Here is a 129,360-nt window from a genome sequence, read left to right on the forward strand (position 1 = left end):
GATTATGTTCAGATTATTGTTCTTTAAATCACAGAGTCAGTGAACTACCATCTAAATCCAGCCCAAGACCTGTTTTGGTGTGGCCCAGGAGCTAAGAATGATTTTGACATCTTAAAAGTGAAAAAAACAAAATCCCCCAAACAAAACACCCCCCCAAAAAACCAAAAACAAAACAATAACAGCAGCAACAAAACCAACCAAACAAACAAAAAACCCAATAAAACAAAACAAAAAAACAGCAAAAAAAAACCCCAAACAAAACAAAACAAACAACAACAACAACAACAAAAACCCAACCCCCCCCCAAAAAAAAGAAGTGTGACCAGAAGCCTAAAGTATTTATCACCTGACTCTTTCCTGGAGTGGGGGTGGAGGAAAGTCTGCCCACTCTGACCTCTTCCACATGTAAATTTATCTGAGCTATATCATCAGTGGTAACCTGGTGTCATGGGTCATGAAAGCAGGAGGAAATGCTAGGCTAAGAGCCAGAGACCCTCAATGAAGGCTGACCCAACTGGCTCCCTCTGTCTCTGTCCTTTAGAGGCCATGGCACTGGAGGAGTCAGTTCTCTGTCTCCTGTGTGGGTTCCAGGGCTCTAACTCTGGTTGTCCAACACAGTGACAGATGCCTTAGCCAGAGCCCACCCTCTCTTCGCTTCTTTGTGATAAACAAAAACAAAATATAAGCAACCCAGATGTAGTTGTAGCTGCCCCTCTCGATCTGCAGGGCTGGTTCTGAAACCCGCAGGAGGATCCCAAAGGATGCACACGCTTACTTGGAGCACATGACCACCCTCCTCCATACAACGCCGAACACAGTCTCTGCATGTCATTCCATTTGTGTGGATCCGCTATGGAACATGGCAAATTCAAAGTTTTCTTTCTGGAGCTTTCTGGGTTCTCATTCAATGAATACACCTAAGACATGGTTGGTGAGTCCAAGAAGGCAGAAGTGGTGCCTATGGAGCTCTTAGCTGGTGTTGTGAGGTGCTGACCCTACAAGTGAGCCGCTTCGTGAAGCCTGCAGGAACCCCCAAACCACAACAAGGTCACCGCCTTCCCCCTGACTGACTTTCTGTTTTTGATGTCCTCTCTGGGCTCCGCCTACACTGACATCATGGGCCACCCGTGGCCCACTCTGCGACTCAATGCCAAGAACCCCCCTCCTAAAAGCACATAGCCATTACATTTGCCTCATCGCAGGATATTAATCACCTGGAGTACTTGCTCAAACTATGGATTCTTGGCCCCTACCCCAGACTAGTGACAGCCAGGTGGGGAATTTACATTTTAAACCAGCCATCCTAGGTGGCTCCTTGTAACATTTAATAAGTAATGTTCAAAGCCACAGAGTCACAACCTTGGCCCACTTTTAAATTCCCTGGAGACTTTAGAAACCCCCAATCAGCGTTCTCAATGCCTGGTGTTCCGGTTCACTTTGTCTCAGGGAAGTCTGGTAGCATTGTTCAGAATAGAGCTATCATTTACGGACCTAAAAACACATGCTTCAGCTGGGCATGGTGGCACATGCCTTTAATCCCAGCACTCGGGAGGCAGAGGCAGGTGGATCACTGTGAGTTCAAGGCCAGCTTGGTCTACAAAAGTAAGTCCAAGACAGTCAAGGCTACACAGAGAAACCCTGTCTTGAAAAAAACAAAACAGGGGCTGGAGAGATGGCTCAGAGGTTAAGAGCACCGTCTGCTCTTCCAGAGGTCCTGAGTTCAATTCCCAGCAACCACATGGTGGCTCACAACCATCTATACCCTCTAGTGGCTTCTTCTAACATGCAGGTGTACATGCAGATAGAACACTCATATATATAAAATAAATAAATACAATATATTTTTTTAAAAAAGAAAAAAACAAAACAAAAAACCAAAAACAAAAAAAACCCCACATGCTTCTTAAGGGCTCGTTGGCTCAGTGGGGTTTGACAGTTGTATATATTCCTAGCAAACCACAACTGCACACTGCACACTAAGTAGAGGACATCCGTAACACCCTTGTGTCCTTTGGCCCATTTCCCTCGATCCTGCCCAGGAAACCCTGTCCCTATGGAACTGTTTCTCGCCTCTCCCAATGGCTTATTTTTACCTGTTCTTGGACTTTGAGGAATGGAGTTAGGTGATGTGTTTGTGCTAGAGGGTATGTTTGCTCACCACAAAGAATTAGGAAGTATATGTAGGCAGAACATTATATACATGATAATAAATAAATCTTTAGAAGAAGAAGAAGAAGAAGAAGAAGAAGAAGAAGAAGAAGAAGAAGAAGAAGAAGAAGGAAAGAAGAAAAAGAAGAAGAAGAAGAAGAAGAAAGAAAGAAAGAAGAAAAAGAAGAAGAAGAAGAAGAAGAAGAAGAAGAAGAAGAAGAAGAAGAAGAATTAGGGTCAGGTGTTCTCTGAGGGACCCAGATGTGTAGCCGGAATGCATCAAGACCTGCTCCTATAAATCAAGCCGTTACAAGCGATGCTCCCTCCAGCTAGTTTCAGGCAAACTAAGAAGCGACAGGTTGAGCCCCAGGTGTTGTAATTTTAAAAGTCTCTGAGCTTCACGGGTAGGAGCTGTGTGCAACCTGGAGCAGGAGGAAGTCACAGGAATGGGTGGTGGCTCCATCTTCTGGTCAAGTTGGTATTTTGATCAAGTGCCTAGCTGGGAGGACTCTAACAGCCACACTGGCCAGGCGCGTCCAATCTGTGGCCCGAGGGGGACAATAGCAACAAATGGGGCCCAACACAAGGCTGGAAACTTAATTTGAGATGTGAGCTTTACCTTGATTGTGCAGATCTCAGTGTGAAGTTTCTAGACCGCAATGTTGTGTTATAATGCCCCAAGGCTGCACTGGCATGCCTGGCTGTAGTCGGATGCTCTCTGTGAAGCCTTGGTCTTCAGCCTTGTTTTCGCCTCCTCCCCACAGGTTACTCCGTCATGCAGGCCGTGCAGGCCACCATGATCCTCTCCACCATCCTCTGCTGCGCCTCCTTCCTCATTTTCCTGCTCCAGCTCTTCCGCCTCAAGCAGGGAGAGAGGTTCGTGCTGACTGCCATCATCCAGCTCCTGTCATGTGAGTGAAACCGGAAGCCGTCGGACCTGCCTGCCCATATAAATGAAAAAGTCAGGAACTCAATCTTAAATTGTACGTCATTCAGATAGCTGCCAGTCTGGGGAGCCAGAGCAAAGCCCGCCTTCCAGGTCCTTTTCTTGGATCCTTGTTGTGGGGAGCAGAGCAAGCGATAAAGCAGTCCCAAGCTCAGATGTGCCCTTCTGGTCAGGTAGCTCTTGTCTCTGAGACTCCCCTTTCCATGATAGTCAGCTCTCCTGCAGACACTACGGCCACCAAGTCCTGCATTCCTTCTCCGTCACCACTTTGGATGGCACCTTGATTTAAGGTTAGCTTGGAACAAATAGATCAGTAGCAGGGAACACACATCCTGCGGAAAGAAGCTTTTCTTATGAGGCTTATGCGGTGCCCCTGCATTGTACCCGCCTCAGGATGACAAGCGGAGGGAAGCTGGGGAGCACTCAAAAAGGAGAAGCTGGCCACACACTAGGGATGGAGGAATTTGGATTTAGTTGGGGGGGTAGGGAAGGGAGGGTCTCCCCAAAGCATGAAGCAGTCTGGGTACAGAGCGGAAGCAACGGTGTGCCAGGCAGAAGTCCTAGGATGAAGACCCCAGAGCTGTGAGGGCCGGGATGTGGAGGGGCCAGACCAAATGTGCTCTCCTAAGCTGTGGAAAGGACCTTAGGTCTGTATCCTAAGCTAGTGGGGAGCCGTTAACGGTTAGGCTAGTTCCAGACTACTGCATGGTCTCCCGTATGCCTGAACCCTGGCTTTGTTCCTGGCAGGTCTGTGTGCCATGATCGGGGCTTCCATTTATACGGACCGGCGCCAAGACCTTCACCAACAGAACTACCAAATCTACCACCTACTGCAAAATGGCAGCTACGGCTATTCTTTCATTCTGGCCTGGGTCTCTTTTGCCTTCACCTTCGTCAGTGGCCTCATGTACATGATCCTAAGGAAGCGCAAATAGGTTTCAGAAGCCCGGCCGCTCTCCCCACAGTATGGCGGCATCCACGTTCACATAACCATTTTGTATATAATCATTTTTTTGTGGTTTTTCTAGCAAACATATTGTTTCCTTTAAAAGTGTTTATAAAAAAAAAGAAGAAGAAGAGGAAGAAGAAGAAGAAGAAGAGAGACAGAGACAGAGACAGAAAGAGGAGTTTCTGCACTCTTGGGAACACAGACCAGACCATGAAAGCTGGCATTCAGAATGTCTGCCCACCAAAGGTCTCAGCAAGGTCCAGCAATGTGGAAATCATTGGATGCTTTTCACCAGTGGATCTGGGATGGGGTGTGGCCAAAATTAGGGAAAGCCTGTCTTTGGGGGGGGGGGCAGAGTCTTTGTAGGTTTCTGCCCTGCCCATCTTCCCTTGCCTACTCCATTCTCACAGCCACAGGTGGGATGACGAGGGGCCCAAATGAAGAGCATCTGGCCTCAGACAGTAACCCTCTTTTGTGTAAGAGGCAGGCAAAGCCCAGCCCTGGGTTGTCTCTAAGGGACTCAGAGTTCCTCAGCCCCACTGCAGTGAGCTGGGCCATCATCCAAGGTTTCTCATGTTTGCTCATGTATGCCTTAAGGATAGTGACCCTTGACCTAGGTGTCATGTGTAGGCACTGAGTTCCCACAGATAACTCCTTGGGGCATCTGTTACATGCAGACTCTCAAGTCCATGTCCGTGACCCGCAAAATTCTTCATCAAAGGGATGGGCTTGGGTGTCTGAATTTCTCATAAGCTCCCTGCGATGTGCTTAGATGCATTAAAACTGGGGCTCAGAGTCCCAGAGCCAGGGGAGCAGAGCCACCATGTAAATGTTCACAGGCTCAGCATGTGGAGATGGTCCCACTGGCAGTCACATCTTGGCCTCTTGGCAGTTCTTGCCACCTCTTCCACAGCTGCTTATATCTGGGCCACTTGTGCCCCACTCCCAGGCCATAAGCCCACCTGGGAGGTGGGCTGGGCAGCCTCCTCTTGGGAGGTCTCTCTTTTTCTTCCTGCTCTTCTTTCTAATGTGGGTGCTTCCATTAGGCCCCCATTTCTGGAGTCTCAGAAGATCCGTCTTCCATTCATCCATCCACTCAGCATCCAACATGAATGGGTCTTGCCACATGCCAGGTATAAGGGGATAACGCTCAAAGCAATTCCTTACAAGAGTCACAGGCTGATGAAGAACACACACCAGAAACCAACTAGAAAAACTACCAACCAGGACAGAGCATCAGGAGTCCCAGCGGATTCAAAACCTCCCCAGGAGGGGGAGCCCACTGTCTGCCTGCCTGCTCTTAAGTGCCTTGAGGTATCTAGACCGCTCTAAACAGAGTTCCATTCAGCTCCAGCAGATGCTGTTCACTGTGTGGTGCCCTCTGGGTTTTACCAGAGAATACTTCAGGGCCACGGCTCTTAAGATGGGCATCGAAGGAGAATCGAGCTGCACTCCAGTCAGTTCCGAGGATACCCTGAAACAGGAGGCTATGGGGAGGTGGTCAGTAGCGCTGGAGGAGTGATGTGCCATACCTAAAAGCCAGGAACTCTACGATGGTCACCTTCATCCTGTGGTACCCTTTCCCGTTATTGAGCCTCAAGTTGGGGAGGTGATTCTGGGACAGAATGTGTATATGTGTGTTGTTTAAACACCATGTGAGCTTCTGTGATGGGGGGGACAGTCAGGCCTAGTGGAGCTGGGTGGGGTGTGCGTCTGAGTGGTTTTAGGGACACGATTGATACCACCTCAGTACACTATTGGCTTCCCTCCCTCTCTCTCTTCCTTTTCTCCCTTCCCTTGAAGAGACTGCCAGGGTGACATGTGGCAGAGACAGGACAAATAACCACCTCTTGCCCTGATGGAGAGCTTTCCATAGCTCACTGCTGCGTGGATCATAGGGTTGGCTCAAAATATCTTGTGAGGCCCAAGGAAGGAAGCCAGTCTGACGTGTCCTCTACACCTCCCCCCTTTTGTGCTTTCCTGTAATAATTGTTTAATAATTGTTCCGATAGTCACGATGGAAGCAAACAGACCACCTCAGAGCCTGAGGCATGAGAGCCTGACCTGAGCCAGCACGAATGCCCACCTCAGAAATCCCAGGGCTGCAGAAGTGTCCCTGTCCAATGCGATGGGACAGTCCTGTGGTTTGTCTTGGCTGCTCACCACTGCGGCCAGCGGTCAGTGCCACATCCATGAGACATGAGAGGTGCCTCTCTCCTGCTCTGTGCCCTGCATTTGAGATGCTATAGAGAGGTGAGGGTGTGAGGGAGAACAGACCTACCCTTCTATGTAGGACTCTCAATCGGTGCTTATCACTAGTTACCAAAGAGCAACAGAGTCAGCTGGGATATCCAAGAAGCAAATATTAGGACCAAACCTGTCACTGTATTTAAAGGAACTTTAGTTTGCACATCTTACAACATTTTTATAAAGTACTGTAATTCATTGGGTGGGGCATATGACAGAGACAGACTAACCCATGTTTGTCATTTGCATTAAAATTATTTTTGAGTCTCTGTTTAAAGAATTCAGATTGTGTTTGTGTGGTGGTGTGTGTTTATGGTTCTGGATGCAAGGGAAGCAACATACTTCCTGTTCCTTCCTACCTTCTGCCAAAGGCTGTGGGCCTGTATATACCCAAGCAAATAGGCTGGCATTCTAGAATGTTCCTTATTAGCTGAAGCTAGATGTGGACAAACTGAATGTGGACCTACTATGCCCAAATTTAAACTCATTTCAAACAGCCACCTCCCTCCCCAGGTGCTGTATCATAAACACACTCACCTGGGGTTGTCACTTACCACATACTGCAAGGCTGAGTTTTGTCTACCAAAAGCAGAGGTAACAGGGAAGTGCTATGGAAACTTAATGTTGACTCTTGTTTGAGAACATGTGTGATTTCAGGCAGTTAGATACTGTCTGCTACTTAACATTCCTTTAGAGTAGTCCAGATTCTCCAAAGCCACCGTCTCTCAACATCCCCCATGGTGGTAGCACCTGGAGTCAGACACTGTGGTGGCAGGGAGCTGTGGGAGGTCCCATCAGGATGGTGATGCTCATACCTCACAGGCCTGCCATCCCAGTCCCAGTGCTTGGGAGGTGGAGTCACCATCAAGATCTGCCTGGGAAACTTGGTGAGACCCACTGTAAAAATATAAAATAAGAAGAGGGCTTGAGGGGTAGCTCAGAGACGAGGCCTTGCCTGGCATACAAGGCGCTGGGTTCCTGCCTCAGGGAGGGGGAGGGATAACATAAATTTTAGGGCAAGCAGCCAGTGTTGATTTCTCATCACTGCCTAACCTCCCCCTTCCCCCTTTTCCATCATGGTTGGGTATAGCGACTGCTTACACCTGTACATAAGATCTTGGTGTTCGTTGGGTGTGGGTGGTTGAATACTCTCTAAAAACTTGGTGTTCACATGCGATCCTTTCTCAAAAACAGCTTAGTGATCTTGGAGCAAATGGCCCCATGTGTCCATTTGTTCCTTCCCTGCTTTTCTTTTTTTTTTTTAAACATAGATTGCTGGAATCAAAACATAGTTTGCTGGATCTTTGGGTTAGCAAGGCAAGCAAGCACTTTGTCTCCCAAGGTGTAGGCACAGCCCAAATTGAGTTCTGTTTGTTTGTTTGTTTGTTTGTTTGAGAAAGGAAAAAGCCAATATGGACACAAAGCCTAAAACATTTTCGGGGGAGAGGCAGCAATGGCCACAGCCCTCTGAAGATGGCCACAGCAGCAAAGACCCTCCCCACCCCATCCCCCATTGAGAAACTTCTGTGATGAAGCTTGGGGGTTACTCCTTGATGCAAACCTGCTTCCACCAGAACACAACCATGTGCTGACTTCTCTGAATCTCAGCTATGGGGGGAGGGTTTGCTCCTTTTTCTCCTCTTGTAGAGTATTGCCACACTGAGATAAATTGATAGTTTGTGTTTGGATACCAACTTAACATTTACCAAGCAGTGGCTCTACCTATTTGTAGGTTCCACATCCGTGTGCCCTGGCTTCAGTCACTCCAGTAAAAAAATTGTGTGTGTGTGTGTGCTGTGTGCTGCTTGTTAGTGTGAGTGGGTACACCTGCCTCTGTGTGTGTGTGTGTGCGTGTGTAAGCCACAGGTGGGTGTCACGGTGTCTTTCCTCGATTGCTCTCTACTCCTTTGTTTGTTTTTTTAATTTATTTTAAAGTTGGTTAAGAATGCACACTGCTCTTACAGAGAACCTGTGTATAGTTCCTAGCATCCACCCGGTGGCTCAGAAGTGTCTGTAGTTCGGGTCCAGGGGCTCCAGCGCCCTCTTCTGGTCTCCGTGGTCATCGTATATACAACTGGTGCTCAGACATATATACACGCAAAAAAACAAAAAAACAAAAAAACAAAAAAAAAACAATCTATACCAGTAAAAAAATTTTTTTTAAAGTGCTCTGGATGTAAGCACACTCAAGTCTCTCTCTCTCTCTCTCCTCTCTCTCTCTCTCTCTCTCTCTCTCTCTCTCTCTCTCTCTCTCTCTCTCTCTCACACACACACACACACGCACACGCACACACACACACACACATACACCATGGTTTTCTACAAAGGACATGCACATTTGCTCTCTTCAAGTCCCCTGGCTGCTGGATCCCAGCAGGGAAGGCTGTGCATTTGGGTTTCAATGTTTGACTTGCCTATTGCCATCAGACACTTTCAAGGGAAGGCTCTGCTTTTGGTGCAAACATCTTTGATGCCATTTTGAGTGCACATGTGTGAGGAGTGTTTTGTGAGATCTTCTCGGGTGAGTTTTCCTTATAGGTGATTCACGCAGCCCCTACAGGCAGAGGTCTTGGGCTCAGCACAGTGATGCTGAGGGTGGAGAATTCTCTGATGTGGGCTGTGCCAGGGACTGTCATACTCCCGCCAGCATCTGTGGCCTCCAGCATGACCCCAGGACACTCTCCCGAAACACGGTGTCACATCTTCAGACACTGCTAAATGTCCCCTGTGAGTAGCTGGGGCACAGTTGTCCTGCATGGCTTCTGCAATGAGGTTTGATATGTGCCACGCATGGTGGCACACGCCTTTAATCCCAGCACTTGGGAGGCAGAGGCAGGTGGATTGCTGTGAGTTCGAGGCCAGCCTGTTCTACACAGTGAGTCCAGGACAGCCAAGGCTACACAGAGAAACCCTGTCTCAAAAAACAAACAAATAAAACCAATAAAAATAAATAAAATAAAATGTTTATTTTTTTATGTATATGTGTGTATTTATATGTGTCCGTTAGTCTGCGCAGAGGCCAGAAGAAGGTGTTGGATCTCTGGGACCTGGAGTTACAGGTGGCTGTTGAGCTGTATGATCCTGGTTCTGGGAATCAAACCCAGGTCCTCTGTAAGAGCAAGTGTTCTTAACTGCTGAGCCATTTCCTTTTCCATGCATCCACTGATGCAGCTCCCATGGTGCTCATGGGAGACCAGGAACAGGATGGAATCTAACAGGCTTCCTGAAGGCAGCAGTGTCCTCACCACTGACAGATAAGGCAGAACTGGGGAGCGTGGGATGGGTGGGTGGACAGGTGCTGGGACTGAGGCGCTGCCTCGGGAATGAGGAAGACTTCCAGCAGCATCTTCTGCCAACTCACAGTAGACTCCACACCTTAGAGAGGCCCGGCCTGCAGGCTGCATCCATGCCAGATCGTGAGCTGATGTAGTCGCCACCAGAGTCCCCATAGAGTCAGACTGCAGGCTTGATTTGTGACACAGATACAGGGAGGTAGCGGGCCAGAAAGGCGAGCGGCAAGCATTTTTTGGGGGGCACTCTGTACTTAAAAGGCTCTGCATGATTTGCTGGTTGAAAATAAGTTCTGTGAGACTGGCACTGTGGTGCAAGCCCATAATCCCGGCATTCTGGAAGGCAGAGTCAGGGGGATCTCTGTAAGTTCAAGGCCAACCTGGTCTACAAATGGAGTCCAAGACAGTCAAGGCTACACAGAGAAACCTTGTCTCAAAAAACAAAAAAAAACAAAACATTGAGATGTAACAAGAATAAATTAATAAAACATTTTTTAAAAAACAAAAAACAAAACCAAAAAAACAAAACAAACAAAAAACAAAAAGAAAGGAAGGAAGAAAGAAAAGAAAAGAAAAAAAAAAGTTCAAGGACACTGTATCCAGACATATAGAAGATGCAGATCCTTGGGCCAAGCCCCAGGCTTCTTGTTGGGGAGGTTTGGGCCTGGGACCCTGGCATCTGCTGCCTTATCAAGCCTACCTGAAGGATAACGATGGATTAAAGCCCTGAATATTTTGCAGGTCCCTCACATCTCCTTCCAGGTGCCAGTCAGAGAATCGCTTTCCTCTTTACGGTGGGCTTTCATACAAACAAAACCAGCAGTGTACTCTAGGGGTGTAGATAGGCCCCTTGGAGGAGCACCGTCCCATAGCGAGCTGCCTGAATACTTACTGGTCCTTAACCCCTAATGGCAGTTAGAGTTACCTCTTGTGGGGAGTGATTTTTTAAAATGTAAAAGGAGAAAGTGGGAGAAACATTTCTTTTTCCTTTCAAAAATAGTTAACCCAGCAAGTGCCCTCCCACCCTTCCCCTTCTGTCAATCATGTCAGATCGTAGAGCCCCCAGGGCGAGAAGAGAGGCATTCATTATCTCTGTCAGGCATAAAAGACAGAGACCATCTTGGTCCTGCTTGCTCTCAGTGTTCGGGGTCCAGTTCCGGCACACTCTTTTTACAAAAAAAAAAAAAAAAAAAAAACCAAAAAACCTGTCTTCCTGAATCATGCTTCCTTTGTTTGCCTCCTCCAAGAGTGTACTTTGCCTGCGGGATGGCTCACGTTGTCAGGCCCGCGTGACTGTCCACGGGAAAGCTTTGCTTGCTCTCACAGACAGCTTCCACGGCGTCCGCTGACTTTGAATCTTCTTTCACGTGTGTTGAATCTGCAGTGAACAGGCTTGAGCCCTGTGTCATTCTGGCACAGATCTGATGAGATGGCAGGGACGTTTGTGTGGCCAGAGGTTAAAAACCACCAGCCCTGGGGACTCATTTCTGGGTTGGTGGCCCCGGAAGGGAGGCTGCAGTCAGGAAAATCAAGGCAGGGAAGTATGGCAAGGTTATTCCTGGCGAGATTCAGGATGCAAAGGACAAAAAGCAGCGGAGACGTGGGGAAGAAGGATAAGGCTGGATAGAGCTGTCTGCTAACAGATGCTCCTTTAACATGACGGGACTGTTGCATAGCACTGTGATGACCAATTAGTACGTAAGACGACAGGAAAAAAAAAAAAAAAAAAAAAAAAAAAAAAAAGATCAGTGTGGCCATGAGAAGGGACGCTGCTGCCACCTAGTGGTCTTTGCGAGAATTATTCTCTTAGATAAAGAATTCTAGGCTATCTAACTGCAAGGAAAAGTTTCTGCCTCCCTCCCTGCTCAATGTCTTACAGACCACAACTAACTGCCCAGTGTCTTACGTGCACTTTCTGTGCCCTGGCCCTCCTTTCCGAGCAGACGGTGGGCTCTGGGAAGGCAGAGCCTGTCCAGTGTTGTTCTCCACCTGTTGCAATGTCTGGCAACAGGTATCCCATAATCCCTTAATGAATGAATCCATAGATAATCTTCCTGTAAATTCCACAAATGGGTGACAGTGACAGGATAGTGTACGTTGCCTGCTGGCTAGCGGGCACCGTATGTAAAGGTATCTGCTGCCAAGATGGGCACCTGAGTTTGATCCCTGGGACTCACATAGTGGGAAGAAGGGACTGAGTCCTGTAAGCTGCCTGCTGACTATGTGGCACCCAAGCAGGCACTCATTCACATGCATACAAAACCAGTCAGCCAATCAATGTAAAAATCATTTACAATCTAATTCTCTCAGCTCAACTAATTTATCTTCTGTCTGGGGCTATAATCCAATTCACCCAAGTTTGGACTCTACATTTCCCAGAGGAATAACCGTGCTTGTAAATTTACAAGTCAGACTCAGAAAGAACAGAAAACTAGACGTTTGGCCCTACTAAATCACCATAAACGCCTCTGTGCCTACTACAAGTACATGCCAGACTGTGAATGAAACACATGAGTGTCCCTGGCTGATGGTACAATTTTTACCTCATGGGTAAGATAAGTACAAACTGCCTAAAGCTGGGGTGGGTGATGATATTAGGAATCAGGTCAGAACCTGTTCTAGGCTGGAACAGAAACTAACTCCACACTGCCATCTACAGCTTCTCTGGAGTCTTCCCCATTGCCACTTAAGTGAAAATAGAAAGCTAGGATTCTTTAAAGGCTAAAACTAGCCTGTAACAGTCACTGGGGGTCCTTGGCTTCTTGAGTGCTGAGGGACCCTGGCCGGTCAGCAATAAACCTTTGCTTTTGCATCAGTGCATTGTGCCTTGTGTGGTCTCTCACGGTGACTCCCTTCCCGAGTTGAGCGTTGAGGGTCCAACAATATGAAGTAAAACACTCCATGATCCTAAATAATTACTGCCATGAGTTGTGGGGAACTGGGCTTAAAGCTGCATGCTGTGACCTTTGAGTTGTTGACCTTTGCTAGAGGAGGTCACTGTGCTTCAGCTGCATGCTGTGACCTTTGAGTTGTTGATCTTGGATTGTCTACCGCTGAGAGGAAGTTCTGACAGGGAACTATCCAGAGGAATGTATTCTTTTCAGCCTGCCTGGGGGAAGTGAGTTTGTAACAAGAGCTCGTGGTGTTTCCTGCTATATAAACCATGCTTGCTTAAATAAAGTTGAGCCTTGGTTAGGACTTGTCTTGGCTCCATTCTTTGTGTCTCTGTCCCCCTTCAATCCCCACTCCATCTTTCAGGGACCCTGTTCCACTTGCTCCATGGGATGGGACAATGAGTGGTTCTAACAGTGGTAGTGTAACTAGTTTTAGGGCTAAAGTCACAGCACTGGCGCTTACAACAGGCCAGTATCAGACACCATCCCAATATGCCAATTAAACTGATGGGGAAAGTTAGCAGGGAGGTTTATCCATATGGTCATATTGGCTTTTTTGCTTTTAGTTTCTTGAGACAAGGTTTTTCTGTGTAGCCTTGGCTGTCCTGGATTCATTTTGTAAGACAGGCTGGCCTCGAACTCACAGAGATCCACTTGCCTCTGCCTCCCCAAGTGCTGGGATTACAGGTGTGCACCACCGCACTTGGCTCATGTGACCATATTGGGAAGCAGTTCACATAAGCGACTCTAATGACCCTATTATCTTCTAGGCACTGACAATGTTGTAAGGCAGCATTGAGAACGTGGGAGCTGGTAGAGGAACCTGGGGAAACAACTATTCCATTTACTAAAGTGTTCCAAGGACCTCTGGAACCCTTTACAGAAATTTTGCAGAGATTAGGATCTGCTATGGATAGGGTGTTGCCAGATTCTGACGCCAAAAAGGCATTAAAACTTATCATGGCTTATGAGAATGCAAATACTGAATGTAAGAGGGTGCTTAGACCATTAAAGGAAAGAGGCACTCCATTAGACAACTGGGTAAAGGAGACAGCTAACATTAACTCTCAGGAATATCAAAATAATATTGTGGAACAAGCTTTAGCCAGAGAGCCCAGATATCATAATAATCGGTGCTTTAATTGTGGTAAAAATGGTCATGTGCAAAGAAACTATAGAGATAGAAAGTGCAATAACCCAGAAGAAAACATAACTCATAGGAGAAAACAAGGAGGTTCTGGTCATGATGGTAATAAGATGTTAAGACTTCCAGGGTATTGTAGTCCCCGTGGGAAAGGGAAACATTGGTCTTGGGATTGTCAGTCTAAGAGAGATGTGCAGGGCAATATTTTGCCAACGGGAAACAGCAGGAGAGGGCCATTGGCTCGGGCTGCCGCAAATAATGCCAGCCGAATTCCTTTGGCCAGTCCAGAAGTGACAACCCCACAGGAAAACGGGAACTGAGTATTAGTGATCTAGTGCATGCCACTGAAGGCAACGCAGCTTTGGATCTGGCTTCAAATATGTCTCTTACCCTATCTCCCCAGGTTGAATGTTACAAATTAAATACTGGTGTTTTCGGTCCTTTGCCTTCAGGCACAGTAGGAATGGTTCTGGGAAGAAGTGGGCTGACTTCTTATGGTTTTATTGTGCATCCCAGTATTATAGATGGAGATTCTAAAAAGGAAATAAAAATCATGGCATGTGTAAAAAAGGAGATGAAAATCAATGCCGGGGATAGAATTGCTAAACTCCTACTGTTTCCTTATATTAAGGGCAAAGCCGCTCCAGTGGCAAGGACTGGTGTGTTTGGAAGCACAGGGACACGTGTGTTCTGGCAAACAGTAATTAATGATCAGAGACCTAAGTTAATGATACAATTGAATGGTGTTAAAATAGAAGGCTTGGTGGACAGTGGAGCCAACATCTCAATCATGTGTTAGGAGTCTTGGAACCAAAATTGGCCACTTAAGAAGGTTTATACAGAAATTGTAGAAATTGGTAAGTTATTTCAAATAAAACAAAGTGTGCAGTGGCTTGAGTGTGTGGGACCAGAAGGGCAGACAGGGGGGCTGAAACCCTATGTAGCTGACATTCCCATAAATCTGTGGGGAAGAGATCTCTTACAACAATGGGGTCCTCAGATTACTATTCCTGCAAATACAGAGATAAACAATGTTGAAACTAGGGGTGAATTGGTATGCGCTTCTGGGGAAGAGATTAATGTAGGTGATCAGGGGCAACCACAAACTATGCCCACTGTCCAACCTCAGAACTCTTCAGGTTTAGAGTGTCAAAATTTATGAGGGGCCACTGCTGAGATACCAACAGCCCTGCCCCTAAAATGGATTTCAAACAGACATGTATGGCAGGAGCAGTGGCTCTTAATAAAAGAAAAGTTGCAGACACTTCACTATTTAGTGAAAGAGCTGCTGGAGGCTTAACACATTGAAGAATCTTCCAGTCCCTGGAATTCCCCTGTGTTTGTGGTAAGAAAGAAATCAGGTGGATGGAGAATGACAACAGATTTGAGGGCCATAACAAGGTAATTCAACCCATGGGTTCACTTCAACCTGGAATTCCTTTGCCTTCCTTGTTACCTAGGTCTTGGCATATAATTACAATCAATTTAAAAAATTGTTTTTTCACCATATCTCTATACAACAAGGACACAGAAAGGTTTGCTTTCTCAGTACCTACTCTGAACAATAATTCTCCAATGAAGAGATATCATTGGAAGGTACTTCCACAGGGAATGTTGAATAGCCCAACTTTATGCCAGTATTTTGTGCAACAACCTTTAGAAATAATTCACAGGCAATTTCCTCAATCTATCATATACCATTACATGGATGATATTCTGCTAGCTGATTCTGACCCTAGTGTTTTAGAAAAAATGTTTCAGGGGGCACAAAGAATTCTGCCATGCTAGGGATTACAGATTGTTGTGGGAAAAATACAAAAAGGAGATTCAATTATATTTAGACTATAAAATAACTGAACAAAAAATTCTACCACAAAAGGTGCAGATCCATAGAGATAAATTGCAAACTCTTAATGACTTTCAAAAATTATTGGGAGATATTAACTGGTTAAGGCCTACAGTTGGGTTAGCCACCTATGAGTTAAGTAACTTGTTTCAAACATTACAAGGGGATTCAGATTTGAACAGTCATAGGTGTCTAACCGCTGAGGCAGAACAGGAGTTAATTCTGGTAGAGCAAAAACTTCAAAAGGCATATGTGGATAGAATTGATCCTGACCTTGGTTGCATTCTGGTTATTTTGCCTTCAAAACATTCTCCTACTGGGTTTCTTATGCAAAGGGAAGACAGAATCATAGAATGGATATTCCTGGCAAATAAACAAAGCAAAAAATTGAAAACATACATAGAGAAAATTTCTGAATTGATTACAAAGGGAAGAATAAGGTTGTGCCAACTGTCAGGGATGAACTAGGTGGAAATTGTAGTGCCTCTTACTGATTCTGAGATTATGTCATCATGGGTAATTAGTGAAGATTGGCAAAAAGCTTGTAGTAACTATTTGGGAGACATTAACAATAGATACCCCAAAAGCAAACATATACAGTTTATAAAAAGAACTAATTGGGTCCTTCCAAGTATTGTAAAGAGGTCACCAATCTCAGGAGCACCCACCTTCTTCACTCATACAAATAAATCAGGTATGGCTGGTTATAAGTCTGATAAAATAACCAAGGTGATTAAAAGCCCATTTACATCAGTTCAAAAATCAGAATTATATGCAATCTTTATGGTATTGTTAGATTTTCCTAAATCTCTTAATATAACTACTGACTCTCAATATGCTGAAAGAGTTGTTTTGCATATAGAAACTGCTGAATTTACTCCTGATACTCCTGATAACACTGAATTGACTACATTATTTATAGAACTGCAACAGGTCATCCGAAGCAGAAATTATCCCTTGTATATTACTCATATTCGATTCCATACAGTTTTACCAGGTCCATTGGCTCAAGGAAATGAAGAGATTGACAAATTATTGATAGGTAATGTATTCAAGGCCTCAAAATTTCATGAAAAAAACATCATATCAATGGTAAGGGGTTGAATTAAAGATTCTCTATCACTTGGCAACAAGCCAGAAAAATAATGTTCCTTATATAGTCAAATACCATTACCTGCTGAAATTAACCCTAGAGGTAACAAAAGGAATGAAATTTGGCAGATTGATGTGTTTCATTTTGCAGAATTTGGAAAAATGAGGTATGTGCATCATACCATTGATACATATTCAGGTTTTCAATGGGCAACTGTCTTAAATTCTGAAAGGGCTGACTTTGTGATTACTCATTTACTGGAAATAATGGCACTTATGTGAATACCTGCACAAATTAAGACTGACAATGCTCCTGCATATGTGTCCCTTAAGATGAAAAACTTCTTTATGTATTATAATATAAAACATGTTACTGGTATACCTCACGACCCCACAGGACAAGCAGTTGTTGAAAGAGCTAATTGTACCTTAAACAAAAGGGAAGGGTAAAGACACCCAGGGACCAATTAAACAATGCTTTCTTGACTCTAAACTTTCTTAATGTTAATGATGAAGGGACGTCAGCTGCGGAGAGACATTGGGTGATAGAAAAAACTGAGGAGCTGGGACAACCAATATTCTACAAGGATTTGTCGAGTATAAAATGGAAACCTGCAATAGATCTGAGATGGGGTCGTGAGTATGCATATGTTTCCACTGGGAGTGAAAAAATATGGCTACAAACCAAACTTATAAAGATTAGATCTGACCATATTGGAAATGACTCTTAAGAGCTACCTGGTTCTTACAACTTGGCATTTTTTCATACAGCTTGGAGAACTAATGCCCTCTTCTGGCCTTGAGATAGACTGGGTAGAGCCCTGTATTATTTGCAAAAAGCAGGACAACACTGAAGATGAAGCAGGCAGCCTGAGTGATTTAACCCCAAAAGCATGCCTCTGGCACCTCGAGCAAGGTGCCTCAACTGATGTTTCCTTGAAAAATTATATATGTACTAACATAGCTATACTAATGATTTCAAAAGTTTGCTTACTTTCAGAGCAAAAGCAAATAAACAAACAAACAAAAAACAGGACAATGATGAAGATCAAACTTCTGCCTCTGGTGCTACTGCTTCCTCCAGAAATTGCATGCATATTAACAATAAAATGGCTTGCCAAAAGGATTTATCCCAAAAAGACTTGACAAAAACAGTTACACCTAGCTTTTCAAGCACTTGGGCTATATATTATTTTTCTACAGTACACACACACACAAAAACATTTTTCTCCTAAACATCATAAAGTAATTTTGAGAGCGCAATGCCCCCATTCCTAGTAGGTGTGGTGAATGTTTTTGGTGTGTTACCAATCCTCATTTTTGCCTAAGGGGGTTAGTTACAATTAATAAAAGTTTCATTTGGGGATTTCTTTCTTCTATTTTTCTCTCTTATCTTTCTATCCCATCTAATATTAAGGAGATGGGGGGAAGGAAAGGAGGATATAGGTTTATAGAATAAAAGGTAGATTATTGAATCTACTAGCTTCAAAAAAATCTTACATTGGTATTGTAGATTGATGAAAATTTAAGACTTTTGATTGATAGAAATTTAAGACTTCAAGTTTTGCTTCACATTGATAAAAAATTAAATTGTATATTGCTATTCATTTTTTGCATTCTGTATTATATGTTATTAATTGACAAAATATTATATATTTTATGTTAGAAACTTAAGATCATTTTCTTCAATGTATAATTAATGTATTATTCATGTAACACTCATTCAAAAAGGTAATGAAAAACTATTAATAATCTATTCAGGAAGATCGGGTATAAATTGTTTAATTTCTTGTATATGTCTTCAAAGGAATAGACTGATAACTGTAAGAATAGATAGAGAGTTGGTCTTCAAATTCTTCAGAGGTCCACAGAATATGGCATTTAATGATGAGGGCTTTCGTGACAGAGAGACATCTGCTCCTGGCCGCATCTCTGTATGCATCATTGAAGATGGGGGCATCAAGAGACAAGGGTGACAGAAAGGTTACTGGACTGAGAAACTGCTCTTATCTCTACTGCTGATGACAGGCTGACTGTCCACTATGATCAACAGTAATGCTGGAAAGTTGACTGTCCAGCTTTGAAGAGACTAGATGGACCGGACCCGTCGGAATTCTTGCTTCCAAAAGCAGTTTGTTGGATGTTTGCCCCAATGAAGGAGAAATTCCGGTGACTGTCCAAATGGTCTGCTTTCTCTGTCCTATCCACAGTTGGAAGTTGCCTGCCAGCACTTCCTTTATTAGATAGAATTTCTTTCTTGGGTCTCTGATGGGATTGAAGACTAGATAACCACAGTGTTACTAGAAGCTTTAGTTTAAGAATTAAAAACACATTTATAGATTGATAATTGCAATTTCTCATGAAGTGAAAGGATTCTCTTTGGTAGGATAGTGGAATACTTTCTCTCAGGTTAACAAGTATAAAAGGGCTTGGTTATGTACTTGATACCTGATGATTCTGTATATATGTATTTTTGTGTATATAATTCTTAATAATAATAATAATAATTATTATTATTATTATTATTATTATTATTATTATTATTATTTTGGAGAAAAGGGGGATGTGTGGGAAGGATTGATTGTAAGCTTTGTCACAGGTGGCGGATTTTGCCCTTGGATACACCACGGATACTCCCTGAGATTAGCCTTGACATAGACTGGGTGGAGCCATCCTGGGCCTGGAATTCAGGAAGTGGACCTGGGGACTCCACCTGGACTACTGTGTTTCTAATCTACCCTCAATGGGAGAGAGAGACCACCTCTTGTATGTGATATACAGGCAGGTAGAGAGGAAAAAGAGAGCAGCAGGTTCAGACAGGGCTTGAGCGCACGTGGATCAGAAAGAGGATCAGCGAACAGGCCAGACGAGCAAACAGGCTGGACCAGCATGCAGGCCAGAGACACCTAGGGACCCGTAAGGTTCACTCTTTTTTCCCCTCTTGTGTAAGCTAGTTGGGTTGTATAATAAAGTTTAACTGTTAAGAAACAGAGCCAACATCCCTTCCTGTCCTATGCTTCATCAGCTTGGAGTCAACTTCCCTGGGAGCTAGACAAGGGGCTCACTTCCCTGAGATCCAAACAAAAGCTCACCTTATCAGATTAGGGCCAGCTTCCCCTTCCCCAATTGTGTGGGAGACCCGCAGTGTAACAGCTACAGCAGATGCAATGTCTAGATAAGAGTCCCCCTGCAGCATGACTCAAAGCTCCTCTGCCCTGTACCTTATCAGTTAAGGCCAAATTCCCCTATGCCCCTTACCCAATTATGTGATGCCAAGGCTAGGAAAGTCCCGCTTTGGTTTCTGCCTTTAAAAACCTTGTATTCAAAGGAGTCAAGGCCACCCACCTTCCTCAGCCTCTGGGGAGCGGACGGTTGTGGCTCTGGAGCAAGATCAATAAAAAAGACCCTGTGTACATTACATCTGACTGGTCTCTGGTAGTCTGTGGAGGTTTCGTTACTTGGGCATTTCATGAGGAACAGTTAAGTGAAAAAGCCAGCTGCTTAAACCTAAAGTGGAAGTAGCACTCTAGAAAAGAAGACAACAAGAAGCCACAGGCAGAAGACATGCAACTGGATCGATTCTATAGGGAACCATCTCTTCTCTCAGATAGCACTGAGTTCTAGTGGGGGAGGGGGCACATAAGAATCACTTCTCAGCCGGGCATGGTGGCGCACGCCTTTAATCCCAGCACTCGGGAGGCAGAGGCAGGTGGATTGCTGTGAGTTCGAGACCAGCCTGGTCTACAAAGCGAGTCCAGGACAGCCAAGGCTACAGAGAGGAACCCTGTCTCGGAAAATAAATAAAGAAATAAAAAAAAATTAAAATAAAAAAGAAGGAAAGAAAGATCGCTTACTGATCACTTGGCACATATCCAACTCCTATACCTTTAACTCTTCAATTTATGTGTAACATTCAGGTTTAGACACACAACTCTACCCATTTCTAGTCAGAGCTACACAGGAATTCACTACACTTGAATCACCACAAATGTTTTTATTATCAAGTGGTCTTGTAAAGGCTTTGACATGGACATACATGGTTAAGCAGCCCTGGTCAAGGTATGGTCTGGTTCTGCCTCTGAAAGGTGGCGATGGAACCTTTATTCTTGTCATTGCTTGAAGAACTCAGGTTAGTTCTTGCAAGACCTCACTTCTGCACCCTACTGCAGCTGATCCTCTTCTTCTGGGAGATGGGCTCTCCCTGAAGGGTTTCTATTTCCTGGAAATCAAAGCAACTGTAGGTTTAGAACAATGACTTATCTCTATGCTTCCAGTCAACACACACAAGATGAAGGCAGAGGTGTCATGCTCTCATCCTAGGTTTAGTTACCCCAAATGAGTCCCCATGAGAAGTCAATACTTCTCAGTAAAAAATAGCTTCTAAGTTCTGTTTTGACTACTCTAACTCCATGGACCACACTATAAGAGAAGATAAACTTCTGCTACTCTGTCTTCTGATTGGAGCCTGTTAGTACAAGGTTATCTGCACCTGCTGGAGCTGAAGGCACAGCTGTGGTCACTAATGTTCTCATATGCAAATGGAGACTGTGCTGGTTTGAATGAAAATGTCCCTTATAGGCTCATATATTTGAATGTGTAGTCATCAGAGTGGAACTGTTTGAAAAATGAGGAGGCACAGCTTTGCTGGAGTAGGTATGGCCTTGTTGGAGAAACTGTATCACTGGGGGTGGGTTCTGAGGTTTCAAAAGCCTATGCCAGTCCCCTCCCGCCCTTTCCCCCCTTCCCCACCCCCACCCTCTCTCTCTTCTGCCTGTGGGTCAGGATGTAAAGCTCTCAGCTACTGCTCCAGCACCATGCCTGTCTTCTTCCTGTCATGATAACCATGGACTCACCCTCTTAAATGAAACTGTAAGCAAGCCCCCAATTAAATGCTTTTTAAAATAAGAATTGTCTTGGTCATGGAATCTTCATAGAGCAATAGAGCCGTAATGAAGACAGCCATAATTAGCTTTTCCTTATTTTTGGAACACTATGGGTGCAAAACTCCTGATTAAACAGTCATGTATCTGAGGTAGAGGAACTGCAGCTAAACCATAGGAAGAGCCTTTTTCTTGTTTGGAAGTATGAGAGAGAAAATTCTTAAACTCCTGGGAACATATTATGAATAAAATGATGCCCCAGTTCCATAAGGGGATTTTTGTGGCTGGTGGGGGACTGAAGGCATTACCTGGAATTTAGAAGGCAAGATTGGCAGGAGTGGAAATTTTGGGAGGAGTTAAGCAGAGAAGATGGATACACAGACCAGGCTGGCCCTGAGCTTCTGACCCTCCTACCCCGCCTCCAGTGTGGAGGGATTACACACTCCTTTCACACAGTGCTGATAATCAAAGCCTGGGCCTGTGTATGCGAGCCAAGCACTCTGCCAAGGGAACTGCCCTTTACCCTTGAAATTTGTTGAAGTGCGTGAGGGATGTCATGATGTTGAACTCTGCCTGGTACTGATTATTGAAGCTCAGAAACTACAAGTGTGAAGAAGGCAATATTTGGGTCATGGAAATCACACAGCCTAAGTGATCCCCAAAGGCTGGGGAGGGATGTCATATAGGACTTTTAAAGCAAAGAAATAGAAGACAGAAGAAACTCCACAAGTTACAAGGAAAGGAAGGTGGCAGGTAGAGAAAGCTACCTTGACACTTGGCTACTCTTGATGAATTGCTAGGATTCTAGGTGCCATGTTTAGTCTCAGTAGTTACAGTTCTAATAAAGTGGCCTCATGAATAATAAGATATTTCACACTGAGAAAAAAGGTTTTCTTGGAATAGTTGTAGCTACCTCTTTCATTTTAAGTGTGTGACCTTTACAAAGTCTCTGGCCTTACCAAAGTTATCCCTATACCAAACGCCCACTCCCATGTCTCGCTCAGCAGTTCACATGTGACTGTGGCTCAGCTTATACATAACTCCTGACCCTTGAGGTTTGCTGCTTCTATTCTGAAATGCTCTTTAAATCTTGTTCTTCAATACAATTTCCTTCCAGACTCATCTATACTCCCAATAATTTAATTCTTCCTCTAAAAGAAGACTCCAGAGCCAACAAGATGGCTCAGCAGGTAACATGCAAGCTGGACAAGCAGAGTTCAACCTCTGGCGTCTATGAAGGAAGAAAACTGACGCCCGAGAGTTGTCCTCTGACCTTCACATGCCAAAAGGCCAGGATGCATGTGCCATCCCCATGATAGTAATACGTTAAAAATTTTATAAAATAAAAGGTTCTCAGCTTTGATGAAAGCTTTCCCTGCTAAAGGAAGTCTTTTTGAATGCATTCCCTCCTTATCTAAGGTAACATTTGAGTTTTGTCAGGCATGAGAGATTTTTTACATTAATCTTTCACCTTTTGTATTTTTAGTAATTCTATGACAAAAATTAAATATATTTTGATATTTGAGGAAAATCACTAAAAATAGACAAACAAAAATAAGAAAAACAGTACTATTAGACAAGCAGGCTTCCAGTAGAAGAAAAGGAAGGAGAAAAATAAGCAAACATAAAAAGAATGATGACTAGAAAAATACCAAATGTTATTTGTAACTGACATGTTACACATGGCTGTGACCACGATAAATGATGCTTGAAGAATCTGTCAGAATAGAGCAATATTAGCTAATCCAGATGCTACAAAGATCTCAGAATGCTCAGATTCTTTTGACACAGGTGCTTCGGAGGTTTGGGGGATCTGAACTAGGAGACTTTGGAGGTCTGATGAAGTACTAACATCATCATCATCGTCATTATCACCCTTGTTTGGTTTTTCAACATAGGATTTCTCTGTGTAGCCTTGGCTGTCCTGGAGTCACTTTGTAGATCTGCCTGGCCTCGTATGCAGAGTTATAGGTCAATTAAAATTATGAGGAGATACAAGATTTCATTAGAAGATCTTGCCTCACCTCAGTAAAAAGAGAGCAGCATTGGGGACTGCATTGGTCATGCACTGCTGGAGGTATGGGATTCTATAGGAGTAAGTGCCAGGAGGTTCCGAAAGGAAGTAATAAACTGCTAAAGCAAGGCCACTTCCACAGACTGAGTAGAGTGGGGGTGCTAAATGACTTCCATTGCTTTGGTTGCAGTTCCCACTGGGAAAATGTTCATGTATTATGATTTAATTTTTTTTTTCTAAGCTGGGTATGATGGCACACACCTATCCCTGCCCTCAGGAGGCAGAGGAAGGTGGATCTGGCATACAGACCAAGTTCCAGAGCAGCCAAAACTACACAGAGAAACTCTGTCTTGAGAAAACAACAACAAAACAAAACCCCCCAAAACAAATGTTTTCTACCCAGATGGCTAAATAAATGTTTTCTACCCGGATAGCCAGCTCTGTGGCCTCCTTGTTCCAGTAAACTAGTAACAGGAAACAAGGCATTTCTCACCATCTTAGTCCCTGAACCCCAGCTTTGTTTGTAAGCATCAATACTAGTAAGGGCTTGTTTTTCTCTATCATCCTACTGTCACTTTCCTCTAATCCACTCTTCAAGGCTCCCTGGAAAGGCTATACACTCCAGCCCTGGCCCATGCACCTTTATGGTGTACCTTTCACAGGAAACGTCTTTCTCCTGGTGGAGGGGTTGGTCCCTATCCGCTGCAGTCTGGATCTGGAATGGCCCGCAAAGGCCTCTGTGTTGAAGGCTTGGTCCTTAGCTGATGGCACTATTGGGAGACGGTGGAATCTTGATGAAGCTGGGCCTGATAGAAAGAAGGCAAATCTTTGGGGGCATGCTCTTGAAGGGGATACTTGGAGCCTGCCTCTTCTTTCACCACATACTCTCACCATGATAACATGTCAAACAAAACAAAACAAAACAAAACAGGACAATAGACTGCAAACTGAAACACTCCAAATCAGTCTTCTTCTTCTTCCTCCATTTATTTAAGTTTTTTTGTCATGGCACCTGAAAGATGAAGAACCATGTCCAGATATCCCTTTAACAGGAAGCCTGTGCATGTGGGCAGTCTTGTGGTTCTTGGGAAAAAACACAACCCGTTCTGTTTTTGTTTTTAACCAAGAGAACAATACTCTGATTAAGAGGAATCAGCTTCAACTGTCCCAGAGGAACGGCACAATAGAACACATGAGACAGAAACATTTTATTATTCACAGGTCTATGAGAGAAGAGGGCTGATCAGAGGACTGAAGGGAAGTCAAGAGACAGCAAGGTGCTGAGGCAGTGGGTGGCATGGGCATGGGAGTTCTGAGGGACTGAAGTCTTCACTGGCATCCAGGACATTACCTACACAGGTTCCATCAAGGGCTTCTGAGAAGTGGCTTTCAAGCTCTACAGGTCACACCCTGAGACTGTGACTGCCGTGAGCACCTACACAGTTCATGCAGGGTGTAGGGTCAGTCAATCGAGTTGTATCTTGTCATCCCATGTAGCCTGTATATTTAAAGTTCCAACTCTCATTTGGTAGAACCTGTTAATTTTTTTTATCGAGTTTTTGGAAATTCACATCATGAACCCGTATCACACTCATCAGCCTTTCCACCCTTGTGACTTCTTCTCCGACCAAAAAAAAAAAAAAAAAAAAAAAAAAAAAAAAGCAAAAGAAAAAAGAAAGCAAAGAAAAAAAGTCCAATTTGTGTTGTCCATATACTCACTATAGCATGGTCAGACTCTCAGTGGCCAGCCCCTAAAGAGAACTGAGTCCTTACCAATCCCCACCCCCACCAGAAGCCATCAATTATGGAGAGCTACACATCAGCATTTTTAAAAGTTGACTTTGATGGCTTTCTGTTTAGGCTGTTACCTTTTCAGGGGGATAGTTAGGGGTTATCACAGAAGCTTTCTATGTCCCTCTCTCTCAACTCTGAGACTACAGTCATCAAACCAGTGCAAAAGTAGCTTCTTCACCCCTTACAGTCGGTGGGAGCACGGGTCATGGACTTCTACATGGTTTCCGGCCACAGCATGAACTACAGACACACACTTGGTCTCTGGTGTTAGCCCATGCCATGGACCTCACTCAGCATGGTCTCCAGTGGCTTTCTGTTGCAGCACTGACTGAGAACAATGTCATGGCCCTTGGCAGCAGCTCAAACCAAGGACATCAACATGACCTTGGGTGACAAATGCAGATCACTTACATCAACATGGTACCCAGTGACAGCATGGCCCATGGACATCAACATGGCTTCTGGTGGCAGGACAGACCACAGATACCCACATGGTCTTCAGTGATAAAACAGACCACAGACTAATCCCAGCACTCGGGAGGCAGAGGCAGGCAGATCGCTTTGAGTTCGAGACCAGCCTGGTCTACAAAGTGAGTCCAGGACAGCCAAGGCTAACACCAAGAGACCCTGTCTCGAAAAACCAAAAGAAACAAAACAAAAAACAGGCCATGGACATTAACAGAGACCCAAGCTACTATAGGACCACAGGTATCCACATGAACCTTGGGCTTCAATACAGCCTGGGGCAGTAGATCATGAGGCCTCTGAGGGCAGCACAGTACATGGAGATCTTTCGAGGAGGTCCAATCCAGAAAATGAACTGAAGGTGTGTTCAGGGGCTGAGTCTGTACAAGCTCCAGGCTGCTGCACACCACCCTGATGGCCCTACTCAGCAAGGACATGCCATGTGTCTCTCCCTCCCACAACTGCAGCCTTCTCTAGTTCCGCCTTTCTCTGCTGTGCACTCATTGGTCTGTTCCTCCATCTCTCCCACTTCTCTATTGCATTATTTGTTCATTCATTGTAGTGGGATTGTTTGAAACTAAAGTGTGTCACAATCTATCTTTTTTCCCCCCCAAAGAGCTATACATAAAAACATTCATTGCAGAGTCATTGGTCTAGCTCAAGGTTTCTGGTTTTTTTTTTTAAAATAAAGATTTATTTATTATGCATATACTGCTCTGCCTGTTTGTACCCCTACAGGCCAGAAGGAGGTATCAGATCTCATTATAGATGGTAGTGAGCCACCATGTGGTTGCTGGGAATTGAACTCAGGACCTCTGGAAGAGCAGTCAGTGCTCTTAACCACTGAGCCCTCTCTCCAGCCCCAAGGTTTCTGGTTTCTGAAGCACCATAAATACTCCACCTTTGCCAAGGCTTGTTTCAGATATCCTATTGTCATTCAGACTCAGGGTGACGTTGCTGCTAGGCAGGGCTTCTAGGGCCAGGTTTGGTGCGAGGTCCTGGTTGGCACATACCTGCCTGCCCTGAGACACTGGGAAGTTATAGATTTGTCATCTTCTATCACATGTGGCTCTGTTCCACCATCTTTTTTTCCAGTTTCATGAGTCCACTTTGAAAAGGCATTTCCCCATAAGACTAGCCTCTTCTTGGTTATTCCAGACTTAATGCAGGCTGCTACATCACCTTTCTGAGCCTCCATGGGTCTCTCAGACTCCTTGGAGCTCCACAGCTGGTGCCAGAATCTTAGGTGACCCCTATGGAAGGTCATTCAACCCCCAAAGGGGTCAAGACCCACATGTTGAGAACTACTGTTCTGGAGATCCCAGCATTACTCCAACTTCTGTAGCTGAGCTTTAACATGCGATCCTAAGACTGCAGAGATGTAAATTTTATTCCATCTATCCAGGCATCACAGTATGGCACAAGCACTGTGACTCCAGGAACCAGGCTGTTGGCTTTGAATCCTGGCTCTGGACTTTTGTGGGGTCAGTGACCATGGCTTCTATGAATTTTAGAATAATTTTCTCATCTATAAAAAGGTATGTCAAAACAGAACTTTTAAAAAATCATCACTAGTCTTAAGCTATAAAGGATGTTGCAATATGCCATTTCTCTCTGCTGTCTCTTGTCTGGGATTCTGAGCCACCAGCAACTATTACTCAACATAGTCCGTGTTGGCTGGCTGGCAAATTTGGCTGCTGTTTATTGGATGCAAAAGCACTTTCCTTTGAATGACAAGTTTAGGCAACTTTTATAGGGTTCTCTGTGCTGGGTGGTAGAAATTTTCTTGTCCCTAAGCTGGTTCTACTCTGGTGCCACTAAAGTATTAACAGTTGGGAATTCCATTCCAGATTCCATCAAAGGACAAAAAGTTGGTATTTTGGCTCTCTCCTCTAGGTCAGATGGCAGCCTTCCTCTGTGTCATGGGATCCTGTCAGTTTTCTGGGTATCCTGCTGATTGGTTGTGGGCACACTGTTATCTCAAGTGTTGCAAGAACCTCAGGGGGAATTCCATTTTGTACCATCTGCTACAAAATGCCTGACAGCTGGCAGATTCCCACATCTGGAAGTAGTTTCCAAATCTGACTTTTCTCCCCCTTAGTTCTTTGAGAAGGACTTGAAATGTGGCCTTGGCTATACTGGAACTTGCTATGTAGACCAGGCTAGCCTCAAACTCAAAGATCCACCTGGCTCTGCCTCCTGAGTTTTGGGATTAAAGGCACATATCATGATGTCAGTCCCAAAGCTGATTCTTTCACTCAAGGTCTTGCAATAAAAGCCAGGCTTCCCCTGAATTCATAATCCTTCTGCATCAGCTGCCCCCAAACGGGGGTTTCTGTATGCTACCACACCTGGCTCACACATGCTTTATAAAGACAGGAAAACTACTAAGAGAAACAGCTTTATTTGTGAAGATGTAATTTCCTCAAACATCAAGGGAAACAGTTTCCTAATCATATCTCAGAACTTCCACTTTAAAACCATGATAACAAAAAAAAAAAAATCTCAGTTACTAGCTACCTAGTATCTCCTCTTGGGTGGTGACGCAGATTTCACAAGTCTCTCTTGGACTGCTTGCACCTCACTTGAGTGCTTCTTTGCGGAGAGGTATGCATTGAGCCCTTTTATTAGAGCCTTTTAAGTGTTATGTTCTCTGAGTACTGATGGAAGCCAGGAAACTGGCAAAGAGGCATTTAGAGAAATTAAGAATCAGCAAATAAAGCCTCAAATTTAAGGAATTAACTCCGAAGTTGAAACAGCAGGTTGAATGATTTAAAACAAAAACAAAAAACTAAGAAGCACTGTGCATTTCCATGTCCATAGCATACAATGTCTAACAAAAAGGTTTTTTTGAAACAGCCTTTGATTATGTAGTTCTGGCTGGCCTGGAAGTTTGTATGTAAACCAAGCTAGCCTTAAACTCAAAGATCTGCCTGTCTTTGCCTCCCAAGTGCAGAAAGAAGAGGCATTCCCCCGCCAGTGCCTGATCTAGCCAACTGTAGTGTTTAGGCAAAAGCTCCAAGCTGCTTCTCTCAAATGACTGCTAGGCAAACAAGCACAAATCAATAGTCTACTTTAGGATGAAAACAACAGGAAGGAATCTCTGTGTATTCTATCATGGCAGACACGCATCTCAGGATGATCCACCTTTGGCAAATGATTGGCTTTGCTTATAGCTGATTGTCAAGAATGGGAAAAGTAGCTCCTTGTACCCGAGGGTTTCTGACACAGTAGCAAGTCCATAGTCACCATAGGAACACAGGATGGCAACATGGGTCCATGATAGGTTATGTGTGACAACACAGATAACAGAAGTACATACTGAATGCAAATTAGAAATACACAAAATTCCAAGACACTTTACAACACATGTAAAACTGTCCCCACACAAAGGGATCAGAAACTGCACCATACAACATTACAATGTACAATGTTAGAGAAACACTGTAAACAAAACATTCAAATATGAAAACAAGACACGTGCACAACATATAACTACTGAGGACTTTTAGGTCAAGTTTTCAGAAAACCCAGGAATAGATTTTATATTACAAAATGGTCCATATCGCCCAAAAATGTCTTTTGACTGGATAGCAAAATGATATTTGGTAGAAGCTAAAAACTGAGATATGGTACAGGCCATCGGGAGTGGTAAAGCTTTAATTTCTGCAATTTTCTTCCAAGTCAAGTGATTAGTGTTCTCGCAGCACAGGAAGAGGTGGTAGCTCTCCACAGGAGCGCACTTGGGGTTGACCTTAGGAATGTTCCATGTCAGGGCAATGCCTATGGGACTCAGCACCCGCTTCACTCTCAGCTCAAGCTGTTGGGGAGGAAGTGTGTCGTGGATTTTGTCTGCCATCTCAGGGAGTGGTGGTGGTGGCTCTGGCAGAGGTGGCAGGTGTTCAAATGAATCAAAATCCTACAAACACATTTGCAAGAAAGTTCATCAAGATCATTTGGTGAGTAGAGAAAAAAGTGCTCATGCTCAGGCCTACAAATCTACTTCTCACTCTTCAATCCTTCATCAAAGCAATGAAAGGTTATTTCAAGAAAACGAGGCTAGATTCACGTTTTGCGTGTGTGTTGGAACATCTGTCAATATGCACACATATGGGTAGGTCAGAGGACCACCTCACATGCTATATTCCTCAGGAGCCATTCACATTGCTTTTCTGAGACAGAACCCTCACTGGGACCTGGGTGTCAAAGCCAGTCTAGCTGGACAGCAAACTCCAGAGATCCGCTTGTTTCTGCCTTCCCAGCTCTGGGATTATAAGTGTGTGCCACTTAGCTTGGCTTATTTTTTATTTTTTATTTTATTTTAAGTTTTTCAAGACAGGGTCTCTCTGTGTAGCCTTGGCTGTCCTGGACTCACTTTGTAGACCAGGCTGGCCTCGAACTCACAGCAATCCACCTGCCTCTGCCTCCCGAGTGCTGGGATTAAAGGCGTGCGCCACCACCGGCTTAGTTTTTAAATGATAGGAGAAAACTTAGGTCTTGCTGTTTGCAGTGCACTTTAATGACTGAGTGATCTCCTGGCCTCTAGATCCAATCTTTTCAAAATAGAAGCTTCTTTTAGAGTTCAGATTTTTGTTTTGTTTTGAATGATCCTAGGAACTGGACCCAGCACCTTGCACCTGATAGGTAAATGCTCTACCACCTCTGAGCCACATTCCAAGCTGTTGGAAGAATGATTTCTACACTGTGGAATATTACTAAGCCATAATGAAGGATGTCTCAGACCTTCCGGAGAGCAAACAATCTCACTTCAACATTGTGTTTCCAAACACTGTTGTAGTTTCTCCAATAACCTCATTAAAAATGGTTATTACTCCTAAAATATATGAAAAAGCATCCTTAATTTATTTTCTGGAAATTGTTAACTGAATTCTTTTTATTATATAAGTGGATGAGGACTTTGTGAAAAGCCATTAAAGTATTTCCTAAGCTGAAATGTGGCTCAGGTGCTTCCCGTTCTGCTGGAGTGAACATCCTTACACAGCATTTCAGATTAATACCTCATCTCCATTTTCTGCCACTGGGATTATTTCTTTTGATCCTAAAACAGCTTTCGAAGATGACTTCAGGGTGAATGCTGGGCTTTCTGTGAAGATGACAGTATAATTTAGAGCTGGGGGTGCATCTTAGTAATAAAGCACTTGTCTACCATTAGTGAGGAGGCCCCAGCACTGCAAGAAAACGAAAGTCAGTAAAGTTTACCTGGGACAAATTCCACAGTGTTTAAACAGTTGTACACCTTGGGTATAAGGTACAAAGGTTACAAGTATAAAATTCATATGACTATATATACTTTTGATAGAAAATACATAGAATTTCCTACTAAGGCAATAAAAATTCCCTCTAAAAGTTAAGTCCTTCATTATGCAACAAGGAATTAGGTATTTACGCATGGGAAAGGGATTCAGAGTAAGAGATAAAAGAGGTAGGTTTTTCTGTTTCTACAAACACTAAAGCTACAAACACTAAAGCTAAACACATATGAACATAACATGTACAAGCTTAAGAAGTCAAACAAAAATCCCCAAACAAAACACCCTCAAGTTAGGGGCGTTCTCTCCTGAGGAATGTATTCACATGGAGAAAATTAAATATAAGATATTGGCTGGGCGGTGGTGGCGCATGCCTTTAATTCTAGCACTTGAGAGACAGAGGCAGGTGGATCGCTGCGAGTTCGAGGCCAGCCTGGTCTACAAAGCAAGTCCAGGACAGCCAAGGCTACACAGAGAAACCCTGTCTCAAAACAAAATCAAAACAAACAAATAAAACAAAAAACAACAACAAAAAAAGATATTGATTGTGGGAAAGGGGAAAGGAGAGGAAACACAGATATGACAGAGAGAAAAGGAAGGAAAAAAATGGGGAGGATATAGAAGTTGTGATGGGACAGAGGGAAAGGTATAGTAAGGCTTGTGGACAGCTTTAAATAGCTAGGTAGAGAACATATGGAGAAGAGTAAAATGGGTGGATAACACTGGAAAGTACAAAGACTAGATCAGTAATCAGGACATGATGGTCGGTCTAGCTTGATATACACATCCCCCGACCCCTGCAATGACCCGTTTGTATTTTACTTTATACACACACACACACATGTGTATGTGTGTGTGTGTATGTGTGTTTGTGTATGTGTATATATATATGTGTGTGTGTGTGAGATTCTTTACAGGTATGTATGTGTGTGCGCGCGTGTGCATGCGTCTGTATTTGAAACAAAGCATCACTCTGTAGTGCTCTTAGAACTCAGAGATCCACCTGTCTCTGCCTCCTAAGTACTAGAATTAAATATGCAAGCCACCATGGCCAATTATTTTACAGGTATTAAGAGAACGTCTTAAAAGAGGTAATAACTGGTTTTAATTTTGAGAGTCTATATAGGCTTTTAATGATGCTTTAATTCACCAAAATCAGATATGTTAAAATAGAAGTCTTCAGATTAATCATCATATAAAGTGATAAAACAGTTTCTAAAATTCAAGTAAATAATTTAATACAAAGAAAAAATCCTAAGAAACACAATTTCCCAGAAATAATACTACTTATTTCAAAGTAATAATCAACAAGCCCTAGATAAAGCCACACAGACGAAGAGAAACCCAACTTTGTGGTGCTGAGAGACAGAGGATTTCTGCCAAATAATTGTTGGTATTTGTTATCACTAGTGATGCCAATGTCTAACAGGTGAAAACTGTTGCCTAGTTCAACTTAACCTTTTAATGTATTTTTGAAATTACCTACTCAGAGATGCAATTTATGCCCACGATACACTCTAAGTTTTTGTTTGTTTTTAGGTTTTTCGAGACAGGGTTTCTCTGTGTAGCCTTGGCTGTCCTAGACTCACTTTGTAGACCAGGCTGGCCTCGAACTCACAGCAATCCACCTGCCTTTGCCTCCCAAGCGCTGGGATTCCAGCATGTGCCACAATGCCCAGCTCGATACACTCTTACGCTTTGATATGTATTTTTGAAACCTGAAACTATCACAAAAATAAGATATACTGTTATGTACCCATCCCAAAGCTCTCTCTCATCTGTGCTTGGTTTTTTGAGACAAGGTCTCACGTAGCCCAAGCTGTTCTAGAGTTCCTGATTCTGTGGTTATACTGGAATTATAGGCATGCAATATTATGTCCAGTTTACCCACAGAAGTCCTTTAGTATTTCTTTTCAATCTATCTTACGTTTGACCCCACAGAATCAATGGTTTGTTGTCATTAAAAGTTATATATAAGCTAGGCAGTGGTGGTACACGTGTTAATCGCAGGGGCAGCCTGTGAATTTGAGGTCAGCCTGGTCTACAGAGTGAGTTCTAGGACAGGAATGGCTGTATGCAGTGGCTCTATTACAAAAAGAAGTAACACGTACGCACATACATACATAGAAACATTTCAGATGTATCTCAGAGACAGAGCACTTGACTAGCACGCACGGCCAAGGGATCACTATTTAGCACTGAAAAAAAGGTTCGTCTTTTCTAGAACTTTACATATATGGAATCACACAAATATAGGGTTATATTACCAGTGTGTGTAGTTATCCATAGGATGCGTATTTAAAATTTTGATTGTTAAATTATATAGATCAGGAATATATATGTTTATTAGTTAGTAGACTTTGAGCTGTTTCTAGTTCTGACCGTTTATAAATAAAACTGTTCTGAGAATTTGTTTTGTTTTTTGTTTTTTCAAGACAGGGTCTCTCTGTGTAGCCTTGGCTGTCCTGGACTCACTTTGTAGACCAGGCTGGCCTCGACTCACAACGATCAGCCTGCTTCTGCCTCCCAAGTGCTGGGATTAAAGTCGTGGGCCACCACACCCAACTGCCACTTGGGATTCTTTGTAACTAAGAATGACTAAACAACTTAGTTTGGCAGTTTTAAAAAATATTACTTATAGTCATATGACTGGAATGGTCTGTTCCACATATTTATCCAAGAGAAATAAAAACTTATATTAAAACAGAGTTGATTTGACCGACTCTGATAAGTAGATATTTTGGCTGTCAACTTGAGTTTTGCCTCAGTTTTCCAAATGCTGGGATTCTGGGTTTATAGCCACATAGAGTAAAAACATAAAGGTGTGGTGGTGCACACCTTTAATCCCAGCCAGGGCTCCATAGAGAAACCCTGTCTGGAGGTGGGGGTGAAAAATCCCAAAGGGCTACATGCCTTCACCAACACATCACACCCTCAGCTCACTTTGGCTATTCTATTGGATATGTCCTATATCTCATTGCAGCTTTACTTTTCCTAATGATAACACTACCTAGGACATCTCTTTTGCTCACTTATTTCCTTATTTACATCAAAGTACCTTTCTTTCAGCTTTTAATTCAGTTTTGTTTTGCTGTAGAGTCTCTTGGATGGAGTATCTTGAAAACTCCATTTTATTGCTGCAATAGGTTTATTCTTCTTCTACTTGAAGTGTTACCATATCCATCCTTACTGTATCACAATCTGGGTAACACTTTATAATATAGATCCACGTTTTGTGGTGGTGTTTTGAAACAGGGTTTCTCTGTGTAGCCTTGGCTGTCCTAAACTCACTTTATAGACTTTTCAGTTGTTATTTTAGTTCCTTTAATGAACTTCCTTTAGGGACAGGGAGACAGTTGAGTGGCTCATGTGAGCACTGAGTTTGGATCCCTAGCACCCACATGAAAGCTGGGCACAAGCATCTGTAATCCTAGCACTGGGGATGTGGAGCTAGGCTGATCCATAGGGCTTGCTGGACAAGTCTAGCTAAAATGGTGAGCTCCAGATTTAGAGAGAGACTTCTAAAAACTCCTGACATAAACTTCTGGCCATCATAATATTGAGAGGTACACATGTACATACAACATTCATTTCTGACATCCTGTTATTTATTTATTTATTTATTTATACATCCTTTATCTCTGACAGGGAAGACTGCTAGCAACAAATTTTGCTTATCTGAAAGTCTTAATATTGCTTCTATTTTTGTTTTTGAGACAGGGCCTCTCATTGCCCAGATTGGCCTTAATTCCTAATCCTCCTGTCCCCAACTCTCAAGCGCTGAAATCATAGGTGTGTTTTGGTTTTTCAAGACAGGATTTCTCTGTGTAGCCTTGGCTGTCCTGGACTTTCTTTGTAGACCAAGCTGGCCTCATATTCACAGAGATCCCCTTGCCTCAGCCTCCCCCAGTGCTGAGATTACAGGCATGGGCCACTATGCCTGGCTACCAGTTCATGTTTCCTTTCCTTTCCTTTTATGTGTTTGTCTTTTTTTTTTTTTTCCCTGTATAACAAAAGGCCCCAAATATAAATCAGGGAGGGAAGAAAAAAGACACACCCACTCTTTACTGTAAAAAAATCGGAGGGCAAGAGGACAAGTCTCCTAAGAAGGGGTGGGTGGGGAATGTCATTAAGGCTTAAAATATTCTCTGTAAAAAACTGGGAAGCTGCCCTTTCAGTAAGGTCCTTTCCATTCAGGTGTCCATAAGCACGAAAAGGCAGCTACTCTTCCCACTCCAGGTCGTCTTCTCTCTTGTGCAGATAAGGGTGCTGCAGGGCGCGGAAGGCAGAGATTCTCTTATGTGGGTTAACAGCATTTCCCACAGCAGCTGCATTCCAGCTTTCTCCATCTCTGGCACTGCTGACTGCACTGGCTAAGGCCCTCTGGGGGAAAAGGCTCCTGGGGCAGAGACACCTCTTGAGGCCAGTCATCTTCTGGCGGCAACCTAATGAGATCAAAGATCTTGTCTAACTGGTCCACTTCAGTTTCCACAGAAGAGGGGCTTTCGACGAGACATCTCTGCAAAGATACAGCCAATACTCCACATGTCCACAGGGGTTGCATATGTAGACTGCAGAAGAACTTCAGGGGCCTGGTACCAGAGTGTGTAACAACAAGTGTGGGGGCCATCTGGTAGCTGTAGAGTCTGGCTAGGCCAAGGTTAACCAGCTTGACTGTCCTGTTACTTGTCACTAGAATGTTCTCTAGCTTCAGGTTTCAAGGAACAATACAATTTGCATGAAGGAAATCTAGGCTGCTTAGAAACTGATGCTTCAGATCCTTGATGGTCTCCACTGGCAAGCCTGGAGGGGGTGCTTTCTCCAAATAAGTCCTCCAAGTAAGTCCTTAGGTCCTGGTCTATGTGCTCAAACACTAGGGTGACCTTGGTGTCGCGATCAGTTCGGGAAGTAGGGTAACCTTGATGTTGTGATCAGTTAGGGAAGTAGTGCAGACGTCCATCAGCCATAAGACACTGGGGTGCTCAAAGGCTGCCAGCCTCCTCAGTAAGGCCCCCTCCAGCTCTTCCTCCATTAGGAACTCTCACAATCTTGAGGGCCACAAGGTGGCCACTGTGGGGATCTCGGGCCATTGGTTCTTATGGAGAGGTAGCCATTCTTGGAGCAGGGTATTTCCCCTTGCCCAGAGATCTGGGTAGGTTGGCCCTTTACCTGGGCCCAGGAGGCAGATCCTGTGGCACCATATACCGGATATCGGTGCCAGGCAGCTGGACGCTATGGGCCAGACCCACAGGCCAAACTAGAGAGGCCCCACCCCACCATGTGACCAGCTGCCAGAGAGGTACCTGATTCATATTTTCAAAGAAATAGCTACTAGAATAAGAATTCAAGGCTGCTACTTTTTTCCTTGAAACTTCTACAGTTAGTTTTCTCTGTGACAGGGCAAAAGTTCCTCCATTTTGTCTCAGTTGGAGCCATCTTTGATTTAACCTGAAACTGACTCCCTGCCACATACCTTTTTCTGCAACCAATATGAAAAGTACTATAGGAAAGTGTCCAAGCTTGTTCTAGAAACTCAGGATTCAAACACCCCAGCTAACTGCATGTTCTTGGCTTCTATGAAACTGCTTGCTTGCTTTACTCATGCAACTAACTGCCAAACAGTATGTTGTTTTTCTATGTTCCTGACCTCTAAAAGCTCTCTGTAAAATGCATTTGAGGCTATTCTGTGAGAAGTGTTTCTCTCCAGGCAGTCCTGGCCAGCTTAATATACACTACCAATTTGGATGGTCATGCTGTGTGGTGTTTGGGTCTCTACCCCACAACATTCTCCTGAGACATCATGTTACCAAAAGTCTTTGCCCATCTTCCTTTTTGCAGGACCAGTGTTGGCCTTTGTAGCCATCCCACCCCAATCCCCAAGCCCCCTTTCATTTAGGTCTTGCATTCCTTTTGCTGTTTTCTTAAGCACCTCCCCCCAATATCTTGAAAACCTGTGTTTGGGTTTGTTTTTTCTTTGCATAATCCAAAGAATCATAAATCATGCTGAAGCCAGTAGTCTTGTTGCTACCAAAATGAGTTCTAAATCAAAACAAATACAAAGATAACATCTAGTAAGGCTTTGTATATTTTGACTGCTTTTTTGTGTTTGGTCTTGTTGCCTTTCCAGGATGAAAGACATTTGTTTGCTCTGAAATAGGTCATAAACCTCCTGATCCAGTGATCCCCCTCCTCCAGCCTTTTAATCACGTCATTTTCTTTTGGCTTACACTCAGCTCTAGGTGAGAAATCTGTGAAGCCTTTGCTTTTTTTTGTTGTTGTTGTGTTCTTTCTCTTCAAGATAGGGTTTCTCTGTGTAGCCCTGGCTGTCCTGGACTCACTCTGTAGACCACACTAGCCTCGAACTCACAGTGATCTGCCTGCCTCTGCCTTCCTGAGCTAGGATTACAGATGTGGGTGCACTACCACGCCCAGCTGTTCTTCCTACTTTTATTGAGTTTTTTATTATTTGAAGTATGGAAATTTTATGCAGTTGTATGCTATCCTTGTACAGAAGCCACCCTAATCATCTTTGTGGTAATTTTTTTTTTTACTGGTTTTCAGGAAAATGAGTATATATGTTGATATGGCAGTCCCAGTTTTGATTCTGCTTGAAGCTGATTGAATTTCTTGACTATGCAGATCATACTTCTCAGAATTAAACTATGTATGTGGTTGACTTCCAGTCCCAGAAAATTATATATCTTCTGGCTCAAATCAGAGGAACGGGAAACTATTGTCACTATTCTTCACTGTCATATTATATATGAATAACATTCTTCTATTCCTGATTCTGAGTGCAGTCTCTCTGGCACTACTGTTATGGTTAAGAAAGTGTGTGCCATAGGGAGAAGAGACTCAGAGTAATCCAACAACCTAGGTGTCCTTCAGTGGATGAACAGATGAAGAAGTTATAATACATCCATACCTGGGCTATTACTTGACCATAAAAATGAGAATGTTATTGATACAAAACAACATGAATAACCTGTCAAAAAAAAACACACAGAAAGAAGCCAATGCCAGGGTGGATATTGTGTAATCACACTGAAATTTCCTCATTATAGAGAAAAAGTAGACTAATTGTCACCAGGGCTTAGGGAATGGGGTAGATGGTATGTATGCTTTACATGGGCAGCAGGAGGTTACCTTGCAATGCCAGCCAGAACAATTTTGTAATTTCTGGTACAGTCACACAAACACACACACATTTTCTTGGAAAGAAAGATGTAAGCGCATCCTTTACCTCTGCTGTAGTTGGACAGGCCTTCTCTTGTCAAGTCAATAACAAAATCAAGTTTCTTCTCTGCAGCCTGAAGAGTTTTTGTAAACAGAATTAAATTTAACAGCAGAACATCTTTTTTAAACACAGAAATAAACTTTTGCTTTTCAGTGCTGAGGATTGAACCTTGGCAGAGGCAGAGGCAGGTAGATTTCGGAGTTCAAAGCCAGCCTGGTCTATAAAACAAGTCCAGGACAGCCAAGGCTACACAGAGAAACCCTGTCTCGGAAAACCCAGAAGAACCGTGGCCTTGTTTTCATTCATGCTCAGCAGCACTGAGCTAGCCCCAGCCTCACCCTACTGCTAATGAGAAGCTGGACACCCAACATTGTTAAATAGCTTGCAGTTTAACTTGCCTCTACTATAGACAGTGTCTGAAACTATGCATGGTGGTGCAGGCCTTTAATCCCAACACTCCGGAGGCGGAGGGAGAGGCAGGCGGAGTGCTATGAGTTCAAGGTCAGCCTGGTCTACACAGAGTCCAGCACAGCCAAGGCCACATAGAGAAACGCTGTCTTGAAAAAAAGAAAGAAAGAAAGAACAAATAAAGAAAGAAAGAAATCTCAATGCATTACTAAATATGTGTAGTTCTGAAATGATGTAGTTGCTTTTCACTTTGCAAGATGGACTAGAATGTGGATGGGTGTTTGTTTCACTCCCCTCACCCCCACTGAAGGAGAGGCAGTGAAAGGCCAATTCTCTGGAGACTTTCAGTGCACCTAGACAAAGAGTAGATAGCAAAAAGCCCCACAACGTAACACTGATGTAACACTAGAGTTCCTACAGCATGAACATTTAGATGAAATACTCAGAGACAGCAACAGTTACTCACCCCAACTTCAATTATGGTATTAGGGGAGTTGCTAGAATTTCTTGATGTCTTTTTTCCAGTTACTGGAAGAAAAGGAATAAAGAATATGAATACAACCAATTAAATTTATTAAACTATTAAACATGGTCTTTGGAATACAAGATACTATAACACAAATAGGGATATCAATTCCCTATGTAATAAAAATAACTAAATTTATCCCTAAAATTAATAAGCTGGTTTAAATTTTTGACTTGGAATTAAAATATCTTCTTTTTCTTTCTTTCTTTCTTTCTTTCTTTTTTTTTTAAAAAAGATTTATTTATTATGTATACAGTGTTCTGCCTGCATGTGCACTAGTACACCAGAAGAGGGCACCAGATCTCATTATAGATGATGAGCCATCATGTGGCTGCTGGGAATTGAACTCAGGACCTTTGGAAGAGCAGCCAGTGCTCTTAACCTCTGAGCCCTCTCTCCAGCCTCCTAAAACAGTTTCTTTCTGCAGCTTACAACTATACTAGTAGCTACTGCTTTTCAAAGTGTGAAACTATTTTAGCACCTCCAATTGTGACATTCTGTTAGTAGCAGTATCTTTATGTAGAATGCTCAATGAGAACCTTCCTGGAATGTATAGTTCCCCATTTCTTTGGAGCTCTTTAATTTACAAACTGTTGAAATAAATAGTTTTATATGTGGGATGGGTAAGTGCAAAGCCTTCTGCTATTAAGATGTAATATCTATTCCAACACAGCAAAACATGACACAAACAGGAATCCTAGGTATTTGTAGGTAAGCAATGTGGCTATTTTAAAGTTAGGAAAGCTAGAAAATTTTCTAAAAACCAGGTGTGGTAGCACATGCTTGTCAGTACCCCAACACCTGTAAAGTGGAGGCAGAAAGATCAGAAATTCAAGGTCTTCCTTACCTACACAGAGAGTTCATATCCTGTGAATGAGACGCCCCCCCGACAACCCCCTACACAAAGCAGATACATTTTAAAGAGCTCTACAAAAACAACATGTCTCATTTAAAAAGTTGGTTTTTTTTAAACAAAGAGTTAGACACAAACCCTGAAACCAAGAGTAATTTAAGACATTTTAAAAACAACTATTAAAGAACAAACTTTTAATCTAAAATTGAATAACAGACACATAGACAAATTACCACTACCACCAGCAAAAGACCAAGACAAACAAAAATATATATGAAAATAACTTAAAGTTGTAAATCATTAGATCAACACAGTAAAAAAGCAAAAGGTCTTAAGCTGATGGATACAAGAAGAAAAGAAATGTCAATTTTATTAGTGAATCATTGGTTTTAGTTAGGTATTAACAGTTTGTAATCATAGATATAAACTAGAAGATTTTTCAGTAGACAATTTTGTGCCTTATTAAAAGATAATGGGGCTGGAGAGATGGCTCAGAGATTAAGGGTACCTGCTGCTCTTCCAGGATCAGTGTTCAGTTCCTAGCACCTACATAAGGTGGCTCATAACTGCCTACAACTCCTCCAATTTCAGAGATCAATGTCCTTTCTGGCCTCCCAGAGCATCCACATACATGAGGTATACACTCACCAAACACACATAAATGAAAATAAAAATATTTTTAAAAGCCACTGTTCATCTGTTATTTTTAAGGTTTCTTATTTGACAGATCATATTCTAATTATCTTAAGATACCTGTTGGACCTGATGTAATTGGAGTTGTAGGGTTGTCCACAGAAATCAACATAACATCATCAGTGTTACTAAAAGTTAAAAACAAAAACAAAAAATGAATGCATTGTCAGGCTTAAACAGGTAGTTAATGGTTAGAATTTGTCTAATTTTTTATTTAATAGCGCTATTTACAAAATTTATTAATTTATCTATGAATTCCGAGAAAAACTTGTGAGAGCATGTGGATCTGGGGCACAATTTCAAGCAATAAGGTTCAGCTGCAAGCACTTAACTTGTTGAACTGCAGGGCCAGCCCTACATGTTTTAACTGAACAACTGGCAACTATTGGGGGGAGGGGAGATAAAATCAAGTATTTAACAAAGCCCATATACTATTACTTCATTATATGATCCAAAGTACAGGAAGAGCTGGTAAAATGGCTCAACAGGTTAAGGCGCTTGATGACCTGAAGTCAATCTCTGCAACCCATAGTGGGAGAGCACTAACTCTCATGAGCTGCCCTCTGACACAACCAATACCCACACAACTATTTTTAAGTGCATATAAAACAACTTTTTAACCCCCCCAAAATCTGTGCCGTAGTTGGGGGTCATCTTATATGCTGGGCACTTACCTCCAGCTTGCTTCCCTTGCTTCTTATGTCTAGCACATATACTGGGGGTGCTGCAGTGTGCTCTGGGCAGGTAGTATGAAACAAGAGGAGCAAGCTGCACACATCATCCTGTACCTCGAAGAGAATCTGAGTGTGGATTGGCTCTCCACCAGAGCGTGCCTTAAAGGAGCAGTGTAGGCTGGCAATGGCTGCCTCGCAACACTTAATAAAGCACCTGGCTGTCTGTGGCCTGCCTGTAAATAGACACATGCCCGAGTCTGCTGCACAGGGTGCGTTGGAAGAGCAGTTGTCTTATTCAGTGAGTATATCCCACACTCTATATTTTAAATGGAAAAGTTGGGGGTCATCTTATATGGTCAGTCATCTTATATGCTGGAAAATATGGTACAAGGAAATCTAGTAATAGATAAGTAAAACTCGGTAGGGATACAGTCACAATATTTACAATATACTTAAATACCAGACACGCAAACATATGAAATATGCAAATATCACTTTTAATGTATACAGTATTGTTCATTAAAAAAAAATCAAGACCCATAAAGACATGCCACACACCTGTGATTCCAGCAGTCAAGAGGCCAGAATGAAGAAACAAAAATTATTAAAACATAGGTGCCACTACTTTATCACTAATTCTAGGTCAAATGACCTTAGTTTGCTATCATTTCAACTATAACCATATTTTTATGACCAAGGGTTTTTTAATAAGAATTTTAAAGAAAACATAAAAGACAAACTGCATTAAGTTCATTAAAATGCTAGATCAATTTTTCATAACTCAAAATTATACCATTTTAAGAGATGTCTTATATTTTTAGCATCTATATTCAGGATTCACTTTGATTCGAATTTTATATATAAAAATATAAAATGGTGGTACAAGAGGCAGAGGCAGAGGCAGAGGCAGAGGCAAGGGCAGGTGAATCTCTGAGTTCAAGGCCAGCCTGGTCTACAGAGTTGAGTTCCAGGAAAGCCAGGGCTATAAAGAGAAACCCTTTTGGGTTTTTCTGAAAAACAAAACAATACAAAACAAAACAAAAAAACAATAAGACAAAACAAAATGAGCTGAGGTTTATCTTTTTACAAGCATTATTTTTATTAATTATTATTATTATTATTGAGCCAGGGCATCTTAGATAGTCCAGGATGGTATCATTATGTAGCCAAGAATGATCTTGAAATCCTGGGATTACAAGGCACACACCACCTTTCCCCCCTCTAGTTATCCCAGGTCAGGGCTGGCTTGGAGCTGCTATGTAGCTAAGATTCCTCTTTCCTGTCTCCATTTCCTGATTATTAGCATTGAAGGTGTGTATGCATCCCTATGCCCAGGAACCCCTATTTCTCAATGGTTTATAAATTCTAATTCTTGTTAAATTTTCTAGTATTCACTTAATAATATTAACTTGGGCCAGTGAGATCTAGCAGGTAAAAGCACATGTCACCAGGCCTGATGACCTGAGTTATACCCCATGGGACACACATGATAAAAAGATAAAACTAATTCTTGAAAGCTGTCCTCTTATTTCCATACATGCGAGAGCATGCATGCTGTTGTGGTCTAAATGAAAACACCCCCCACCCCACCCCCATAGACTCATAGGGAGTGTCATTATTGGTGGTGTGGCCTTATTGAAAGAAGTGTGCCATTATGGGGTAGGCTTTGAGGTTTTAGAAGCTCAAACCAGGGCCTACTGTATTAGCATACCTGCCCCCAGTCTGCCTAGCAACCTATGATGTCATCCCCTGCCTGCCACTAGGTGTGCCAGCTGCCCAGGATATAAAAAGGGCAAACACTTCATCTCTTTCTTCTCCCTTGTGGTCTCTGTTTTTCTCTTTCTCTCCCATGCTTCTACAATAAACTTCTCTATATTGTATCTGGTGCTAGAAAGAGCCTCCACCAAGGCCACAGAGCAGTTGCCCAAAGTTTTGGGGCCCTGAAGCTCCTCAAAATTATTTTTCATCGTTAGTATTGGTAGCCCATACCAGGAGGGCAATCCCATTGTCTGGTACTCTGGGACCCCTCTACCAAATTTTACTCTAAATCTACACTCATCTCCATCTGTTCCTCTGCTGCCTGCTGGAATAGCCTAGTCCCACTCTGAGTGCCCAAGCCCTGCCATTGAATTACTCACAATTGTTCCCACCAAACTGTCTATTGTTGGTAAGCAAATGTCTGCCTCAATGGCCCCCTGAGACATTGCTAGCAGCTTGCACCTGTCTAGGAACAGCCCCATGGAGCATGAGCAATTTTGGGTTCAGCATTGGTAGCAGCACCATGCCACTGGACTCCACAGCTCTCTGGGACTGGACTGGACATGGGATCCTGAATGTACAGGCACAGATCACAAACGCCTAACTCCTAGGAAGCCCAGCAGGCCCTTGCTCCCTTCCCCTACAGCCCTGCCTGATGTGGACCCCTTCCCTCCTCACCTCCCCGACCCCCACCACTGCCACTGCCTTCTCAAATTTCTGGCAGACCCCACCAGTCCACTCCTCTGCATGCCTTCTGAATGGGTACCCATAATCAAGCCAATTAGGTGCTTCCTGGGCCATGCTTGCCCCACATGGACACCAGAGCTATGTGCATGAGAGCCAGAGGGCCCCAAAACTTTGGACGACTGTTACACAGCTTTGGTAGAGGATCTAGCTTGGAGTTGGGTCAACTCTGTGAGTCGTGAGCAGTATGGGCAGATGCTGCTTACACATAGCATGACACTGGTCGCCAGCACCAACAGCTATACTGATGCTGCTGACCCTGTGACACTTTTAAAATTCACCCCCAGTGTGGCTGACCTGATCGCCATGTCTTGGCTGAGGGCAATCACATGACTAGCCGCTATCTTTGTTTTGGGAAAATGGTGGCTATGCCTACCATCTTTACCAAGGGCTGCCAGTCCTGTTCAAATACTTGCTAAATTCCAAATACAATGTCTTTAAGCTTCTGCTGGTTGCAATTAATTGCAAGATTAAGCTTTATTTAATTTCTGATTTTATGCTTTCAAGGTTACATTTTTTTAATATGCTACATATATATTTCAACCCTGGTTCAAAATTTTTTTATATGTTTTATTTCAAAGTTATAAAGGTCTATTTGGATAAACAATCTAATTTATCTATGTCTTTACTAATTCCTAGACAAATAAATAAATGCTGCTCCTCTTGTCACCAGATGCTCTGGACTCAACTACGGACTCCCTAGCTAGTGGGTTTGATATAGTGAATTTAAATACAGGTTTTAAATTGTTCTATAATGTTCTGCTGTATTACTACATTTAAATATATTAATTCTGGGAACATTCAATGTTAGAACTTGATTGTTATGCCCTATCTTCATTCTCAAAAGCTTAAAAATCACTGCTGTATGAATATATTTAGCTTTGTTTTTATTAATCTATAATATAGTTTTAGACTTTTATAAGCTATGGAATTTTTTATGAACTAAAACATACAGGAAGCTGTTATGTTCTCTGTTTATGGACTATGTTCATGAATTTTAAGGTTTCAACTTAACAGGGATAAACAGAGATAAAACTTAAGAGTCCAAATCTTTAATTATTAAGATCTTATAAATGATCAAATCCTTTAACATTTCAAGAATATAATTTAGTCATGCTAAGAACCAACGTGATTAATTATATTTTAAAGGTCAAACATAGGATAACATTCTGTTTTATGTTTGCAAAGCATACTTTAGAGCAGATAACTAGATACAGAGAAAGACTGCTTAACTCAAATATGCTAACCCTAATGCTTGCCAGAGATTTGTTGAATAACGCATTTAACATGTGAAGTTTATTATGGGGGGAGCCTGGGGGGGAGAAGAGAGAGAGAGAGATGGAGATTTCCAGATCATAACAGTAGTTCCTCAAGGTCTTAGAAGGTTTGGGTGCAACAGCAGATGACTTCAACACTGGATTGTGGTATGCTGACCACTGGGCAAGACTGTCCCCTACGTCTCCCCCTTTTGCTAAGACCCATCCTGAACTGTGGACCAACTGGACACGCCTGGCTCTAAAAAGTTGTTTGAAGATTGGTAAATTCACCAGGCTTGGTGGTGCACGCCTTTAATCCCAGCACTCAGGAAGCAGAGGCTGGGGGATCGCCTGGCAACAAAGCGAGTCTAGAACAGCCAAGGCTACACAGAGAAACCCTGTCTCTAAAAACAAAAACAAAAAAAGATTGGTAAATCCAAGCGGGGTTGGCGCAAGCCTTTAGTCCCAGAACTCAGGACGCAGAGGCAGGGGGATCAATGTGTTTGAGGCCAGCCTAGTCTAAAAAGCAAGTCCAGGACAGCCAAGGCTAACACAGAGAAAGCCTGTCTCAAAACCAAAAAAAAAAAAAAAAGGGGGGGGGGAGGTAAATCCAAGTTATAAAGGTTGGAGGATCTAAAGGATGTTTTAAGGTATCCTAAATAATTAAAAATGCCTCAAATTTCTTCTTCCTGTTGCTATGTTATTGTTGTCATAACTGTTCAGAGCATTGACAGTAACCAATGGAGCTCTGATTTATTAATCTAACTATGGTAAAATATTCCACTATCATTCTATCATAGTTCCAAGCTCAAAAATATTTTTCATTGTGCTTAAATTATATAAATGCAGCCTTCTGAACAGAGGAAAGAAGCCCCTTTTCCATGATGGGTACTAATGCTGCAAATCAAGATTAAGTGAGCCTCTGTCTTTCTACTCTACAGAGGCTTCTGTCCTCCCAACTTTTTCCATTCCAAAGATGTCAGAAAGATCTGTCAGGCTTCTGCCTTTCCTAAGCGCACCTCGTCAGTGCTCATCAGCTACCAAGAGCGCAAAGCCCAAACAGGACTGAGGTGGGCCAAGGACACAGTACACCTAGTAGCACCTCATGCTTTTAACACAAATGTTTTTCCCCAAGCCTCTGCTACGTGTATTTCACAGCAGATTGCAAACAATGATGATGTTAACAAGTCTAAAATTTATCTCCTCTTGCAAACTTACAAAGATTCTTGTAAGCTTCAGAAGATCCACCTCAGGTCAAATGGAACCCAATCCACAGTCAAAGTTCCCCACTATCACCTACTGCAGAGGCTGGGATTCCTCCCTTTTCACTGCTTTGACACTCCCTTTCCAGCTGCCGTTCTGCACCCAACACCAGCTCAACTGGTGAGCTGCCATTCAGCACAGACACCTCTCTGGTTCACTGGGGAGTGGGGAGGGACCCCAACCCTGGCCTGCATGACTGAGGCTAGGACCTTTCCCATCTGGCGAGAGAGCCACGCTGGCACAGTTCGTGTCCGTCCACCCTCCCCTGCACACAATGCTACAACCAGGTGGACTGTCTCCTATTACTAGGTAAAACGAAGAACATTCCCCACACCAAGTTTTTTTTCTTCACTCCAAACTTGTCTCTACTCACTCTCCGAAGTTTCAAATGTTTAACAAAAGAATTTTTTTCCCTAAGCTACTTTGTCTTCTGCCCATATATATGTTCTAGTATTCTGCCAGACTTCCTACAGTCAAAACAGTGCCAAAGCAGCTACCCACAGTGCTCCAGTCCGACCTCTCAGACCATGCTAGCTGGAACTGCATTGTTCCTCCTAGCCACAGATTTCAGACCCTAGACAGTAAATACAACAGCCTGCTCTTGCCAGACTTGGCCAACATTTCAGCACCCCCCCACCCCCCCCCCACCCCCGTCAGCAGGAAGCAGTGAAAGACATTGCTTTCTTTGTGCTTCAGACCCAGGACAAACTCTTTGGTTCCTATTTGCTGCAGGACATGGCTGGCATACCCTGCCCTCTACCCTCAACTTCCCAGGGTAAGGGCTTTTCCTCCACTGTTTCACTATATAATCTTGACATTTTGTTGCTCTTGCTTTTTTCTTTCTCCACCTCCCCCATCCCGCCCCGCATGACAGCCAAAAGCTGCTTCCAATGAATCTACATATATATTTTTTTTACATGAAAAACAATCCAACATCCTCATTTTTAAAAAAATTATAAAAAAGGGAGGAATGTTACCATATCTGCCCCCAGTCTGCCTAGCAATTTATGATGTTATCTCATGCCCTCCACTAGTTGTGTCAGCTGCCCAGGATATAAAAAGGATAAGCCCATTTCATCTCCCTCTCTTCCTGTCTGTCTCTCTTGGATGCTCCTTCCCCTTTACTGCTCGCCCATGCTTCTACAATACACTTATATGTGTTGCCTGAAATTTTATTTTTTGTATTTAATACAGTGGCTTACTCTCTTTCTGCTGCCTTCCCATCCAAATTTATAACTCATAGCTACTTCTCCAGCACCATGTCTGCCTTCATGACACCATGATGATAATGTGTATAAAATTATTAGCTTTTTTTTGGTTTTTCGAGACAAGGTGTCTTTGTGTAGCCTTGGCTGTCCTGGACTCACTTTGTAGACCAGGCTGGCCTTGAACTCACAGTGATACGCCTGCCTCTGCCTCCTGAGTGCTGGGATTAAAGGCGTGTGCCACAACTGCCCAGCAAATTAATAACTTCTCCAGGAAATGTTATTATATGGTAGATAAGGACATTGGTTCTAGAGACTATAAATCTCTGGATCTCAATCTTGACTTGACATTTACTAGTGTGCTTTGGTTTCCTTAGCTATAAAACAAGTATAAACTTTATAGTCATTAAGGGCTGGAGATGAGGCCCTTGGTAACTCCCCTAGCAGGTCGGGAGGAAGGGAAGGGAGGTGCAGAGAGAAAATGAACTGAGTTTAAATTCGTGCTTTTTAAGCTTAATAATTTAAAAAATTTAATATGTGTTTTCCCTGCAGGTATGTATATGTAGTGTGTGTGTGTGTGTGTGTGTGTGTGTGTGTGTGTGTGTGTGTGTGTGTGTGTGTGTGTGGCTGGTGCTTGTGAACACCAAAGAGGGCACTGGATCCTACGAAATCCAGTTGCAGATGGCTGTAAGATGCCATATGGGTGTTAAAAACCAAATTCAGGTTCTCAGCAAATACTCTTATCTGTTGAGCCATCTCTCTAGCCCTAAACTTTATTATTATTGTGTATGTGTGTATGCCACATAGAGACCAGAGGGCCAACTCTGTACAATGGGATCTCTCCTACCTTTTTATGGATGCTCTCAGAAATGGAACTCAGATCATCCAACTTTAGGCAAGTTTGTTTTTATTTCCTGGGCCATTTCACTGGCCCCCAATTGAGCAGTGCTTTGCTGTGTTTTAGAGAGAGTCTCTATGTAGCCCTAGCTGGCCTCAAGCTCAGAGTTCTGTCTCTGCTTCCTCAGCACTGAGATTAAAGGCATATGGCACCACGACCCACTGTCCACTCCTGTCAATTTCTGCAAATATGTCCTCATGTTCAGTGCAACTCAAAACTTATTTTTTTAAGCAACAAAAACATTGAGTGATGTGATCTGTTCTGGGTTGCCTTGGAACTTTATGCTTATTTTTTTCATTTTTGAAAATAAAGACATTTCCTTCTTATTAAGCAAATTTCTTTTCTTTCTTTCTTTTTCTTTTTTTCTGAGACAGGGTTTCTCTGTGCAGCCTTGGCTATCCATGAACTCACAGCAATCTGCCTGTCTCTGCCTCCCGTGCCGGGATTAAAGGCGTGTGCCACCATGCCCGGTGCAAATTTCTTAAAGGAATACACACTCTGGGCTATAAACCTTCTCTGTGAGCTTCGTCAACTCAGTTATTATAGTATTTTCCAGTTTCTTCACATTTTAAACATAAAATGTTTAACCTAAGTCACAGGCACAGAAATATAATAGCAGAACTAATTTTTCCAAATAATTAGAAACCTCTGGTGGCCGAATAATATGAGGAACACATTTCTAATTTTGATTTTTTTTTTTTTCCGAGACAGGGTTTCTCTGGGTAGCCTTGGCCATCCTGGACTCACTTTGTAGACCTGGCTGGCCTCGAACTCACAGCGATCCGCCTGCCTCTGCCTCCCGAGCGCTGGGATTAAAGGCGTGCGCCACCACGCCCGGCCTCTAATTTTGATTTTTTAAAAGATGGTTTCTTAAATCTTTAAGAAATAAATTATAAGCCTGGCATGGTGGTACATGCCTTTAATCTCAGCACTTGGGAGGCAGAGGCAGGTGGATCGCTTTGAGTTCGAGGCCAGACTGAGCTACAAGCAAGTCCAGGACAGCCAAGGCTACCCAGAGAAACCCTCTCTCGAAATCTCGAAAAACCAAAATAAATAAATAAATAAATTGCATTTATATAAAACTACATAAATTGATAAGTAGACTAGCTCATGGTGGGGCCCTCACTCAAACAATTTTAAAAGCTGTACTTAAAAACATTTCCTCTCCCAGGCATGGTGGTGCACATCTTTAATCCCAACAACTTGCAGAGGCAGAGAAAGGTCGATCTCTGAGTTCAAGACCAGCCTGGTCTATAGACAGAGTTCCAGGACAGCCAGGGCTACACAGAGATACTATGTCTCAAAAAAATTTTTTTTTCAACTAAGCAAATTAACAAAAACATTACTTGAAGATATTAGAAAATTAGTAAGATAATGCAAACCTGAATGCCTAAGGCCCTGAGAAGAGGATGGAGGGATAAGGCTCTGATGCCCATCACTGCTGCCCCTCAAAAGGCATTTCTTTGCCATGCAAGAATGCTAGGAAACCAAGCAGAAGGTGCTTAGAAATCACAGTATACTGGCATAAAGACCAAAATCACAATAAAACATCTCAGAGGGGACTACGGGATACACTTGGGAGTCTATGTGAAACTTGGAGCTGTGTTATAAGAATAGGGAGAAATAAAAGATTAAGTGGATCTTAGAAAAACTACAAATAAACTAGTGGTGGGGCACACCTGTAATCCCAGCATTTGGGAGGCAGACACAGGCGATTTCTGTGAGTTCGAGGCCAGCCTGGTCTACAAAATGAGTCCAGGACAGGCAACGCTACACAGAGAAATGTTGTCTCAAAAAAAAAAAAAAAAAAAACCAGAAACCAAAACAAAAACAAAACAACAACAAAACCCCACAAACTACAAATAAGCTTCTTTCTGCTCAGTTTCAGATGCCTGAGTGTTGTGCCATTCATCTAATGCTATGTAACAGTTTATCTAAGACCACAATGACCTCTAAACAAAACAAAAAAACCACATCTTTATTTTGTGGAGTACAGAACTAAGTAGTAGTACAGTTGGGAGATTCTGGCTCAGGGTCTCTTATGAAGTTAATGAGGCTGCACCAACTGAATGTTTGACCAGCACCACTAAGATAAAATCAACTTTTACAGATTGTCCCATTTGATCTATTAGAATTTTACTTAGGATATATATGAATCTATTTTGCCAGTAAATCATACATACAGTATTTTTAACACTAATTTTAGTGTCAAGGTTCCTTTCTTCTTTCCTTCTTTCTTTCTGGTTTTTGAGACAGGGTTTCTCTATGTAACAGTCCCGGCTGTCCTGGACTTTGTAGACCAGGCTGACCTCAAACTCAGAGCAATTGGCCTGCCTCTGTCTCCCTTGAATGCTGGGGTTAAAGGTGGTAACCGCCGGCAAGGCTCAAGGTTCATTTCTAATGAAATGAAATGAACAAGCTTCTTTCTTTTCACATTTTTTGGTAAGAATTTGTTTAGTGTTTATATTATTTCTTCCTTAGATGTTTTTTTATAAAACACACTTTGTGAGGTGAATTATGGTGTCACATGCCTTTATTCCTAGTACTCCAGAGGCACAAGGCAAGAGGATCTGCCAAGTTTGAAGGCAGCCTCATTTTACACAGCAAGGTCCAAGCAGATAGAGAGCGCTGTCTCACAAAAAAGAACACAGTGAAACACAAGTCATCACTGCCAAGTTGCATGTTTGTTACACTATCTGCACACTGCAAAGGATGTATAACTGCCTTCAACTGCTCCATAAACTGTAGGCTGTTTCAGTATACAACAACATAGTGTATTAGACAGGATCCACTGTTAAGTGGACACTTTTGCCTATGAAGTCACTTGCATCAGGCACACTTGCTTTCCCTTTTTTTTTTTTTTTTTTTTTTTTTTGGTCACTTCAAGGATTTCAGAACACCATGTTGACAAGTGGTAGCAGCAAATTCACCGATTATGACCCCTGCCTTCATCAACTAAATGCCTTCTTTATAGTTAGTTCCTCACTTAACACCAAAATACAGGCCTCAACACAATTTTTAAAACATTTTAAATGTATCTTAAAAACGGGCTGGAGAACTGGCTCAGAGGTTAAGAGCACTTACTGATCTTGCAGAGAACTTAAATTCGGTTTCTAACGTCTATAATGAGTGGCTCACAACTTCCTGGAATTCCAGCTCCAGGAAATCTGATACTTGCTGTTGAACTGCATTTATGTGCACTTACAGACACATAAAATTTAAAAAATAACTTAAAAAATGAAAATACATGGTTAAGTAGCATGGGGTTACTAGGGTAGCTCTTGAAAAGTCAAAACTGTATGTTAAGTCCCAAATACCCAGACAAGCCAGGGTAGCATGTCTCAAAGAAATAAAACAAAAAAGACTCCACCCCCTGGAAGAGCACTGATCTAAGCCAAAACCACCAAACATGCTTGCTTCCAAAAACATTCTTCCTGACCAAGTCCAATTCCCTCAGGCTACAGACCAGTGCTTTATTACATAACTAGACAAGTAGGTGCACCCCAGTTGGATGTTATCATGATAATACTTTCAAAATGGAGGGACCCAACGTGGTCCATTAATCACCATGAAGAAGGTGGGGAATAGGACAGTGAAACCCATGACCTGACCAATTTAAGAGCCAAGTGCTGTTACAAAGAATCAACTGAATTTCTTCAGATTGTTGATGTGAATATGACATTTCAAGTTACTTTATACTTAACTAATGTAACTATGAACATATATTTAGACACATACTATATTTTCTGGCGTGTAAGACCCCCAAACTTTCCAGTTAAAATATAGTTTGGAATAAGACTACCCTTCTTCCAATACATACCAAATAAAAAATTTAAAACATCAAATTTTATTTCAATATGGTAATTTAAATTAAAATGCTTATGAAATGTATGTACTTAACAGAAAAGCTATCATTTATAAAAATAAGGTTGTTTGTCATCAAACAGGCAAACATAAACCAGTACAATAAATGTTTCCTAATCTACTCTAAAGCTAAATGGAAGGTTAAGACAATAAAGCCATGGGAGCTGCCATGCTGTTTGTATTCTAAGCTGTCAACCCACTGGAACTGACGATGATAGAAGGGGGAAAAAACCAATAGAGAACAAGCGCCTGGCAATGCCCATCATAGCTGCAAGCTACAGTATTTTCACAGGTTGATAGCATAACAGTTTCCCTTTAAAAGCCTTCAAAATCCTCCTGTTAATCATCTGATATAAGTACATCAATGACATCTTGTGAGACATTTACAAGGCAGTCATCGTGCGGATGGATTCCATATCAGATGTCTCAGCTTTATCATCTTTTTCATCTTGCCACAAGTAGCCATCCTCAGTACCATCTAATGAATTTGATATTCCACACTTCTTGAAAGACTTGATCACTGTGTCTGCATCAATATCATTCCAGGTTCTTATGACAAACTTGCACAAAACATCCAACTGTGGAGCACGCACATTTCCTCCTTTTGTGAATGACTTTCACTGCTCACCATCCATTCCTTCCACTGTTCTCGAATGTGGTCTTGAAATAGCTTGTTTAGGCACACATCCACAGTGGCTGTAGCAATGATGTCAATTCTGCAGGAGTAACTGCTGCATGTCTTTAGTCTTGCAAGCCTTTTCTTGGTGCTGGGAGTTCAATGAGCCCTGAACATATCATATCCCACACCAGAAGACTACACTTTTGAATACGTCCAATTTGTCACCTGCTCCACACATTACCAAGTCATAGCTTTATCCCTTCTTCATCCTTCCAGCCTTTTTACTTTACGTGTACAAAACAACCAACAGGGAACTTGAGTTTTGGCATATTCATTTAAAAATAATAATTGATCTCAGTTTGGCGCCATCAGTTGTATTTCCTGGTAAAACTGGACCTCAAGTCCTACTGTTTTTTTTTTTTTCTCACCTTTTTGATTGACAGTTTTATTTCCAATCATATCAAAATTCATTAGCTTCATCGATATTTCCAATACTACTTAAGGCAGAGCCATCTTTAGTGCCCTGTTGTATTATGTGTTGATGGAAACTATTCACTTTGCTATCAAGATCTACAGGTAGTTCTGGGGTAGTTTTTGTCTTTTGCCTCAGGACCATATTATGCCTTCTCATGAATCTAGTACACCAGGATACAGTGGCCTTGACTCTGATCCTGTGATCTGGGTTAGATTTGGCCCACTGTAGTGCAAACAAACGTATTTGATTTCATGTCACTATATAACCATTTTGGCAATGCTCATTCACCATGTCTGCTACTTGTTTTTTGAGTTCTGGCCAATGTGAGTGCCTCTTCTTAATTCACACTTACCTCTTGACATACTCTTTAATGTTTTTTCATTTGGTTTCCAGGCACAAACTATCTTTTCTGTACTCCATATTGTCTTGCAGCAGTGCAGTTATTCTGTTCCATAGCAAAGTTCACAACTTTGAGTTTGAAACTGGCTTTGTATTTCTTTCTTCTTGCTGGTGCAGCCATGATGGGGTTTGACTGTTGGACATTTGTATATATGGTACTGTATGTATATACGCTTTACTATATGAACAGGTACAGATACAGATACTGATACCTGTACTTTACTGTATCTGGTACCCAGTATATAACCACCAATCAATCACAGCACGTGATGTGTCTTACAGGTCACTGGCTAGTTGTTATTTACAACTGCTTTGATTGGTTGGAGTGGTCTGCCTCTTAGATCTCACACATGCTCAACAGTGTGATCTGAGAGGCAGAACAGTACAGTAATTGGAGGAAGGATAAAAGAGGAGTGTACAGTGGCTTTTTTTTTTCACCAGTGACTCACTGCTGATGCCTGCAGCTTGCTTCTCCCTACTTCATACAGTCTCCATATGAAGTAGGGGAGGCAAGCTTTTAACAGCTGTAATTTTCCTTTCTATATAAAATGTCCTCCCTTGAGACTTCAAATAAAATATTGTATATTTTATTATACAATCCATCCAGAGATAATAACCACACTCTCCCAACTACTGAAATCCCAGAAGTTCAGCACAAATGAGCAGCCATACTGTTTCCCAAGGTGGTCTCAGTCACCCCCTTTGCAGCAGACTCAGGCATGTGTCTATTTGTAGGCAGGGCACAGACAGCTAGGTGCTTTATTCAACGCCAGCCTACACTGCCCCTTTAAGGCACACTCCACATTCAACCCGAAGATGCACAGCCTTCAAGTCAAATGGGCAGGTTCTGGTGGAGAGCCAAACCACGCTTACATGTTCCTCCTTGAGGTACAGGAAGATGTGTGTAGCTTGCTCCTCCTTGTTTCATACTCCATGCACAGAGGGGGGAATCAGCCACAGCACCCCCATCATATGCATCGGACATATGAAGCCAGGGGAAGCAAGATGCAGCTAAGTACCCGACGCATAAGATGGCACAGATTTTCCGGGGTTAAAAAGTCATCTTGTACACAGGAAAATATGGTAACGTTATGCATTTTTTTTAAAAATAGAAATGCCTACCTTTCGGAAACAAATTCAACACAAGCTGATGGCAAATTAATCCTTCCCTTTGCTTTTTCTGAAGAGTTAAAGGAGGTATGGTTCACAGAAGACATTCTTTTACTTAGTGTTATAGCTGGCTCTTGGGCCACACTCATATTCATATTCATGACCTCTGAATCTGTAACCTGTTAAATGGGTGAGGGAAAAGCGGGTTAAGTAGAAAGTAAAATTTCACATGGAAGAGTCCTGTATAGATATGTTAAAATATTAAATAGTATTATGCACTTCAATGGCTGATGACCATAAAGGTGATTTCTCTGTCAAAATGAGTCAAGGAAATAACACTGACACTATAAACCTAGACTTTGAAAACAAGGCAAACAAATACTAAGATACTTAGACAACATCTTATTTCTAGTAGGCTAAGTTTAAAAACTAAAATAAGGTGATTTTAACTTCCAGTTGTTACATTTACTTAAACCTTGGAGTTAAAGCTCTGACTCCATGCCTCAGTTGAGAATAAACACAGCCTTTTCTAAGGGGTGGCATGAACACTAAGGTAGACACAGTAGGGCAAGACTCTGAAATGCTATTATACTAAGTAAGCCAATTTCATGTGAATATGCTCAAGCAGCACTAGAAGGCAAAGCAGGACACTGATGTCCTTTCACTTCCAGGTAACTTGGATCCACTTTCTCCCTCTCCTCCACTATAATTACAACATTACAACGTAGTAAATAATTCAATGGGTAAGCATAAAGCAGCTGAAAAGTTTAATGAAAAAGGACTAGCTAGGGACCGTATGACCACAGTGAGCTTTCTCTATACAGCCATACTAGATTAGAAGGATGTCAGCCCTCTGCCCATTCCTCATTCCAAATATGTACTAGTGGTGGTGGTCACTCAACCCCAATACCAGAAGAATCAAAGGTTCTATTTCATAAACCACAGTAGCAGCTGGGTCAACAATTAGGGCAGACAGAGGAAATATAACTGGCTGCAACAACAGTAACAAGCAGAATCTAACCATAGACCAATCATCAGACAGAACTCTACCCCAGAAAGCAGCCAGGAAAATCTACTTCAAAAGCAAATCTGCCATCTTCCCCATGGAGGCTAGTAGCAGGGCAGAGATTACTGAAGCAGCAGCAGCAGCAGCAGCAGCACTCAGCTCCACAGCAGAGAGGGCTAACCCACTCAGTGACCACAAGCACAGGCCAACAGCAGTGGGGATTGAGGCATCACCTCCAGGGACTCAACAGGTAACCACATGGAGTACAAAGAAAGAAGCCAAGTAGAAGAGCACATAAAAGTCATTAAAGTACATTGTTACTGAAACTACAGCTCAGAAGAAGCCAGGATGTACATACTAAGCCTAAGTAGAGTAACTACAAAGAGAGTAAGTGGCAAATACCATGACCTTTTGGTCCTTCCAAGACTAGCAAAAGCTGGTGGCTGTAGGTATAATTGTACCCCAGAGCTGTTTTTCTGACCATGAGGCCTAGAGTTGTGCTCTGGATATGGTGAGTTTCCCAGATTATCAAGTCCTGGCTCCTTCTCATTATAGTCCCTCATTCAATACAACCTCTGTATTTTTCATGTTTAACTTTAAAAAACAAGAAGCCAACATTGTTATCCAAGCTTACTGCCCTCATTTGGAAGTATATTTACATCTTACAATTTAACAAACCTAGATTATTAAAGCTTCTGTGTATTTGTACGAACCTTACAGACTGTATTATTGGGTAATGTGGTGTTTGATTCCAAACCATTTCCTTGATATGATAATACTTTTTTGATATGTCTTTGAAGTCTTCTTATTTTTACCTAGAAGAAAGAAAACTAAGTGAATAAAAAACCAGGGTACTAAATACTATAAAAGAATGAGAACTACTTGACCAAGTAGTCTTGTGAAATGTAGGCATCTACTCAAATACATGAAAAGGTCTTCTTTTCCATGATTCTAGGCCTAGATGACCCATAGCAGGGAATGCCTTCTATTCTTGCATTAGCCAGCATCTTTACTCTCTAAATGTACTTATTTGTTGCTTTTTGTTTTTGTTTTATAGATATGGTCTGATGTATTTTAGGTTAGCCTTGAATTCCTTATGTAGCCAAGGAAGTCCTTGAATTCCTGGTTTTCCTGCCTCTATCTCTAGGTAATATCTCAAGTTGCTCATCAATATGCCCTGTTTACGGATGCTGGGAATCAAACTCAGGACTTAGTGCTTGCTATGTCAGCACTCCAATTTAGCTATATCAGCAGCCCCAGTGATAAATTCTTACAGTCACCATTTGCTATCCATGGAGGAATAGTGTTCCAGGTCCTACTGATAAAAATCTACAGATGTTAAAACCACACACAGATCCTCTTTTGCACCTTAAATTATCTTTACTTACAGTGTTTAGTATAATGGGAATGCTATTACATAGTTGTTACACTGTACTGTTCAGCAAATACTGACCAAATAAAAAGATGCTACATGTTCAAGGAAACACTTCTTTCCCTAAATGTTTCCAGTTGGTCTGTGGTGGTGCACACCTTTAATCTCAGCATTCAAGAGGCAGAAGGTCTCTGATTTGAGAGGCCAGCCTAATCTCCATAGTCAAACGAGACCCTATCTCAACAACAAAGAAAACGTAAGTCTGCAGTTAGTTAGGCAGAGCCACACAAGCCAAAATGTAGAAAACTGATAAATGACATTTGGCTACTAAAGACAGTTAACAATGGAAGGGGCCTGTTCTGACGGTGCATGGTTGCAATTCCAAAATTAAGGGAACTAAAGCAGAAAGACAAGAGAGTTCAAAGCCAGCCTAGACTGCACACAGCAGCTCCAACCTCAGAAAAGAAAGCATGAGTAGCAAGACAGACAAAAAATAGTAATAGGAAACTTAATCTGCTCACAATAAAAATGATGTTGATGAAAGAAAAAAAAGTGAAGATAGTAATCCTAGAAAACTTAAAAAAAAAAAAAAGGCACAGAGTTAGAAAGACCTTAAAACAGATTATGTAAGCTCTAATAAAATACATATCAGAATGTAAAGAAAATGCCTACTACAGATGGATACAATGGATATAGAATGCTTATTAGGACTAAGAGTATTTCTTAAACCTTAAATTAAACTAGTAGGTCTTTTTTTTTTTAATTGCATGGTTCTCAGCATGTGGGCCATGACATAACAATTCATAACAGCAGAAAGGCTGCAGCATGAGGAAGGTTGAGAACCATTGTTTTATTGCCTCCCTTTCCCAACAGACAGGATATGACCACATTCTACATGTAGTAAAAGGAAGAAAATTAAGCCAGATGTGGTGGTGCACACCTGTAATCCTAGCACTCAGGGAGGCAGAGGCAGGTGATCTCTGTGCATTGGGAGGCCAGCCTCGTCTACAAAGCAAGTCCAGGGACAGCCAGGGCTATACAGGGAAAACCCTGTCTAGAAAGAAAGAAAGAGAGAGAGAAAGAAAGATGACATTAAAAACTTACAAAGAGTTGATCAGCTATTGCTTCATGCTTGTTTCTGCACTGGGTCTTCCCAATGCGTTCATTCAATTCATTCAGTTTTTTATCAAATAAATTACAGCTTATCATGTAGATCTCCTGTCGAATCCAGTGTTTAACCTAGGATTTAAATAAAAGCCAAAAGTCGTAAGCTTCAAATTGTGAAGTAATTCCACTCCCTACTTTTTATTTTTATGTGCATTAATACTTTGTCTGCATGTATGCATGTGCTACATTGCAGCGGCCAGAAGAGGGCATAAGATCCTCTGGAACTGGAGTTACAGATAATCATGAGGTGTCATGTGTGTGCTGGGAACCAGGGTCCTCTAAAAGAAAATTCAGTATTCTTAACTTCCGAGCCACTTCTTCAGCCCATTCTACTTTTTTTCTTAAGATTTTTTTTTTTTTTAAACTATGTAGCCTCAGCTAGTCTGTGGTAGACTAGACTAGCCTCAACCTCAGAGAGATCCACTATGTATCCCGGGTGCAGAATTAAAGATGTATACCACCATGCCCAGCTTATTTTCTACTGCTTAAAAGTTGCTTTATTCCTTCATGATGTTTTATAAAGAAAAACCACTATATAGTACTATACCAGTGTTATAAAAATTGATACTAAATTTTGCACAGCACACAAGTAGACATGTTAGAATTAAATTCACCCACAAAATGTTGGCTTCAACTTACATAGTTCCAGTTGTCTACTGTTTCCATAATATACATTAATCACTTGACTCATCAAAACTGAACTGGAACACAGCTATTCCTCTAAAACTGAAGCTTATATTTTTCATTTCCCTTTTTGCTTTGTTTTGCTTGTTTTTTCGAGACAGGGTTTCTCTGTGTAGCCCTGGCTGTCCAAGACTCTCTTTGTAGACCAAGGCACAGAGATTGCCTGCCTCTGCCTCCTTGAGTGTTGGAATTAACAGCATGTGCCACCATGCCTGACTTTGTTTTGTTTCTTTGAGACAGGATTTCTCTGTATAGCCCTGCCCGGCTGTACTAGAACTCACTCTAGAGACATGGCAGGTCTGAAACTCAGAGATCCAGTTGCCTCTGCCTCTCTCGGGCTGGGGATTAAAGGCATGCACCACTAAGCCTAGCCTGAAAGACTGTACTTCATTTCATAGTTGACCAGACAGAAACACGTAATTGGATAAAAATAGAAATAAGTGTTGAAAAGCAGTTTACCTAGGTTAATTTGGAAGAGGAGGTATATAACTTGGATGCATCAAGACTCCAACATAGACTAAAAGATTGTCTGAATCTACGAATTAGTGAACAACTGTGATGCAACAAACAGCTATTGCTGCTGACCAACAAGCCACATGGCCAATACAAAATGCTGGATTGTGAAGTAAAGCTCAAGGCCATCCCATGTTTGCCTTACACATTTGGTAGCCTATGAGCTAAAATGTCCAGCTTTTTCTATAAGACTTCTACAGAATGTAATTATGTAGATTACTTGGTCTAGAATAATTCCTGAAAATAGAACTATATTGGTAATATAAAGGATTTACTTCTTATTGGTTTTGTTTGAATTATGACCCTGCATCAGCTCCTGCCTCCAGGTTCCTGCCCTAACTACTTTCCTGACTCATGGACTGTGATACTGAAGTATAACAAAATAAATCCTTCCCTCCTCACAGTTTGTGGCATGGTATTCCATCACAACTATAATAACCCTAACTAAGACATAGAGAGTGTGAGACAGACAGAGAGACAGAGACAGAGAGAGAGACAGAGAGAGAGAGAGACAGAGAGAGAGACAGAGAGAGAGGGAGAGAGAGAGAGAGAGGGAGAGAGAGAGAGCGCGAGCGAGCGTGCACATGAAGGAAGAGGCATCAGAGTCCCTAGAGCTGGAGTTGCAGGCTATGAGCTTCCACAAGTGGGTGCTGGGAACTGAACTCAGGTCCTCTGCAAAAGTAGCAAGTGCTCTTAACTGCTCCTGTATCTCCAGCCCTTTCAACATTTTTCACTAATCAGAAGTATAAGTTCTTAAAACAAATATTTTAAGCCCAACATTACCTGTTCTAGCACAGCTGCATGCCTTTCCAGAGCTACACAGGCATTCTCATTAATTTGCTCTGAAGTTTTCATGGCCTTAACATTTTCTTTGTTTTCTGAAAACATCTTCTTTTGGTTATGGCCTTGGAGAGATAGAAAGATTACAGATAAAAATATTTCTTCCCAAGAAGGAAATTTTAAAAACCTCTAATTTAGGGAGTCTAATCAAGTGGAAAAACTAAAATGTGACAATAATAGTACTTAATCTTTTAAATTAATATTTTTAAGCTGGGCATGATGGTATATAATTTTAATCCCAGCACTTAAGAGGCAGAGGTAGGTAGATTTCTGTGGGTTCAAGACCAACCGGTATTACATAGTGAGCACACTTTTTAAAGTAAATGTAACTGCACAAAAACTTTACCATAAAAATGTTCTTTAAGTAGTAGGGGAAGAGGTCCTCTCTTCTGTCACAGGTCTGGGGGAGGAGAATAGGGTGAAAGAGGGAGGGAGGGGAGAATGGGAAGACACAAGTGAAGGGATGACAATGAGAGGGGATGTAATCTGAATAAATTATTTTTTAAAAAAAATTTAAAAAATGTTCTTTTTTTTTTTTTTTTTTTGGTTTTCGAGACAGGGTTTCTCTGTGTAGCTTTGGCTGTCCTGGACTCCCTTTGTAGACCAGGCTGGCCTCGAACTCACAGCGATCCGCTTGCCTCTGCCTCCCGAGTGCTGGGATTGAAGGTGTGCGCCACCACGCCCGGCTTAAAAAATGTTCTTTAAGAAAGAAATCTTTGATAGGATTCTGGTCTCAGATATAAACCTTTTTCAGTCTTGTTTCACAGGATAACCACTGAGCAAGGTGGCACATAGTTCAAATTATATTTGGCAGGATCAAGAATTCAAGGCCAGGTGCTGGGCATGGTGGTGCCTGCCTTTAATTCCAGCACTCAGGAGACAGAAGCAGAAGCAGGCGTACCACTCTGAGTCCGAGGCCAGCTTGGCCTACAAAGTGAGTCCAAGACAACCAAGGCTACACAGAGAAATCCTGTCTCGAAAAACAAAAAAAAAAAAACCAAAAAAAAAAAAAAAAACCAAAAAAAAAAAAAAAATTCAAGGCCAGACTGGGCTATATAATGAGACGCAGTCTCACCAAAACACATAAAACAAAACAAAGCAAAAACCTGTCAAACACATAACCAAGAAACAAAGCAATAACCAAGCCCCCAAACAAAACCTTATATAGTGTAATTTGAGCCTCTATATATAGTCACTTAAGTAATCAATTACTTTGATGAAAGTATTCAGCAATTTAAATTACCGTGTTAAAAATAATTATTCTGTACAAAAAATTCTACATAGTGTGTGCATGTGTACCAGTACATACTGCGTACGTTTGTGAGCATGCCATGATGTAAGTGTGGGGGTCAGAGGACATCTCTGTGAAGGCAGTTCTCTCCTTCCACCTTTGTGTGGGTTCCTGGAATTAAACCAAGGTCACCAGGCTTTGAAGAGTGCCTATATCTGCTGATCTGTTGTGTTAGCCCTAATCAGCATTTCAATCAGCCAACATAAATATCCTCTTTCTTTTTTTTTTTAAAAAAAAATTTATTTATTTATTATGTATACAGTGCTCTGCCTACATGTCAGAAGAGGGCATCATATCACATTATGGATGGTTGTGAGCCACCATGTGGTTGCTGGGAATTGAACTCAGGACCTTTGGAAGAGCAGCCAGTGCTCTTAACCTCTGAGCCATCTCTCCAGCCCAAATATCCTATTTCTAATTAAATTTATTTTGGTATTTTATAACTCCAGAACTTCCAAGTATGATTTTTTCCACAAAGCTCTTTGTAGTTGGGCCTATACATAGACACATATATGAATTACCTGTGTCTATCGTCTCTTATTTGGCATATGACCTATAAATCAATTCTATGAAAAGAAACAGATTCACCAACAACTTAATGTACCTATTCACTAGGGGACTTAAAAGCTTCCACCTCCCAAGGAGCTACTAGCAGTTAATGTTTGCAGGGAGTGAGGGAGACATTTAGTTTAGTGGTGTATCCACCAATAATATATCCATGTACTTTTTACAACACTAATTAAACTCATTGGGCCACAATAAACAAGCATCCATAAAAGTCTAAGAGGGTTATCTGCTCCCTTCTTTCGCTATACTGGGAATCAAAGGCAGGAGAGATAGCAGATCTACCATTCAGCTATGTCTTCTATCTGAAGAAGGGAATCATCAAGGAGATGAGAGATGGGAATGGGGTGGGGGGCTAATATGACCAAAATACTTTATGCATGGAAATGTCATAATGAAACTCATTATTTATAATTAATGTTAATAAAAAACTATGATCTAACAAACAAAATCTTAAAATGAGAGGAGACATAGTTAAAATGAACCATCTGCCATAAACTACCTTTTGAGATTTTTAGTACTTTCATGGGAAAATGATTTATCTCTTTTTTTGGAAAACTTTTCACTTTCATAGCAGATATCATTCAATTAAATCAAGTTTGGCCTAAAGCTCCATGCTTACTTATTTGTCTTTCTCCATGTGGTAAAGTGTAATTTTAACTTATGTGTATACAGGCTGTTGTAGCTCTTTTTTTTTTTTTTTTGGCCTGAATGTAGATATCCTTAGTGTAATCATGTGTTTACCTGATGCCCTGGGAGACCTGAAAAAGAGCATCAGATCCCCTGGAAATGAATCCATAGATGGCTGTGAGCCAGCATGTGGGTGCTGGGAATCAAACGTAGGTCCTCCACAAGAGCAGCCAGGGCTCTTAACCATTGAGCTATATTCCAGCCTATGTAACTTGCATCTATGGAAACAAGCTGTTGCAAAACTGAGAGATTATTAAATGATCAAGTAAAGTCAGTGGTGGTGGCGCACACCTTTAATCCCAGCACTCGGGAGGCAGGGGCAGACAGATCACTGTGAGTTTGAGGCCAGCCTGATCTACAAAGCAAGTCCAGGACAGCCAGGGCTACACACAGAGAAACCTTGTCTTAGAAAAAAAAAGATGATCAAGTAAAATCGACACACTCTAACTAGTCAGGCTGCCTCTGCCTGTACCTCACTTCTCTCTTTGGCTATAATTTTGCCCTGCCCATGTGATACCAAGGTTCGTTGTTGAGATACAGGATCTCATGTAGCCCCGTCTGGCCTCAAATTTGCTATGGAGCTGAGGATGACCTTAAACTTGTAATCCTTTTGTCTCTATCTATCTAGTGCTCTGGAGTGCAGGCAGGCATGCTCAGTTTATACGGTGCTGGGCTGAACCCAGAGCTTCGTGCACAGTAGGCAAGCACTCTGCCAACTGAGCTACAGACAACCTCAGCCTCAGAAAAAGCTCTTTCAACAGTATTTGGTCCTGCCTGTTGCCTACTCTAGCATTGCAAACAAAGCCAATAATCACAACGATAAGGCACAAATTTCCTTTAACAAGGTATCTTTCCATCTCAAAATCAAAAACAGTTCACAAGCAAAACAGTTTGAAAGCAAATCCATCATTAACTTTTTGTCCTATCTGTATATACTCTACTTTTTTGTCTGTTGCGTCTCCCTATGAAAATGACTATTTGAATTTTTCGAGAACACAGAGTCATGCACTTACTGTTACTACTGTCAAGGCCAAGCAATGACTGCCTCTTTGAATACGCACATCCACAAGTTTAAAAGCCAGTGACAGGTCCTACTACAGTCTTCAGTTTTCACAATGGCACTAGCCCAATTCCTAGAGCAGACTAAATTCACCAAGTTAGGTGCTTTCTCAAGTCTGAATTTAAAACATAATGTTCACTTTTTTCATGAGACTCTCAAGTGGCATTCACTTCTAAACTGGAAACCATCTTGCTGATTCTCTTGTCGTCCAAAGTATTGTGGGTTATATCATTCAACTTTTTAGTATAAAGTTATAACTCTCCTCACGTTTAGAAAAAGATCTTGATGTACTTAACTCCTGTTAAAAATGAGTTTCAGAAGTGTTCTGCCACTCTGTTGCCTCTTGTGTGGAGTATTTGCCAAAGGAGTCAATAGTGGTCCTTGGCTTTGTGTAAGGACAACCTGCTCATCAGCGTTCCCTGATTTTGATTCTGAAGCAATTTCTGCTATTGCTATAATTAAATTTGGGGAAAATGCTAAACTTTTCTGTGAAAATACTGAGGAGTCCACATTTTCAGAATGGGTGTACCTGTTAGCTATAAACCCAGGACTTAAAACTCTGATTACCATTTGGAATATTAGTTTCAAATGTTGGCTTTGGAGCTTCAACATTCTTTAACTTGTTTAGGATCTCCAACTGCTTCCGGCAACTTGTAGACATTGTTTTTTTGGCCTTTAAAACCTTCTGTTTTTTTCTGTCTGGACTTTCCATATTTCATATCCTAGAATTTAAAGTATATTTAACATGATACTTTGTCTCAAAAAACAAGATTTAAATGCATTGTCCCAGTGAAATAATCATTATAATATTAAAATAATGAGAATATCTCTCCATATTTATTTCTATTTGAAAATTATATTTTAAAAAGAAATAATTAGATACAAAGTTTTAAATAGGTCCTACTATAATGGAGACAGTGGTACCAATAGGACAGGATCAAAACCAGAAAGAGCCTCACATACAACCATTTGACTTCTTTTGAAAATGTTATCTGGATAAAGAACAAAAAGACTGGCATTAGTAATACAGGATTTAAGTTTACTATGGGGAAGAAACATACATTAATCCTTACCTCACACCTTACCTTAAAATCGATTCCAAAATAATAGGGAACAGAAACACAGAAAATTAACACTAAATGGGTCACATGTGTCAACATGAATGGTTAAAAGTTTATAGAAGAAAACCAGACCACACAGTTCTCTCTTTGAAGTGGGATTACAAGCATGCACTACAACTGCCATCATTTTAACATGGGAGTGGGGGCTGAACTCCGGTCCTGGTAAAACATGTTACAAACAGCACCATTCGTCCTGCCTTGTACTTTTTTCTTTTCTTTCTTTTTTGTTTTATACTATGATACATGGATTCTTTGCTTTCCTTTTCTCTCTGTAGCCCTGACTGTCCTAGACTTACTTTGTAGACCAGGCTGGCCTCAAACTCAGAGATCCGCCTGCCTCTGTCTCTAAGAACTAGGATTAAAGGCTTGCACCATTGCACCCAGCTATGAGCTTTTTTTTTTAATTAAAAACTTTTTTAATTTTAATTTTATTAATTTATTCAGATTACAACTCAATTGTTAGCCCATCACTTGTATCCTCCCATTCCCCTCCCCGACGTCTATGACCGAGGGCGATGATCTCTTTTCTTAACATCTTTTCTGGACTCTTCATTTAAAGTTCTGATGTTTCATGATGAATGGGGTTCTATTCTGATACACCCACATTGAAATGGATGCCCAAATAAGGTCACTTTAAAAGCTGCCAACGTTTTTTTTTTCCCTTGACTTTTTGAGACAGAGTCTGATGTAGTCAGACTGGCTTTGAACTCACTATGGAGCTAAAGTGGTCCCTGAATTCCTGATCTTCCTGCCTCTATCTCCTCAGTTCTAGGAATGTAGATATTTACTAGACACTCAGTTTTAGGAGGTACAAGGGATCAAACACAAGGTTTTGTGTGTGCTACCGTGCTAGATTAAAGTTGAGAAACTGATTTCCAACAAATACGGTGTAAATTTTAAAAGTTCAATCACTATAGCACAAAAGACAAACCTGTATCGTTTAACTCTGGTGATCTTGATTTTATCTCCAATAATTTTTATGGGATTTCTTACAATTTCATACTTCCTAGCTTATTTTTAAAAGGCTGAAAGTGTCATTCTTTCTAATATCTATAATTTTAGTTTACTTTCACTCCTCACCATCCTCAGAGATCCTTTGGTACAATGTTGAACAGAAAATAGAAGAGGCAAGAGTAGTCATTGTGGTCCTAACTCAGAAGGGAAAACTTCTAGTCTCATCATAATGATGTTATCTGTGGATTTATCACAGATGATTTTGACAGAAAAGACTCAAGTTTTTTTTGTTTTGTTTGTTTTGTTTTTGTTTTGTTTTTTTAAATCATGAAGCAGTGTTGCAGAGCTGGTGATACAGCACAGCTTGTAGAGTGCTTGCCTATTATGCACACAGCCTTGGCTTTGAAACTCAATACTGCATAAAAGCCAAGCATGGTGACACAGGCCTGTAACGCTAACATTCAGGAAGAAATAAAGACAGAAAGATCAGGAGTTCAAGGTTATCCTTGGCAACACAGGGATCCATGCTAATGATAAAACAACTTCCATTCGCAATTAAAAAAACCCAAAAGATTAAAAAAAAAAAAAAAAAAAAGACAAAATTAGGCAAGAATTTTAAACCATAATTTTAAATTATATCTACTTAAACAAACAAACAAAAATATGGGCTGGAGAGATGGCTCAGTGGTTAAGAGCCCTGGCTGCTCTTCCAAAGGTCCTGAGTTCAATTCCCAGCAATGACATAGTGGCTTTAAACTCTCTATCATATGATCCAATGTTCTCAACTGGCATGCAGACTTTTATGCAGGCAGAGCACTCAAAAACAACAAATATATAAATAATAATAATAAAGGCAGCAAAACCAAAAACACCTGTGTGGTAGTTTGAATGAGACTGACCCCCCTACACTTGTATGTTTGAATATTTGGTCCCCAGTTGGTAGAAACATTTGGAATAGACTAAGGGGCCTTACTGGAGGTGTGCCACTAGAGGCAAACTTTGAGGTTTAAAAAGTCCAAGATATTTCCAGTTAGCACTCTCTAACTCTTTTAGTGCAAAGCCTGCCTACATGTTCCCCAGTGATCATGGGCTCCAAATCTATGGAACTGTAAGCTCCAAAAAACAATAGAAAAGTAACTAAGAAAAGTTGTTACAACTGCTCATGCTGCTCTTTGGAGGACTTTGGACTAGGAAAGCAAGTGAATGCTGTAAGTGGAGCTTAATAGACGATCCTCCTAGGAGCTTGGAAGACAGTAGTGCTGAGAACAATGTAGACTACCGGCAGTTCAGCTGATGAGGCAGAGACCATTCCTGGCAAAAAAAAAAAAAAAAAAAAATGTGGCTGCTTTTTGTCCTTGTCCTGAGAATCTTCCTGAGCCCAAAAAGAAAAGTTACAGACTAATTTCCTTGGCAGAGGAAATTCCAAGACAGCTAAATAGTAACTACTGAGTTATTAGTAATCACTCTTATTCAGGATTATAATGAAAAAGTGCAAGCTGGGCAAGAGAAATGTAAAAAAAAAATGTACAGTTTGAAAAAGAAATACAAAATGCACCATAAGAATCAAAAAAGAACACAAGCGTTCAGAAAGGACTAAAAAAGGTGAGCTCATTTTCAGCAGTCTCGCAGACTAAAAGCTTCCAGGACTAGGCCTAGGTTAGCAAACAGGGGTAGTAAACTTGGAGGTTGACAATTAGGCAAATAAAAATCACTTTTGCAGGGCTGGAGAGATGGCTCAGAGGTTAAGAGCACTGTCTGTTCTTCTAGAGATCCTGAGTTCAATTCCCAGCAACCACATGGTAGCTTACAACCATCTATAATGTGATATGATGCCCTCTTCTGACCTGCAGATGTACATGCAGACAGAGTATTATATACATAATAAACAAATATTTTTTTAAAATTCAAATTAAAAAAAAAATCACTTTTGCTCATGAAGCATGCATGCTGTATGCTCTGAGCAACTGGCAGTCACAGGACAATCCTAGGAACCAAACTCATGTAGTCAGGCTTGGTGGCAAACTCCACCTGCTGAATCATCTTCTTAAAATGTATTTACAAATATTTACTATTATCGGGCGTGGTGGCGCACGCCTTTAATCCCAGCACTCAGGAGGCAGAGGCAGGCGGATCGCTGTGAGTTCGAGGCCAGCCTGGTCCACAAAGTGAGTCCAGGATGGCCAAGGCTACACAGAGAAACCCTGTCTCAAAAAACAAAAACAAAAACAACAACAACAAAATATTTACTATTAAATAGTATTACTATTTAAAATAGTACACATTTGCTATTCAGCCTTATTTTTGAAAAGTTAAAATTTTATTATGTCAGAAAAATTTTTGACGCTAAACTTACCTTGGGCAAACTGGCTAGTGGTCGGTCAAGCATACCAACCATAATTTCTATACAAGTATCCTTGACTTCAAGGTTATGAGAACATCCTAATGCTTGACTGTACACAATGCTTGCTTGCTCCCTGCCAATGTCCACAGCTGCCTTTCTGAATCTGTCTTTGCCTTTAAAATTGAAGGTCAGGCTGCTAAAACTTTAGTATGTTGACTATTATAAAATAATAAAAGCTCTTCTTAGAGACCAAGTTATGGTAGGTGAGTTAACCTTATGAGAATCAACTGTTCCTTTCAATAATGTCTGGCGAATAGACTGGCATGCAGCATCAGGATCACATGATCACCAGCATACCTTGGCCTTTACTTTCATATTCATCAATTTACACTCAGGTCTTTTAGTCCCAGTACTCGGGAAGCAGAAGTAGGTGGATATCTATGGCTTGAGGCCATCCTGGTCTCCACATAAAAGTTCCAGACTAGCCAGGACTACACAGAGAAAATGTCTTTCAGAGAAAAAAAAAAAAAAAAAAAAAAAAAAACTGGTAAATGAGGAAAGTCAGAGGACAACTTGTGGGAGTTGGTCCCTTCTTTCAACCAGGTGGATCCAGGGCACGCAACTAAGGGGTTAGGCTGGGAAGCATGTACTTACGGGACGTTCTTGCTAACATCTATTTTCAACTGTATAAATGTACACGTGTTTAAGTCTGGGAGGCTAATATTAGGCATCTTCCTGGATCACTCTCCATCAGTGTGTTTAGTCTCACTTACCAGCTTGCTCCAGTAACCCCATCTAAGCCTTCCAAGTGCTGGGATTATAGGAATAGCCCCACACTGGAACTGACATTTATTGGTATTGGAGATACGACTTCAGTTCTTCACGTTTCTAACTGCTTGACCCTCTGAGCCACGTCCTCATCCTTTAAATCTGCATTTAGTTTTGTTTTTTTGAGAGACATGGTTTCTTTGTATAGCCCTGGCTGTCCTGGAACTAGCTCTGTAGATCAGATTGGCCTGGAACTCAGAGATCCACCTACTCCTGCCTTGCCAAGTGCTGGGAATAAAGCATATGCCACTATGTTAGGCAATTACTCTACCACTAAGCTATATCCTCAGCTTTTCCTATTCTGAGACAAAGCCTCACTATGACCCCCAAGCTGACCTTGAACCAACTCTGTAGTGTTCAGGTAGGCCTTTACATTTGATCCTATTGGCTCACCCTCCATAGTACCTGGAACTATAGCCCTTAAAACTTATGGTTTTCGTCCATAATGAGATCGGGTACCTTATTGTATACATAATAAATAAATCTTAACAAACAAACAAAACCCTCATGGACAGGATTCTTTAACCTATACTTAAAAAGATGAGAAAGAATTATCCAAGTCTATTGTTTTAAGTCTCAGAGAATAAGACAGATCAGTAGGTAAAAGACCTTGCCACGCAAGCCTGATCCCTAGAACTTAGTGGAAAAAGCAAATACAGAAAGTTGTCCTCTGGCCAATGCCTTTAATCCTAGCACTGGGGAGACCAAGGCCAGCCCGATCTACAAAGCAAGTCCGGGACAGCCAAGGCTACATGAGAAACCATGTCTCGGGGTAGGGGTGGGGGGAGGAGAGTGTTGTCCTGACCTCCACATGTGAACAGTGGCATATTCAATGCCCACTCAAACACAATTTTATTATTATGCATAGATCAGAGAACTATGGTATAAATGCAAGCAGAGATGAAGTGATTGCTAACTTCCGTGTCAAAACTCAAAACATTAAGTAGCAAGGAAATATAATAGAATTTAAAACTGATATTAAGTACATTAAAGTCAAGCCAAAAAAAATTCAAGACATACCTAAATTGCACTAGGTGTTCAGATGATCTAGATCTGTACTGAGTTATGGAGAATAAGTTGATTAAAGTTAGATTCATCCTTTCTAAAATAAATTGAGAGGTAAATGAGCCAAAATAAACGGAAGCATTCACAAGGTTGGGGATTCAGTGTATGCAATTAACCTATTTTGCTGCTTTTCACATTTATTATTTACTTATTTATTTGTTTAGGCAGTGTCTTGCTGTATAAGCTCCTGACTCTGCTTCCCAGGTACTGGGATTTAAATTGTGCTTCACAACACCAGGGAGAAGTCAGTTTTAAGAATTTTAAGCAGACACCATTTTGTTGTTTCCTTTGTTGAGACACATTCTTTAACTAGTTTGCCAAAACTGGAAAAAGATGAGGAAAATTAGGAATTGTTGGTTTTATTTTTAGACACTTCTACCTGAAAGGAGTTCGGTATCAACTCATGGTGTCCTATTGCAATAGGTTACTGAACTGTATATAGTTAACATTTTTTTTTCCTTTCTTCCTCCAGAGATAGGGTTTCTCTTGTAGTCCTGGCTATCCTGGACTCACTTTGTAGACCAGGCTAGTCTCGAACACACAAGAGATCCTCCTGTCTCTGCCTTCTGAGAGCTGGGATTGAAGGCCTGCACCACCATGCCCAGCTAATTACCACACCTTGTGAACACATTCTGAAGAAAAACTTGACTGTTAAACTTACCTTGGGTAAACTGGTTAGTGGTCAGACAAGTAGACCAACCATAATTTCTATACAACGTATCCTTCTTGACTTCAAGGCTATGAGAACATTCTAAAGGCTTGACTGTAAACAATGCTTGCTTGCTTCCTGCCAATGTCCACAGCTGCCTTTCTGAATCCGTCTTTGCCTTTAAAATTGAAGGTCAGGCTGCTGCTCTGCCTGAGACAGCCCTGAAGGTGGTGAATAAAGGTTTCACATAATTTTATTTATTCAAGCCTGGTGTGTACATTGTAACACCACGGTGTAGCAAGCTCACGAAAGGCTCCGTAGGCTTGCTCCAGGTGCCGGTCTTTCCTAGTAAATTAGTCCAAACGTGCTGGCTGTCAGCCTAACATAAATCAGTCTAACAAGCCGGGCGTGGTGGCGCACACCTTTAATCCTAGCACTCGGGAGGCAGAGGCAGGCAGATCTCTCTGTGAGTTCGAGGCCAGCCTGGTCTACAAAGCGAGTCCAAGACAGCCAAGGCTACACAGAGAAAAAAACAAAACAGCTTCATAAGGCAAGCTCCAGGTAGTTACCTGTTCAGGCACCTGCATTACTCAGAGCAAAACGACCCCTTCACCGAACCTGACCGCGGGATCCACGGGATGCCGGGATCCATCAGTTCACCTGCCGTGCCCAGAGAGTGAAGAGCAGAGAACAAGGCATTTCCGCCCACACACATACGGGGAGTCACCTCAGGCCGCGGTCAGCCAGCGCTTCCGGCTTCCTAGCCCCTTGGCCATCCCTGAGCTCCCCGAGGGCTGTTCCCTCCAGGTCCCGCCCGGCCCCTGGGTGCACACTTCACCTGGCCTCCGAGGGCCGAACGCCGCCATGGAGCCGGCCGGCCCACCAACCGCCTCCCTCACGGAGCCATCGCCGCCCCGCGACGTACCTGGAGCGGTCGCCTCTCCCCGGCCGCTTCCACACAGCGACGAAGCCTCGACCCCAGACAAAATGACCCGCCTCGGGCCGGGAGCGAGACTAAACCTACCTCCCTCCGCCCCCTCCCGGGCCGCTGCCAGCCAATGAGAGCGCGAAGCTGAGAGAGCTCAGCCAATCACGGCGACGGTGGGCGGGGAGCAGAGCGGCTGAGGGAAAAAACAAACTGACCCCGGGCGCGCCGCGGTCGCCTGGCCTCGAGCTACCGGCCAGGGCCTGAGGCGTCCAGAGCGGTCTGTGAGGCGAGGGCGCGCGCCCGGGAGGCCTCGGGCACAGATTTGGATGGCGTTTAAGAAGCTATTATAATGAAATCGTCACCAAAGCAAAACCCCGGAGAACAAGGGTTGAAATTATTACTTATGAAACCTTCTTCGCCAAAACAAGCCCGGGGGGGGGGGGGGGGGGGACGGGGGGGCGGGGGGGGAGGGGGGACGGGGGTGGGGGGGGGGGGGGGGGGAAGGGCTGTAGATTCCAGCTGTGAAAATTCTGCTGGATTAGAACCCCAGGTGGCTATTGGCCAGTACCCTGTGAATTCCAAATACAGCAGGGGACTCAAGGCTCTGCAGCTCCAGGGAGCCTTTGGTGGTATTCTGTGGAAACTTTATTTACATAGCTCAGTTCAGAGAAGTGGCTGAGAAATCATGAAAATCAGTATTTCTCAACATTAAAATATGATGTGCTCTGGAGACAGAAGGTCTCAAAGCCTAATACGAGTTGTTTGCAAAGTGTCCTTGAGTGGCTGAAATGCATTCCTTCCAGGCATGGTGGCGCACACCTTTAATCCCAGCACTCAGAAGGCAGAGGCAGGTGGATCAATGTGAATTGCAGGCCAGCCTGCTCTACAAAGTGAGTCGTGTACACAGCCAAGGCTACACAGAGAAACCCTGTCTGGAAAAAACCAAAAACAAATAAAATGCATTCCTGAGGTGGGGGAGGAACCACCTTGCTGGCTGCCACATTCTTCCAGGCAGTTTGGGAAAGTACACCTGGTGGCCCACTCCTTTAATCCCAGCAACCCCTGAGGCAGGAGTGGGCTGATCTCAAAATAAATAAAAATCACTTTACAGAAACAGCTATTCTCGGTGCTGAGTTTTCAGATGTTAGCCCATTAGAGTTTTCTACATGGTCCTGTGGGCAGAGGAGATGGCTCAGTGGTTTACAACACTTGCCCTCATGCATAGAGGAAGCTCACAACTGCCTGTAATTCCAATTTCAGGAAATCCAACACCCTCTGGCTTCTGAAGGCACTTGCGAACATGTGGTGCACATAAATTCATGGAGGGACACTCACACATTAATATATATACATGGAGGGACACTTACACATTAATATACATACATTTTTTAAAAGTGTGTGTGTGTGTGTGTGTGTGTGTGTGTGTTTTAGGGATCATTGTGCGTGCTGCAACAAGCCAGGTTTGGCCATTCATCCTCAATAGGCTAACTAAAGGAGCCAAATACATATAGCAAAGCAGAAAAAGATTTCTTCAATATGACCACATTTGGAAGAGCGGCAGAGATCTAAGACAACCCCAAGTTAATCTTCAGGGTATAATGGGGATGTGGCTGTTAGCTCCGTTTGTTCTGTGGAACAGGAGAGACATTGACTGTCTGAGAGAAACAATAAACCAATACCACAGGAAAGCCATAAGACTGAACATCAGAAAACTATAGGAGGTAGGCTGATTGTCACCTGTCAGGTTGAAAAAGGGAACCCAGCTGGGAGTCTGCCCAGGGGATTCTTTGTCATCTTGTTTTTTATTGTTTCCTCAAGATGAAATGCTTGTTGCCGAGTAGGCCTTTCCTTCTCACTGCCTTTCCCATAAGAAAGACCTTAGGTGGCTTGTCGAGGGCCATCTGGGACATTCGCCCCTTTAGATCCATGGCTCCTCCCCCATCTGGCTGCCTATCAGGGAGGTTAACTCCTAGTCTTTCAAGAGGATAGCACAACACTGCAGAATAACTACTCCATCCTAAGCCTCCACGCTAGCATAGCTTCCTCCCATTCAGATGTCCCACATTATACTTGTTTCTTATTGGCTTTAAAGGTATAAATTTATTGTGTTCTGTATATCTTGGTTAAAATCTTTAAAATCTATAACAAATAGTTATGCTTGTAATTTAAGGCCAGAGCCATTCTAACAGCAAATTAAGTGAACCAACTTAAACTGATCTCTAACAGTAATAGACTTATAGAAAATAAAATTTTTAAACAATGTTTCCTTAATAAAGATGTTAAAACTGCATCTCCAGCATATATCTGTAAACTTTCATCTAAAGATTAATAATTTGCTTATTAAATATAGTGTTTAAATTTTAAGTTCAAACTCTTGCTTAAAATACATGAGAGCATTGCGTTTGTAACACAGATATTATGTGATTCAATCCTAGTTCAAAGCACTATAAAGATCTGGTTTTAAGTTCTAAAAATTATGGTTATACTCTATGACTTCATTCTTAAACAAATGTAACGGGACTTGTTTGTATTAAATACATTACAGTCAATATAAAGTATTAACAACTTTAAATTTTTCTATAAATTAAATATATTAGTAACACTGAATAATTTTCTTTAAAAACTGTTATATTCTATAATGATATGCTATATGGAAACCAGAAGTTTCCAATCTCTATATTTATAGATCTTGATGCTGAAGTAAAGAAACTCTAATTTAATGGTTATCATTTATGTAACTTCTCAAGGTCTTATTGTACATCACAATCATGGTGTGTAAAACAGGAGATGCAAATTAATGCAGGAGATAAACTTGTTCAGCTGTTACTGTTTCCCTACATTAAGGGCAAAGCCATTCCAGTAAAAAAGAATGGGTATAGTTGAGAATACAGAAAAATATATGTTCTGGCAAACAATGGTATATATTCACTTATAAGTAGATATTAGCCCAACATAGATGCTCTCTGAGAGACTCCATTCAGTGAAGGATTGGGACAAATACTGGAAATCATTGCCAAACTCTGGGCAAAGAACTATGAGTTATATAAAAGAATGGCCCAGATAAAATATATTAATAAGTATTTAAAATTATGAATAAAAGGTAACAATAAAAATCATTATAGAGCCGGGCATGGTGGTGCACGCCTTTAATCCCAGCACTTGGGAGGCAGAGGCAGGCGGATCGCTGTGAGTTTGAGGCCAGCCTGGTCTACAAAGTGAGTCCAGAATGGCCAAGGCTACACAGAGAAACCCTGTCTCAAAAAACCAAAAAAAAAAAAAAAAAAAAAAAAAAAAAAAATCATCATAAACAGATGACATGGGATTGAGACAAGGATCTCATCCCTGCCCCACGTTGGGTGCCAGTTGACCCGACCTGCGGGGTTCGACTAAAACTCGGGAGGGAGGTCACCTGTTGAGAATGCAAGACACAAGAAAGGAGAGCAAGTCTGATTGATCAAACTCTCAATTTTTATTAGGCAGGCAGCAGCTTTTATAAGTCAGAGGGCAGGGGAGCATATTGCTATAGCAACCCAGCTGCAGGCTTTTCTCAAAACATAGGGAATTCCAGGCAGGGTCATAATATCCTGCCACACAGGGTATCTTGCTTTGTCTTCATCTAGCTTTAGTCTAACTGCTGACTCACAACAGGGTCGCTTCATCCCTATCTGTCTGTAGCTGCTGACTCACAACAGGGTCGCTCCATGCCTGTCTTTAGTCTAACTGCTGACTCACAACAGGGTCAGCTAGTTTCTGGTGAAAGGCAAGCTCTGGGAAAGACAGAGACTTAAAGGTGCAGACTTAGACAAGATGGCTGAGCATTGGCCATATGGCCTATCGTCACCAATAGAACAGGATGTCCCACCCCTATTCTCTTATTGTTCAGCATTGGCTAGTTGGCTTTTATTGGCAATACAGAGAACAAATTGTGACATATTTACACAAACTTGAGATGTTATACCCAGATCATGAGACCACCCCACAAAGACCACCAGGAGTACGAAGCCAAGTCATATGCAAAAGCAGAAAACCTTTATTCTGCAGAGATTGAGAGTACTGGGGTCATTGCCTATGCAAAGCTAGATGGTGAAAGACCATCTAGTATTAATGCCCGGCTGGGGCTCTGGAGGGGTCCAGGGTGGGGTCTCTGGTGCTGGATGCGGATGCCCTTCCAGTTCGCTTCATCTCTTGGGTGGCCAGAGCTGATGGCTCAGGTAACTGATCAGGACTGAAAGAGAAAGGAGGGAAGGGGAAAAAGAGCCCAAAATTTCTTCTCTAGGGACTGAGGCCAAGAAGGAGAATTTAAACTGAGCACAAATTTCCTATGGCTGAGGTGTAAACGCGGCTTCTGGCTAGAAACTGCATGGGGGTTGTAAAAGGAGGCTCTTTGATCTGCAGACAGGCCTCCTTGCGGAGATCTCCAGTCAACTAGTGTAAACTTAGGCTGTGTAAAAAGCCCTGGGTCTTGCTAACTTATTTGCGAATCCACAGAGAAGTAAGAAATAAGAGAGAGATAGAAAATAAACCACTCACACACATACATTCAAGAGAAAAAGGTAGATGGAATTAGGCATTTGACTTCAACTGAAGTCAGATTTCCCAATTTTCAGCACATACATTCAAGAGAAAGGGATCAAGAGAAGAGGTAGATGAATCCAGGCATCTTAATTTCAACTGAAGTTAAGCTTCCCAATTTTCCAGCCCCATTTATTGTAGAAGACCACACTTATACTTCTGAGGAAAAGGGAATTACCTCACAGTCAAAAGAGTACAATTAATCACAAAAACAGATGAGTTCTAAAATATAACAGGTTACATGTTTTAAAGCTAAACATTTCTTATCTATGTATCCAGTACATAAGTTCATAGTGAATTCAGAATGACAAAGGTTTACAAAGTCTAAGGTTAGTAGAGTCTGAAACTTACAAGAGTATACAATTTATCAATTAGGACGGACTTAACTACACATTATCCAGCTATCTCTTAGTTCCTTATGAGCACAGGACAATAATTCTTATCTGTCTTTCATTCTAAGAAACAGAGTAAATTCAGACATATCTAGGTAGCTTCATTCCACTTAGGTCATGAGAAGTTTAAATAAACTTGCCCATATTTATGGTGAAAATACCAGGATTCGTGGTGCCATCTGTAGTGAAGGCTTATCTGAAGCCACAAATCTGCTAGTAGGCTATCCTTAGTGAGGCATCTGGAGGTCTACAAAGGTATTTATTGCAGCCATTAACTAACTTTAACTTTTAAAACTATTTGAATCAAATCAGGAATTCCATAATCAGGGATTAACTCATCTGAATAACAAACAGTACATCTTCAATAAGATCCTGTAGGAAGTTTGCTTAATCAGAGCTGGTCAGTGCCCAGAAAATAACAGTTCACACCAATGCCAGATGTATTTACTTTTGGTTTTTTGAGACAGGGTTTCTCTGTGTAATGTTGACTATCCTGGACTTGCGTTGTAGACCGGGCTGGCCATGAATGTAGTCCTGGCTGTCCTGGACTCACTTTGTAGACCAAGCTGGGCTTAGACTCACAGTGATCCACCTGCCTCTGCCTCCCTGGGTGCTGAGATTAAAGGCATGCACCACCATGCCCGACTCTAATGCCAGATTTTAGAGAGATGCAGCAAAGCACAATTGACAGGGTAGTCAGAGGTTGGAGGCAATTCTGGGGTACATCACGATACAGACCTCCAGAGATCTCTCATGTTTACTGGACTTCCCCAAATCAATGGTTCCTGACAGCATGTCAGAGGCTGGAAGTAGTTTGGGGGTGCACCCCGGTATAAGACCTTGCAAACACCAGATCACCTCCTAGACAGCCCACATGCCTAGTGAGCTCCCTTAACAGGGTGGCTCTTGGTAATCTAGTTGAACATGCAGGCTTTTTAAAAAATAGGTAATCAAGGGAAGTTTCAAGGTGGATTAAGTAATCATTACTTCTATTGGCACAGATCAAGAGCAAGGGTACAAGTTCTTGAGGCTACATGACTCTGGTCAGGAGTTGGTGGGGGGGGAATCATCGAATTGGCAGCTAAGCAACCTTATCTTCCTCAGGCCAGGTGTCCTGACTATCTTTGACTGGTAGCCTGAGGGCTATGGCTTTTCCTGGAATTCTTTTACAAAACAGAAAGACAGAAACTCTGGCCTAGTCACAAGATGGAGTTACATTTATACAATTACCTGAGTCCTTCAGAAACAGTTGATATTTAGAATAAACATCACTGGGAGGCAAAGGCAGGCAGATCACTGTGAGTTCGAGGCCAGCCTGGTCTACAAAGGGAGTCCAGGATAGCCAAAGCCACACAGAGAAACCCTGTCTCGAAAACAACAACAACAACAACAAAAACCCAAAATAAACATCACAATGCAATGTCCAGATTGAAACCAGATCGTGGGGTAGAGAAATCAGCATTTGAATGAACAATGGTAAACTGTACACAGTCCACAAGGACATGATGCCCACACAGTCTGTATCGAAGTCAACATTAAATGATACAACAGAAATACAGTGTGGTGGTTTGAGTTGGAATGTCCAGCTGGGCCAGGTGGTGGTGGTGCACCCCTTTAATCCCAGCACTTGGGAGGCAGTGGCAGGTGGATCTCTGTGGGTTCTGAGGACTGTTCCTGGTCCGGGACAGTCAGGCAGGCCTGTTACACAGAAAAACCTTGTCTCAAAAAAAAAAAAAAAAAAAAAAAAAAAAAAATGTACGGGGTTTGGTGGCACACACCTGTAATACTAGCACCCAAAGAGGCAGAGACAGGCAAATCTCTGTGAGTTTGAGGCCAGCCCGATTTACACAGTGAGTCCAGGACAGCCAAAGCTACCCGTCTCTGAAAACAAACAATCAAAACAAAGCAAAAAACAAAAAACCCAGGACACAAGCTGGGCGTGGTGGCTCACACCTTTAATCCCAGCACTCGGGAGGCAGAGGCAGGTGGATCACTGTGAGTTCGATGCCAGCCTGGTCTACAAAGTGAGTCCAGGACAGCCAAGGCTACACAGAGAGACTTTGTCTCAAAAAACAAAAACAAACAACAACAACAACATCAAAACCAGGACAGCCAAGGCTACACAGAGAAACTTGCTTTGAAAAACAAACAAACAAAACAAATACATACAGTTGAATGCTTGGTCATCAAGGAATAGTAAGAACTCTTTGATCAGATTAGAAGGATTAGGAGGTGTGGCCCTATTGAAGGAAGTGTGTCACTGGTGGTTTTAACAAAATCCCAGATGTTCAAGTTTACCAATAAAGACTCAGGAGGCAGATGCTAACTCAGAGAGTTGAGAAAGCATCCAGCTGATCTTTTTCCTCAGCCAACAGTCCCAGAAGGAAAAAGCCATCTTCTTCTCCACACTGTCTTAAATACCCTCCAAACTGGGCTGGAGAGATGGCTTAGTGCGTAAGAGTACTGACTGCTCTTCCAGAGGACCAGGGTTCAATTCTCTGAACCCACATGGCGGCTCACAACTGTCTGTAACGCCAAGATCTGATACCCTCACACCAACCTACATGCAGGCAAAACATCAATGCACATAAAATAAAAATAAGTTATATATATAAAGCCCTCCATATCCCTACTTTCCCTACTTTCTACTTCCTAAGAGTTTCTCTCTCTCTCTCTCTCTCTCTCTCTCTCTCTGGACTTTCTTTCACTCTGTTTTTTTTTTTTTTCCTATGTCCACTCCCTGTCAACTGGTTGCTTGCTCCGCCTATTGACCTATGGTTGACTTTTTTAGTCCTGTTTACAGAAAGCTCTTGGATTGAAGGTGTGTGCTAGGACTGAGCCACACCACAACTGGAAACAAGTTTTTCCAGTCTACAATCTTGGGGTTCACCGTGTGATTAAATATCCTGCAACTGGCTGTATACTTTGGGCTTTCAAAAGCCCATGCCAGCCCCAGGGTCTCTGCCGGCCTGTGGATCAAGATGTAAAGCTCTCAGTTACTGCTCCAGCACCATGCCTTTCTTCTTCCTGCTACGATGATCATGGAGTGACCCTCTGAAAGTATAAACAAGTCCCCAATTAAATGCTACCTTTTGTAAGAGTTGCCCTGGTCATTGTGTAGGAAAGGACTGGTGTCAGCCCAAAGCCCCAAACCAGGTTCTCAGAACAAAGATTTATTTGGCCCAGAGGGACAGAGGGCAGGGAATAAGAGACAAAGAGAGGAGACAGAGGATGAAGAGGAAGAAGGAATATTTGTCCTAGGCAGAGAGACAACAACAACAAAGGACTACTTCAGGATAGAGAGGAGACAGACACAGCCCATAGGCAAATGGCAATTTATAAAGGTAAAGGGAGAGCCAGGTAGGCATGGTGGCTCAGGCCTTTAATCCCAGCACTTGGGAGGCAGAGGCAGGTGGATCCCTGTGAGTTTGAGGCCAGCCTGGTCTAAAAACAAGTCCAGGAAAGGCAAAGCTACACAGAGAAACCCTGTCTTGAAAAACAAAACAAAACACCAAAAACAGTAAAGAGGGAACCCCATGTCAGGATGAGGTATTTAATTTTGATTGGGCATATTAATTAGATGAGCTAAAAGAGAACTTTTGATTGCTGGACTTCAACACTTTGATAACTGGACTTGGTAGTCAGGCTCAGGAGGAGGAAGTGTCCTGCTAAAGGAACACACCTTGGTGGTTAGGTTTAGGGATGGAATGTAACGGTTTTTAGCAAGGAAGAAGGAATCGGGGAGAAGGGCAAGGCCTGCCAGAGTCGTGTTTGCCATGCTTGGGCTGGCTACAGTCCTTTCTTCCCAGCGATAGATCAGTGACTAAGACAGACAGGCTCAGGAGGCCCCTCCCTTCCTTGAAGATATATGGCAGTTAATGAGCAGTTGGGGGTGGGGGCAGGGAGAGCTTACAGGGTCCTATTACCTTCTTAACTGTTAGCAGTTGCTGGAAGAGGTGTTTTCCTTTAGTGGTGTAGATCCCCGAAGTCACATGTGCTTCTGTAAGTAACACCAATTAAATTAATTGGTTCACTACAATTACAATGGTCTCTACGTATACCATTAGATGATAGCAGAGAAATAAAGTATGATTATTATGGTTAATTTTGTTAAGATTATGGTGTCCAGATATTACTATGAATGTATATGTAGATTTACTACCTATGGTCATCAGCTCTTCTGAATTCAAGGAGGTAATCCTTAATATTGTGGTCGAGCCTCAGGTAATTAACTCAAGGTGTTAATAACAGAAACAGGATTCCCAGATCAACAGCACTTCTGCTTCTATATTTTGCTGTGTTTTCAGGTTGCTAGGCTGCCATACAAAGTTTGAAAGACCATAGCATCCACTTTTATTGTTTTGTTTTAGTTTATTGGTTTTTTAAAAGACAGAGTCTCACTATGTAGGTCATGTCATCCTGTAAACTCACTAACTCAGGCTCTACTAGAACTCACTGTGTAGACCAGGCTGGCCTCGAGGTCACAGAGCCCTGCCTGCCGCTGCCTCCCAAATGCTGGGATTAAAGATGTTCACCACTATGCCTGGCTCACAGCATCCAACTGTTTGAATCTGTAGGTTGCTCTCAACATTCCCAATTTGACAGTTCCCCATAACCACATGAGCCAATTACTTTAAAATCTCTACACACACACACACACACACACACTATATTTAATAGTGTATATAAATGTCCAAATGCTCTGTCTCTGTGGGGGACTTTATTTTTGTGTGGTGGTGGGAGGTGGGGACATGTGTCATGATACATGTTCTGAGGTCAGAGAACAACTTTGTGGAGTGAGCTCTAGAGATCAAATTCAGGTCACCAGGCTTTTGATGGCGTGCCTTTATTCACAGAGCAATCTCACTAACTCTCTCTGGGGAATACTGACTGGTAAAATACTAGCATGTAACTGTAAATGGAACTGTCATTTTATAAATGACTCTTGCAGGTAAGGGACAGGACTGATCTGAACCCTTGCCCTAGATAAACCCAGGTACAGTTGGAAAATACAAGACTCTGCTTACTATCTTGCCATAATGGCTCACTAAAATACAGTGTAATGCTTGATGGTTTGTTTTTTTTTTTTTTAAACTACATTGTATACTATCCTCCAGGCATCGCCTGGCTGTTGCCCTGAAGAAAATGCACAAGATTGAGCCTGTTAACATTACATCATTTAGTGCAGACAAGTTCACAAAGCCATACCGCTCCACGATACAGTTAACAGTTTCTAGGGAAACAGACTCAGGAGGCCCCTCCTTTCCTTTAAGATATATGGCAGTTAATGAACAGTTGGGGGTGGGGGTAGGGGGAGCTTACAGGATCCACTCTAAAGATCCTTTTAACAGTTATCTGTTGCTTGGACAGTTGTTTTGTTTTTTAAGACAGGATTTCTGTGTAGCCTTGGCTGTCCTGGACTCGCTTTGAAGACCAGGCTGCCCTCAAACTCACAGCGATCCACTTACCTCTGCCTCCCGAGTGCTGGGATTAAAGGCGTGTGCCACCACCTTCTGGCCAGTTGTTTTAAGGGTATAGATGCCCCCCAAAGTCACATGTGCTTCTGTAAGTAACACCATTTAAGTTGGTCACTAAGCTACACATGGGTGGGGTGGTTGCTTTCATTGTTGGTGCCCTATGTGGAGTGAGTGGAGTTTTATTTACATCTCTTTGGGAAAAGCTTGTTAACACATTCTCAAGCAGATAGTTTCTATTAGAATTGCTTGTTATGAAATGCTGGGTAGGTAGTATTTATACCAAAGGATGGTTTAGTTAGTATTGACAGAAAGGCATAAAGGATTGGTAAAGACTTCCATATATGGTAACATACAGTCCAGGGCTGACCACCTTTGGCAAATAAAGTTTTTTTTTTGTTATTGTTTTTTTGTTGTTTTTTTGAGACAGGGCTTCTCTGTGTAGCGTATACCACCAGCACCTGGCTATAAAGTTTTACTACAACAGCATGATTCTTCATACATGTTATATTGGGGTTGATGGGAGCAACTTGAAAATGGAAGAAAGCATCTTTAGAAGCAGAATCATTCCTCTAATCTGCACTGAAGAGTTGCAGTTACTCCCTTGGAGAGGAGGCAATGTACACATGCCATTGGGGTCTAGGAGTTTTACAATGTGTGGATTACTGGGTTATATAGTCTTGTCAAGGCATTCTTTATAAAACCTTTAAGTGCTAAAATGACCATGTGTAAACTGGTCACTAATCACATAAGACTCAGCCATTTATTTCTACACAATTGTGTCCCTAACCTCAAGGTAATGAGAGCAGCCTGATGTTTAACTGCAGTTTTCTCACTTCTGTAAACAATGCTTGCTTGCTGCAGATGTCCACAGCTGCCTTTCTGTGTATGTCACACAATGGTAGATTTTTGCCTTTAAAAGCTCTAACAAATTGGGAGTTTGGGACATTCAGTACAAACTTCTTTAGGGGAGTGAAAACAAACAATAGCTTCTGGCATTTCAGGAAGTGTTTGTCATTGGGCAAGGGTCTTACAGGTTAGAGGCATTTTTGTTTCATGGATCTCTTAGGCACAGAAATTGAAACTTAAAATTACAGCTTTGGCTCTCACAAAAACTGCAAAAACTACTAAGGTATTAAATTAACAGCACAGGAAGCAGTTAAAATCATTTACAGAGAGAAGTCACGTCAGAAATGTGCCAAAGGATTTAAAGTCACTTATTTTAGAGACAGTCTCATTATAGCTCTGGCTGGTGTGGAACTAGCTTTATGGACCAGGCTGGCCTCAAACTCACTGAGATCCACCTGCCTCTGCCTCCTGAGCGCTGGCAGGCAACAGCCACTCTTTATCATTTGTTAAATAAGAAATATAGCGAGGATCAGAGAGCAATTATTGATTGAAAAAGAAATCATCTAATCTCAACAGTCCCATAAAAAGACTGACAATTGGTTTGCTGGCATCCTCCAAGCATTCGGAAGGCCGAGGAAGGTGGAGCAGGAGTTTGAGGGTAGTGTGGACATGTCTCAATCCACAACTCCCCAAACAAGAGCCAGGATGTAGCTCACAGATAGAATACTGTCTGTTGTGCACAAGTTCCTGGTTTGCTATCCAGAGCCACAATACAAACAAAATAAGTTCTAACACACAAGCCGATATTTTTCTTCTAAACGAAAGGTTTCACATATTTATTCCTGAATGACCCTACAAGAGCACAGAAACAAAGAAAAACTCACATTCCCAATAAACACACTCAGCTGTCCGAACAATGGCAATGTTTTAAGCTTGGTACAGAAAGTTAACAGTGACATTCAGACAGCATAACTATGTGTGGTTCCTTATAGACCCAGTTTGGTTCGCCGCCAATGTCTCCGCTTGGAGTTGTACATGATTTTATTGCCGGTTTTCATCTGAATCCATTGTGGAATGGGACGATTTTGCTTCTGTTTCTTAGCCAGGAATCTCTTGATCCTGAAGGTCTTGTGAGAAGCCATGGTGAAGAGCAAAGCCAGTCAGGCCCACACTCTGTGAGAAAGAAGGGCAAGAACCTCCAGTCAGCCGGGCGTGGTGGCGCACGCCTTTAATCCCAGCACTCGGGAGGCAGAGGCAGGCGGATCGCTGTGAGTTCAAGGCCAGCCTGGTCTACAAAGTGAGTCCAGGATGGCCAAGGCTACATAGAGAAACCCTGTCTCGAAAAACCAAAAAAAAAAAAAAAAAAAAAAAAAAAAAAAAAAAGAACCTCCAGTCATCAGAAGAAAGAGGCAACCAAAACAAAAAGCAAGTGAGGCAACCACAACTGTTGATCCAGAAACTGCGGTTAAACACCAGAAACTTCCACCTAGAATCCAACCACTAAATGAACGTACAGTTCTCAAGGCCATCCTGCACTATGAAACCCTGTCTAAAAACAAAACAAAACAAGGAAAAACAGAGGGAGCGGAGAGGGCAGAGAAGCCTCTAGATCAGTTGACTCATTCTTGCAAAGAATTTGATAATCAGAAAAAAAGTAATTCATTTTCTACATGGATCAAGCAATTGGCAGAAATACATTCTCCTAAGAATGACTTCTCCCATGCCTTGTGGATTAAGGAATTTTATAATCTCAGCTAAACTAGGCAGTGGTGGCGCACACCTTTAATCCAACACTGGGAGGCAGAGGCAGGCGGATCTTTGTGAGATTGAGGCCAGCCTGGTCTACAGAGTGATTCTAAGACAGCCAAAGCTACATACAGAGAAACCCTGTCTCAAAAAAAAAATTATCTCATTCTTATGACATTTTAAGTACTTTCTCAAGCAGTATTGCCTGCATGTGTATATGTATAAATATTTGCTAGTATTTTAAAGTCCTTTGAGTACTAAAATGACCAACTATTTTTTATTTTACTTTCCTGTACCAAAAATAGTCTCAAAAATATTTAGCTAGACCAAACAAACAAACAAAACAACCTAGTTTTGATAACGCAATGGTTCTGTTTTATTTGAATAATTCAAGTACACTACAAAACAAAAATATGAACAAGGCATGGTAATGTAAGCTGTTATCTCAACATTCAGGAGGCAGGTGTAGAGGCAAGAGAATCTGCCAAGTTCAAGGCCAGTCTGGTCACAGAGCAGGAGTCCAGCCATCTAGACAGTGAGGACCACTAAGTCAGAGCCTGACTTGGGGAAAAGAGGAGAAAGATAATCTTTCTTTTGTTACCAAATAATAATAATAATTTAGTGGTGTAAAGGATAGCTGACAAGTAAGACCAAGGGGGCTGGAGTTAAGAGTTCTTGCTCTCCCAGCGGACCTCAGTTCACTTCCCAGCACCCACCTGGCAGTTGACAAACAACTGTAACTCCAGTTCCAAGGGATCTGACACCCTTTTCTAACCTATGTGGGACCAGACATGCACGTGGTGCACATGCACACATGCAAGTATTCATACACATTAAAATAAATCTCAAATCCAAATTAAAGGAGACAGAGGAACTGAAGTTCTCCACATCACAAAGCCACCTTCACTCAAGTAACCACTCCCACACTGAACTCATGCTCCAGTTTAACTCTGAAAAGAAACCCTAAATGCATTCCCTAGCCTTTCCTACTAAACAAGGGAAAACAAAAAAAGGAAAAAAAGGATTGATATACCGACTCTAGATGCCCCTGATGTGCCACCTGTGGTGGCTTCATTAAGATGCCCTGCCACACCGCACACAGACACACACACACGCACTTGAATGCTTAGTTGCTATCAGTGAGTGGCACTATTCTGAGAAGGACCAGGAGGCATGACTTTGTTGAAGTGTGTCACTGCAGGTGAGCTTTGAGTTTTCAATAGCACGGGGTCTGTCCCTCCGCTGGCAAATCAGGTTGTAGCTCTCAGCTACTGCTCTTCCTGCACCCCAACACGCTCCCTCCACGATAATGAACACAGCCTCTAAAGCTGTAAGCAAGCCCTCCCCGAACTAAATGCTTTCTTTTATAACAGCTGCCTTGCTCACGGTGTCATGTCACAGCAATAGAACACTTGACTATTTCTAAATATTATTTTCTATACTAACTTGGTGTCTCAGGTCTGTGATCCCAGAACCTGAAAATTAGAGTCATGAAGATCAGTCCTCCAGGTCACGTGGAGCTATGTAAGACTTGGAGTGGGGTTAAAACTAATGGGGTTAAATTATGTGGAATCAACAGCAGCTTCTATTGATGCCTGTATTATAATCACAGCCCTCAGCAGGTGAGAGGACCAGGAAGTAGCTCAGGGCCTGGCTGGGCTAGAGGAGATTTTTCTTTCTCTCATACCCAAAAATTAGAGACAGAGACAGACAGACAGATAGATAGATAGACAGACAGACAGAAGGGGGAGGTGGTAGTGGTGGGGTATCCTCCTCGCTATGTAGCCCTAGTAACCTGGAACTTGCGACAGAGACCAGGCTGACGTTGAACTCAGAAATCTGCTTACCCCTTGCCTTCTGTCTGATAGGTGAGGTTAAAGGCATGTGTCACCATATGTGGCTTATGGGTGGGGAGATATATGTATTGAGATAGGGTTTCTCTGTATAGCCTTGGCTGTCCTGGACTTGCTTTATAGACTAGGCTGGCCTCGAACTCACAGAGATCCACCTTCCTCTGCCTCCCGAGTGCTGGGATTAAATGTGTGTGCCACCACTGCCCCCACGTTATGGGTATATTTTGAAGCCAACATAAATCTAGTCATTGTATCACTTTTATTATTTAGAATTACTTGTGAGAGGGCCTCATATAACTTGTACGACCCCAAATTTCTAAGTAGGCAAGTCTGGTCTTTAACTATGGAGCCTCTTGCCTCCCTTTGAAGATCACCTTGTGCCCTGGTCTGAGTCACTCAGTTTAGTCTTAACACAGCGACGTTCAGCCTGTTCCTTGTCTTGAGTGCAATCTCAGAGGCATCTCCTTTGTACACACAAAAACCAGCTACCACGAGGCTCTAACTGATAAACTATAAAAGAGAAAACAGTACATCAGGACCACGTGAATATAAGGGCATAATAAAACCCTCAAAATAAACAACAACAGAAACCAGGCCTCAAATATACCAACCATACCAGAGTAACAAAAGCCACACACCTTCAACTAGACCCCATTTAAAAAGGACTTAATGCTGCCATAGTGACAGTACAACTGATGTGTCATAGGACCACCTATCGCGTGGATCTGACAGAGAAGATCAGCTCGCATTGACCCTGAAGCTGAGCTCTGCAAGCCTCCAGCAGTTCTCCAAATGTGTTCTTGAATATTTTATTAGGCCAACTGAAATGACTGTTTGATCTGTATCGGCCATGGTTACTATGTACCAAAAACTATGACAAGTTGTCATCTTTGCCTTCATTTTCTGTTTACTTATGTCAGACTCCTGCTTGAGTACCAAAGGCATTGTAATCACTCAGTGTCTGTCTTCCTGTACCCCATCTTTATGGGGTTAGGTACTGACACACTTTGGAGGACACTGAAGTCAGGGCCCCTGGATACATTTACCTCATGTAAAGCCAAGAATTGTGATGGCACTACTCTTCAAATACTAGTCACAGGAACAGGACCTGAGTCACATCTTTGGCTCTGTGGGAATACGTGGTATCGTGACCTGCACACAAGCTTGTAACTAGATATCTAAACCAGGCTCAAAGCCCCAAGCATTATAACTACCAGAGAAGAGACTTTCTAATAAACAAGGGACTATCATTGCTCCCTTCTGTAAAATCCATCCAAATAGGGTTATAGCGCTGAGGGGGTGGCGCAGGTGGTACTTGTACAGCATACAGTAAACCCAGCCCCAGCAGCGTATAAACCGCCTGTGGGAGGGCTTGCAATCCTAGCACTGCAGGAGGGGAGGTGAAAGAATTTTTTTCCTTTTTTAAAAAAAATTTTATTTCATGTTCATTGGTGTGAGGGTGTCAGAACGCCTGAAACTAGAATTACAAACATCTGTGAGCTGCCATGTGGGTGGTGGGAATTGAACCCGCGTCCTTTGGAAGAGCAGACAGCGCTCTTAACCACTGAGCCCCAAGAATCTTAAAGTAGTGAAAATAGAAGGGGAACAAAGAGGGACTGAAGGGAACCGAGGGACTGGGAAGGGAGAGGGAGCGGTGGGAGATAAAAGTATAATCATGTTAATCAAATCTACTTATCTGGCGGGCGGGGTGGCACGCGCCTTTAATCCCAGCACCCGAGAGGCAGAGGCAGGCGGACTAAGAGAATGAATTACAGTGAAGAGCTTTAAAAAAAAAAAAAAAACAATTAAATTTCCAAACATTATTTCCTCTTACCTCCGCCCACTGAGGGACTTGAGAAGGTAGCGGGAAAACACGAACAGAACTCCCAACTCTTCCAGGTATCCTGGGGAGAGGGGGGGGGGGCGAAAAAGACAAAAACCGTTTCCCCGGGTGCAGAGAGGCGTAGGCCTTGTGCCCGGCAGCTAAGGCAGAAGCACAGGCTAGACCACCACACAGCAGCCCGGCACCTACCTGCGAGCACTGCCCAGCGGAGCCCCTGGGTCGCACACTGGAACCGGCACCCAAACGCGCCGGCTCGGCAGTTAAAATGGCGGCCGCCGGAAATCCGGTCAGACCTCGTGGCCGGGAAGTGGCAGAGTCTGCAGCGTCAGCTTCCCGCCAAGGGGAGCGCTGGGCTGTCCGGGATGATGGTTGTAACTGTTAATTGCCTCAGGAGCTCAGGGTCCAGAAACTGCACGTGCAGTCGTGCAGGACGGAAGTGCCGTCTCTCGAGTATAATAGGAACGCTGCTGTCCACCCCTAAGACGCAAAACTTGTACTAGTCGTGGGTCATGAGCAGGTAAAGAGGTTGCAGACGTGAAAGGGGTTAGAAAACAATGTCGTGGCTTTTGTCCATAATCCCAACGCCTGAGAGGTACAGGAAAGAGGAAAACAAGGTCACAGTTCAAAGCCGGGTACATGGCTCAGGCCGGTAACTAAGCGTACCACTCTAAGACTGAAGGCTGGTGAATAATTGGGGAAAGGCTTCTGACCTCAGGTCCATAATTAGACAGCACCCAAAAAAGTGGGATTGTGCCAGTAATAGTTCTACAACAGATAAAGTCACTTGGTTTGGGGGCTCTCTCGACACATAGTGTTAGGCATTTTGTGCCGAGTTATAGTTCCCTGCGTCCAGTGTCAGCCCCATTTTAGCTGCCGCACACAAGATACCCAGATCAACACCATGTTGTCTAAAGATAAACTGGCCCCTATTAAAGGGTAAGAATAGCTCCACCTGTTGTGGAAGCTATCTACTACACTCAAGAGTCCCTGATAGTGCCTGGCGTGGTGGCGCACGCCTTTAATCCCAGCGCTCGGGAGGCAGAGGCAGGTGGATCGTTGTGAGTTCGAGGCCAGCCTGGTCTGCAAAGTGAGTCTAGGACAGCAAAGGCTACACAGGAAACCCGGTCTTGAAAAACAAACAAACAAACAAACAAACAAAAAGTCCCTGATAGTACAGATGATACCTATTTGAAACGACGTCCTGGGGCTCAAAGATAACCTTTTAAAACAAATGCTTTTTATCTGAGTTGCAGGGTAGACCCCACCCTGATAGGCATTTCTGCCTTCAAAGCCTCACCTTGCAGCGCTTCATTGCACAACCTCCAAAGAGATAGCTTGTTGCTTCATTGTCTGTTTCAGAGGACAGTCGGCTTCTAGTGAGTTGGAGTTGTGCGCTTGTTTCTTTTTCCTGTTGTCCCAGTTCATTCCCAATCTAACACTTAATGGCCTTCTGTTCCCGATAGTTACGCACAACCCAGTTGTGGGTTATCCACCAGAAAAGACTTGTCAGTTCTAACCTGCTAGCAATCAATCAAGACACAGACATCTGTTATATTTTAAAATAGCCTTGTTAACCTAAGGTAGGGCAGATATTAACCCTTTCTTATTGTTTTTAAAATTATCTGTATTATCTGTAGGCCCGGCTAGCAATCAATCAAGACACAGACACTTGTTATATTTTAAAATAGCCTTAGTTAACCTGGGGCAGGGCAGACATCAATTCTCTAAATTACCTCCCATAGTGTGGCAGGCATGAGATCCCTGCCTCAATCCCATGCCATCTGCTTCCAACTTCTATCAAGTTACCTCCCATCTATAATCCCAAATACTTGCTCATGTTCTTTATCTGAGCCGGATTGTTCATCCACGCCACCAGCCATGTGCTTGTCCTCCAGCTATCTCATGCCGGCCTTCCTCTCTTCACTGCAGGTCTCTCTCCTTTTCCCTGTGGCCATTCTTTCTTCTTCCCAGAATTCCTCTCTCTAAGCCCCACCTATCTCCTGCCCTGCCCAGGTGGGATGGCTTTTTAGTAAGCAAAAGGTGGGTCAGACAGCAAGCAGTAATTAACATCAAAATACATCAAATTATCCCCCAACACTTTCTTTTTTTGTTTTTTTGTTTTGTTTTGTTTTTCCTTTTGGTTTTGTTTTGTTTTTTCGAGACAGGGTTTCTCTGTGTAGCCTTGGCTGTCCTGGACTCACTTTGCAGACCAGGCTGGCCTCGAACTCACAGCGATTCGCCTGCCTCTGCCTCCAGAGTGCTGGGATTAAAGGCGTGCACCACTACTGCCTGGCTACAAGACCTTTTCTTTAAAACTAAGGTAAAGAGCTTTAGAGAAAAATGCCTAACCTGGGTCTTCACCACATGCTGACCTCTGGCTGCCACAGATGCATATACAGGTGAAAACACACTCCTCCCCGCACCCACCCCCCCCACCCCCCCCCACCCACCCCCCTCACCCCCCCCCCCCCCCTCCATCTCTGCAAACACCACGACCAGCAGAATAATTTACATGAGGCAAAAAGGAAATCCAGGTCATCTCAGAGTTCTAGAGACTGACTCAGGCTGTTTATTTTATGTCATTCAGTGTCTGGTTTTGGCCTGGGTTCCGAGTCCACCAGGCTGGTCATTGTACTGCTTGCTTCCAGAGGAGAGTGAACAGAGGTCCTGTTTCTTGATCAGTGCAGCTTAGAACACTCAGGCTGAGGCCTGTGTGCTAGGCCAAGTTCCTGGTCTCACTGGGAGAGGTAGAAATTGAGTTTTCCACTGGTTGTTAAAGTTAGCTTTTTTACAATGAGATTGCTGGTATCAGATGGCAGGGGAGACTCTAGAGCTCCACAAGCCTGTGATATCAAAAGTGTTACAACTCTTTGGTGGTAAGCAAAGCAGAGGATGCAGGTAGATGCCCCAAGCTTTCCAGAAGGCAGGTCTGGTGAGATGCAGTCCCCGAGGGTGCTTTGTTGGAGGTCAGCACTGATTTCCCGGCTTCTGGGTTCAGAAGCTTGAGGCTGCCTGGCTAGTGGCTGCGCCATTGGCAGCCAAGCTCAGGCATCTAGCTGTGATTCTCCAGGGAGGAGGGGAGCCCTCCCTTCTACGGAATAAATGGAATCTCAGATGGTCATGGTGGAGGAACGGCTCAAGTACAAGAGAGTGCTTATTTCATGACTCCGATATTTATCTTGGTCATTGGGAGGGGTTCCAGGGTGAATGCCTCTCATTCGCTAGGGTAGGAGGTATCAGGATACTTAATCTACATGTAACAAAGTATTCCTAGCATAAGAGGGGAAATGCAATACCTAATTATCCTATGGGTGGGGGGAAGATCTCCAGGTAAAGTTAAAGGCCATTGGTTGAAAGCAAAGACACTAAGATATCTTATTAGCATAGGGTGGGTGTCTCCAGGAAACTCCAGGTGTTTTCTGAATCAGTTTCTTATCAGGAAAGGACTGGGCTTGTAGTCTCCCTGCTAGCTATGTGATGTTCCTTAGAGTTTCTAGGGTAGAGAGGGGACTCTAATGAGAAAAGGAGTGCCCTTGCTGTATACCGAGTTCAGAGGCTATCTGGAAGCCCCAGACTTTGACATTTTTGGAAGAGCCCCCACAATTTCAGGCATATTTAAGCACAGCACAATTTTGAAAAAAAAAAAAAAAAGTTTTCTGGTGCTAATTGTGCTGGTCTGAATAGAGATGGCCTCCAAAGGCACATCTATTTGAATGCTTAGTCTTTAGCAGTGTCATTACATGACAAGGATTAGGAGGTGTGGCCTTGTTGGAGAAGGTGTGGCACTAGCGGTGGGCTTTGGGGTTTCAAATGCTCAGGGTAGGCCCAGTGGCTCTCTGCCCATTACCTCTTCAGCACCATGTCTGCCTGCGTGCTGCCATGGTCCCCACCATGACCATTATGGGCAAAACTGAATGTAAGCCAGTCCCAATTAAATGCTTTCCTTTATAAGAGCTGTGGTGCTCTTGTTATCTCTTTACAGCAATAGAACACTGACTAAGGCAATAATTAACTCAACCCTATGTGCACAACAAAGCTTAAGTCATGTTTATATGAAGCTCTTTACAAAGTACGTATGACCTTTTTTTCATGAAGATGGGTTCTATTGACTGAGATACAATGCTCAAGATAAGCATCTAGGGAGAATGACTGGGATAAACATAAAAGTCTATGGGAGTCAGAAGTGGCTTGTCATATAGACAGCATGGATGTCAGTCACCTAGGAAAGTAGATGTGGTGCCTTCCATAAGGATAGGTTCTACCGACTGAGAAACAATGCTCAAGATAAAGGTGAGGTAAGGAAGTGACTAGGAGAAACATGATGTCTGGGAGAGTCAGATGTGGCTGGCCCTACAGATAGCACTAGGCTATTAATCACATATACTCCCAGCCTTCTGGGCAGAAAACAAGTAAACAATTCTTGGGTTGAGGAATCAACCCTTCCTGTTTAACATTCCTGCTTTTCCTAGGGCTCCTCTGTGAATACAAGGTCCTCATACCTTTTCATTCACCCTGCAGAACTAAACACTATAGAACACAGTCAATCAGGCACTTCTCTGACTGATAGTTCCAGTACTAACCAATGGGTTAGCATATTATTTTTGTTTGCTTGTCTGTTTGTTTGTTTTTCATATATGGCAGATTTCAACTGGCCACCAGCACCTTTGCCTGGGTTAGCACATTAGCTCTTTGCTGCTGCCTTGGCTTGTATAGAGGCTCTTGTCTCACTGCTAGCAAAGGGCTTGCTTCCCTTTGGTAGGCCCTGGGAAGCTGAGCTTATGGAATCGTGAATTTATGGCTGGGCAAGGTGGCACACACCTTTAATCCAACACTCAGGAGGCAGAAGCAGGTGGATCCCTGTGAGTTCAAAGCCAGCCTAGTCTTCAAAGCAAGTAACAGAACAGCCAAGGCTGTTACGCAGAGAAACCCTATCTCAGAAAACCAAAAATAAAATAAATAAATAATAAAAGAAAATATCCTGGATTTGTATGCTCCTTTCTTGGAGGTCTATTTCCATGCCAGGTTTTCATAAAAGTCTGTCATCTTGCCCTGTTAATAGACAACCAGAAATATGTCCCCTTTATACCATGTTCTGTTCCCAGAGTCTCTCTCTCTCTCTCTCCTTCTCTCCTTCCCTTCCTCCCTTCCTCCCTTCCTCCCTCCCTCCCTCTTTTCTTCCTTCCTTTCCACCCCCACCCCCTCTCTGGATGGGATGTCTCTTTTTTTAAAGGCAGAATCTCATCCCATGGAAGCCTAGAATTTATCATGCAGCCAAGGACAACCTTGAAATTCTGGTCCTCTTGCCTCCTGCCTCCACATTTGGAGTGCTAGGATTACAGGCGTATGCTACTATACCCGGTACCTCTTCACCTTTATTGACTTTGCACAATACAGCCATTTTTCTAAATGACAGGAGCCATTATCTTAAGAATTCAGGGTCCTAGGACAGCCACTTGTTCTTGTGAGTGGTGCCTGACTTTGGTTTCTAATCACAGCCCTTTTGAATCCATGTCTTCTCTTATATAAAGCGTGTAGCCATATGCTTTGGGGACAGTATTCTAAGCTTTATAGCTCACCTCATTTTCTTTGGAGTCCGTCAACATCAGAGCATTTCCATTTGGAAACAAAAAGTACTGAGCTTTGGTCGAAGGAAGCTGGCTTTTCTGTAGAGGAAGTGATGACTTAAAAGAGGCTGTGTGGGAGTCTGTGTCGTGGTGACAAAAACAATGAAACTGGGCCTGTCAACTAGCCCCTGCTTAGAACGCACGTAGTGTTTGTTCCCAGCACTGTTTTTACTGTCCCACTTGGATTTGAGCCGATCTTTACAGCACAAAATTACTCCAAGCTTTTACGAAATGAGGTCATGGGCTCTCTCACCACACACTGAGTGTCTATGGGAGTGGGGACAGGTGTAATTTTCTGTTCCTGAGTTAAATGATGTTTAGACCAAGGATGCTTTCAGTATCCTTACACTGAAGAGCACTGGGACCAGGCATCCAACGCTGAGATTCTTGTTCAGGAAATGTTCCCTCCTAAAAGGTGTGACTGAGAACCAGCTCAGACAGGTAATAACTAAGAGTTTCTTTCAGAGCTGGGTGTAGGGTTTAGGGCCATGGCTTGCAGGAAACCATGGACTTGGCTTGGCCTGGCTGCCTTGAGAGGCATGCATCAAAGGTTTTTCAGGGCACAATGTACCTTCTGGTTCCTGAGCGAGCAATGCACTCCCTCAGGCAGGGAAATGTTCAGGCTTCTTTGTTTTTCTCTCTATGTTCCCTTAGTAGTCAGGGAAGCATGGAGGCTTGACAGGTCAATTGGTCTTAGACATTAATCTTGTGTACCATGTGTAGCTTGCAAACATTATTGTATCCTGGAAACTACAACTGTATTGATCCTGGCAATTCTCATTATATTCTGTTTCTAATAATGGTATAAAAATTCTGACTGTAGCCAGGAGGTGGTGGCATATGCCTTTGATCCCAACACCTGGGAGGCAGAGACAGAGGCAGAGGGATCGCTATGAGTTCTAAGCCATCCTGGTCTACAAAGAGAGTCCAGAACAGCCAGCACTACACAGAAATCCTGGCCTGAAAAGAAACAAGCAAACAAACCATCTGATTGCTCTCAGTAAAATTGCCACAGCCTCAGGTGTTCTGTGACCTCTCCAACCTAGGCAGATTTAATTTCTCAAGAACATATCAGGAGCTTACAATGGCTCAGTGGGAAAAGTGTCCTTAGCATAAGCATGAGGACCTGAGCTCAGAGCCCTCAAAAAGGAATGGTGCACGTGCTTCTAATTCCAGGTCAGGCAGGCAGAGGTAGAGGTAGAGGCCTGTTAGGCCATGGCAGAGGTAGAGGAGAGAGACGGGGGAAGAGGAGAGGATAGAGGGGGCTGGTCTGGTTTCCTAGCAACCGTATCTCTGGTGGGCTGTAAAAAGTACAGTGAGGCTGGTCCCTCCCTGTGTTGGACCCTGGCCCAAAATGTTAAACCCTGGGGGTCCAATTCGGGAAGGGGGTCTCCACAAGAGACCACTCAAGTTACACCAGCTGAGAGGTATAGGTATAGGTAAAATTTATTACTGACACGTCAAAGGTCCCAATTGTTGATGTGTCAGGGTCCCTCAGCACTCGGGAGGCAAAGGACTCCGAGTAGCTGTTACAGGCTAGTTTTAAAGGCAAAAACCACAAAGCAGGTGGGGTTGCTTATCGCTGGAAACCATATGGACATTAGGACATCTGGCCTGAGGGAACCTTTTGTGAGGACATCTGATATCTGCAAATTTGCATGTAACTATTTCTGGGAATTAGGGTGGAACTCTTGAGGTTAGCAGTTTCTCACCTGCAGCTATATTCAGGAGTGCAAGGTTGGTCCCTCCCCACAGCTGTGTTCAGGGAGTGCAAAGTTGGTTCCTCCCTGGGTAATACCAAGATTGCCCAGATCTCAAGACCCCCCCCCAAAAGACCACTAGGACTGGAGACCGATGCAGCATACACAGGGTCCTGTATTATAGGCCCAGAGCTCAGGTCCCAATCATTTCTGACGCAACAGGATAGGAGAGTGACTTCGAACTTCAAGGGCTGTGGGTTAATAAAGGGAAGTTGGGGTTGTGGGTCACAGGAGTGTCAGTCCTTAGGCAGGTTGGGTGGAGGCTGAGTCTGAAGGGGAAGAATTTTTTGTTCTTTTATCTCAGAGGAACATTGGGAGTTAATTGTATCTAATCGCTCCAGGGGAGTTTCTGGAGACTGTTGGCAGGTCTAGTTTATGGCAGTGCGTGGTCTTTCCCGGAATGCAGGAAAAAGTGACTCACCTGGAGAATAAGTTCTCACAGACCATGGCATTAATTGTAGAATATACAGTACATATACAATATGGCATTAATTTTACCCTTATACCTGCAGCTGTGTTCAGGGCTTTCTCTTAAAGTTTGCCTGTGTGTCCCTGAAACATGAATTTTAATTCTCTTTGGTTTCTCAAGAAAACCAAAATGGCGGGTTGTGGTGGCACATGCCTTTAATCCCAGCCCTCGGGAGGCAAAGGCAGGAGGACCACTATAAGTTCGAGGCCAGCCTGGTCTACAAAGCGAGTCCAGGATAGTCAAGGATACCCAGAGAAACCCTGTCTCGAAAAAAAAAACAAAACAAAACACAGAAAAAAAAAAAAAAAGAAAAAGAAAACCAAAGTGTTTGGATTATATAGTGAAGAGCCTCTGGGGGGAGAGGAATCCACTCCCCTGGGCTGGGTAGGGACTGAGGATGCTGAGAGAAACTGAGGCCAGACCTTTGGCATGTTAAATAGGCACCTCATTGCTTGTTCCATGTCTGAATTCCAGCACTTTCCACTTTTGTCATTTTAATTGGCTAATTGAGTATAAGAGATTATGGTAATAAGCTCCATACCTTAGCACAGATGGACTGGTTGAACCTACCAAGAACTGCCCCAAATAAACCTGCCTTGGCTCATTTTATCAATGGAGAGTGCAGAAAAAGGAAATTTATTCACTGTGGCCACACTGGGAATAAGGACAAAGAGATGCAGTCAACATCTCAAGTTCACCTTCAGAATCCTTTATTGATATTAGAGTTTAAATAGAGGATATGCATATCCAAGCAGAATTAGTCAAGATGTGTTTGGGCTTCAGTCTCATCTTAGAGGGTGGTCTGATAAATTAGAATTGTGCATTGTAAGGCCCTCTTTCTCAGCCAGCCCGGGAACGTGACCCAGGCAAGCTTGGGAAAATGACCCAAAAAGAATTGAAGGCCAGCTCAGCTTCAGTTTCTGAGATCAAAGTGGCCAACTGAGATAAACAATTTCAACTAAGATAAACAATTTTCAGAAAAGTACCATCTGGAAATTCTGGAAACTCCCCAACACCCCTCCCTGCCAAGAATAGCCCCCAAGACCAACGACCCCGGCAATAGCCAATAACATTTAGACAAGCACCCCTAGCGACCACCAGGGCCAATCCTAACATAGGGCACGTAGCCCTTCCTAAGCTTTGTGGTTTTAGCCTTTAAAAAGTCTGTAACAGTGACTCGGGGTGTGCCTCCCTCGCTCCTGAGTGAGTGCTGAGGCCCCCTGATGCGCATCAGCAATAAACCTTGTGCTTTTGCATCAACACTGTGGTCCTCGAGTGGTCTCTCACGATGACCCCCTACTACCCGAGTGGACTCTAGGGTCCAACAGCATCATATGTCCAGTAGTTAAATTTCCTTGATCTGATGCCTTTTCTTTCTCCCAGGATGAAATTCCTGAGGAAATTTCCATTTCTTTGGGCTTGGTCATTTTGGGGGCCTAGCCTTAGACAGACTCATGGATAGGAAGACAGCTAGGGAGAGATGGGTGTTGTTAAGTATAAAGATGGTGAACTTCCAAGACAGCTGGTCTCTTCTTCACCCTCTTGACCTGAAACAAAAGCTTGGCAGGGTTTTTTTCTACTGCCGGTAGCCCCTTGCCGAGGGCCTGGATCAACACATTCAGCACTGCGTGGGGGTTGGGGGGGGGGCAAGCTATACAACTGTTGTGCCTCAAAGGCTCATAGTTTTTCTTTGAACTGACCAACCCTAAATTAGGGAAGGGAAGTCTTCAGAGACTTAACCCCAGTTCTGGAGAAGTTTTGAGTTTTCAGCTTCCTGAGTTCCCCTTCTGCGTTATGGGGGCCTTTTTATTCATGTGTCTGCTGCAGGTGCATTTCCTCACCCCAATAAATGCCTTTCTTCAACCGCTGATTCCGTCTGCTCCTGTTTGCAGTGTTCATAATTTCTCCCTGCTACCCACAGTGCTGGAAATTTTCCTGCCTTTTAATGCTTTTTGTTGTTGTTGTTGGTGGTGGTGGAGTTTTTTTGTTTGTTTTTTATTTGTTTTTCGAGACTGTGGGAAGGATTGTAAGCTTTGTCACAGGTGAAAGCAGTCTTGGCAGGCTTTGCCCTTGGACACCTCACAGATACTTCCTGAGATTAGCCTTGAGATAGACTGAGTGGAGCCATCCTGGGCCTGGAATTCAGGAAGCTGACCGGGGACCCCACCAAGATTATTGTGTTTCTAATCGACTCTCAATGGGAGGAGGAGACCAGCCCTTGCACGTGAGAGACAGGCAGAGAGGACAAGAGGAGGCAGCAGGTTTGGACCGAGCTCAAGTGCCTGTGGATTGGGAAAAGGATCGGTGAACAGGCTAGACCAGCGGGCAGGCCAGAGACACCTGGGGACCCGTCCCGTGGAACAGATACCAGAAGGTTCACTCTTGTTTTCCTTTAACTTTTTCCCCTCTTGTGTAAGATAGTTGGGTTGTATAATAAAGTTTAATTGTTAAGAAACAGGGCCAACAAGTGGCGCCCAATATGGGGCCCGATAGGTTCCACAATTTCTAATAGTGTGAGAAAAGATTCAAAATTAAAAGGTATAAAAATACTGTTTCAGAGCCAGGCGTGGTGGCGCATGCCTTTAATCCCAGCACTCGGGAGGCAGAGGCAGGCAGATCGCTGTGAGTTCGAGGCCAGCCTGGTCTACAAAGCGAGTCCAGGACAGCCAAGGCTACACAGAGAAACCCTGTCTCAAAAACCCCCCCCCCAAAAAAAAAATACTGTTTCAGAGTATCAACAAAAAGTCACAACTACCATTGCAAAACACTTTCCTGCCTTATACTTACAGGGAATTCTCTGTTTTTTCCTTGTTCTTTTATTGTATTTCATTCTTAAAAGAATTTTTAAAAAAGGCTAATAAGATAAAAAAGCCAAAAGGGTCAGTAAATTCTATCCTTTTGGAAAAGATTACATATTTGACTAGACAGATAAAAAGACTGAAAAAAAATAAAGGGATAGGAAAACAAATAACATTTTTGGTGAATGGGAGTGATAAAGGACAAAAACTAAAAAAAAAACCAAAAACCAAAAAAATCCCAAAAGAGTCAATAGGCTCCATCCTTTTGGAAAGAATTACTGACTTGACTAAACAAATGGACAAAATACAAGAAAACCTGAAAGGGTTGGAAAAGCAAAGGACACCTTTGGTTAAAAAGGGCAGAAAAGATAAAAAACAAAACAAAACAAAACAGACAGACAGACCAAAAGGTCTCTGGAAAAAAAATGTCCTGGTGGAGGACACCTCCAGAGTCTCCCAGACACCTTCAGCTTTCCCAGTCACTGTAAGACATGTGCCCATGCAAAATGGTGTTGAGGGTTATGACAAAATGGCCTGGCGTCCTGTAGACATGATGGATTTAAAACATTTTAAGAAATCCTTCATCAAATATGGTATGCATTCTGCCTTCGTTAAACAAACGTTAAACAGCCGGGCCACATAAAATAGACTTGTTCCCCAAGATTGAAAAAATTTAGTTTCAGCAGTATTAGAAGCAACACAACAGTTACAGTGGTTATCATGGTGGTGAACTGAGGCTGTAAAAATAGAACAAAAAATTATTGCAAGCAGAGTAAATATTAATAAAGATCAATTGCTTGGTGAAGGACAATATACTAACTCAAGAAAACAAATTCAATCTAAAGATAGAGTGATTGAACAATGTCATATGACAGCCTTGAGAGCTTGGGAGTTGGTAGAGGAGCCTGAGAAAACAACTATTCCATTTACTAAAGTATTCCAAGGACCTCTGAAACCCTTCACAAAATTTTTACAGAGATTAAGATTTACTATGGATAGGGTGTTGCCAGATTCTGACACCAAACAGGCATTAAAACTTTTCATGGCTTATGAGAATACAAATGCTGACTGTAAGAGGGTGCTTAGACCCTTAAAGGAAAGAGGCGCTCCACTAGATGACTGGGTAAAAAAAACAGTTAATATCTATTCTCAAAAATATCAAAGTAATATTGTGGGACAAGCTTTAGCAAGAGAGTCCAGATACCGTAATACTCAGTGCTTTAATTGTGGTAAAATTGGTCATGTGCAAAAAAACTGTAGAGATAGAAACCACAATAACCCAGAAAAAACCATAACTCATAGGAGAGAACTAGGAGGTTCTGGCCATGATGGTAATACTTTCAGGGTACTGTAGTCACTGTGGAAAAGGGAAACATTGGTCTCGGGATTGTCAGCCTAAGAGAATGTGCAAGGCAATATCTTGCCAACAGAAAATGACCAGAGGGGGCCATTGGCTCGGGCCCCTGCAGACAATGCTAGCCAAATTCATTTGGCCAATCCAGAAGTAACAAACCCATAAAAAATCAGAAACTGAGTATTAGTGATCTAATACATGCCACTGAAGACAGTGCAGCCTTGGATCTGGCTTCAAATATGTCTCTTAACCTATCTCCACAGGTTAAATGTTACAAATTAAATACTGGTATTTTGGGTTCTTTGCCTTCAGGCACAGTAAAAATGGTTCTGTGAAAAAGTGGGCTGACTTCTCATGGTTTTATTGTACATCCCGGTTTTATAGATAGAGATTCTAAAAAAGAAATAAAAATCATGACGTGTAAAAAAGGAGATAAAAATCAATGCCAGGCATAGAATTGCTCAACTCCTACTGTTTCTTTACATTAAGGGCAAAGCCATTCCAATGAAAAGGACTGGTGCATTCGAAAGCACAGGGACTCAGGTGTTCTGACAAACAGTAGTTAGTAATCAGAAACCTAAATTAATTATACAAATAAATGGTGTTAAAATAAAAGGCTTGGTGGACACCAGAGCTGATGTCTCAATCGTGTGTCAACTTAGAACCCAAATTGGCCACTTCAAAAGATTTATACAGAAATTGTAGAAATTGGTAAGTTATCTGAAATAAAACAAAGTGTGCAATGACTTGAGTGTGTGGGACCAAAAGGACAGACAGAGAGACTAAAACCCTATGAGGCTGACATTCCCGTAAATCTATGGAAAAGAGATCTCTTAAAACAATGGGGTACTCAGATTAATATTCCTACAATTACAGAGATAAACAGTGTTAAAACTAGGGGTAAGTTGGTACGCGCTTCTGGGGAAGAGATTAATGTAAGTGATCAGGGACAACCACAAACTATGTCCACTGTCCAACCTCAAAACTCTTCAGGTTTAGAGTGTCAAATTTTATAAGAGGGGCTACTGCTGAGATACCAACAGCCCTGCCCCTGAAATAGATTTCAAACAGAACTGTATGACAAGAGCAGTGGCCCTTAACAACAATAACAACAAGTTTCAGGCACTTCACTGTTTAGTGAAAGAGCAGCTGGAGGCTCAACACATCAAAAAATCTTCCAGTCCCTAACATTCCCCTGTGTTTGCGATTTAAAAAAAAAAAAAAAAAAAAATCAGGTAGATAAAAAATGATAACAGATTTGAGGACCATAAACAAGGTAATTCAACCCATGGGTTCACCTCAACCTGAAATCCCTTTGCCTTCCTTGTTACCTAGGTGTTGACATATAATTACAATTGATTTAAAAGATTGTTTTTTTCACCATGCCTCTACATGAAAAGGACAGAAAAAAGTTTGCTTTCTCAGCACCTACTCTGAACAGTAATTCTCCAATAAAGAGATATCATTGGAAGGCACTTCCACAGGAAATGTTGAATAGCCCAACTTTATGCCAGTATTTTGTACAACAACCTTTAAAAATAATTCGTAGGCAGTTTCCTCAATCTACCATTTACCATTACATGGATGATATTCTGCTAGCTGATTCTAATGCTAATGTTTTTAAAAAAAATTTCAGAAAGCACAAAAAATTCTGCCATGTTGGGGATTACAGATTGCTGTTAAAAAAAAAAATACAAAAAAAGAGATTCAATTACCCATTTAGGCTATAAAATAACTGAACAAAAAAATTCAACCACAAAAGGTACAGATCTATACAGAGCAATTTCAAACTCTTAATGACTTTCAAAGATTATTAGGAGATATTAAGTGGTTAAGGCCTACAATTGGGTTAGCTACCTATGAGTTAAATAATTGTTTCAAATATTACAAGGGGATTCAGATTTAAACAGACCAAGGCATCTAACCACTAAAACAGAAAAGAAGTTAGAGCAATAACTTCAAAAGACATATGTGGATAAAATTGATCCTAAACTTGGTTACATTCTGGTTATTTTGCCTTCAAAACATTCTCCTACTGGGCATCTTATACAAAGGGAAGACAAAATCATAAAATGATTATTCCTGACAAATAAACAAAACAAAAAATTAAAAACATACGTAAAAAATTTCTGAATTGATTACAAAGGAAAAAATAAGGTTGTTCCAACTGTCAGGGATGGACCCGGCAAAAATTATAGTGCCTCTTACTGATTCTGAGATTATGTTATTATGAGTAATTAATAAAAATTGACAAAGAGCTTATAGTAACTATTTGGGAAACACTAACAATAGATACCCCCAAAACAAACATATGCAGTTTATAAAAAAAAAACTAATTGGATCTTTTCAAGCATTATAAAGAGGTCACTAATCTCAGGGGCACCCACCTTCTTCACTGATACAAATAAGTCAGGTATGACTGGATGTAAGTCTAATAAAATGACTAAGGTTATTAAAAGCCCATTTACATCAGTTCAAAAATCAAAATTGTATACAGTCCTTATGGTATTGTTAGATTTTCCTAAATCTCTTAATATAATTACTGACTCTCAATATACTAAAAAAGTTGTTTTACATATAAAAACTGCTAAATTTAGTCCTGATAACCATTTTACAAAATTTAAGAAAATAAGGTATGTACATCATACCATCGATACATATTTAGGTTTTCATTGGGCAACTGCCTTAAGTTCTAAAAGGACTAACTGTGTGATTACTCATTTACTAAAAATAATCACATTTATGAAAATACCTACACAAATTAAGACTGACAATGCTCCTACATATGTGTCCCTTAAGATAAAAAACTTCTTTATAGCCGGGCGTGGTGGCACACGCCTTTAATCCCAGCACTCGGGAGGCAGAGGCAGGCAGATCGCTGTGAGTTTGAGGCCAGCCTTATCTACAAAGTGAGTCCAGGATGGCCAAGGCTACACAGAGAGACCCTGTCTCGAAAAACCAAAAAAAAAAAAAAAAAAAAAACAAAAAAACAAAACAAAACAAAAAAACAAAAAAAGAACAAAACAAACTTCTTTATATATTATAATATAAAATATGTTACTGGTATACCTCACAACCCCACAGGACAAACAGTTGTGAAAAAAGCTAATTGTACCTTTAAAAAAAATGCTTATTAAACAAAAGGAAAGGGTAAAGATACCCAGGGACCAATTAAATAATGCTTTGTTAACTCTAATTTTCTTAATGTTAGTAATAAAGAGATGTCAACTACAAAAAAAAAAAAAAAAAACCATTGAGTGGTTAAAAAAAGACTAAAGAGCTGAGACAACCAATATTCTACAAAGATTTGTTGAGTATAAATTAAAAACCTACAATAGTTTTGAGATGGGGTCATGGACATATGTATGTTTCCACAGAGAATAAAAAAATATGGCTACCCACAAAACTTAAAAAGATTAGATCTGACCATATAACAAGTAAATCTTAAGAGCTACCTTGGTTCTTACAACTTAGCATTGTTTCATACAGCTTAGAGAACTAATGCCCTCTTCTGGCCTGTTGGTGTAAATACAGGCAAAACCCTATATTATTTGCAAAAAACAGGACAATGCTAAAGACAAAACAGACAGGCTGGGTGATTTAACCCCCCAAAAATGCCTCCGGCACCCCAAACAAGGTGCCTCAAGGGTTGTTTCCTTAAAAAATTATATACGTACTCACTTACCTATACTAATGATTTCAAAAGTTTGCTTACTTTCAGAACAAAAAACAGGACAATGATAAAGGTCAAACTTCTGTCTCTGGCGCTACTGTTTCCTCCAAAAAATTACATACATATTAACAATAAAACGGCTAGCCAAAAAGATAGATCCCCAAAAGACTAGACAAAACCAGATACAGCTAGCTTTTCCAATGCCTGGCCAATATATTATTTTTCTAGGGTAGCCAAAAAACATTTTTTTCTCCTAAACAACATACAGTAATTTTGAAAACACGACACCCCTATACCCAGTAGGTGGGGTGGATGTTTTTGGTGGGTTACCAATACTCATTTTTGCCTAAAAACGTTAGTTACAATTAATAAAAGTTTCATTTGGAGGTTTCTTTCTTCTATCGTTCTTTCTTATATTTCTATCCCATCTAATATTAAAGAAAAGGGGGGAAGGAAGGGAGGATATAGGTTGAAGGAAGGAAGGGTATAGGTTTATAGAATAAAAGGTAGATTATTGAATCTACTAGCTTAAAAAATCTTACATTGGTATTGTAGATTAATGAAAATTTAAGACTTTTAATTGATGGAAATTTAAGACTATTTTATTCAACTTTTGCTTCACATCAATAAAAACTTAAATTGTGTATTGCTACTCATTTTTGCCTTATGCATTGTATGTTATACGTTGACAAAATATTATATATTGTATGTTAAAAACTTAAGATCATTTTTAATGTGTCCCAGCTCGCAGGACAAATCGAACCAGGGTTCACCTGAAAGAGGTAGTGGGGATTGAAAGTAGGGTATAGAGACGCGAGAAATAACGAGTCAAGTCTAGAAATTTCTGATCAAGACTGACTTTAATGCAGACTAGTAAGAGCATATATAGAGCAAGGTCAATAGGATCTATTATAATCCCACTCACCCTAGTCCCCAGGCAAGAATACAATAGCCTGAATCGCTCTCTGTAGAACTTCCTATTTCTCTGAGTAGTTCCTTGTAAGAACTTCCTTGATCTTTTGGGTGGTTCCAAGTTGGGACTTCCCTACTTCTTTCAAAGGTAAATAGTCGAAGGATAGCCTAGAGCACAAGACCTTATGACACAAAAGTCAGCAGCTCAAAGGTCACAGTATGCAGCCTAAGCACAGGAATTCTGACATAGCAGAATTTAGCACGGCTCCCCACACATTTTGTTCAATGTTTATTTAATGTATTTATTATTCATGTGCCACTCATTCGAAAAGGTAATGTCTTATGAAAACTATTAATAATCTGTTAAGAAAGATCAGAGATAAAAGTTGGTATTTAGTTACCTATAAATCTTACTAGATACTAACTTACTTTGTCATAGAACAAGTTTGTTTAATTTCTTTATATGTTTTCAAAAAAATAGATTGATAACTGTAAGAATAGATAGAGAGTTGCTCTTCAAACTCTTCAGAGATCCACAGAATATGGCATTTAATGATGAGGGCTTTCCTGACAAAGAGAGACATCCGCTCCTGGTTGCATCTCCATTTGCATCATTGAAGATGGGGCTTCAAGAGACGAGGGTGACAGAATGGTCACTGGACTGAGGAATTGCTCTTATCTCTACTGCTGATGACAAGCTGACTGTCCGCAATGATCAACAGTGATGCTGAAAAGTTGGCTGTCCAGCTTTAAAGAGACTAGATGGACCAGACCATCAGAATACCTGCTTAACAAAACAGTTTATTGGATGATGTGTGCCGATAAGGCTGAAGACTGATTGCCCCAATGATGGAGGGAATCCAGTGACTGTCCAAGCAGTCTGCTCTCTCTGTCCTATCCACACTTAGAAGTTGCCCACCAGCACTTCCTTTATTAGATAGAATTTCCTTCTTGGGTCTCTAATGAGATTAAAGACTAGATAGTTTTAGTTTAAGAATTAAAAACACAGCTGGGTGTGGTGACATACACCTTTAATCCCAGCACTTGGGAGGCAGAGGCAGGTGGATCGCTGTGAGTTCGAGGCCAGCCTGGTCTACAAAGTGGGCCTGAAAGACCCCCGAAGAGAAACCCTCACTCAAGCCTCGGGATGGCGTGCACCCAAAGACACACAAACGACCGTCTTGCTGTAAACACATGAGGCAGTTTATTGGCGGAGCTCCGGGTTGACACGAATATCACGCAGGAGACAGAGGGGTCGACGCAGAAGCCCAGGGGTTTGGGGTTTATATGGACAAAGGTCGGGGGGAGCAGGAAGTTTTGGCGCGGCCACACACGATTGGTTGTTTCAAACATTTGAACATCAGCAAATTGCAGATCTGGGGTAAGGTCAGACTTAATCACACGGGAACAGTCCTTGGTTCATGTTTTTCTCAGAACCCAAGGGTAGATGTTTATCTGAGCTAACGACACATCTGGTTAAACTCAAACCTGGAACATTGTGTGTGGGCCTCACGGGGGGATTAAGCAAACACCATAAGATCGGATGAGGGGTCTTGGCTCATTACTCACTCGACCATGCCCGGTACCTGTTTCTCTCAGGAATTTGTCCTTGTGTATCCTCCCTATCTTTTATGGCCAGCTGGTCCCTGGAACACTCAATAGGCCTTTGTCTCCTAGCTCTGAATTCTTTGTGACTTATCATCTGGGACCTTGGGATAGCATATCTGCCGACCTGCACTTATGAGTTAGAGAGCTCTGCTGTTCTGGTTGCTTTAATGCTAATTAAAATTTTTCCCTTTCAAGCCCAGGACAATGAAGGCTACACAGAGAAACCTTGTCTTTAAAAAAAAAAAAAAAAAAAAAAAGAATTAAAAACACATTTATAAATTGATAATTGCAATTTCTCATAAAGTGAAAAGACTCTTCTTTGATAAGATAGTGAAATACTTTCTCCCAGGTTAACAAATATAAAAGGACTTGGTTATGTATTTGATACCTGATGATTCTGTATATATGTATATTCATGTATATAGCTCTTAATTATTTTTTTTTAAAAAGAAAAGGGGGATGTGTGGGAAGGATTGTAAGCTTTGTCACAGGTGAAAGCAATCTTGGCGGGCTTTGCCCTTGGACACACCACAGATACTCCCTGAGAATAACCTTGAGCTAGACTGGGTGGAATCATCTTGGGCCTGGAATTCAGGAAGTTGTTGACTTTGTTTTTTAGCAATTAAACTTTATTATGTAACCCAACTAGCTTATAAAAGAAGGAAAAAGGTTAAAGGGACGAAAGAGTGAACCTTCCGATAGCCGTTCCACGGGACGGATCTTTAGGTGTCTCTCTGGCCAGCGTGTTGATCTAGCTTGTCCGCTGCTGCCTGCACGCTCTCCCTGCAGCCGACTTTGTTTTTCTCTCATCTCCAACTCCCTCAGTCACGTGGGAAGGACCGGCTCCTTCTCCCGGTGAGGGTCCATTAGAAAGACAATAGTCCAGGTGGGGTTCCCAGGTCTGCTTCCTGAATTTCAAACCCAGGATGGCTCCACTCAGTCTGTCACAAGGTATTTATGGGGTGTCCAAGGGTAAAGCCCGCCAAGACTGCTCCCACCTGTGACAAAGCTTACTCCTTCCCACAGGAAGTGGACTGGAGGACTCCACCCGGATTATTGTGTTTCTAATCGACCCTCGATGGGAGGAGGAGACTGGCCCTTACACATGAGAGACAAATAGGCAGAGGAGACAAGAGGAGGCAGCAGGTTTGGACTGAGCTTGAACGCATGTGGATTGGGGAAAAAGATCAGTGAACAGGCCGGACCAGTGTGCAGGCCAGAGACACCTAGGGACCCATCTCGTGGAACGGATACCAGAAGGTTCACTCTTGTTTCCCTTTAACCTTTTTTCCCTCTTGTGTAAGATAGTCGGGTTGTATAATAAAGTTTAATTGTTAAGAAACAGAGCCAACATGAGACAGGGTCTCTCTGTGTAGCCCTTGCTGTCCTGGAACTCACACTGTAGAGCAGACTAGCCTCGAACTCACAGAAATCCAGCTGCCTCTGCTTTTCCAAGTGCTGGGGTTACAGGCCTGTGCCACCCCATCCAGCTGCCTTTTAATTCTTTAACTGGCAGAGAAAACAAACCTAATAAAGACCAGTAGATGATAACAGTTTCAGTAGTCTTAAAGTCAGATTAAGACACAGTGTCTCTTTAGAATATCTTCATTTCCGTCAGTCCTGGATTAGCCTATTCTCTGCTTCCAAACCTGCTTAAAGATCAACATTTCTGTGACCCACAACCTTGCTTCCCTTTGTGGACCCACTGCCCTTGAAGCTCGGCCACTCTTTTATCCTGCTATGTCAGGGAAGACTGTGACCAGAGGCTCAAGCTTTGTAATATACAATCCTGTGTATGTTGCATCAGTATCAAGTCCTGGTGGCCATTTTGGGGGTCTCGAGATCTGGGTGATCTCAGTATTATGCTGGGGGATCTCAGTTTAACACTGGCAGCTCAGTAAGTTGGAGAGTAGACTTTACGAGTGACTTTGATCTAAATCTCTTCCGGGAAGCTCATCAGGTTTCTGCTTCTTCCAGGCTGATCTCAAAGTCTGCAGCTTGACTGGGTTTGTCTGAGAATGCTCAGTTTGCATTCCTTACTCTGGCTGGGAGGATCCTGGTGAATGTGGTCAGTTTCAGGAACTTCCTGAAGCTATTTATGAGTTGCTCACCCTCTAGCATACAAGCTTTCCTACAGGATAAAATGTTTCAATCTCAGGGGAAACAGTCATACAACAATGTTCCACCAGCACGTTTACAAGAAAAGTGAAAGGTCAATTTCTACTGGTGAAGAACCAGGAGGAATTTCAAGACTAGAGACCTTCCAGGGCACGTGTTATATGGCTTTAAAGGACTGCAAACAGAGAACCAGGGGTTGGGAGTGTGAATGAAAAGGCTTGAAAAGAAGCTATGTTTGCAGATAGTGGCTGATGTTGCCACTAATGCCACTAATGTTGCAGTCTAAAGTCTAATTGCCTTATCTCAGGCTACTTCTAGCCCTCCAGAGAATCCATCCTTTGCTTATCTCTATGTGGGAACTAACATCTTGAGACTTATAGACAGAAACCTTTTGGAATCCGTTAATTTAGCAGATCACTAGCTTCCACCAATCCAGAAGCTAAGAATGACATCAGATGACATCTTCAGCCTGTAGAAAAGCTTCCTCTGTCTCACTGTAACTTCCTGTCTGGTGTACTCTACAATATATTGCTGGCTCTGGAGTTGAACAAACGAAATACCAAGGACACCCTTGGAGCAAAAGGTTTATTTTCCAGGTTAACAGATACTGGTGCCCGGGACATGCTTTTAATCTCAGGAGTGAAAACCACAACCAATAACAAACTTGTTATAGTCTTCTTAAAGCAAAAAACAATAAGCAGAAAGGAATGTACGAGAACAGAGAGGGCAGTTTTACGTAGACTTGTCAGGACCAGAAGGACTTTTTATTTTTAACAAGGCAGGAATCTGCAGGGTGTGATAGGGAGTCAGCAACAGCAATCTGTCTTGGGACTGGGAATATCTGTCTGTCTTTCTTTGTTCTCCCAGAACTAAAGTCCTGTGTGTTAAGATGGAGGACAGGCCTAAGATGGAGTCTGGCTTGTTCATCGTTTTGGCATTTTACACTTGCCTTGACTTATGACTTTGTCCTGTATACTATAAAAAATTTCATAAAACCATGTCCATATTGGAATATGTAACTTAAGGTAACCTAAATCTCTCCTTCCCTCTAAGGGGAGAGCTGCGGTTTTTGCACCAACATAGCATGATTGGCAAAGCTAACAAAGAGGTTATGAGGCAGAGGGGCTCTGATCCATGGGGCGACTACAACTGAGTTTGTTCAGACTGCCAGGCCTTGCTGAGGCCAGTTCCTAACTGCCCAAGTCTCCACTGTCTTGCTTCAGAAAAATCAAAGCCACAGACATTAAAGCAAGAGGGAGAGGTTGTCATAAACTGAAGAAGAACAAGAAGACATAACTGAAGTCAAGCATGCAGGAGCATGTCCATAATCCCACTACCCATGAGACAGAGGCAGGAGGAGTGCCCTAAACTAGAGGCTAGCCTGAGCTAAAGGGAGCACATTATCTCATACTACCTAGTGAAAGGCAGAGTCCTAGAATGGTTTTGAAAAAGTCAGGGTGCCGTGAGGGAGCCCTTGTTGTGTAACAAGTCCCTGTGAACAGAAAGAATCTGAGTTCCTGAATGTCCTCATTTGCTGGAAGGAGAGTAAGAGAACTTCATGAACCCTGACATGGTGTTATGGAAGAAGACGGATGTTAGCTCAGACCCCACTTGACCCTCTTCCTAAAGACATACTGATTTTTAAAAGGGAAGGAAGGCATCACAGTTGCCCTCCTTTGAAGGGGTGGGGGGTTGGGGTGGGGAGAGAAACCAAGTGAAAGGAGGAAGAAAACACAAGCTCCTGGCGGCTTTAATATGTAAAGTACAGGGGGCTGGAGAGACACTTTAGCTGCCCAGTCATGAGGACCAGTTCCCAAGACCCAGGTAATAACATTTGGACATGCAAATTAATGAAAAACAAAACAATTTGAAAGAGAAAGAGAGGTAGTGGCAGGGGTTTGCTGAAGCCCATTGACGGAAAGCTATTTCCTCTTGGTAAAGCAAGTCTATGCATTTCAACCTTTTAAAAATATCCTTTAATTCCCTTTAACCTACTCTCACTTGATTGATGTTCAAAAGAATGAGATCTGAGTTGCAGCTCATCCTGTGGGTGGAGATATGACATTCTAAAGTGCCCTGAAGATTATAAACTCACAAAGGCTTGCTATTGTTAATCCAGACAGCCTGTCTATCACCTGAGCAGGAGGATGCTCTTAACAAAACTGTAATGTGGACTAGAGAGAAGGCTAGGTTGTTAAGAACACTTCCTGCTCTGGCAGGGGCCCAGGGTTCGTCAATCATCTGTGACTCCAGCTTCCGGGGGTCCAACACCCTCTTCCGGATTCCTCCAGCAGCTTGTGCGCACGTTCCCTCCCCCCCCCCCCCCCCCATGCACATCTCTTAGTCACTGTTCTACAGCTCGGAAGAGACACCATCATGCAGGGCAACTATTATAAAAGAAAGCAATTGTTGAGGGCTTGCTTATTAATACCGAGATTGCCCTGTGTAATACTGAGGTCACCCAGATTGTGAGACCCCCAAAATGACCACCAGGACTCGATACCGATGCAACACACACGTGGTCCTGTATTACGGGCTCGAGCTTCGGATCACAATCCTTCCTGATGTAACAGGATTGGAGAGTGACCCCGAGCTTGAAGGACAATGGGTTTATATAGGGAAGTGGGAGTTGTGGGTCACAGGAATGTTGATCTTTAGACAGGTTTGGTGGAGGCTGGATGGCAAGGGAAAGCTGTTTTATCTCAGAGCATCATTGGGAGTTAATTGTATCTAATCGCTCCAGTGGAGTTTCTGGAGACTGCTGGCAGGTCTAGCTTATGGCAGTGCGTGGTCATTTCCGGAATTCAGGAAGGAATGGAGTCACCTGGAGGACAAGTTCTCACAGAACATTCACAGACCACGGCATTAATTGCAGAATATACATTATATATAGAACATGGCATTAATTTTGTCCCTGCACTTACAGTTTCAGAGAATTAGTCCATAAATTGGTCAGAAGAAATGATCATACAGGGGTATTCCTATTCAAACCATCACAACATTAAAAAAAAAAAAAAGTTAACTGTGTCCTGGATTAGCAAGATCGCTCTCTATCAGGAAAAGGCACTTGCAGACTGTGCCAGATAGTTTTATGTCAACTCGACTCAAACTAAAGTCATTTGATATTGGGGCATAAAGGTCCTTGTGCCCACAGATCACTATGGAAACCAGGAATATTAAACACACAGGGGCCTCTTCTCAATGGAGGAGATAAAATACCTGTTTTTATGCCCAGAAGGCTGGGAGTGGATTTTGTTAATGACCTTGTGACATTTTTGCTGTCTGTGAAGGCAGACCTCACCCACTTTTTGCTATAGAGGCCTACAGAACACGGATGTGGCCCCTTTAGGGCAGAATGGACTATCACAGTATAGTTCCTCCCTTCTAGAACTGCTTGCCCTGGCTGTAAGGGAAGCTGAGAACTAGAGTCTTTTAGCAGGACACTCATATGTTTAATATGTCTATCATAAACTATTGTGTCCATTTCCTGAGACCCCCTGCAAAAGACCACCAGGAGAGAAAACCAATGCAAGCACAAGAAGATCTTTAATCGCGGCTTGAGCCTGGCTCCCAACCATCACCAACACAGTGGTATCAGGAGGAGCGTCTGTACTCTGGGTTGAGGGTAATTTATAGGTCCATTATCCTCCCAGTGCACCCAAAGCAGGGGAGCTCCAGCCTGGCAAGCGTCTATTGGTCAAGATACAAAAGGGTATATTGTGTTCTGAAATGATTGGTTATGAGAGGGTGCCAAAACCACAAATGGTTTTTGTTTTCTTTGTTCTCCCTTGTGTGTATGTCGGGGGAGCATTTGGTCTCAGTTTTCTGTTGGAATGTCCTGTCCTGTGCTGATTGGCTGTTGCTGGGAGAGAGGGGCAATTAGCCCATTCTGTGATATTTCTAGGAACAAGGCTAAGTGACATTAGTCATGAGCTGAGAGGGCCCTTTGGGTAAGTTTCCCGGCAACAATATCTCTGATGGGAGGACAGTAATGCAGCAAGGCCAGTTCCTCCCTGCAGCTGGCCAGATACACCTTATCATGCCTGGTCTTTGCTCAGGTCTGTAGGCCTATTTCTTAAACTTTGCCCCAGTGACTCTGAAATCCAATTTTAGTTCTTCTAGTCTCTCACTATGATAAGCAATCAATGAACCACCTGTTGTTTCCTCCTCCTCTTCCTCCTCCATCTATTCTTCAGATAGCACTAATGCTGCGTGGTCTGGAACTCACTATGTTGACCAGGCTGGCCTTGACTCACAGAAAGGTGCCTGCCTCAGATTCTCAAGTGCTGAGCTTACAAGTATGTGCCATCAGCCAGGTGCAGTGCCCACACGCCTTCAATCCCAGCACTTGGGGAGGCAGGGGCAGGCAGATCTCTGTGAGTTCAAGGTCAGCCTGGTCTAAAAAGTGAGTCCAGGATAGCCAAGGCTACACAGAGAAACTCTGTCTCAAAAAAAGTGTGTGCCACCAAATACAGCCTTCTCTCTCTCTCTTTTTTTTTTTTTTTTTGCTTTTGCTTGTTAAAACAATAATAATCTCATGTTCCTTTTGTGAGACCCTTGAGGCATGAGTGGCTAGGCCCCATGTCCAGACTTCTCTAATGGCTGTAACAGCTGATCCCAGTACTTGGAAATAGGAGAGTGGTCAGGCTCCACCCTACAGGAAAAAAAAAAAAAAAAAAGCTCAAGATCAGGCCACAAAATCCTGCTAATCCCAGGCTACCCTGGAAAGCTCTGTGTGCCTATATAAAGCCTGCTTCCTGCTCAGTTCTTTGCTGCTTCTCTCTGGAACAGAGGCAGCCACCCTCCTTCTTATGTTTCCCAGTCTCTTGTGTGAGGTTTGTTGTGCTGTGTGGCTTTGTGGTATTCCTGGTTCTAGACTGCCAAGATACCTTTCCCCCGGAACTATAACACTTACAGTGGTGTCATGACTCTGATAGGCCCTCCTGGTGCCTGCACACACCTTCAGGGACCCAATATATCATTTCCAGCCTATTGGAAACAGCCTCACCTTCTGGCTCACCGATTGCTCGGCATCCCAGGTAAGCTTCCCCTTTGGTTATTGTAAGCACTGTTCCAAGTCCAGGGAAGTGGCTGTTGAACACCTATCACACTTCTGGTACTCTTGGGTGTGGAGGTACTCCCAGCCACACTCTTTAAGGCTGTGGGTGGCCCTTTTCACCTGACCCTTTCTCCCTACCTTTAGAGTTGCCATCCTGCAGTTCCCTTAGGCCCAATTAGGCTAATCGCACCCCTTTCCTGCCTCTTTCTCCCTCCTTTCCTCCTATGGAGCTGCCCATAATTCCATAGCTTCTCTAGACCCTCATGGCTTTTGTGACTCTATTCCCCAACCCTTTTCTGTGAATGAGACCGCCCGCCCCCCTTAGAGCTGGCTTCTTGTTGTTGCCTTCTGATGCCCTGGTAGGAGGTGCCAAGTCTCTCCTCTGGGTTAGCCAGGGTAAACCTGTGACCTCCATTGAGTGTGGTGATGAGCCACTGAGTGACTTGGGTCTTCCTCTGATCCTTCCTGAGCCCTGGGGATGCCTGTGACAATAGGCTAAAGTGACATTATTTCTTCCTCTCCCATTCCCCCTTAGGACATCTTTTAGAAAACATCCAGCATCCAACCTGAAGGGCCCTCAACTTGCTCACCTTTGCAATCAAAATTGACCTCAATATCCCTTAAATAATCAATCCAAATGGCCACCTAATAGCACCTTAGTTCCCAATAATATTCAAGATATTTACAAATACTTCAAGTGTTCAGAGAAATGGAAAGAGATCCCTGTAGGTTTAATTTTTTAATTAATATATTTCATTAAGAACTTATTAACATTACTTATAACTTGACTAACCAAAATAATAGTAAAAGAGGATTAATGAACACAATAACAAAACCGTAAGGATATCAGTTCCGAGGAACAATTTTCCTGGTGTAATCAGCAGGATTTCTTTCTGTTGGAACCTGGAGGAACTAGAACCCAGAATCTTAGCAGGAGTTTGGAGCCCCCAAATTTTTTCTCGAGCAGTTCTCTCTAGGAGCATCTTGAAGTGGAGCCATGAACAGCCAAAATGATTTCAAGTCTCTAAAAGGCTCTAAAAACCTCCAGTTTTGGGTTCATATATATATTTGTACCTTTTTAACAGTAATTTTTAATCCCCAGCATGGCAGAAGGCTTTGTGCGTTTTAAAACATTTTTTAAAAAGTCTCCAAATCAGAATCAGCCGACAGAATATCATTCATGTAATGATAAATGATAGAGTTAGGAAACTGCTTATGAAGTATTTCCAATGGTCTTTGAATGAAATTTTGGCATAAAGTGGGGCTATTCAACATTCCCTGTGGGAGCACCTTCCAATGGTATCTCTTCATTGGACCACTACTCTTCAGTGTAGGTACTGAGAAAGCAAACCTTTCCCTTTCCTTCTCATGTAAAAGTATCATAAACAAACAAACAGTCCTTTAAATCGATTGCTATTATAGGCCAGGACTTAGTTAACAGACACCCTGTGCCCAAGCTTTCTCTTACGTCCCCTCTAAGCCTTCTTTCTGTTTTTCCTGTTCCCCAACCCTGTTCCTTCTGGCTATGAAGTCTCAGCAAGACTATCTGTGCCTTCTCCAGCTCCTCGGGTTTCTCTTCCTCCCTCCTCAGCAACAGGTTGTCTGAGTCAACTTTTCCTTGGCACAGATTTTCAGCCCACCAGCAGCCCCTGGTCCTCCTGCTACCAGCTCTTGCTCCCCCCACGAGATGCCCTTTACCTCCCTGTACCCAGCCTAAACCAGCCACGGGTCTCCCTTTCCAGGAGGTTGCCAATGTAGATGGCTTTGTCAGGCTAGGCACTCTCCTCTCATTGTGGACTCTCTCAAATGGGAAAGAGTTTGGGATCCTACACTGCTAATTCTTCCACCTTTATTAAAACATTCCTGTATATATTCCACTATGTTACCTAATCTCAAAGGCTCATCTTCCAGCTGGGCATGGAGGCACATGCTATTAATCCCAGCACTCAGGGAGGCAGGGGCAGGGGGATCTTTGTGAGGACACATCGAGTTGCAGTATAGTCAGGGCTGTTACACAGAGACTTGTCTCGAAAAACTAAAATAATAAATACATAAATAAAAACAAAAAATAAAAACCCCTCATCTCCCATAATGTTTCTGTGATTCTCACCAGCAATCTTTTCCCTGAGGAATTCAGGCAAGTCTTGGACCAGGCCAGGGCACATGCAGACAGACGAAATCCACCAAATCAATGCCACCTCCACCAGGATCCCGAATGGGACTGCAATACCCTAAGGTGCATCCTTGTGAGGAATTAATTTATAACTTGCCTCCTGGATAGTCTCTACAAGGCAGCACTTAAAATGGTAATCTAAGCGATCATCCAGGACAAACAGGAAAACGTGTTTCAACTCCTAGAGACAGCTTTTGAAAGGCCCTCTTACAACAAACCAATCCACATCCTGAAATCCCAGATGGAAAACAACTCCTTATGACCTACTGCTCTCAGAGTGTCCCTGACACGACGGCCAAACTGAAATGTCTAGAGAAAGGACTGCTGACTCCACAGGCAGATGTCTTAGCCGTGACCTTTAGGGTGTACCATGGGAGAGTTGAAAAATCCCCAAAACAAGAATACCTGACGCTGGCTAAGGCTTTCCAGCTGGCCATAGTGGCTGCCCAGACTCCCAAAGCCTGAGAACCTCCAGTGTCAGTTTCAGATGCAGCCAAGAGGGTCACTAGGCCTGGGCCTGTGTGAACCCTCACAGATCATTCCAATCGTGCCCACAGTGCCATTGAGAGGGACATTGGGCCTCTGAATGACGTACTATCCTTTGAAGTGTGAAGACATCAGGCCCAGAGCGTCTTCCTGCTGACCTCTAAGGTCTGGCCATGGACAACTGAGGGGACTCAGACTCCCTTGGCCTGACTAGCACCATCTCCTACAGGGAGCCTTGGGTAGTTGCCACAGAACCGGGACACTCCATCCCCATCTTCCTGGGTACTGGGGCCACTCTTTTGGTCCTGATGGAGTTTTGGGGACCCACCTCTCCTTCTCTTTCCTCTATTTTTAGAGTAGGGGGACAGCCTTATCGGCCTCACAAAACCCCACAACTCAACTGTATTTTTGGGGCATTCCTCTTACCCACTCCTTCCTAGTGATAGCAACCTATCCTGTTCCCTTGCTGGGAAGGGATCTCTTAGCTAAAGTAGGAGACTCTATTTCTTGAGTTCCCACCATCTGCTTCACCCCAGGTTTGCCAGGCATCCCCCTCCCCTTTCTCATCTAAACCGTACAATCTGACATCTCTTTTCCCTTACTGGCCTCCCAGGTGGATTCCTGGTATGGGACACCTCAAACCTCTCCATAGCCAAACATTATTCTGTAAGACTGAGACCATCAGAGAGATCTCTAGTCTATACCCAGAGTCCCCAGAGAGAAACGGAGTCCGATGTCGATGCAATACACACAGGAATTTTATTGGGTTGAGGTCTGACAAGCTCTTTCAAGCTGTAGACCTCGAAAAGCAGGCGCAAGTGCTTTTTATATCTTTTTTGTAAAAGCAGAATTTAGCAGGCTAGCTGGGAGGGGTAAGTACAGTCCAGGGGTAGGAGTAGTGGAATATTTTTAGATACAGCTGGACCCTCAGCACAGGCTGGCTGGCCTTGAGTCAAGCTGGACCCTCAGCACAGGCTGGCTGGCCTTGAGTCAAACTGGACCCTCAGCACAGGCTGGCTGGCCTTGGGACAAGCTGAACCCTACAAGGGGGCCAAAGAGCTACAGGACACACAAAGTGATTTGATATTGATACCTTGGTTCAATATTTATATTGCTTCCTGGACCTTCCAATTCCTCTCTCTCATTCAACTACAAAACCCAACCAATTATGTCACCCAGGCTTAATACCCGCTTTCTCTCCAATACTTCAGGAGACTTAAACCTCTCATCTTTGAAAGTCATGGATTTCTGGGCAGCCATGCTTTCTCCTCCCCTTTCCACATTTTCAAGGCACAGTTGCCCACTCCGCTTTCACACTTTGCTGATTGAATTGCTTACTTCGTGTATTATTGTGTGTGTGTGTGTGTGTGTGTGTGTGTGTGTGTGTGTGTGTGTGTGTGTAGTTGGTAAGTATAGTGGGTTGGAGATTGTTGATCCCAGGACCAGATACAGTACATGCTTATGTGTTGTTCCTTTTACACACACACATGCTTAAATAAGAACCACCTAATCCTTAGGGGCTGGAGGCAATGCTCAGAAATTAAGAGTACTTGTTGTTCTTGCAGAGGACCCAGATTTGATTCCCAACATCCACATGGCTGCTAACCACCATCTATAACTCCAAGGGGAATCTTATGCCCTTTTTTGACCTGCTAAGGCACTACTGTATGCACATGGTGCGTAGACATACATGCAGGGAAAATACTCATGCATATGAAATACAAACAAACAAAATCTTGGCCTGAGTAGGGTGGTAAATACCTTTAATACCAACACTTGGGAGGCAGACAAATCTTTTGAGTTCAAGACCACCCTCTATTGGGAGTTCCAGGCATATCAGAAACTTACCTCAAAAATTAAAAACAAAAAATTAAAAAGAAAGGGGAAAAATCAGGATCAAGAGAGATGGCTCAGCAGATAAAGATACCTTCTGCCAAGACTGATGATCTGAGTTTTATTTCGAACCTGAGTTCAATTTCTCCAGACCTGCAAAGTAGAAGGAGAGGATTGAATCCCAGAAGTTGTCTTCTGATATTCACACACATTCCATGGTGGGTGCGGCCATATGCACATCTGCACACTCACACAATAAATAAATGTTTAAAAAAAATAGAGGCTGAGGGCTGGAGAGATGGCTCAGAGGTTAAGAGCACTGTCTGATCTTCCAGAGGTCCTGAGTTCAATTCCCAGCAACCATATGGTGGCTCACAACCATCTGTAATGTGATCTGATGCCCTCTTCTGGCCTGCAGGTGTACATGCAGGCAGAACACTGTATACATAATAAAAAATAAATAGAGGAAAAGGAAAAAAAAAGCACATATCTCAGAGGTAGAGTGCTCTGTATGCATGACACCTTTGGTGGTTTGAATAATAATGGCCCCCATAAGTTTACACACTTGAATGTTTGGCCCCCATGAATGGAACTGCTTGGGAAGGACTTGGAGGTGTGGCCTTGTTGGAGGATATCACTAAGAGCAGGCTTTAAGGTCTCAAAAGATCCACACTATTCCCAGTGTTCTCTCTGCCTTCTGCTTAAGGATACAGCCAGATGTGATGTTCCTGTCACCAGTCCTTGGCTCCACCACCAAGGACTCTAATCTCTGGAGACCATAAATCCAAATTAAACACTCTTTTAAATGTTGCCTTGGTCATAGTGTTTATCACAACAATAGAAAAGTAAGACTGTGGGGCCGGGGAGGGACCCCTATTCAAGACCCTTGAGGAACACTGAGACCCCCCCAAAAGGCTTGATCTACAGGCCAAGCTGACTTCACAACAGGCTTCAGTTTCTGCTAGTTCTGAGCCTCCATTCTTCAGAGTGGGGTTCAGCAGTCACTGGGGGTGCTGCAATGAAGGAGCAGCCAACCAGTGACAACCTAATCACCTGGTTGGAGAAAGATAAGGTCAATTAAAGATGGTTTCTTAACTGGGCGTGGTGGTGCACGCCTTTAATTCCAGCGCTCAGGAGGCAGAAGGCAGGCGGATCAGTGTGAGATTGAGGCCAGCCTGGTCTACAAAGTGAGTTCAGGACAGTCAAGGCTACACAGAGAAACCCTGTCTCCAAAAACCAAAAAAAAAAAAAAAAAAAAAAAAAAAAAATTAGGTTTCTTACTGCTGGTGTAATTGTTTGGAAATCTTCTGCCTTATGAGATGATGTAGTCACAGTAGCCCGTGTTTATTCAGTTTGCCCTGGATCTCTAACCTAATGATTACTTAACCCCCTTTTGGAATTTAAATGCTTTTAGAAAGAGCCTGGGAGTTCACCTAGGGCACCATTGTGTCTTGAGTGGTGGTCCCAGCATGTTAATGATTACTTAACTTCCTCCCCCCCTTAGGAATCCCCCAAATAACTTTAAAAAGAGTCTGCTAATTCATGAGGGTGGGGAGCAGGGGTGGTGGGGTGGTGATGAGGTCGGTCACCGGCAAAGGTGACCCTGCATGTTGGATCTCGCAGAATAAACATTCTTTGTTGTTTGCTATTTGAGTCTAGGGTCTTTTCTTCAGCACATTCTGGGCCCTAACAAGACAATACCCTAAATTCAGTACCCGGAAAGGTAAAAGGATTAAAAAGAAAACATTGACTGTTTAGGTGGGCATGGTGGTATACATCTATAATTCCAGCACTTGGGAGGTAGAGGCAGGAGGATCCAGAGTTCAAGGTCAGGTTTGGCTGCACAGTCAGCTGAAGGCTTGCCTGGGCTACAGGAGACTTTTTCAAAAACAAACTAAGAATGGAGACAAAAGGCCAAAAATAAAGACAGAAATCCACACAATTTAACTTCCAGCTCAGTGACTCAGGGAGTCATCCAAACATGTCCATTTCAGTGACCTAAATGACCCAGTGACTCATGGAGCCTCACCCCAAATGACCAGTCTCAAGAGAGACAACTGGCTCTCCTGAAACTCCCTATGTAGTCTCTGAGTGAAAGGTGGGGCCAGATTCTCAAGTATGGAAGAAATAGACAACCACTCTGACCAAATGTCTTGGCAAGGCTGTGCTTCTGACCAACAGGGTGGGGGAGTAAGCAAGCTAGGTCAAGGTAGGAGTCATCTTTTATTTCTGAACCCGCTGGGGTAGGAGTGGGGCTTGGCTATTCCTCCTGGTCGAACCCAGGCTCACAATCGTAAACCAATGAGCTAGTTCAAAATCATCACAAAGTGGGGAAAGAACGAAGGAGGAAGGCGGGCAGGTTAAGGTTAACAGTTAATCATTGTAGGATGGTTACATCTGACTGAACAGACATTCTGTTTCTAGCAAAGAAAACAGAAGAAAGAGGAAGAAAGACACTGGGGGAAACTGGGACAGCTTTATTTTACAGAAAAGACTATACCTCTCTTTAAAGAGGCATCTGGAAGTTGAATAAACAGCCTGGGGAGGTGTGAGTGCTCAGCAGTGAGGAAGGATGGAGTGGGCACAAAGTTTGTTTCTTTGGGTTTGATAGGCAAGATGATTATTTGACATATTTGATAATCATAAATTTGAGGTCAGGTGGGGCAGGAGAGATGGCTCAGTGGTTAAGAGCACTGTCTGCTCTTCCAAAGGACCTGGGTTCAATTCCCAGTACCCACATGTCAGCTTACAACTGTCTGTAACTCCAAGATCTGACACCCTCACACCAATGCACATAAATTAAAATTAAAATAAAAAAAAAAAAAAAAGAAAGAAATTGAGGTCAGACTTGTGCACATGGGTTGTTCCAGACCAGTCTGGGCTGCAGACCCGAACCCTGTCTCAAAAGCCAAAATAAATAAATAAAATCCCACAGTCACAGTGTTATATTTCTGACTGTAAAGAGACAACAGGCAGGGAAGAGACCAGTGTCGGACCCCCAACAGATGAACTGTGCTTATTAGCACACACAGCGAAGGGCAGCGCTTCTTCCTCAGAAATGGAAGGTTCTGCAGGGGGTTAAAGCTGGTAGGGTCTTGGGGCAGGGGTGAGGGCCTTGGACATGAAGAGTAGGCGCTATGGTGGGGGGAGGGTACATGCACATTGTCATGGTCTCTTCTCCTTGGAACTGTTTGCTCTGGCAAGACAGACTATCTTGGGAAACAGCAAACAGCCGTCTCCAGGTTGTGGCTGAAGAGTAACTATTGAGCAAGGCCAGCTGTAATCTTGTAGGGCTCCTGCTTTTTGCAATTGATTTAATCTTACTCTTAATAAGAAAGGCCTTTCTCCCCTCTCTCCCCACTCCTTCTCTCCTCTCTCTTCTGTGCCCATAAGGATCTGGGGCCTTAGTCATGTGAGACAATGGCACACAGCCTTATTTACATACATGCTAAAGCCAGCTCACTCCAGGTTTTAGCCCTGATTGAGTGATAGAATAGCTGACGGAATCTAGGACACGTGAAACCTTGTTCTATGGCATTAGCTCCCTCATCCTTACAGTTAGTTACCTTGATGGTGACAAGATGATGTGCTTCCCAGGGACGCGATGACTCATTTGTGTGTGGGAAGATGGCATTGCTCCCTAGAGGTGAGAAAAACCCGAGCCGTTACCTCTCCTTTTTGGGATTCTCTTGTAAGGGCTGGATGGGGCCAGACGCGGGGTCCTGCAGCCAGGCTCTGCTTCCAGAGACTCCCAGAGGGTGGAGGTTACTTTGCTTTAACAAGAGATTTGATTCAAGATTTTCATTGGTTCGTTGTTGTTGTTGCTCCTAAAGAGGGGCTGGAGATGTTGCTCGGATAGAGTTGACATGGGTAGGGTGCCAGTCTAGCATGCACCAAGCCTTAGGTTCAATCCTCATATGAACACTGAGTGTGATGGTGTACACCTGTAGTTCTAGCACTTGAGAGGGTGAGGCAGGAGGATGAGAAGTTAAAGGTCATTTTTGGCATGTATTGAGTAGGGGGCCATGCTGTGGTCCATGACATACTATTTTATTTTTATAAGATGTGTGTGTGTGTGTGTGTGTGTGTGTGTGTGTGTGTGTGTGTGTGTGTGTGTGTGAGAGAGAGAGAGAGAGAGAGAGACAGAGAGAGACAGAGAGAGACAGAGAGAGAGAGACAGACAGAGAGAGAGACAGAGAGAGAGACAGAGACAGAGAGACAGAGAGAGAGAGAGACAGAGGAGAGGTATGGACGAACAGACAGACAGACAGAGAGAGAGACAGAGAGAGAGAGAGACAGAGAGAGAGACAGAGAGAGAGAGACAGAGAGACAGAGAGAGAGAGAGACAGAGAGAGAGAGAGAGACAGAGAGACAGAGAGAGAGACACACACAGAGAGACAGAGAGAGAGAGAGAGAGAGAGAGAGAGAGAGAGAGAGAGAGAGAGAGAGAGAGAGAGACAGAGGAGAGGTATGGACAGACAGACAGACAGACAGAGACGGAGAGTTCTGTTGGAGTAGGATGATCATTGGGCGTTTGATGACAGCCCAGGTTACATAGTGAGCTTGAGGCCAGCCAGGGCTTACATGGCAACAGTTTATCTCAGGAGTATCAAAGTAGCAACAACCACAGCAATAGAACAAGCTCTGACATCCTGGTCTAACTCTGGCCTCTTTCCTATTCCCTTGCCCCATGATCTCCCCTGATGGATTTCAAAGGAGTCCAAGTCAGTATAGAGATTATGAAGATTATTAGAGCAAAGTGTGGCACACTCTCAATGGCTGAGTGTGCACAATGGCCATAAGGATCTTTGCCCTTCTACACTTTAAGTCGCTTCTATAATCTTCCTAAACTCTTTAGAGGAGACTGGCTCTCCGTGGAGGCCATTTTTCTGCCCAGATGATTGGCAGTCCCATTTGAATTGGGTTTTCAGGGTGAGGATAACATCTTTTCTCTTTACTATAAAGCTCTGGATGGATAAGAAGTCTTATAATCGTCTGGGCAGTTCAGATCTCTCCTCTGGAGAGACAGGCCCCAGAGCCCAGTGTTTTCATTGACATCCAGGTTCCTGAAGTTTCCATCTTAGTTTTAGGGCTGCTACTATGTAGAATATCAGGCTAAGTAAATCCTGCATTTTCTCTTGCTATTCTTCTTTTCCCTGTGCAGAAAAAAATAACAAAACAAAACCCACTCATCTTCAAAGGCATCACTCTGCATCTTTAATGTTGGTCAATCTCTCCCTCTCTTTGAATTTTGTCTTTTTTTTTTTTTTTAAAGAAGGAAAAGCCCAAATGTTCTAATGTTACCTGCCTGCAGATAACATAGCAGCACAGTTGTCCTGGTCCTGGCTCAGGCAAGAGAAACAGCAGGCCTGATGTGGTCCATTTGACTTAATCTACTTTATGTAGCCACAGGGAAAAGATGTCTTGGGAATACAGTATTTAAAAGAGGACTAAGAAGACAGGCATGGTGGTGTATTTTTTAACCCTATTACTCAGGAAGCAGAGGCAGGTAGATCTCTGAGCTCAAGGCTAGCCTTGTCCACAGAGGAAGTTCTAGGACAGCCAGGGCTATACAAAAAACCCTGTCTTAAAAAAACAAAGTTGGATGGTGGACTAAGAAAGCCAGAGTTAAGATTTGTCCTCAGGATTGGAGATGATGATGATGATTATCATTTTGGGGTGTGTGTGTGTTTACATATGAGAATCACAGATCAATTTTGGGTGTTATTTCTCAGGGACCATTGTCTTAGTTACTATTTTTACCCCCGAGACAGGGTTTCTCTTTGTAGCCTTGGCTGGCCTCAAACTCACAGAGGTCTGCCTGCTTCTGCCTCCCCAAGTCCCGGGACTAAAGGTGTGCGCCACCATGCAAGTACCTTAGTTACTTTCCTATTGCTGTGATGAGACACCACGGTCAATGTGACTCCTATTTATTTATTTATTTATTTATTACTTTAAAAGATTTGTTTATTTATCATTATTGTATATACATAGTGCTCTGCCTGCATGTACACCTTCAGGCCAGGAGAGGGCCATCAGATCACATTATATAGATGGTTGTGAGCCACCATGTGGTTGCCAGGAATTGAATTCATGACCTCTTAGCTTCTGAGCCATCTCTCCAGCCCCTCAGTGTGACTTCTAAATGAATGCATTTAATTGGGGCTTGATTACAGGTCACAGCTGGGAGCATTGCAGCAGGAAGGCAGGCATGGCTAGGAGTTTATACCCTATCTGCAAGTTGGAGGCAGAGGAAGCTATTGGGGGGGGGGGCAGTATGAGCTTTTGAAACTTCAAAGCCCACCCCCGGTGACACACCTACTCTAACAAGACCACACCCCCTAATCCTTCCCAGAACAGTTCCACTAACTGGGGACTAAGAATTCGACTGTATGAATCTACAGGGGCATTCTCTTTCAAACCACCAAAGCCATCAATCTTTTTTTTTTTTTTTTTTTTTTGCTGTTTTTAAAATGTGTTTATAAGCCAGGCATGGTGGTGCATGCCTTTTATCCCAGCACTTGGGAGGCAGAGGCAGGCAGATCTCTGTGAGTTCAAGGCCATCCTGGTCTACAAAGTGAGTCCAGGACAGTCAAAGCTACACACAGAAACGTTGTCTTGAAAAAAAAATGTGTTTATACTATTTTATGTGTATGTATTCTATGTATTCTATACATCTGTGCACCACATGCATGAAGTGACCTCAGAGGCCAGAAGAGGATGTTAGATCCTTTGTAACTGGAATTACAGGTGTTGTGAGCCTTCATGTGGATGCTGGGAATCAGAACAGCCAGTGCTCTTAACTACTGAGCGAACTCTCTAGCCCTCATCTGCCTTGCTTGTTGAGACAGGGTCTCTCAACAGCCTGTGCATTAAGGACCAACAGGCAGAGAACTAACTTCTCATGTCCAAAGGGCTTAAGCCCTGCTGAGTCCCTGCTGTTGGTGCAGTTCGTTCAACTGCCCTCTGCATGTCTTCTTGTTTGTCCATCTGCAGCTCCCATCTGTCTTTCTGGAACATTTGCCTGTGTAGCTGGACCAGAAGCCCAGCTTTAGGTGGTCCTACCTCTGTAGTTTTTCCTTCTGACCCATGACTCACAGTGACCTGACTTGTGGTGTCTACAGCATTGCCAGTTTCTTCTCTGCAGCTTGGCTGGGTTCCTTACCTCATCAGTACAAACTCAAATTATGCTTCTATTTGCTTTGTGTTTCTTAGGATTTCTGCTTGTTTTGTTTTGTTGAGAAATGTCTTACTATATGGCCTTGGCTGTTCTAGAATTCTCTAAGCAGACCAGGCTACAGATACCTGTTTGCTTCTGCCTCCACTTGAAGGGACTAAAGGTGTGTGCCACCATATCTAGCATTCTTTGTACATCTGGAACCTCTTGTGGCCTCTTAACCACTTACCTGTAAAACACACACACACACACACACACACACACACACACTTTGATGTATATTATGTTGCTGTAAGCAATCCATAACCCATTCCTCTAAGTAAGTACAGTAAGCTCATTGATTCACCAAGGTGGACTTTGGTGATTTTGTTACTTTTATCTGCTGCTGGCTCCCCATGTGGGGTGAGTGGCCATTTGTTCACCTCTTCCCAGGAATACTGTCACACAAGAATTGGCAATGAGAACTAATTTCCCAGTGAATAGTGGGAAGTTGGCCTGAGTGGGAATGGCTCCCATGGATTTACGTATTTGAATGCTTGGCCCGTAGGGAGTGGCACTATTAGGAGGTGTGGCCCTATTGGAGTAGGTGTGGCCTTGTTGGAGTAGGTGTGGCCTTGTTGGAGTAGGTGTGGCCTTGTTGGAGTAGGTGTGGCCTTGTTGGAGGAAGTGGGTCGCTGTGGGTGTGGGTTTTGAGGTGTGAGAAGACCAGTGTGTCTCAGTCTCCTTCTGCCTGTGGATTAAGGTGTAGTACTCATGGCCGGCACTTCAGCACTTTGTCTGCTGCACGATGCTATGCTTCCCACCCTGGTAATGGAATGGATGTCTAAACTGTAAGTCAGCTGCAGCTAAATTTTTTTCTTATTAAGAGTTGCCGTGGTTGGTAGTGGCACATGCCTTTAATGTCTGCATTTGGGAAGCAGAGGCAGGTGGATCTCTGTGAGCTCAAGGTCAGCCAGGTCAACAGAGAGTTCCAGGATATCCAAGGCCACACAGAGAAACCTTGTCTTGAAAAACAAAACAAAACAAAAGAGTTGCTGTGGTCATGGTGTCTCTTCACTAAAATAGAAACCCAAACTAAGACAAACTCTATTAAGCTAATTTAATTCCATGATCAATTATTCACATAGATCTGTTAAAGAACTCTCATCTTCTTGGAACTTTTTTAAAAAATAAATTTTATATTTCTGAAATTAATGGCATGGAATTAGGCGTTTTTGTGACAGGGCAAAGCAATGCAGAGATTCTTTCCATCTGATATTCCTACTGAAGACATTTTAGGTTTAAATAGAGTATGAGCCCATGGAAAATTACCCAGCTCTATTCTAGAAACCGAGGTCAAGATGCCCCAGCTATCTAAGCTTCTTTTAAGCTGCTTGCCTGTGTAAACCTTACTCCCTGCCCCTAGCTAACTGCTTATCTTAGATTCTGTTAAACTGATTGCTTGTGCAAAACCCCCCCCTGCAGTGGCCAATCAATATAGCAGGATGTGTTTTTTTTCCTTTAAAAACCAAAACCAAAACCAAAAACCTTTACCCTAAACACTTGGAGCTACCCCGGGGCCCAGAATACCCAAGTGTAGTCCCAGCTGTCTGCAATAAAGACTTTAGACTGGCTATAAAATGTCTGAGCAGTCTTCTCTGGTGGACTCCCTGTAATACTTTCACTAAAAATTTGTAAAATGTTACTCACTGTATTACTTCCTGAACATTACACATTCTGATTATAATTCACTATTGATTTTATTTTGAGACCATTGTTCCAGCCAAGTGTTATTTTCCTGAGATAAATTTAGTAAAGACACACATTTGTGGAGAAAATTAAGAGTCTTGAGGCAATTTTTACCTGGAAGCAAATATGATAGTTAGCTGTTCTCAATGTTAATTTGAACTTATAATTTATAGCCTTAATACTCATTACAACTTAGTAAGAGTTACACTTATTTATTGCTTACACTGTGAGAAATAGGTAAGCTGTAAGAAACAGAGAGCTAGAACAGCTATAAACACAGGGAGATGTGAGAAGGTGCAGCGAGGGGAGAGGAAGGAAGGCACAGGCCTGTAACTCCACCTATTCGGGAGGCTGAGGCAGGAGAATCACACATTTAGAGCCAGCTTGGGGAACTTAGTGAGACCCTGTCTCAGTAGAAAATGTTAAAGTGATAGTACCCAGCATCAGAATGCTTACCTAGTGTGCGTACACTTGCCTATATACTCTGCCCCTAGGTTCAGCTTCTGTGAGGGCTGAAGTTTGTTTTAAGTTTAAATCACTGCAATTAAGAGAGCCATAAACCCAAAATGCCTCCTACCTGTAAGCCCTACTTTCCCGAGGACAAATAACTTCCTGGAATGCTCGGGGCTGTTGTTCACGTAAGGGAAGAGCCATGTGTTTTCACTTTTGTAAACAAGGTTGGTTGCCTCCACTGTCTGGGATGTGCTTGATCGCATACTTGTAGGTGGGAGGTGCATAGGGCAGAAGTGTGTGAGAATGTATGCTTGCCCGCATTGCACAAAAACAGGAAGTACTCTAGCTCCGTGGGGTTTGCGTCTATAAGTGCTTGGCTAACGTAATTCCTGGTCATTCTCTGGGAATCCTGGGTATGAACCTGGCCAGTGTCCATCGTCCTGGCCAGTATTTTATCAATCTTGCCTCAAAAAATCATGGTCGTGGTCTTATTCTCACCTGGTGGGATTGACGTTTATCTGGGGGCCCCACTGAGGTCAAACCACGCACCCAAGTTCTAAAGACAAACCTTTACTTTTTGGGACTCCAGGGCTGCCTCTGGAGGTGCACATCTTGAGAAGGTCCGAGGCTCTGGGGCATCTTTTCATTTTGTGGACTTTTGGCGGGGAGTGAAGGTGCCATGCTGAGAAGAGCAGCAAGCAGAGTCTGGTTCTGCTCTGTGGGATCCTGATCCGGGATGTGGAGGGATTCGACAGCACACAGATACTCTTCTGTCTAGGGAAGAAAGAAAGAACCCCCCTGCCTTGTTCTGGGTGTTTGGAAAGGTTTATCTGTCTGTTTTGTGTGTGCAGTTGTGCCTGTGTTTTCTGGTCTGTAAGTCATGACGCAAACACGAAGCCTGAGATGGCAGTGAGTCAGCCTCAACTGAACATATGGATGATGGTGGCCGCTCCACATTCTGACTGGTCTTCTTTGACTGTGTGAGCTTTCTGCGGTTATTGGTCTTGTTTGGCTTTCTTTGACACTGCCTGCACCCAGCCACCACTAATGCTGCTTACCATAGCTGCTTTGATGGCCAGGGCTCGGAATTTATCTCTGAGCACTGTTTCCACTGCCTTCGGGTTAGCAGAGATTCAAATGTCTCTTGGGTGTGGATAATATTAAAGTTGTTCTATGCTGTTCTACTTTACTGGAAAGCTGGCTCTAGAGTTGGGGTACGGCTCTACCTTCTCTAGATCCGTCCGCTATGTCCTGTGTCAAGAGAGTTACCTGACTCTGTGACAGAAAAAAGAGAGCAAAACAGAACAGCCAAAAAAGATAATTGGTTTCATTTCATTTCCTAAAACTTTTGCTCAGATATAAAAGCCTTATC

At 42.8% G+C, this 129,360-nt stretch overlaps 3 protein-coding genes and 1 pseudogene across 3 annotated transcripts in view; 1 reads left to right on the forward strand and 3 right to left on the reverse strand.

Moving 5' to 3' along the window:
- Positions 1-4,162, forward strand: part of Emp2 (epithelial membrane protein 2) — a 33,663-nt gene extending 29,501 nt beyond the window's left edge. The window contains exons 4-5 of the mRNA XM_051168477.1: positions 2,913-3,059; positions 3,842-4,162. Coding sequence (XP_051024434.1) covers positions 2,913-3,059; positions 3,842-4,029 — 335 coding nt within the window. The 3' untranslated portion in view covers positions 4,030-4,162. The remainder of the gene's footprint in view (positions 1-2,912; positions 3,060-3,841) is intronic.
- Positions 4,163-28,208: 24,046 nt separating this feature from the next.
- On the reverse strand, positions 28,209-65,299 carry Atf7ip2 (activating transcription factor 7 interacting protein 2). Its single transcript, XM_051167661.1, has 10 exons — positions 64,716-65,299; positions 60,487-60,608; positions 58,444-58,578; positions 56,681-56,782; positions 54,974-55,140; positions 40,757-40,824; positions 39,091-39,152; positions 38,223-38,289; positions 30,728-30,813; positions 28,209-29,628 (listed from the first exon to the last, which is right to left on the reverse strand). Exons 1-10 carry the CDS (start codon positions 64,858-64,860, stop codon positions 29,218-29,220), a joined length of 1,365 nt encoding a protein of 454 aa, XP_051023618.1. The 5' UTR covers positions 64,861-65,299; the 3' UTR covers positions 28,209-29,217.
- On the reverse strand, positions 35,201-36,069 carry LOC127208578 (cyclin-dependent kinase 4-like; annotated as a pseudogene).
- A 19,008-nt stretch (positions 65,300-84,307) lies between the features above and the next one.
- LOC127207858 (60S ribosomal protein L39-like) lies at positions 84,308-84,463 on the reverse strand. Its single transcript, XM_051167234.1, has one exon. It carries the CDS (start codon positions 84,461-84,463, stop codon positions 84,308-84,310), a length of 156 nt encoding a protein of 51 aa, XP_051023191.1.
- Positions 84,464-129,360: the final 44,897 nt, after the last annotated feature.

This window comes from Acomys russatus, chromosome 25 (assembly GCF_903995435.1).
Source record: "Acomys russatus chromosome 25, mAcoRus1.1, whole genome shotgun sequence".
Taxonomy (NCBI): Eukaryota; Metazoa; Chordata; class Mammalia; order Rodentia; family Muridae; genus Acomys; species Acomys russatus.

What these genes read in the sequence shown, in the direction of transcription:
- Atf7ip2 (XM_051167661.1), bottom strand. Translation starts at nt 64,860, where the DNA reads ATGGAAAGTCCAGACAGAAAAAAACAGAAGGTTTTAAAGGCCAAAAAA. An exon ending in CCAATAATACAGTCTGTAAG is followed by an intron (nt 55,141 to 56,680) that starts GTTCGTACAAAT and finishes CCCATTTAACAG; the next exon opens with GTTACAGATTCAGAGGTCAT. An exon ending in GTTGAATTTGTTTCCGAAAG is followed by an intron (nt 40,825 to 54,973) that starts GTAGGCATTTCT and finishes TTTAACTTTTAG; the next exon opens with TAACACTGATGATGTTATGT.
- LOC127207858 (XM_051167234.1), bottom strand. Translation starts at nt 84,463, where the DNA reads ATGGCTTCTCACAAGACCTTCAGGATCAAGAGATTCCTGGCTAAGAAA.